Here is a 144,179-nt window from a genome sequence, read left to right on the forward strand (position 1 = left end):
TGTGCAATTATGTCAGATTAGAGCCAAGACTGAATAAAATAAAATTAGTAGCAACAGTATATAATTGTTTTGAATACCAAGTAAAAATAAAGTAACAAGTAAAAATAATTGTAACAATATTCGAAATTGTTGGCATATATAATCCGAATTAATGGCCTTTTGATTACAATACAGTGCTCTAGCAACTGCGATCCGTCAATAACAATTTCTTTGCTACAAATAGGAAGGAGTACCAACCAGAAGCCTGACGCAGATCCAGACGCTTCTCGGCCTTGTTACTAAGATTATGTTCCCCTTGTAGGGGATTCGTGATACACACCTGACGATGATCACACAGTCACAGTCTCGATGCAAGGAGACATGGGTTGAGAGCGGATTAGTCGTGCTGTTGTTTAGTTCTTCGTTCCCAGGTTCTTCCTCGGGTGACCTCTTAAAAAGTATCCAGGGAGTGTGGGGCGTATCACCCCTCCCCCTTTCTTCTACCTCGCACACATCTCCAAATTAAATATAGTTGTTAACATAATGTTGCCTCTTATACCCAATGGTAGACCTAATTTATATGCTAAATATGCTTCAGAATGCAACATTTGATGTCGTACATTTTAAATTATTCTGGGGGAAAGAACTCCAGACGTCCTTATATATAGAGTTGACTTCAACGACCCCTGAGGTGACACAACATCTAATACATAAAATCCTGGATCCGCCCCCACCCTCCTGAAAAAAACCCACACAATTATCTAACAGTTTTACAGTTACCCTGAACTTGTTAACGAGTTATAACCATACAATAGGATATCATATGTAACTCATCATTCCTCTGTCTGATGGGACGTAGTTGTAAACATGTTAAGATGAAGTATAACACAACATGCATACGGAAATTTTTAATTGAAAATTAAAGTGAGTGTTTGTATCTTGTTTCATAGTCAACATTTGACCTAATGAACTATAAGGAGTTTAATATCTAAGATGATTTTTGAAACTTTCCATACCTAATCTCCTATCAATAGTGACGGTACCAGGATTACACCTGGTGCATATTATTTCGTAATAATTGATGAGGTAGCTATTTTCGTCATTCAAGTCACTAGGATGATAACAGAAACACATACGTCGAAGTATCATGGACATTATTTGCAGCTGTGTTTAACCGGGCTTTTTTATGTTCACTGCGTTTGATCACTGGATGATACGCCTGTTTACCAAACTCTTACACAGCTGAGTGTCACAAGTTCCCGTTGTCTGTCAAACTCTCTTATCGGTATAGGGTCTATAGACTGTAGTATACGTCATATGCATTGTCTATGGAATACCTCTATACTGGAATAATTGAGGTGAGGGATTACGTCAAAGGATAGTAACTTGCTTTTTTGACAGTGAGTGATGAGCCTACTTAGTATTTAAATGTGCATGGGGGTTTTGAGAAAGTACAAAGAGCAATTTGGGCGTGGACATATGAACCGTAATAACTTTAACAACAGAATATGCACGCATTATCGCGCATTGTTTATACGGTCATTGTGTAGTGGAAGCCTCAGTATACCAGTACCACACCCTCAGCAGAGCATCTACTCAACGCCAAGAAACCCATCAACAGTGGCGGAGATTTCTTGTCAGAAGTGGGGGGGTTGCAGGCCATTGATGAAATAAAAAGTCATAACTGCTGGCTCACTATCTAAGTTGAGCGCCACCATAAGTTGGCGCGAAGTGCACAAGAATTTTTTGGCAAATATTGCGTCCCAGATTGCAGTAAATGGCACTGCCCAGGCCTTGAAAAGCTGCATTTAACCAGGGGCGTATGCAGGATTTTCTAACCCGGGGAGGGGGGGGGGGGGCGTATTAATATTTAAGCGGAGCGCCACCATTGGTTGGCGCGCAGCGTACAAGCAAATTTCTGGTTTTGGTACCCCCAGATCACCGGAAATGGCACCTCTTGGGCTTGAAACTGACCAACCATATGTACACTTTTGCCTGAGAACCAAGTTTTTTCCAAATACTTTTTTTCTCATCTATAACCTTTTTGAAGATTGTCACCAGTCACACATCATGTTCGACTTCAACACATATCCTGTGGATCATTGCTTTTGTAGGTGATTCTTCATCGCGGCCCACAATATCCGTCAGCCCCACTGTTCAGAATTTGAAAATTCACAATTCTCGTGAATAAATTCACTTCAAAACATACCCATAATGTTACACAAAATATCATCTATGGACAACCGATATAGAAAAACCTTCAAACCCTAACAGACGGGTCAAACTTGCACGAGTATGATGAAGTATGATAAAGAATGTTGGTTAGGGAATTTTCGAAAATTCAGACGGTTACTAAAAAATTTTGTTGAAGGAAATAAAAATATACCAGATATTTCCAAAACCGAACACTACACACATCGACAGTTTTGAGCATGGGCGCAGATCAGTCTTGGGTAATGGTTGGGACGTGTGTCTGTTCTATGACACTATCTAAGCGGAGCGCGACCATGGGTTCGCGCGTAGCGTACGATTTTTTGGGGCAAATATACCTCCCAGATCGCCGGAAATAACACTTCCCAGACCTAATGATGCTCCTAAACCTCCCTAAGTTTTAGATCTCATGGCTTAGAAATTTAGTTTGGAGAAATACATGGGCGTCCGCAGAAAGAAAATCAGGGGACAAATAATCCAAGTAGACTTTTGTATATACGATGGGTCTGGGTTCCTCTCCCAGAAAACAAATATAGACTGCCGCAAATGCGATTTCCGTCCTATATTTAACAACTGGATAAAATACAATAAAATGAGAACTGTTGCATGTCATTTGCACAATGCTGGATCAAACTGCCCCAAAGTTCAATACAGGGGAACTTGAAATGCAGCTATTGGTCAAGACAAATTGGTGGGGACACGGTATATCATAACCCCACTACTGAAAAAGTTGGTGGGGACGCGTCCCGCTGTCCTCACCAGGATCTGCGCCCATGGTTTGGAGGCTGTTTATCGTGGAACGCCATTTTCATGCTCACTGATATGATGTGATATCTGCTGTTTGCTTTACAAATTCGAATAATTTTGTCACTGTTCCTCTTTCTCTTCCCGTTTTCTTGCCGTATTTTCTACTCCATCCTTTTCTCTCTTTCTTCTTTTTCTTTTCCTTCCTTCACCTCGTTGAAGTTGGCAAGTGTATACAGTTCCAAAGCTATTCAACAGCAACAAAACGTTATTTTGTGTATGTCTGTTGTGGGGTGAAGTTAGCGCTATGAGCTACAAGTTCCAATGCGCAATGTGGGGAAAAGGGGCTAGAAATAATGTGTGGGTCAATTCCAAATCGGTTTTCGGTCGTTAATTGTTGATGTAGCCTACCAGGTAAAAGGTTGAAATGACTTTAACATTTTCAAATTTAATAATTTGATTTATTATGCCATTTGGAGCACATAACATAGGCTATAACAGAACATTACTGGCAAAATCTAGGGGGGGTTGATTGTGTGTGCCAACCCCCCCTCTTCAAAAAGTGGGGGGGTTAAAACCCCCCAACCCCCCCTGTTTCTCCGCCACTGCCCATCAGCATCCATATAGGTGGTTCCCAACTGCGTTACTTCACTAAACAACAAGGTAGTATGATGAAGGCTGGCTACGTGTGTGTGTGCTTTACGTTGAGTCCCTGCAGTTGGGTAATAGGAAGATATAGTAAACTACTACATTATTCAGAGACCTATCCAACTTATGACACAAGGCAATGTCTACGATAGAGTGTCTATAAATGAATGGGCGTTCAGACTGCCTCTATATGAGTGAGCGTTCTAGCTTTCTTTATATACGTGGGCGTTCTGGCTACCTCTATATGAGTGGGCGTTCTGGCTGCCTCTACATGAGTGAGCGTTCTATAGCTTTCTTTAAATTAATGGGTGTTCTGATTGCCTCTATTTGAGTGGGCGTTCTGACTGCCTCTATATGAGTGGGCGTTCTGACTGCCTCTATATGAGTGGGCGTTCTGGTTGCCTGTATATGAGTGGGCGTTCTGGCTGCTCTCTATGAGTGGGCATTCTGGTTGCCTATCATAGGGTGAGCATGTTATCCTGCCTAATCGTTAACTATTCGTCACTAGTACGAAACAAAGAATACGCCTTGACTTAAAATAGGCTGCTCAAATTTAATGCTCTATCGGTCAGTCCATCATAAAGTAAATAGAGACTCCAGTATATTGGAAGAGAAGTATCGAGAAGTAGCAGTTATTCCGCAGTACAAAATAATGCCTCTGTTACAAGTGGGCGTTCTGTCTGCCTCTATATATAAGTAGGCGTTCCAGCTGCCTATATATATGAGTGGGCGTTCCGCTGCCTATAAATGAGTAGGCGTTCTAACTGCCTCTATATATGAGTGGGCGTTCTAGCTATCTAAAAATGAATATACGTTCTGGCTGCCTCTATATATGAGTGGACGTTCTTGCTGCCTACAAATGAATGGGCGTTCTGGCTTCCTATAGATGAATGGGCCTTCTGGCTGCCTTCATATATAAGTGGGCGTTGCAGCTGCATATGATTGTGTTTGTGTTCTGGCTGCCTATACACGGATGGGCATCTAGCTTGCTGTCTCGTTAACTCTCAGTTACTAAACTACTCAAATGAGTCCTTGACTCATAATATGCTGCTCCAGTGTAATGTTCTATTGGTCAGTCCACTGTACAACAAATATATTAGAGACTTCAGTAAAATTAGAAAGCATTAGACATTTGAAAAGTAAAGTTGCTGCATTAAATTTTAAGCACATTATTATTGGTTCTGAGCTCACACTTCCTCCCACTTACTGGTGAATACAGAAAGTAACTCATGAAATAATTGGATAATTTTGAGTGTTTTATTTCAAGAAAAAGCTCCTCTTTGCTCCTTAAAAAAAAAAAGCTCTCGTATCTCTACTCCCGAGGGGAGTGGAGATAGGGGTTAGCAATTCTCAAAAGATTTATTCAGTTTAAACGGCCACCCTCGTATTATTATTTTTTTTTTCAGTCGGAATCCTTTGACTTGGATTTAAACTCAGCCGCTTTACTATTCGAGCTAAATGTGATTGTTAGAGTATTCGGAAACGATCTCTTGGCCCTGGAAGTCGGCAGAAAAGATCCGGGTGGTGGAGGGGGTCGGTGTGGGGGGGGGGGCGGAAAAGCAAACTTCGAATTTTCAATAACCGGCTAATAGTCCAACGAATTAACCCATCCTTCTAGAGATATTAAAGGACAGCTTAGTGTAGTTATGCTTGCAATAGTCGACACTAGCATATTGATACTTTTAGAGATATGATTTCCCTATTGCTGTTTTAATTATTTTGATACATAACATTAATAGACAGACATATATTCAGTGGACTGATTACTGTTGTTGTTTGCTTATTGTTCAACAATGATAAACGAGTAGAGTTCACATAATATAACTAGCCCTTCTTTATTGTAATCGTTGAACATTCATACACCTGTTTAACGATGATCGATCGGCTATTTTTGAAACCATTTTAATATTCAAAAGTAAATAGATTAATACATTAATAATATACTGTCTGCTGTTGTATTGATTTTAATATACAACATAGATATATGTATATATATATAATTGGTCTGTTGTTGTTATAATGAATATAATATTTAACAGTAATAGACTTACATATATATACTCAACCGATTGCTGTATAAATGTTTATAGCATTTAACAGCAATGGACGTAGTAAACATCTTATACACTCTCTCTATCGTGGATGATGTGATGAGTGTAATATTTCGAATATATCGTTACAGATTTTTCAGTCTGATATCAGAACGGGAATTAATAGCAAAACAAATTGGAGGAATATTGATACTGATCCTCTACAGGAATTGTCGTAATCGGTCTCGTCAAATCGATGGGTAATGTGTTGATCCTCATCAAGTAGAAATGTTAAAAATCTATGAGATCACCCAAGTTGGTGTAGTACCATCCTGTAACGGCGCAGTAAGGCTTACATCTCGGGTGCCGCTTGTAATGGCACGAAACTGGATCCAGATAAAGAGAACATTTGTCAGGATCCGCTACGACTGGATAAGGCCGACTATAGGGAACAGAAAAAAATCAAAACAGTTTGTTTTTAAATTTAATGTCGTTTAAACCGCAATATAGCAAACTTGAAAACTTAAAATGACAAATATGTTATTACATTCAATATGCTACAAACTACAAAAAAAGGGCAATATTACTAGAGAACTTGAAGGCTTTAACTTTAAGAAAAGTTAATTTAGGAAAATTTATTGTTTTGTGGTACGATTCTCGCTTCTTACTTTTTTATGCAATGTCGCCAAATGGACTTCGGATCAAATTAAATACTTTCAGTCACGCAGTTTGAAAACAATTTTCGATTGCGTTTGAAATGAAATTGAAAAGTTATTTTTGTCTGCTAAAAGAGGAACATCATCTTATAAGCATTTGAGTGGAATCTTGAATTCAATTCATGACTACGTTTTATATTTTTTTTAAGAAAACAACTATAAAAATTTCACCAGGATGCTTAGATTAATTATGCTCCTCTTTCATTCGTCAAAGATAAATTTTCCATGTTATGCCATTTTTTACTCCATTACAATTAGACTTCATTACAAGTAAAAAGTAACCAAAACATGGAAGCCGGAATGCAGGCTTTTGTAGGGCGTTTTTACAGCGCACATATCATTATGATGTAATAACGCTCCTCAACAGGTTCCATATTTGCACCATTCTTTTCAAATTCTGAAAGATACCAGGCATAAGTTATTGCATAAAAAAGTATTACGTAATCCATTCAACTTACTCCCGGCAACATATCACACCGAAGTCCTCGCCACAAACACAAGAGATACAGTTGTTAGCTCCAGTGTACGCTATCAGTGCGCCGATTGTATCGCATACGAGATCCGCTGATGGAATTACGGAAAGATAAAAACAGAAGTGCAATAGCATGCAAAAATGTGTTATCAAGAGATTATTAAAACAGTTTGACTTTCTGAGAGGAAGTGTAAACCGTTACTAGAGGTCAGTAATAATTTGAATGGAAATGACACTTTTAACACAAATTTATCCTTTCAACTATCAAGATCATATATCCTAGAAATCGGGTTTCCTTGTCAAAAGTTTTTTTTATTTTTATTTCTCGTTTTGAAGGAACTTTAAGGTTGTTATTTTTTTTTTTGGGGGGGGGGGTGTTTCTTCCTGCTTCTTGTTTTGGCTTCTTTTTACACATTCATATTCATTTCGGAATTTAAAGTTTTGTTTTTAACAAAAGGACGCCCGATATGAGTCTATACGGTGATATTTTAATGCAATCATGCATGCTTTGAACTGATGTTTGGGGGGTGGGGATTAACATTAACAATTTTAGACGTGAAGTGGTACATTAGAGGCATATTTAGACTATAAATTAGGGTCTATAATAAAGTTCATTGTAGAAGAATAAAATTAACGAGGATATATGAATTTGATCGAGTCCAATCTTATTGTGAGTAAGACTCGGTAGATTTAGATATGATTACTGAACATATTTAAAATAGGAGATATAGATAAGAGGCTTACAACCAATACTACCGAGTAACGGTACATTGTTGCTGTAATGGTATTATCTGACTGAACAGGATTTCAATATTTGACATTATGCTATCATATTCGGTTTCTCTTGTTAACAACACAGAAAAAAATGCATCTCATTTAGGAAGCTACATTTTAACATATGATTGTTGATACATTTTTAAATTTCTAAAAACAATAATAAACTATGACGTTTTAGATAGTGTGATGTCATCACAACATTGCATTGTTTAAACTAATTTTTTCTGGCTGGGAGTATATATTTTATGACTGAAGTTTCCCTACTAATTAAATAAGACACTGACATTAATACAGTTTTCAATTTGTCTCACGTCTTAGAGCCCAAATAGTAGGATGCGCTTACTAGATAGTGTCTCGTCCATGGTCATATATGACGTCAGAAATGTCAACTCTGTACAGTAACATACAGTGGCGGAGCTAGGGGTATTGGTCAGGAGGGGCGAGAATGGTCTGTAGGGGCGCTTTCGACACTATCTAAGCGGAGCGCCACCACAGGCTGGCGCGTAGCGTACAGAAATTTTGTGAATAAAGATACTCCCTAGATCGCCGGAAATGACCCTTTCCGGGCCTGGCTAATTTGCAGATAAAATGAAGAATAAATAGGTGTCATCGCCAAATTACACTAAAAAAATATGACAAATGTCAATAGGTAGATGAGAGCGCATTAAAAAAGTCAATAATCGCGAATAAGTTAAAAGTGGTAAAGAGCTGAAAAGGGCGCCAGCAGTCCATTTGAGTGCGTCAGGGGGGCATCCGCCCCCTGACTGTATGGACGCTCCGCCACTGTTAATAGCCTTCTGTTAATAGTCGTTGGTTTCGTGCTATGAACTCAGTAGTAGCCTACACTTATGATACGTTCAACCGTGTGGTCTGCTAGATTGAGATGGCGTTAGAAAGGCCAAATATGTACAATATTATATCCCATACTGTTACAGTCCTTTGTTTCGCTGCTTTGATATAGATAGTAGTAACACTAACTAGACGGTGTCTCGTCGGTCGTCTGCTACATTTATCTGACGCCAGGAAGCCACATAATTTACAATAATATAGCCTTCTAATGCCAGTCGTTTGCTTCACCGTTTAAAGAACTCAGCATTTGTCTACATGTACTAGACAGTTTTTCTTGTCGTCGGCTAGAATTATATGACCCCAGAAAAACCAGATATGTACAATAATATAGTCTTCTAATGCCAGTCATTTGATTCACCGCTGAAATAACTTACCTATTGTCTACATGTGCTAGTCAGTTATCCGTGTCGTCTGCTAGATTTAAATGACGTCATTAATGCCAAATATGTACAACATAATAACCTATTATTACTAGTCGTTTGTTTTCCTGCTAAGAAATCGTTATTAGGCTACATTTACTACACAGTGACGCGTGTCGTCTGCTTGACTTAAATGACGTCAGAGAGTGACCTCGCATGCATTTACAATTATTTTAGCGGCTATACTGTAACTAGTCATCTATTTTTGAGACACCAACGACGAATTAACAAGAGAGTGGTCGTTCTGATTAATTAAAACGTCATATCATATAATGTCATATCATATCATATTGTAACATATCGGTATGGGAGTCACATTACAATATCCGTCTATATCTAGATAAATATAATACTGGACGTTGTCGGTCTGCAGGTGACGATTAATGTCCTGTACTCTTACGCAAAATCAATATCCATACTAAAATCAAGTTAAAAATCAATTTTCATAATAAAACCGACCTTCCATAAATATATAAAGATGATCACGGTATTCTGTTTTTTTTTTTTCATGATGTCTTGAGTCATCTCGCTAGGATCTGAATATTGATTGTTTTATTCTAGATTGAGCATTTGTAAAACCCATCTCCATTAAAGTAAATAAACACAACAACAAATCAATCAATCAATCAATCAATAAAACATAAGTTGAGGCACACGTAATTAGCTGGTGTTATATTTATTCTTAATCATGTCCTTAGTGTTCTATGTGAGAGAACATTAAATTTGTGATATCTCTCAATTTGAATAACGGGTTTATGTTTCATGTTTGAAAAAATTTGTTCATGACCGTTACCATCATGAACAAAATGACCAATGGTACTAGTTGGGGTTTCTGTCTCCTTTGAAGCCAAAAATTAAAATATAATTCTTTAAGATAAAATAGATATTATATAAAATAACTCACGTTCTATGAAGCATACACCGTGCGAGGGCTTTTCGTCTGGTCCAACTTGTGTAACTGGCATCATATCAGCCACATCTACGCCAATTATCCCGAAATCTTGAGCTGCAATCAGACCAGCCAGGACGGTGCAGGACAGAAAGAATAACGCCAATTTCATCATGCTGTTTGTATGTTACAACTTATCCGACAAATGGTTTAATTCTGTTAAATGTGAGCGGTTGATAAAATAGGGTTTAGCTTTTATTGACTTTTTTATTTCCTTTATTTTAATATTTTTTGGCCCTTTTTTCGAAGTTCGTGATTATAAAAAGTTTGCTTCCGACAAACATGGATTTTTAAACAAATCTAATGATATTTGACCGATATTTGTTTATTTTGATCTATTGTTTGATGTCACCTGTAGGGATAGGCATCTGGCCTTAAGTAAACGACTCTCATCAAACGACATGTCAGATTAAAGGATATTTTCTACCCGTACTACAAATTTGCTCTTGTCTGTAAAGCTCACCCCTCACTTTTGTTTTATGTAATACATTAAATGTAAAAAAAGGAATACAACATTGATTCATTATAAATTACATTTTGCACCCGTGAACAAATAACGGCTTCCATCGTTTGATACTTTTGTTGAGATTATTTTCTAATACTTAACATTGTTGTAGAGTAGTACTTAACATACAGACGACCTTTTAATCAATTCCGGCGAACACTTAAGAGGTCCAGACAACATGTGAAATGAATGACAACTCATCACGTGATTGGAACATAACTGTTAAGTAGCTGTCATAATTTGAAGTAATGTTCTCCGAAAATAGCAACTTTGTATGTTTGTAAAGCCATTAGGTTAGTAACTATGTATGTATGTAAAGCCATTAGGTTAGTAACTATGTGGTTTGCTGACGTGTCTAATTAACATATTAGGTGGCGATGAAGCCCGAATCGCATAATACATATGCATCATTCTTTAGAAGAGAAGACTATGTTTCGACAGTTCTGTATATCCACCAACTGATTGCCTTTGCCTCTGCAATAAATATATTACTTGTATTTCATCAACTATTTAGTGATCCGACCAGGGATTACAGGAATGTTTTCGAAATTGGCCGAAAGAATCATGATTGATTTAGTTCTAGAGTTAGCATCTAATTTAAATGTACGACCCAAAAAAAAAAAAACGGCTAGCGTTGTCAATGGCGTTCGGTAAGAGGGTGGGAGCAAATTTTCCCAATAATATAAACAGCAGCATGTCGACATTTAGTCGTGGCAGGATTATAAGTCCAGTCTTTATGTGTACGCCTCCTATTCAACCCCATACAAAAATTCACTTGCGTCATCGTTATTATCGTCACCGTCATTATCGTCACCGTCATTGTCATCGTCATCGTCGTCATCGTCACCGTGATGGTCATCATCAACGTCATCGACATCATCTACGTCATGATCATCGTCATCGTCATCGTCATCATCATCGTCATCGTCTTCGTCATCGTTATCGTCATTATTATTAGAAAGTGAACAGTGCTACTATGTCCGCACGTTGAGGTGGAGGCGTGGATGTGAATGTTCGTGCCAGTATCTTGTTTTTCGAAAATTATTGAAAGATTAATGTTTAACCGTATTTTCGATTTCTTAAACAAATATAATATCCTTTGCAATGAACAATATGGCTTACGACCAGAACATTCAACGGAGCTTGCACTGGCAGATGTTATTGACAAACTATACAATGGCATTGACAAAAATAAAACTTGCATTGGCGTGTTCCTCGACCTATCTAAAGCGTTTGACACTATTGATCATGCCATCCTACTTAACAAATTACATCATTGTGGCATAAGAGGAACGACACTGAACTGGATAGATAGTTATATTTCTAATCGTTTTCAATACACTTCTTACAAAAACACTCACTCTCAACTGGGAGAAATCCATTGTGGTGTCCCACAAGGTTCAATTTTAGGTCCTTTACTATTTATTTTATATGTCAATGACATCTGCCACGTTTCGGAAATTGCTAACATTATTCTATTTGCTGATAATACAAATATTTTCTTTGAATCAGATGTAAATGTAAACTCTTTTCATAATAAAGTTTCTTTAGAACTAGATAAATTTAATGACTGGTTTGCCGCCAATAAACTATCGCTCAACATAGACAAAACTAATTACATAGTCTTTAATACTTCCAGAACATTTAATTGGGATAAAGACATTATTATGGGAGGCAAAATTCTCAAGCAAGTTAACACTACTAAGCTCTTAGGGGTCCAGATTGATCACAACCTTTCCTGGTGTGCCCACATTTCAACAGTCTGCAACAAAGTTGCTAAAAATGCAGGGATTTTATCCAAATTAAAACACTCCTTGCCACAACACATTTTAAAGACACTTTATCAAACCCTGGTAGTACCACATATTTCTTATTGTTCTATTATTTGGTCTGGCACGTATAAAACTAATCTCAATTCACTTATTATACTACAAAAGAAGGCAATCCGACAAATATCACGTGCTGCACCTCGTGATCACACCAGCCCTATATTTAAGAATCTTAATTTATTGAAAGTCAATGACATAATTCGTGTAAATATTGCCACCTTCACTTATAAGGCGTGGAATGGACTACTGCCTAATGCTTTTCAGAATTACCTTATTAGTAATAGGGATTTACATTATCACAATACAAGATACGCCGATAATGCGCATATTACACAACGAATACTTCAATAGGACTGTTAAGCTTAAGAAATCGTGCTATAAGAACTTGGAATTCTATAACAGAAATGAACAAAAATAAAGTAGCAAAAAGATCATTTAGAAAATATTTTAATGAAAGAAATCATTGCATCTTATTAATTCAAATATCATACTACTATTGATTTTTTGTGAACTATAATATTTTCATTTCCTTTTCTTTTCCTTTTTCAGGGAGTCTTCTACTTCGTTAAGCCAATATAGGTTTTTTAGAAGACTTCCATTCACAATATATATATTCACGTGATAAAACAAATAAATCAAATAAAATCAATTTTTTTCCCAGTGTGCTAGTAGTTTCTTTTAATCTTCAATTACCTCATTGCTATTCAAATATATACACTTGCCTTATTGACATTTTCCATGTCTCAGTGTTGTTGAGGTGGTTCAAGCACTTGGTCGTTTTTTATGTTGAAACGATTGCTAAGTTAGTCAAATTGAAAGTGGGTGAAATATTGTGACATATTAAAACAAATGAACAAGTTTGAACCGTAGTATATTTTGGCCGACAGTCTTCCTTCTATGAGCAGATAACGTTACATTACACTTTAACAAGATTGGGTCTGATAAAAAGTATGTTTCATTGAAATATTTACTTACAGGATGGTGACAGTGCCAGGTACAGGGGATTGTTCAGGTACTCCCTATTGTGCAAAATCTTAAAATTGCCCCTCTTTCATAAATTTGAAGTGTCTGGTTTTGTGTACCCCAGTTTTGTAATGAAATACTGTCCTTGTGGTACTAGGAAAGGGCCGTTTTCTTGAAAATACAATCAATTCTGGTGTTAGTCTGCGGTTCACTTCCTCCACAATCAAAATCAAATGTAATATGTACCACTGCGCCTCTCGCGCCCCCTCCCCCTTTTCTCACAGATACTTTTATAAGATTCCTTCCAAACATTATTTGGCTTATTTTGCAAATTTATGTATTTCTTTACCGGAGTCTATCCGTGATTAACTGAAGAAGGTAATATTTGCATTGTCCGAAAAATTATGGGAAAAAATCGTTGGAATATTTATGTTCAAACCAGGTTAGCCACACTTACGCTAATTGAAAGTGAAGTTTATACAAACTTTTAATATGTTGCTATTTGTTAATAAGTTGATGATGTGATTTTGATTAAATTGTCTGCTCATTTATACACTTTAACATTAAGTTAATTATCTAGACAGACTGTAAAACTGCAATACTGTTATATATTAGCAATCCACGGAGAAGGAAGATTATCATTTCTAGTTAACAAACAAACAAACGGCAAGTACAGCTTTTGAGTGTAATGTAGTCTGGTGATTACATACGCAGCAGTAGAGGCGGGTGAAGGGGGGGGGGGGGTTCAGAGAGGGGAAAGCAAGAGCACCTTGAAAAAACAGATAAGTGAATACACGCATCGGATGAAATTTCCTTGTTTGTCTTTCTTAGTCAGTTAGTGTTTGTTCCCCATAATCTCTGATACGTATCACGTGACTATATAACCTAAGTCGTTATTAAGTTGCAAGGATGCGATGAACGCAGCATGTACTCATTTTGCAAAATCGATAAGAGCCAATAACGCCACAGTCATCCTTTAAATAGAGATATTAATACCAAATGCTGGATAAGATTCAAATATAAAGTTAACTTGTACCCCTCTAAATTGTGTATTGGTTCACATTATGTCAAATAACTCAATCAAAAATGAAATATTTGGTGACTTTTTTTACCAGAAAAAAAGACGATTATTTCACTTATTTTTATCTCAGATTTTCATTTGATAAGCACGTGCTCTACATTACATGCTTTTAGTGTTATACCAGGGAGTATAATAACCAACCAATCAGGTTACTAGATACGGACTTGGTAGGCAAATGTAACTGACGCCCGTAGACTGTGAATTGAACGTTATGTTCGAATTGTAGCATTTGCTCAAAAGTTTTTACCCATGCATTAGTTAAAGTTACTGTTCCTTCTTCTGAGATTGTTAGTTAGCTTTTATTGTTCCGAATTCCACGAGAGATGTCACGTGGCTACATATGCTAGGTTATTTCTCAAACTGCAAGGATGCGTCGAAGACAGTATTGTTACTTGAAGTTAAATCGTCGGTCAGTCTCAATGGAAGGGGGTCTGGGGTGAAAGTGGATCAGTTAAGGCGTTTGGTTTTATGCCAAGGCTCTATCTTGGGTAAAGTTTCTTAAAAAGTATCAGCTGTTCGGCTAAGATTATTTGTAGTATATTCATATGCGTAGGAGGCGGGGTCTGGGGGGGGGGGGGCTGCAGCCCCAACCATATATTTTCGTGAAAATTCGGGCAATATGCTGAGAATTTTTCGGGCACCTACTGAAAAAAAAAAAATCTGCAATGTGTTTTTCAATGGTTAAACTGGTTTTATTATCATTATTATTGTAACGACTTGCCCAATAATTATAACCAATATGGACGGATAATAACATGGCATATCTCATCTCATCTGTCTTCTTCTTGCCTAGAGGCAAATAAGGCCTCAACAGAGCGTCTCCATTTATCTCGGTCGGCAGCTGCGTTTCTGGCCACATTCCAGGATCGCCAACCAGCCGTCTCTCTCTCTTTATCTACTGTCCTGCGCCATGTTGTTTTTGGTGGCCCTCTCTTTCTCCTGCCCTCTGGTGCCAAAGTCATGCTGATATTGCTGTCGTTGTTAGGGTTTTGTCGCAATATATGCAATAGTAACACGGCATATGATTGTATGTTATTGGCATGCCATGTCATAACCGATGCATGCCTATATGATATTCACATTAAGATGTTGAACGCGCGCGGAGCTTGCGAAAAATGTTGGTTATATTTTTTGGGAAAGTCATTACAGCCCCCCCCCCCCCCCTCCAATCAAAATGGGCTCCTACGCCTATAGTATATTTATCCTTTCCCAAGAGACTCGTGATACACATTTGACTTAACAACATCATGACGGCACAACCACACTCTCGATGTAAGGGGACTGGGGTTGAGAGTGGATCAATTGAATCGTTTGGTTATGGGGTCCAGGCTCTACCTTGGGTAAATATCTACGAGTAAGTTGGAGGGTCTGGCAGAGACCCAGGTTGGTATGGTACACTATCAGTGGCTGAGAGTGAATGGGTAAGCAATGGGTTAAGCCTGGTGGGGTCGTAGCAGTTTCCATATCGATAATTGGATGTCCGCAAGAGTAAATATCTCTGTCCTCCAACCACCCCCCCCCCCTCCCACCCTTCTGAGCTGGTCCTACGTCCCTGCAGAGAATCCAGGGAATTAAGGAACTTTGGTTGAGGGGGAATCAAATTTTGTTTGGTTTTCGTTCCCGGGCTCTAACCTGAGTGTCTTTCTTTAAAAAGAACTTTTAATCCTGAGATCACAAGTTCGGATCTCGTTCTAGCCAAAATGTCCTTCCTTTTTTTTAAGTTGTTTATCACTATTACAGTCGGTCTCTGATTTTTGATGACCAAAATCACAACATCTTGAAATTATAATTTTTAAGAAGAGATCTTTGTTTTTTGTATGTTTGTTTGTCTGTGTTTTGAGAAGAAAGACAAATAAAGAGGATTGTGACGTAGGTAATTGGGCGGCGTGAACTCAGCGATCTTCTTATTTCGCTCATGTGTGTATAATACATGCTGTAACGTGGAGCAGTATATATATATATATATATATATATTAATAGTTTACGCAATGTTTGCTTTAGATATAAAATACCAACCATATCAGTTCAGCGTTGGTGTTCTCGTGATATCAGAGTCCAAACTCAATTGTATAAGTTCCGTGCGTTATATCCATTGCACATATACCTACAATGGACTGCGTATATTCTCATGTATTTCCGTCTTGATCCGATTGGTAACAACGTAAGCAAGATGAATTCCAGCTAGGTTGATACAAGACTAAGGGAAAAGGTAAAGATATATTAAGGTTTGTCTTGTAATGTAAAACGGTGATAGTTTCATACATGTTTCCTTAGTTCATCTGTATTTTGATATACCATTAAGTGGAAATAACATAATCAAATTACAATCATGGTGATTAGTAGTATCGTTAATTTTGTATATCTATTGCCATCGGTAGTACTATGACTAAAAGAGTCCTAACATAACAGATATCGAGATCATTGCCATGATACCGAATTCAATAAACCCCGGAGTTACTGACTGTTTGAGTGAAATTCAAATCATCTTGTTTTGTCATTATACAAGTCAACTGGTTCTTGTATCGTGGTAAAGTGCACCCAAGGAATGGTGTGTTGTTGGTGGTATCGTTCCAGCACCATAAACGTCTATGAGGTCGTATTTGTCATCAGCTACGCCCGAACAGTTATGTCATGCCAGTGATCGAGTTGCACCAATATCTCGACTTCTGTGTTCATAGGGCAAGAAATACCCGTCATACAGTAGGTTACATGCATTCAGTTCATTAAAGGTCTTTCTACTTAATGTTCTTAATCTCGATTTGTTAATCCAGATTATGATATTCTTAAACACCGATCTTAATAACTCTCTTTTACAGCTTAAATTTCGAGACAAAAATGGCCTGCCCATCGCCTTGGAAAGACATCGCAGATACATTCTTCGAATGTTCAATTTGTTTGGATCTGTTTAAAGAACCAAAACAATTACCATGTCTGCATAGATTCTGTAAGCAATGTCTGGAACCTATACTAGAAGGACAGGTTGGGACATTTGAATGTCCTCTTTGTAAAGATGTCTGTAAAATACCAAACAATAGAATCGATGGATTCAAGACTGACTTCCATATGAAAAGTATGTTGCAGTTTATTCAGCTACAGAAAACATTTGAAAACAAGGAAGAGAGAGAATGTATTGGCTGTGAAGAGAAGTTAAAGGTTACAGCGTACTGTTTTATGTGTAAAGAATTTCTTTGTGTTCAGTGTTATCAATTTCATTTGACCAAGAAGATATTTGTCAAACATCAGAAACACGTATTAGCTCTAAATGATCTCGAGGGGAAAAGTCTCACACAAGAAAAACTTGCATCATTGATGGAAGCTCCTAGGTGCCATATTCACCCGGAACATAAGGCTAAGTTGTGTTGTTGTACATGCGGAAACCTCCCCGTTTGTGTGACATGTACTTATGATGAACACAAAGGTCATGAACTTCGTGACGTCAGGAAAGTAGCGAACGACGAAAGGGAACAATTGAAGGAGATATTGGAAGAACTTGTAAAACGTAAAGATACTGTATTCAACATTGCTGATAAAATCAACAGAGTGAATAATGACGTTCTGTCCATTGTCGCTGAAACTAAAGCAAAATGGATAACGCAGTTCGAAGATCAGACCAGGGAGTTACAGAATAGGAAGGAGAAAGAAAAGAGAGAATTCAACAGATTTAAAACAGTTCTTGAAGAAAGCACTCGACACAAAATGAAAAAATTAGAAACAGAAATGGAAGAGAAAATTAGAAATATAAGAGACGAATACGACAGAATGATAAAAATGAAAATAAGGGAATCAAAAGAGAAAGAGGATACCAAACGAAATGAAATAGAATACAGAGAATTAAAGATTGACGAAACAATTCACAAACTTGATGCATTAGTGAATGAGAGAAATAAAACAATAGAAGAACAACAGCAACGTAAGCTTAGAGAAACACAAAACTTATCAGATCTCTGTAATCAATGGGTCAATAAGTTTCAAAATTTGTCTACTATATCTTCGAGTGTTCTTGAATCATATGACCACTGGACAGACGCACAGTGTATTCCTGATATAAGAGCAGCGAGTGAACCTCTGGTTGAGGATATAATGAAAGATTTTCCTGAAATAGAATCTTTATCTGATATAACCAAGGATGATTTACCAATATTGTGTATTGATAGAGTAAATATATCAGATAATGTAGAATCTGTTGTTGATATTGATGTGGTCAAAGGTAATGGGTGTTTTAATGGAATAACAAGTACTGGCTCTGGTAACATCGTCGTCTCTGGGAGGTTATCGGATGACCAATCATTTATCACAGTCATAAATAAACAAGGACGTCAGATTCGTCATAACATGATAGATAAAGTCAAAGGGAGCGATCTGTATCCCAATCGTCACTGTGCTGCTTTATCACGTAATAAGATAGTTTCGGTTTGTGGATCCAATCAGGTTGGTGTTTATAATATTCAAGATGGGTCCTTTACTCAAAATAACATCAAGTCCATCTTTGATGGCATCAAAACGGTGGGTAAGAAATATGCGAGTTGTATAACTACTGATACTATACGTGGCCACATCATTGTAGGTACACGAAATATTGGATCGCTATTTATATTTGATGAAGAATTGAATTTCATTCGAGCTTTGAAACTGCCAGAGGTTATGAAAAAGTCAAAAGATGTCCTTTTTTACGAAGGCGTTCTGCTGATATGCGATGCAAAGAGTGGATGTGCATGCGCTGTAACCATGGATACATCTAAAACAGAAGCAGAGTTACTATACGAGCTTCCGAAACCAGATATTGACGGACTGACTTGGTATCCTTTGAGTGTATGTAAAGACAGGGCAGGTTTTGTATATATCTTGTGGTCAGATACAAAGTATAAAACTGGGAAAGGTCTCATCACACAGTACAGTCAAGATGGTCAGCAGTTGTTGACAACCAAACGGACAGAGGATACAGCACGGTGTATGACAACATTGATGACAGAGGAGGGAGAGAAGCTACTTGTAGCTACATCACAGTCAGGAAGGATGCTTTGTTATGGTCTGGTGAGTATATCTCAGTGTTCCTTACTTTAATATTACTAGATATTATAGGATACTCTGATGTAACGACATTGAAAGGTACATTAAAATGGGACAATATCGCCAAGGATATTATCTTAATGTATTGACTTTATGTATGACCAAATAGTGTGCTATATTAATAACTTTAAAGATAGTTTTTGATTGAATTTAGCTGATGTAATAGTGGAAGTTTCTTCCCAAACGCAATATACATAAAACTACTTATTCACTATTTCCTATTTCCTATACGGAATCGTAAAAGAAAGATTAAAGAATTCTAACGAGATCATGGTATTGTTGTTGACAAGACATCGCAATGCCAACTTAAGTTGATTTAAAAGAAATAAAACAACAACAAATTTAAAACAGAAATGTGAACAGAATAGGTAAAAAGGAGAGAAGAAAAGACAAGAAGAGAACAGAAAAGAAGGGATTTGTTTGCTGAAAAAAAGGTAGCACAAACAATCTATACATCTAATATGACTTGTTTGAGCATTCTAAATGTGCTTCAAAACTATAGAGAACTGGATCAACGTTTCTAACTTTATAAATGTTCTTTCCAACAGATGCCAGAATGAAGTCAACCGCGAAAACATACATGAAAGAAACGAATATCCAGAGCATACACCACACTGAATCGAATATCAAGGGCAGCTGATGAGGAGACAATAATCAATATTTGCAGAAACGACTAGAAACTTTAAGATGAAACGGATCCTTTATCTTTATCTTATGAAATGAAGATACAGTTCCTGATGATAATCAACAGCCCCGACGAACAATAATAAGAAGAAATAAGTCTGCTTACGTGAGATGGTGGTCATATTGTGATTTTCTGATTTCATTATTCCACTATAACCAATGTGTGATGTCATAATGCCATTACAATGTGACATCTTTCATGTTATTGTATTTTTATTTATTAAATAAATGTATATGTAAATATTAGGACTGTAGTACTCGCATCGGAGATCAATTCTATAAAACTGAAAAATTCTAGCCAAGATGGTAACATGAATTTATTGAAAGTACCACAATTATTTGTTTATTTTGCAAGACCATGTTTATTTTGTATGGGTACGAGTGTGTGTGTGTGTTGTGTGATGCCTTGCTTGAAAACACGATATCTCAAGAAGGGAACCTTACGACAATCTCATATTTCGTGGGTAGGAGAACCACATTGAGGAGTTAAAGCCAATTGTTTTTGGTGGAGGTCAAAGGTCATTTTGGGTCAATGGGGGTCAAATAGTTAAACCCTGTAAACACGATAGCTCAAGAAGAAAAGCTTGTACCAATCTCATATATAGTGTGAAGGAGTTCCACATTGATTAGAAGCAGCCTATTGTTTAGAGTGGCGGTCAAAGTTCGTTTGGGGTCACTAGGGGTCAACATGTGAAAACCCTGTTAAGGAAACTTGGACCAATCTCATATTTCGTGTGAAGAAGTACAGCTTTGAGTAGATTGGTTTTTGTGGCGGTCAAAGGTAATTTGGAGTCACCAGAAGTTTTTTGGACACCTTGTTTCATAATCTACCGCACCTCCAACCGACCAGCCCATTAGAAAACATGTGCGTTACACCTCATAATAATAGTAGAGGTTGTTTGCGATAGGAAATTATCTAATGGGCATCCGTAGATAGTACCATAGAAAGTCGAACCAATCGCCATTTACTTAACCGTGTCGCTAACTGCATACGTCATTGCATTACAAAGATGTGCTGTTTATACAACGTTCATTGGTATGAACGATACCGCTGCGAATAACATACCTGTATTTAATATTTGCTTCCGTTGTTGAAGTTATCCCGTCGTATTTCGCAATTGTCTGGATTCAGTGCCAAATAAAAAAATCAGGTTTGGTGGTTGTAATTACGTTGGAGAAATGACCAGGCGCCGTTTACGAAAAATTAACTGTCGCCTAGTTAGATTTTTATCAATAACCAATCTCAATGTGAATTAACTGTGTTAAATGGTTCGCTAGCTGCACGTGCTATATGTACGGGAAGTTTTCATGTGCGGATATTGATCACAATCTTCACGGAGCATTTATAAACATACAGCGAATATATATTTTCATTTGCCTTTGTTGTTTACCTACATTTCATTAACAAAAGTCTGTTCAAAGTATCTCTTTAGAGATCCGGCTTTAGGAATCAAATGACTTCGAGTTGTTTAGAATCATGTTTGATCTCTAGAGTAAGGCAGAAACGTCACCAACACAGAACTAGGCTATTGTTCGATACAGGTGACAAAACGCCTACAGTGGAATAACGACCTTCCTTGCCGGTTTCGGGCCTCTGGACGTGCAGTCAGCGTCCATGGCCTACTGGTATATATATATATATATATATATATATATTTATGATAAGAATAAATGAGAGCTCCTTTATAAGACGCAGGCTTTAACGTTTCCAAATTAATTGTTAGCCTCAATTAAGTTGTTTTTTCTTCTTCTTCTCTCTATAAAAGCTTTGTCTCGAGATAAACATTGCATGATGGAGTTATCTTTTAAGTATTTACTCATGTCTAGACGGAAAAAAAAATCATGTAACATGTTATTAATATTTGCGTACACTGTATTTCAATTCTTTGTATTATTACAATTAATACAACTCGATAAAGTCATCGAAGCGAAACCTGATTATCTGAAGCAGTTCAAAAGTCATCACTGAATATGCAAATTGGATGAATGAAATCCAATTCAACACAAACAATAATTTAACAAGCCAATTACGTAAAGATTTGTTTACTCTATAACTTGGTTGTATACCAGCCAGTGATTTTACAAACAGGTTTGCACTTCGGATGTCGCTCGTATTCGCACTGGTCTTCATTTAGGTCTACCTTACAGAATAGCCAGTTTTTGACAACCGGATACGGTGACCTACGGAGAGAGAAAGAAGGAGGGGGGGGGGGGGAGACAGAAATGAAATATTTTATTTTAAGACAACATAACCAGCAGGCATGGATCTGCTTCTCTGAGAATAGTAAAATGTTTGTACCCAATCCGCAGGTCTCACCACTTAAGGTTGATGATGACGACGAAAACGAAGATTTTACTGTTGTTTTAGTTACAACATTAATCTTAGTTGGAAATCAAAGATGATAAAGTTTTACATATTCATTGAAATATCCTGTCACCTTCTTAACAAGAAACTCCTCAAAGCATTTTTTAATATTATTTTCTATTTCGATAGACTGAATTAATTGTTTCCGTTGAAAGTATGGTTCGATAAATAGGAATAGAGTTTTCAAAACCACCATTTGCGGGCCTCCCCCCCCCCTCTCCCCATGGAAGGAATTGCACCCGAGAGAGCATTGTCCACTGCATCTGTGCCTCAGAGTAACGGTCCCCTTATTGAACTATGTGTGGCTGAAACAATAACACCCAATAGAACAAATTTGAGCTTGAATCAAACACAACGAGCATGAGCAGACCCGTACACATCTGTAATTTATCGACGTTACTGATTCCTTGGCTCTTGAGAAGTATATTATAACTACGCAGCTGTTGAACACTACGTTCACCATTGCTTTATTACACCAGTCCTCATTGATACATTGAGATGCATGAGATTCCTTCTTGTGAGAGAATTGGTACCAAACAATCCTTCTCCTCTGTTTCCTGCCGAGCCCCCCCTACCTTTCGCTATCCCTCCCTTGTTCACATTTGTTTGGGGGGGGGGGGGGAAGGGAAGGATGGATGCCCATAGAATCAATGTTGATACTCACTCTTTGCAGCAAACATGGCGGAAGTCTTCGCCACAGAAACAATACACACATTGCTCTCTACCATCGTACGGTACTGGCTCGCCACGCCTTAGGCAAACACTGAAAGCTGTGGAAGAAATAATATGTCTTGCTGTTCGTGTATATGTTGTCCTTTCGTGTATTGGGGGAGGGTGTGATTGGGAGGGGGACGCTTCTTGAAGCTTTAAATGTCATATGTATTGCCGTTAATTTTAACCCTAAGGCAACTACCCAGGAGAATAGGAATCTCGGGTTGGGCGGGGGGAGGGGGGGGGGGGGGGTGAGGGACTTTCAATAAACTTAATAGTTGAATTTGGAGACTTATTTTGTATTACAACCTAAGCACTTCCCTCACTGTCTACCGTTTTGTTTTATTTATTTTAGTTTGCCTTTGAAGAAGATCCTAATATAGGATGAAACTGTCAGACCCTCTAACTTAAACATTTACCTACACAAGCATTTTGTAGTAGATAAAGAGCTACATTGATTTTGACATACATAAACATGTTTCTATGAGTCGTTTACCTTCTTAAGTTATAAATAACAAACCTGTTTTTACTTTCCCATTAAAGGGATAGTAAGGTGACAGACAATGTGACGCTTATATGGAAAAAAATTAAATATTCCAGACTTCTTGTCCTATATAAATATTCTTGTCCTATATAAATATTCTTGTCCTAACTAAATTTGTTGGGATTACACATATCCTCGGTCCTTGACAACGGGCCCCGAAGTCCGGACTCGGGCCCCGGGAGTTCGCACCGACCGCACCGGCATATAGTTACCGCACCGATATGTAAAATGCCCTTTAAGATAACAAAGAGCCTCATAGCGATTAGAGAAGCTATATAAGTAGCAATGAATAACTTCAAAAGACAACTATTAACATAAGCCAATTTAAAGTTGATCATTTCACAGCAACACAACAAAACCGTTTCTATGACGTACATGTATATAAACCTATATACAGAGATACATTCAGTTTACTTGTTTGCGTACTCTCTCTGTTGGTTATGTGCATGTGTACTTACTTTTCACGTAACACACTCCATGCTCTGGACGTTCATCACCGGCAACAATGTGTACAGGAAGACGACGGTAAAATGCTGCGTTCAAGTCTTCGTTAGAGGGCTTTTCAGCAAGTATTTCTCCTTGCACGATCTCATCTTCCTTCTCCTGCCCCAAGCTTAGACCAATGATGGTGAACAGAACGATTATCGCATGTAGGTACTTCATAGTGGCTGTAACTGTAACTTTCTCTTAAAATCTCTCTGTAAGTCTCAAAAACCGCACAAAAACAGAATTTCTCTTGTCTCAGGATTGTCTGCCGTTTCGTGACTGTGCAATGACTAGAGACTTTAATCCAATATTTATATATAAAACCATGGAGCTATAAACTGTTTATAGCTCCATGGTAAAACAAAGATATATATCCCTCGATCATATGGTCAACGGATTTAAGGCTGTTGATAGGCAAACACGTATGGAAAATAAAATGTCATAATATTGACAATTTTAAGTGTCAAATATGATAAAACGACCCTAACTCATCAATGTGAAGGAAGACTATTGTTGATCAGCATATTTGTCGAAACGATTTATAACATTTCAAGATGACAATTTTTGCCATCTAGTTGACTTATCAATGCATACAAACGGTGGTTCCACTCAAATGTTTAAAAGTTAATTGACTTTATCCGTCATCTATGTAGCGCTGTAAACATTGCACTAATCTTGAAAAATGATTAATTATCGTTTGGTATTAATGACAGTATTTTGGTACTTTTCTGATATTTTTCAGACACTGTGCCGTGTGTAATTTGCAAACAAATAGATAAAACCTCTTACATGATACTTCAATTGTTTTGGCTTTGTAATGTTCTTTATTGTTCTATTTTTGTCTTCCTCGATGTTTTGTTTTTACTGACATTAAAGGGATCAATAACAAGATTAGTTAATCAGAATTGTTGCAGAATGTTCCAAAATGTTACTTACGTATGTGACAATGTGATGAAGTAATGATTTTTTGAGGTTCAATAACTTATTTCATTGTGGTAAGTTGTGCTAAGTTATGTTAAACAAACACACATTTACACACACAAAATTGATCTAAAAAATTATGAGTATATTTTCTAAATCAAATTCCCAATGTTTTTCTTTTTTTTCAAGGAGACTAGCAGTGTGGAAACACACTTATGATATCGGGAACCTGATTGTTCCTCCTTAGTTTAAGTCCTTTGAAACCTCTTATATTGAGAAGAGCAACTTTATTAGTTCACACGGCATACTGCACAATACATCAGGCGCAGAAACAAAGTGTAGGGTGTGTGTATAACCCCAACCCCTTTCAACCGCACCCAACAAATGTTAAAGTAGTTATTGTTATAACCTTGCTTGTAGACCTAAATATAGACCCTACACTTCATAGCCTCAGAATGCACCATTCCTAGTCTTAAATGTTCCTTGTTTTTCATAAGGAGGACCTCAAACCCTTCTCGCCACATGGTTTGAATCCTCACCTGGACCGTTGACAATAAGTACAGAAGTAGATTTATGAAAAATGAGTTAAATCATTTGATAATGTTACATCTACTAACACACTGAAGATATTCTGTTTAAAAGGTTTCTCGAATTTGTCAGACTCTCAGTTCAGTTCAAGATGGGATTGCACTTTGAAATCTGTTCTATCCAAACAGAATGCTTTTTTCTACAAAAACAGGACAAAACAAACACCCCATCGTCATTATCACACGTGTAGAGTTTCTCTTTACGTGGCCTGTAATGTGTGAATTATTTCGATGAAATGTTTTGCCAGTTGTTGTCCAGCTTTGATCTTTGGTGAGTTTTTCTTTCGGAAATATTTGCCATTAAACTTGTACATTTTGAAAACAGAAGCCTTTTCTGGGTTTTTTTTTGGGGGGGGGGGGGCATACGTCGGACAAAAATTTGGGATGAACACTGACGTAATTGGTATAAACATTAAAGGTGGTTTCTCTAAAATTGCACGATGATGGCATAATAGTCATAAATTCATATATACCAAAGAATGAACGTCCAGGATAACTACTCACTGGAGGTGTGAATTCAACTGCTTAAAAAGACAAGAGTGATATCATCCTCCTGTTAACCCCCCCCTCCACCCTCCCGCCACCCGCTTAAGACCTTATTCCCATAGAACATTATCAATTCCACCGCTGTCTCTGGTAAATATTCAGTACTTACTTTACCCTATTAAGAAAACTAGAAATTGTGTTTACGCTAAATCACAACCACCTTGTCCAAGAGGATCGGTTTGTTAGCATGGACTGTACATGTGTATAATATCAAAATATTTTAATATCATAAAAAGTATATAGTGTACCATTCATGACTGTATAAAATTGCAATGATGTACGGATAATGTTTAAAAACAAATACAAAGACTGCATGTTTGGTGTTTTTGATGTCATGAATAGTACTTACAAATGTTATTTGAGTGTTCCTGTTGTCAAAGGTCTGTGTACTTATTTATGTTGTTCAGGGACTTTTTGTGCGTATCATATTTGAAACGTAATTGAGAAATGAAAAAAAAAATTGAAAAAATGTCAGAATAAATGTAACAAAACGACAATTGAAATACTGCAAGCAGAATTGAAATGTTACCGGCACTGGTCTTAGTTTTACGTAGTGGTCGGTATGTTTTATTGTTGTGTCCTTTAAAGCCACCCTTGAGGAACACGAGGGCTTATTCATAATGTGATAGTGGAATTTATAAGTCCAATGCCTTAAAAATTCTCGTATTTGTAAACAACTCTTGACAAAAGTTTAACACACTCTTCGTTTAAAGAAAAATCAACCAATAGAGAGCCTTGACTGCAAACAAACATTTGTTTTTAAAAAGTCAACAAAATATTGTACGTAGATTTTATTGCACTGGAGTCTTTAGAGAAAGCCGATTTTCTTTTCCAAGCGTTATATTTAAATGTGATTATTATATCACTGATGTTACTGAAAGTTTATTGTTGTTGTTATTGAAAGTTTGCTAAAATGATAATAAACAGTAAAAATATTCTAAATTAAATATCCCTGTTTACCTTATATCTTCTGATTAGGCGACACATCTTTTTGAACCTGAATCCAAATCCTCGTGACCTTTGACATGTACCCTTAAAGGTACGATCTTGGAAGACTTACTTTCTACATGGTAATGAGAGTTTCCGCTCTTTCTCTTCAAGGATAGCCTGAAACATTGGAATGCTATAGTAATGTTTCTCCAGCAATTACTGTTTTCAAGTAACCGAAAAGTGTGTTAAATCCATGGAGTGCTCCTTTAATGCTTAATTGTAATTTTGACGTCAGCTCCTCTGAAGATCATTTCTCTAAACTAAAAAGTGATACAGAATTGCAACCTGAACTGACAGCAGGAGCTTTTAAAGGTCTATAACATATTTAGAATTAACTCTGAATCGAAAGTCATACCCTCATATTTTAAGTAACATTTTGAGAAATTGAAATTCATAGGATGATGAAGAAAAAAATTATATCCAAATTAAAAATCTTTCTTGGATAAAGTAAACTGCTTTCCAAATGAAAGAAGTTCAGTATCAAGAGTAAAAGCATTGCAAGCATTACATTTACAAACTAAGTTTATTTCTTACCATGTTGCATTTCTACTCTACACTGAAAGCTTATTCTGAAGATCGAAAATAATATTTGTTGAAAACCTAATGCCAAGAGAAACCATATTATAAAAGCTACAATGAGGTCATCAAATGTCTGTCTTACAGACAGGACTTAAGTTAAGACCCATCCGCAGGTCTAACATGGGTGTGTAAGGAATTTTTTTGAAAATGTTCTCCCATGCTGCTAGTATAAGTGTTAGAGTAATTCTGTTTTTTCGACTTTTCACAAAGTATCTACTTTAAATATCTTTCAAAAGTACTACATGTTAAAATAAAAGATATTTTTGAATTTCTTTGTAAACAAATACTTTATGATTTTTGAGTGAATAAATATGGGAAAAAAGTAACATTTTTAACACAAATTGTCAATGAAATCGGAATATCGTTTCTAATCCCTTCAATTTTAGGGGAGATTAGATAAAGGGATTAGATGCGATAAACATAAGCCTGTAGAAGGGATCATTTTAACATTTGGTTATTTTGTCTCCGCTATTTGGATTCGTTTTCAAAGGGCAAGGTCTTCCTCTATTTCCTTTTAATTTAACCAATCCGAGTGAGCAAATGGTTATGAATGTACAAAGCTTATGTAGGCGGTACATATATTATTGAGCTCCGCCCTCAACAGTCAAATGCGTGTGATATAGGCGAGGCTTTGCTTTGATTCGAATATTTATAAAGGGAGATATTGTTGTAACATATGGTCTGGTACTAGATATACCAATCTGAATCCCATTTGTATTACACAGAAGAGAGCAGTCCGCCATACAACACATGCCAAACCACGGGACCACACAAATCCTCTTTTTAAGCGCTCTAATTTGTTAAACACTGATGACATTATAAGGGTTAACCTTGCTACATTTGCTTATAAGGTATGGAATGGACTGTTACCAAATGCTTTTAATGACTACTTAATATGTAACAGTGATATTCATCATTACAATACCAGATCTTCAGGCAATGCACATTATAACAGGTATAATTCTACAATGGGGATGTTATCACTAAGGGCACGTACAATCAAAACATGGAATTCTCTATCAGACAATATTACAAATAAACCTTCTGCAAAATCATTCAGAAGAAACTTTATTCAAAAAATTATTGCATCTTATTAATTGAACATGTTTATTTTTTCTTATATATTTAGTTTACCTTTTACTTTTCTTTACAGGGAGTCCTCTACTTTGTTAAACCATCTGAAGGTTTTTTAGAGGACTTCCTATCACATTGTATATATTCACGTGATAAAACAAATAAATCAATCAATCAATTATGAACCAAAACAACGAAGTGAAATTGAACAACTGTTTCCAAACGATCAATTTAAAGGTTAAAGAAGGGTTAATAGTGTTTTTATATAGAAGCAGAAAATGAACAATAATGAGAACATTTAATTGGGATGGACGGAAGTTTTTTTTTTCACTTTCGGCCTAGCATAATTTGCATACAATCTTCAAATGGAATGTTGTTGATATTGGCATGAACTGATTAGAACTGGGCATTGAAATAACCGCGGATATGATCTATCTTGTGGATATTTGTTTACCGCTTGTAAATATGTGTTTCGAGTTTGACTAGAGTCCGAGGAAGTCCACTCGGGTTACACTTGGCTCATAGGACAGCAAACTCTTAAGAATCTATAATATGCTGCTTTTTCTGTGAAGGGTCCTTTGACTAGTCTTTATACCAGTATAGAGGTGTCGTAAACCAGGTCAAGCCCCCGGGAACAATTATGACAGCTGTTCCCCCTCTTTGTACCCCCCGTCCCCTAAATGATCGCCGGGCCCGGCATCTGACCCACAACCCCCCCCCCCCGTTCCCATACTCGTCACCCCGTGTAAAACCACTTAGAAGGGATAACATTAAACAGAGGACGCTATACTGCGTAACTAACGTTGCTAGCGTTACCGCTTCCGTTAAACAGCGATGACAATGATTCAACAAGCGTTATTGCTAACGCCCTCTGTTCGTTTTACAGTAAGAGAAATGTCCTGGAACGCTGGACCTTAAAATTAATCGATTATGACGTGGATTTATTTGTTATAATTTCGACTGTTATTTGAGAACACAACCAAAACATACATTATGTATCCTTCTTTCTATAGTTACCCTTTAATAGCTCATATTTGACCTTTTAATATTAAACATATAGGTAAATAATATAAATATGAAAGAAAAACAGCTGCGAATCTCTAGTTGTCCGGACATTTTGAAGGGCTATTTGGCGAGATTAAAAATGATGTATATATTTTACAACTTTTTTATTGACATAGATGATCACACATCAATAGTTTGATAATGAAATAATATTTCGAATGGTAGCTAATTATATTTGGCGAGAAAACAATTGACTGTTAATTTAACGTTTATCAATTTCCGGCTCATTGATGGTTGAAATTGATGTTATATACACAGGCAGTGAGTTGGCAATAACACGCAATAATGCGTCATGTGGTCAAGGTAGGGTGGTATAGCATAACTACTATGCTAGGACCAGATTCAAATTGAAACAATACGTCGATTGCATATAAAGCTTTGCCCACCACCTTTCGTCGATAAATGAATAGCTGACATCTGCCGCAAAACTAAAAACAATTTGTTGGTTGTAGCATCCATGTTAACTTAAGACTTATAGACAAGCATGAATTAGTTTTATGCGATATATTTAACTATAGAACAAACAACAACTACAACTTCAAGAACATTAAACCAATTTTTGAAACCTAGTCTTGACAAATATTTATGTCGGATTGGCTGAATTCAAATATGACATATTCAAATGGAAAATAATACGAAAAGCTAGAAAAATAATATCTGAGCTAAAGACGCCCTTCGAAATATATTGATGCCTCCGGAAAACATAGCCATCCTAACCAAAACGAAGGCTTGGTTTAATTCCGAGCTAAACAGAGATTTGAAGAGATTAACTTCTTAACACTTCGGTGCTCCCCTGGGTAATGATTTCGGCGCTTCTGTTGCCCTGCCAACAAGGTTCTGCTTACGTCACAGCTTATTGTTTTAAATATAAAGAGGGAATTCAAACAGACAGACATATATGGTGTGCAAAGTCGTATTAAACGTTTGTTTATCAAACTAACGCATGCGCATATTTTTCTGTGACTACCTCTTTTGGTTGGTAAATGACAAATGAATATTCATTTCCGTCAACAGGCAGCCAATGGCAACATGAGAAATAAACAACAAATGTTACCTACCAAATGATTTATATTGCTGGAAGCTATATGTCTGGATGAAATTCTCGGTAGATTATACAGTGACGTGTCAAATGTGAAATTAAACGGTGTTTCATAGCTAATGTAGAGTGGCTTAGTGGCTTAGAGTGGGGTGGAGGGGGGGGGGGGCAGTAGATAGTGGTTAAGTTTGCAAAATAAGTACGTTTGGTTAGTTTGCCGTTCAATCAGCTTTCAATTTGTTCAAATTTATGAAACACGTTAGTATAGGCTATTTCATATTTACCGTCTTGAGCATTTAAGAAAACACCAGTTGGTATCCTTCCTAGCCCCCCCCCCCCCGCCCACCCTCCCAACCTCACTCCACATCCGCTACCGATCCCAATCCATGCAACAGTAGTACAGTGATTAATAAATCTCCGCATATATTTCTCAAAGATTACGTATTAATACGAAGAATACGTAATGGAATTATTGGAAGTTTCAGTATCCGGAATAGTTCTATCTTTCATAGCTAAAAGACGTTTCAAAAATTGTCGAAATGCAAGCGATACTATTTCATGCACGAAGTGGTGTGATACCAGTGGCGTAGGAAGGTACTTTTGAGTGGGGGGGGGGGGGAGGCTGAAGACTGATGGCCGGCCTGGGGGAGTGGTCTAAGGATTTTTTTTGAATTTCCAGGTGGCCTCAGATGCAATTTGGTGCAATATAGCACACTTCAACACCCACTCCATTTTGTAAATAATTATGCATTTTCACCTGGCCTTAGATGCAATTTGGTGATCCAAATTAGATTTTTTTCTCATTTGGAAATGAAAAAGGGGTTTTCTGACTTGCGAAGCGGGGGGCGGAATGATACTTCCGCCCCCATATTTTTCACTGGGGGGGGGGGGCTGGCGCCCCAGCCCCCGGTTCCTACGCCCTTGTCTGATACCATCGTATTTATGTATCATTAACTCCTTTCTTTATTAGACACATTTCCCTTTTGGGTTTCTGTGACGTGAAGGTATATACCACCCTACTCAAGTGGATTGCCATCAAGAAAGAAAAAAAAAGGAAAACGTGAAGTCTTTAACTAAGACAGGACTCGAAGACGTGACATCTAAACAGATTTATATGAAGATTATCAAATAACGCACACTTTCTTTGTCCTGTCAAGGGAAAAGGGTGATTACAAAGGGTTCAATAGTAACCCATCACAGCATGAATACATACTAGTATAGAAAATATCCTTAAGTTAAAAGCTAAAGGCAGTAAACTCCTTTAACTTAAAGGGATAAAATTGAACTGGTTCTGACTTGGTAACGATGTTAAATGTTGCAAGTAGAGACAACCTCATCACAGTTAAAGCGATATTCCGGTGGCAGGCAATCTTACTTAGTATTATTCTACACTGTTTATTGAATTTCCACCTCAGTATCTAGATAAGATTGTTTGAATCAAGGAGATCGAAACTGCTTGTTTGAATGTAGGCATTTTTAACAGTTATAGACCTCCCTTACTCAGGCAATTGGATAACAATAGGTTGTTTGTGATATCATCTTCTTCTTCTTCTTTAACGTTTTCTTTATTATCAGTGTTTTTTTTCTTAGATTTCATCTTTGAAATGTCATTGGTACATTGCAAAGTTTGTTTAGTTGCCAATGTTTTCTGTATTTAAAATTTTATCGATATGTATCATTTTTCCCAAGAATGTGGTTTTCTTCATTGGGTAAATGATTGATTCGCTATGAAAAAAAGCAACGAAACTGTTAGTTCAATGATCATGATGACATCACCGACTTCGCTGTAGCCATATCAATTAACTAATAAAATAATATGAAACTTTTACAACATTTTTTCCCCACGATACTAAATGATATTAAGAATTTGGCCTAAAGATTCAGAAAGTTTCCAATAATGTTGTTAACCATTAAACCACAGTCATTGGGCATCTCTTTAATAGTTATACATGCCTTTAACATGCTGGGGCAGTCGTTCATTCTACGTAGAATGTTTCAGTCTATTGAACGCCAGCCTGGCAATAATTCAACAATTAATTGTTTTATTTTATACTATGTAAACAGCTCGTTTGCTTATATCTATTGAACATATAAAGCAACGCCCCAAATGACAATGATCATAATTAAACATTTTAAACAATTAATTACTTATTTACTCTCAATGTCTGATAGCTAAATCAACAGTATCAGCTGCTGAAATATAAAATTAATATTTGTTAATATTTACAATTGCTGTCATTAATAACGTCATATTGGATCAAAATTTTGACATTTTCCTGAACAGCGCAAAAAGTAAAGAAATCGAATAAAATATATTTAAAAATAAATAGTATTTGTTTTGTATTTTAACATATAACACTCCTTTATGTGCGTTTTGGAGGGGTGTGGGTGAGAGGGAAATAATAATATTTTGATTTTCAATAAGCTATTGCCAAAAAGTTGATCAAAAAGATATTGAATGATATTATAGCTTCCAACCACAAGGTTGATGTGATTACTTGAGGTCGGCAAATGTTCTGCTCGTGTTCTTTTCTAGCAAAAGAAGGTTATACGTTTCATTTTCTACATAAACTAGCTGCATAGTAGTGGAACATCAAAGCAACTCTCATTGGTTGCTATACGGAAAGTGACATCAAGAATGACAACACTCAGATGGGAAAGGAATATAAAGGCTTAAAAGTCACAAACGGGCATCCAATTTTACTGATGTCATCCTGTCACTAGGGTGTAGAACATATTAATGATCTGCCCATTTCTTCTTTGAGGGGATAGGGATCGGGGTATTGTGTATTCTTGGGGTAAAAGAAGACAAATATTGAATGTAGCAAATTTTAGTTAGCAAAAAGAAAACAGTAAAGTAACATTGCCATTTTCTACATTAGTTAACATTCCTATCATACAGGTGAACGTAACTGCTTTTCCTGTTCCTCTAACAGATAAATAATTTACCTGTCAAACTTTATTATCATGAAGAGTTCATGGAGAAAACAGTGGGTTAGAGGCTTTGGGGCGGGTGGGGGGGGGGGGAACTCCTGCTGCACATATACACGTTCTAATCCGAATATAGTGAGACCATTGATTAATCGTTACAGACCACGAATTCTCATCATATAGGTGGTGGCCATCGGGCCAAGGTAAGCGGGAAAATATCAATAAGTCGACCTTGAAAAGGAAATAAGCCTACAACATTGAATAAGTTTTCTATATTAGACCGATTTATATAGCCTTTAGGGTTGAACACTATACCGGCCTTCTCTGTACAGTCCCTTAATTTAAGTCAATTGTGAGAATTGGATTCCGACCGGGCGTATAGAAGAAAATTATTTGAGGACTCATTTTGGTGTTTCTATACAAATGCGTTTCTAAAGTTGATGACTTTCAAGTTTAATTGCAGTGATTCTGTCTGTGACGAATAAACAGATTTCACTAGATCAGGGTTTCCCTAACTTTATCCCCCCCCCCCACGAACCCCCTGTGGATGTCAGAGTTGTCCACGAACCCCCAACTTTTCGAGACGCGATCTGAGTCATTATTATACTATAATACGCATAACAGCCTGTGTCTGTTTCATAATTCAGTTATTTATCACATGTACGTTACGGTACTACTATGGCAACATATGCGTACGGTACGCGAAAAGAGTGTGTCGAAAGGTACGACTTTTGTACATTACAAACTTATATGATATATCAGATTTTAGTTCAACAAAAAGTACTCTAGTTTTGACTTTCAGAAACGTCTCACGAACACCCTGGGATGGACTCACGCACCCCCTGGGGGTTCATGCATCCCAGTTAGGGAACCCCTGCACTAGTTAGTGGCAGCATGCCATTCCACATTAAACACAATGACAGCATCCCGCAAGACCCGCATTACCTAAAAAACATGTTTGCTTTCTGTATGTTGATTAAAACAAAATGCTTACGTATACATTTTTGGGAGGAAATTACTGAGTCTATACATATTATTTATCGGATTAGGAAGAAATAAACACAAGTTTGGATTCTGTCTGTTTTATGAATCCATATGGTATCGAATTTTCTCGTTACATCTATTTTGTTTGTATAGTAGCTTTACAAACAGGAAACTAAGTTAATTCTTTTAGGTCTAACATTTTTAGAACTAATATAGTGATTATAGTTTTTATCGACAATACAATGTATGAAACATAAAATATCCTGTGACATTTGAAAAAAAATGAATTCTCCATTGACATCTTTTCTTTTTTGAAATGTTATAAACTTTCTCTTTGCTTGGTATCAAACTTTTCCAACATAATTTTATTTGAATTCATGACTTTCTCTTCCACCTATAAAGCTAAAAGTGGCAGAAATTAATCAGCTAATGGTTGATGCAAACACTCAAGCCAATTTTGATATATACCAGACAGGTGTGAAGTTTATAAATTATATTAGCTGATCATCAGACATCAGGTGGGAAAATCAAATATTATACTTCAATAATCTTGACTTTTTTTTAAACAAAATGTTACTTTTTATCGCTATATAAACAGAGGGTGCGTTATGCAGTTTGCCAAACAAAAATCGTTAAAGTGATATTTTCCAGGCTGGAGATATTATATGGTGACGTAACCAGATTGGTGCTGGCAGTGTCCGCTTAGTCGCTGTGACAAAGAAATATGAGTAAATCTCTCATAATCACCATCCCATTATATACAAATATTACCCATGGATTATCTACAGTCGTTAACCATCCACCCACTCGCCACCATCCCCTCCCCTACCCCAAACCCTACCTTCACCCCTGACCCCTCACCTCTCACCCCTCACCCCTGCAGTACCACACTAGCATCAATTAAAAGTCCCTAACCTTCCAAAATGTTTTAATGCTCGACTCTTCCATTGAAACGCTGAGTAAACCACGCACGCGCATAAAAGATAATGTAACTATGGAGTAAATATGGCACGGAGTCAAGTTTTTCATTATTTTGTGAAGAGCCCAAAATATCATTTGGGAGTAGGGAAATGGAAAGAGATGTTGCAATTATTATTTTTAAATTTATGTGAGGCTTAAATCTTAACTCGACTTTTCAAGTTGGGGCTCAAATTTGGTAGTAATGATGAGAGTTTTCCTTTGCAAACGTTTAGCATCAGAATTCTGACAAAATTAAATTCTGATAATGCTATTAAAACCGCTTTCAGATTCGCGAGAATATTCAATATTCCAACTTTGCTCAACATTATTTTAACCTTGATCAAAGCTATCACGATTGTTGCTAGTTTGCAAATTTCATATGATACCCGTCATGTTTATGTCCTGGTCGGGTGTAATTGTGAAGGTTTTTAGAGGAACCCATCACAGCATGATAAAGAAACTAACACAGCAAACCCTCACGTATCACCAACCTCAACTCTGTAAAAGTTTGGGACTGATCAAGAATTTTTAACCTTTAGTAGTTGTAATCATTTGAGCGCAACAAATATTAAATCGATAAAAATAAGTGACAATGTTATCAGTAAATTGTCAGAGATACTGACATAGTTTGCGCACGTAGTCAATTTTGAGCTTATATCACTGCAGGCCAAAACAAGTAAATGTAAAAGAAAAGATTATTCGATATAAAATAAAATATTTAATAAATCGGACATGCGCAAAAGCAAATGACAATCCATTATATGTTAATCACTTTTAGGATTTAGAATGTACCATGCACCTCAATTTTGTAAACGGAAAAGAGCTCTTGAAACGAACTTTACTAATTTTAGAGTAAACAGAATCATTTGAAAACTGTCAGCCTGTCAAAATTGTAAAACAAATCTGTATCGTTTTTAATCGTCTATCGTTGTTAATCAGGTTGGTTTCGCGATAAACTTACATTCAATGATGCGATGTTAGTATGTAAAGTATGTATAGTTTATGATTATATTGATAAAAGAGCTGATGGTATGCAATTACCCAGTAACACCATCGCGATGCAAGGTGCGTGGTGTCCTGGTAGCGAGCATTTATTCCGTGTGATATTGATGTATCAAAATGTCAATTCTCATTCTAAATATTCTTTCTTTTTTTGTTTACCTTGGACTATACTACAGTGGTCCCATAAATGCAAGCAAATACATTTACCAAGTATCCATTGAATTCAGAACATATTTAGCAAACTATCTGTGCCTAAAGTTGTCACCTTGCAGTGATGATTTCATGGGGTGCCCTCACATCCCTCAGTTTGTAAGAAAGTGTTCAGTTACTGAGGTAAACTCTCTACCGTCGGATGGTGACACTGAATGGGCGCGTCTCCTTATTCCGTTGAACACGCATCGCTAAGAGAAGGCTTGGTATAAGCCAGTGGTCATCCACAATCATCCCATAGATGTGGTTTCAAGTCGGCTTCTTTTGACTTTCTATCCCTTAAGATTCACTCAACTAAACCGAAGAAGAAGTACCAGTATTTTAGAATCTAAATTAACTCTTCAGTAACAAAAATGCTTAAGAAAGTATTTAAAGTAAACATAATCACCATTATTTGTCTGTGAATGGTTATATTAAGCATTATTTATTATCATTATCTTTAGTACTGTCCGTCACGTGATGGTATATTGAAGAGTGTGTTAGTTGTTGTTATTTTGCGAATTTGAGAAAGCTTGAAGTAATTACAAAACTTGATTTTCTTTTTGTTTGTAAGGTTCAATAACAAACTATTCAGTAAACTGAACTTGATTTATGACACCTCAGATTATATTCTTCAGCATTCAAATTACATAGACTATTATTGACAAATGTGTTGAAGTGCATTATGGGATATTATTTATGAGTATATGTCGCTATTTTCATGGTTTAAACAAACGCATTAACAATGTCATGTTAAATTAATTTGGTCTTTATAAAGTTCCAGAAAAAACAGGACAGAAAATATATATGTAAGGATATTTCCCTTTAAAAGACAAAATATATTTTATATTCACCAAAGCTATGAGAAAAAAGGGAATAAACTTTTAAATTATCAGTTTGAGAAATTAAATCAGTTTTTATGTGACACGATCGAACGTGCATCAAGGAGAAAATATCGCTAGATTATCAGCACTGCAGGAAAAGAAATAATATAGTCAAACTAGCCATTAATATCCAGGGTTGGATTTACCTCTTTGGCGCTGAGAGAGAGAGCCAGACAACTTGATACCGTCGCCCCCAGTAAAAGTGAGGCTACAAAAGACAGGTGTTGTGTTTTGATATTTTAATTCATAGGCGTAGTTAATATATATGTATATAATACACGTGCAATGGAGCACGTAGTTAAGAACTGTCGTGGCTGTTTTTCATTGATGTATGATGATGCTGTACTCTGCAAGTTATAGGAAAGAGGTAATAGGAAAGAGGTCACAAATATCGTTTTTATTTAAGCGATATTTATTTCACTTGAGTCACTTTCCCCCAATTTGCTTTTCCTTATTTGTTTGGTACTATTTAATTTTGGGCCTTGTTTAGTATAGGACACTGGGCCTAAACCTATTATGTCCTAGTGGTAAATCCTACCCTAGGAATATCGACCAAGAAAATTTGTAGTTTTTTTGTTTTTAGGTTAGTTTATGGTGAAGCAGTCGTTTCGGTGACAAGGTGCTCGTATTCGGAATAAAACCAACCAAGGAGCTCACATCGGGTCTTGCACTTTGGCTCGCGTTTATATTTACAGGTGTCCTGGAGTTGATAGAGGTAAACAAAACATCGGTATGGGTCTGCAACGTTCGGATACGGAGCTCTAGAAAATAGAGAGAATACAACAAAAACATGATAAAACAGGTAAAAAAACAACGATATTTAGCTGTGACGTAAGGAGGGTTTTAGAAACTACAGAAAGAACGCGTTATCGAGACCAGAATCGTGATAATAGTCTGCTATGGGACAGAGAAGTCAAACAGAAACACGATTATGTGGTTCTTTTATATTTTTTGAGGAACCTGTTGATATTAAACAAGAAGAGAATTACCCAAATACTGGTACGAGAGCACGAAAGACAATATTGGCAAAATGTCGCATCGGTTGATTAGATTCAAGTAATTAGTTAGTCTATGTTTTTTGTTTTTGTTTTTAGCAACTACCAGATCGTCTTTATTACATGCATAATTATGTCACTTTTTTGATACGATTCGTTATATAATAAATTGAAATTAGTAAACTAACTTGAATATAACTTTAAATACGACCTAATGAATCATCCGAATAAGTCAAAAACTTGACAATTAAAAATATTTTTCATTGTTAATAGTTGTTAGCATATATTAGCATATATTTGCATAATTTAGCATAATTCAGCATAAGTAAGCAGACATACGACTATTACCGACTACTGTACTTACTTTTTACAGCATACCACACTCAAGTCATCCGCACAGAAACAGAATGTACAGCCATCGTCATTTGGGTTGATTACTTGGTCACCGGGAATAGTACAGCCCAGAGATGCTGCAAATAAATGATCAAAGTAGATATTAATATTAAATTATGAGCTACTATATGCTAAAATTGGCATCCGGACCCCCTTCCCTGCCGTATAGGATTTGCTACAAAATAGTATATATTGCTGACCTTGCGTGTTTACTACAACGTTTTTGTGGCTCTTTTGGTAACAAATAAATATTAACAATCATGATACTTTATAGGTAAATATTAACCAGCTCATGACATATTTCCAGGTGCACTTTGAGAGTCGATATGTGTCTCTGATTAATTGTTCAGTAACTTTCAAATACTGGAGTAGCAATCTCTAGAAATAAAGGGAAATTATAGAACCAACCTAAATATAGCTCCTTTATGAAACGGAACTATAACATTTAATACGGGGGGCATCATTAAACAATATGATACAATGCATGTTATGAACTGCCCCCTTATATCCCCCTTCTATCCCCCTTCCACCCCCTCCTTTCCCCCTCCTATACCCCTCCTCCTCATTTCCCTTTCATTGTTTTGGAGATATATTGAGCAGGTGTGTAGAAACGACGTCACTATTTATCGTTTGTTTATTTAATAGGCAAATGTGTTATATAGATGGATAATGTTACCATAACGACAGCGGTTCTTACGTTACCTAATATTGCCATCCATGTCCGTAACAGAATATGAAAATATGAAAAAGAAAAGAAAAAGGTATACAGAGCTATCATGTTCTAGTGGTACTATCACCTGACACATTGACATTATGCAACCCTTCCCCTCTACCCCTTAACCTTTCCCATTCCCCACTCTCCCGATTTTACGAACCAATATATCTTTCGAAATGAGCACGGTATTTTCTAGCTTTCGTGAGAATTACAAGTCTCCTCCATCATACATAATAATAGGATGACAGTTATTTTTTGAATTTTTGCCTCTCCTTTTAATTTTTATTTTGTCTCATTCAACTAAATATTAAATGCAATGTTTACTCACAGTCAATATAACACACTCCATTATCAGGTTTCTGGTTTGGTCTTGTTTCATTCACTGGCAGAATTCCCTCCAATTCGTTTTTCTTTAACCCATAAGTCTGCGCCAAAGAGACACCAATCATGCCAATAAAGACGGCTGTATGAAGAAGTCTCATCATTCTTGAAGTAAGGTTTTACTCGAGAGAGGTAATCTGAAAGAAATGTTCATTAAAATCCTTACATTTTTGAAGACGTGTCCATAAATAAATAAATGTAAAAAAAAACAATATTCTTACAAAGAGAAAAAAAGGTTATCATAAAGTATGGATTTTGTTTTATAAATCTGCCAATTATAATTGCAACTTTGTCTGTCACCGGAAAACTTGTCTCTTACAAGACTCCTTTCTCGTATGAATTCAGTTTAGTGGACATATCGAACTTCAATTTAAAATTGATTGAGTATATATAAAATGAAATATGAAGCAGTACATACCTGTATTGGATAATATCGAGTTATTTACCGGGAAACATAAATTTGTCTTGAAGATGTAGAGTTGGAATTTATTTATCGGTCAATTATGCTGGTTCACTTCACAGGAATAAAAGCTTAAGTAAAACAAAATCTGTAGTTCTACCTTGATAATTATTTTAACTGACCACTTACCAGTGACCACAAGCAATTAATTACCTTATTTGCGAACAGATGTAACACGTGCTCCGTCATATTAATACTGGGTGATATCAATCGAAATATATCTAGTAAGATATTTATGAATCGATTAAGGAAATTTCAGTGCTCTTTTTTGAAGCTATAAACCGATGAGAAGTGTAAGTGTTTTGGGTTTTTCTTTTCTTTTGGTGTGCGCGACCAAACATAGAAAGTATGAAGATTGCATTGAATATAATAAAGTCATTTAGTGTTCTCATCTGTCAAAATTCAAACTTATGGTTGGGCTATAAACACTGTCTGGTCCAACTGGACACTGCAAGGACACATTGATATATCATTCGGCCACTGACTCCTTGAGAGCATGTTGCATATCAGCAGGGTATACAACATTACACTATACAAACACCTCGAATTTACTAAAGAAATTTGATCCCTGCCCCAGACACGTAACCAAGGCTTTTCTTTCATAGGAATTAAAAATTAATCTATGACGTTAGTTCATCTGTCAAACTTATTATTTTTTCAGCTGGTTTTGGAATGATTTTTTTGACGCCAATAAGGAAATATAACAATTGCTCAAAATAATACGATTTGTTTGCTTTGGTCAATATAACAAGAGACAAGTGACTAGTTAATCAATGAAAAATATGACAAACAAGCAAGTCAAATGACCAGTGGTCAACGGAATAGGCTTTGATTAATATCTTAGTATTTACTCATTAAATACGTTGAGTAAAAATCTGAGATGATAATCAAAAACAGGTGTTTTGGATAACATAATCCCTTTTAGTTTCGAAATTTGGACACAAATAGTATTCGGTCGACACCTAGTGAACATAGTGTGCATGGTGACATCAAGGAGGAAGGGGGATTAGGAACAATACCCAATCATTATGCTTCCCCCAGTTTCCCACCCCTTCCCCAGCTGCTCATAAATATGCCCGTATTGTAAACGAGTTTATACCTATGACAGGTGCTATAATGTTATTCCAAACTGATTTCCATCCAAACTCTTCGTTTGCCATCCATTCTCTTCCCCCCCCCCCCTTATCCTGGACATTCTGGTGCCGCCACAGAGAACAAATACCGCAAATGATTCTTGTCAACTATATAGCAATTACTGCTGCTTTTGATAATTTCTGTCCTCATTGATCAAGCTAATCGGGTTTGAGTGTCTGAATCATTTTTTTTTGAAAATTAATATCGCTCAAGGGCAAGGTGGTAATTAACACGAAACATTGAAAAGCAAATAATATTAGTTTTACCTGAGAGAGAAATATTAATGTAAACCAATTAAAATCAAATAGAAAACCAAATCAAAGGGGAAGGGAAAAAAACACTGGTTAACATATTAATAAATTTATTTGATTATGTTTTTTTTATTCATGTAGTGTTTACCGAGACAATCTATCATCGTTCTGTTCGTCATCTGTTCATCTTAGCTTTCAACATGTGATATGCTATTTTTATCAGTTTAACATTATTATGGTTAAGTTAAAGGAACATGCATGTAGGTCCAATAAATATATTATCTCCCTCCGTCTTTTGTTCATATAAGAGAATTAAATATATAAACATATGATTACATGAGATGACAAACCAATCCTATTTTTATTTAAACTTTCCTGTAGGTCTTCATCCTCCAAATTACTCCCTGATATTTATAAGTATGTCCATTAATTAAATAACAATTGTTTCAATGTGGTCATAAGTTAGGTGGCTATTTTGTGAGTATTTCAGTTCGATTATGACTTTATAGCATATTTGGATCAAATACTAGCCAATATCCATTCCTCTGTCAAATCCCTCCTCCCCCTCCCCCGGCAGACAAGCGAAATCGACTTAAAGGTATCTCATTTAGCTCCTTGTGTGAAGACGTACTTACAGACCTAGCTTGAAAATATGCCTCAGAACGTACCATTTCAAATATTCAATTATAATTCCTTCTAGGGGAGGACCTTATACCCCCTATATGGGAGGTAGCTTGACAACCCCAGGGCCACCCCTCTCCTTTATGAAATCCTAGATTCGTCCATGAATACTGCTCAGCATATCAACTATCTAACTTTCTGATAGTTCACTTATTCATGTACCTTTAAGTTATGATCACGTTTTTAAGAAGACCTAATAATTTAATTTTACTTAACACAGGGAATTTCATTTGACCTTTACCCTCCGTTTACAACAGTTATGAAGGCATGACTATATTTGAATGTCTATGACAAGTCTTCAATATTTAGGCTGATAAACTGCTTGTGGAATCCATGATAACAGGCTGTTCACTGAATATTCATGATCTGCTTCCATTTAGCAGCCAGTTGGGACGATTTTCTAATGCTAATACCTCTCTAAACTGTACTCCAATATCATGCTCTCAAAGCACTGGTATTGACAGTACAAACAGTTCCTAATCTTGATCTGATAAAGGCATGATATTCATACTGCTCATACTGACAATACGAGTGCTCTGAAGCAGGACATGACACTACAGTATAGAAAAAATTGTCCCAACTGGGTGATATTTAGTCACATAGTTATGATGATTTTGTCGCTAGTAATGATCTTTAAAAAAATTCATTGCCAAATTTAATTTTTGATCTTCCATTCGAGTCAACATATGGTCCAGCTGTGATAACAGGCAGACTGAATGTTATCTTTATTCACCGTTGTCATGGTAATACAAGGCTTATTTTCAGAGTACAGTTGATTTACCATTTTATTCTTGTTTTACAATAAAACTGACAATGTCTTGCAGGAATGCAGGAATACCTACATACAATCTGAAAAAGCCAATTGAGCTGAAATTACCTTCTCAAGAATTTCCATAGACTTAACTCTTGGTCCCAATTGAATGTTGTCCAAAATGGAATCTGGAATAATTTGTTAATGAAAACGAAGTTTATATCAAAGAATATATTTATCTGTAGTTCACGAGTAGTTTCTATGCTTCTAAGTTGTAGAGATTTCCAATATATTAATGCATTCTTTTATGATGATTAAGTGTGTTCGCGTCACACACGTTGCATGTGCATCTCAATTTATTGAGGAGGAAAGGGGGGACCTTTCAAACCCCGGTCAGCTTCTGCCCCTCCGCCCTTCAAAACAAAGTTGAAATTTTTATGCAATGTATGGAGTATTATTCATTGAAACAATCTTCACTTTGCAAAAATAAAAAAACACTTTTACCCGCGGTTATCAACAGTAAATTATGACTATCAGCGGCCATGATTTCTTAATAAATGTAGGTACAAAATAATTTTTTATTTGTATCTGTTCTTTTAAAACGCACTGCTAACAGTCCAAAGATATTTGGACAAATATCCTTTTGAATACATATGGCTTATCAAGGAAATTGGCTGTACTACTTAGTTTAACATATTGACTATCAGTTACTCAGATGCATCAGTAAACTCAATGGAAAACAATACTTATTTTTGACTAAAATAACATGTTTACAATGCATTACAAATTTGTCAGTGACAAAGGGTGTTGAATGTTCAAGTTATTCATAGGTCCTGGAAAGTAACATTGGTTCTTAGATGTGATGCATCAATCCTCCCCAACCCCTTCCGATTATTCTTTTCATTATTTTTAATGGAGAGGGTGGGGCTTGGAGGTCACTAAAGGGGGAGGAGTCGAAATTTGGGAATGACACCTTCACTTTTCTACTCCCACTAGTGTATCACATTTGTTGAAATAATCTGTGTAAAATAAACACGAACAGATCTCATGCTAACTCGCGAGTACTTTGACTTTCTATTCTCTTTGTCGATAGCGAAAATTATTTTTGATTAGTGTTCGTACTTAGCGCCACCAGTCACCGATTTCAATATGGCGGCAATACTATTGACCTTTAACCTGAAGTACATTTTCTAATTTCACGTGATATCGTTGTGAAGGTATGAAACTTATGTTATATGACACTACTAATACAGCAAGCTTACACTGTTATCAAGTTTCTATGTAGAGAATGAGGTAATATTTTGCACAGCACGCTTTTTCAACTGAATGGTTAAAATGCCTTATCTCTTGTAATTCTATACAGGATGTAGAATTCGATATGTATCAGGCTGGTAGGAGTTTTGTTTCTTAGCAAAGCTCCATACAGACTTCCTTTCAATCTTCTATTTTCCATTTGGTTTGATAATTTTAAGTTTTCATTTCTCCTTTTATTTTTTATAGTAGGAGGAAAGGAGTAGGGGAACAAATGAAAATCATAAATAGGATGTAAGCCACCTCTTTTTCCTCTTTTACCATCCTCAGACGACATTTACATCACTAGAATCTTCCTTTAATTAAAGTGTAATTATCGGAACGGAATATTATTGTATAAGTTATCAAATTCGTCAAACTCAGTTCTTCATTTTATATGTAAAGCTATACCATTTTGCGTTGAATGTGGATAGAATTTTTTCATAATTTGCGCTTCACCACAGCCCCTGGATCTGAGCCTGCCAGCGTACAGTACAGCTTCCAGTTAATCATAAACAGTAATCTTCTTATTCCTTTTCTGTCACTGTGGCGGTTACAGTCACGATGTAAGGGGACTGGGGTTGAGAAGGAAGTAAAAGTTGTTTGGATTTTCGTTCCTATGTTTGCTCTATCTTGGGTCCTGGCTCTCACAAAGTACTCATCCATGGCTGATTAAATCAATAATTTCAGCCAAACGATAAAATGGTATTCATTATGTTATTGTATAAGGTCAACAGCACACCGTCATTGCATTCCGTAGAGCAAAGATATTGATATATTGACCAGTTTTGTGATGTTTTCTAAATACAGATGGCAATAGAATTGAGTGAAAGTTTCCACCAAGGCAATTGAGCTAAAAATAATTCTGTTTTGCATTGTAATGTGAAAGTCATTAATCTCTAAAGGAAAAAAGGAAAATAACATTTCTAACAAAATGACGCATATTTTAACCACACGAATTCGGTTTATATAGCTGACTTGGCTCTGAGCCAACTATCACTATTTCAACTGCACTTCGCCTAATACATGAATAATTATGAGTTATTCGTTGAACAGCTGTGGCATTCATTCGTAATTACCCGACATGAGTTGCCCATTTATGAGGTACACAATGATCTGATAGCATTAGGACACGTTTACAGGAAAGGAGCTTTCTTTATTTGAATTCTAATGAAGTGATTTTACGGTTCGAATGTACCCCGTTAAAAAAAATTTTTTTTATCCTTAACAAAACTGCTGTTAAATTACGTCTTAGTACAGGCCTCCTGCATGGCTGTCGATATTCTGTATTAAAAATACAACTTTTTTGACAGTGTACAAGAGGTCGCATTTTGATGAAATTTAAAAACGGAGAACATGGACAGCTAAGCAAACGTTCCGATTTCATCACATTTCAAATTTAAATCAATGATAAGAATATTATCATGAGAATGGAAGCTTTTGAAGGGTATAACTGCCATGATGAATCCACTATGATAGTAAAGGTGGGTTAAATTCTATTAGATATCTCGAAATAATGACGAGATAATACATTGAGGGTCTTTTTTATATCCTTACAGTGATGTAAAATATAAAAAAAAATTCTATAATTTTTTTCCATTGTCTACCACCGGTAGTTCCATTTAATACCTTCAAAGAAATGTCATTATTTTTGGGGCACAGAAATTTCGTTGCAACTGTTAATGAATTGACATTAATGTGTACATATACGTATGTTGTATCATCTCTGAAACACATTGAGACATTAAACAGGCAGAGAATATCAATCTACATACAGATATACGATGGAGTTTATTTCACATGTGAGCAAAGAATAACTTACATTAATAGACACAAACTGAAATTGATAGATATATATGACATTGTTACTAAATACCCCATGCCCACCCCATCGTCACCCCTTCCCCTCCCATATGTATTCATAAGAGGCTGGCATTTTACTATATGACTGTTTCCATGCACGAAAAGTTCTCTTTTTATCGGCGGGAATTTTCATTTAGTTATTTCTTGAAGTGACTTCAAATTAAAATTAGCATAGTTCTAGATTAAGCTATTTCTTGTCATAACATACTTAACAGTCAGATTAGAAGGTCATAATACATTTAGCTAAAAGATATTAGCACGTAAATTCCATATAATACTTTTAAGATCTACCGGTTTATGTTATATTGAAATGAGCGATTTTGCAGCATATACAAGCGATGACAAAATTATCCCATTTGGGGATCGGGGGGGGGGGTTGCGACGCCGCCACCCCCTGCCTCTCCTCATAACTCACATTATAGGTCTACTTGATCACTTGCCATGCCTCAGAATTTTGCAACCATTTCACGTCTTAATTTGTTTTTCTGGGAAAGACCCCCCCCCCCCACATCCCCTTTTAAGTTTTAGTCGGCTTCAGCCATCGCGGGAACACACCCACTCCTTTTTCCAGTATCCCATTCACCAAGCAGTATATATGTTTTCTATATTATAAATTATAACTATAATAAAATGTGATATTGAAACAAAAATTAAACCGCAGTGTCTACAACTTGTTGCCAAACCATAACTAATATGATACCCTTTAAAGAGAACGAATAATAATTTCAGTTGAGACACTGTATTAAATCCACTGTAGGAATCCGTCATATAATTATTTCCGATGCCAAAGTTCAAGCAGTGATAATTTCACAGGCTCTCGCGTAGCATGCAGGATATGGCTTGCGTTTGTATTCACATTTATCCTCATCCAGTACGAGGTTACAGCGATGAGGATAGCGAACTTTGGGAACATCGATTCTATGTGAAAATAAACAGAAATAACCGAGAGAAAATTATCAGTTTCTTACTAGTGTTATTTATCACGACCACGAGAAGATGTCTCCACTGTGTGACATTAAGAGAAGTTTAAAATACTTATTGCTTTCTTACTACCAAAATTTTCTTTTGTTTAGTAAACACCCCTGCAAGGCACCCGTCTCCAATTACATAACACGTTTTATCTCTATTTCTCCTTCTATTACGGGTAACGCCTGTTGTCCTAAGGCGTTGGAAAAGTGTACCTAATATAGGCCTATAAATAAATAAATTCTACAGCATACTGCAGACATCTGTTGTAACGGCGTTCATGCACTGTAGTATCGTGTTCTTTATAAGCAGTGATCCACAAATTGTTAACGTTGCAACATGTTGTTTTGAAGTGTATGTATGTTCATTACTCTTCAAAAATTTAAACAGAACAGCCGTTTTCATTGTTCAAATATTTAAAAAAAATCACCAGAAATATACACTTTTATGACTAAACGATCAGGGTGCAAAAATAATAATAAAAAGAATGAAGATAAATAATGTGACAGCGATTTGACATGATAAAACAAAATAAAGTTCAGCTGAGTATACTTTACCCTATTTATTCGTATTTCATATACACCTGCAGATGGTTGGTTATTTGTACACATAAAACTTCATTGAATAAATAAACCTGTAATTGTGGACAATGCTGTACATGTCACGACCATTTACAGTCGAGATCCTCAAAGTAAACCTGACTAGAATTGACAATCGTCCAGACTACAGAAAAACTAAGCGTGGTCACTATGGTGATTTATTTTAGTACGAAGAGTGGCTTCAGAGAGTAAGGGCGGGAAAACAAACATGGGCAAAAGGTCCATCTTTAAAATGTAATAATCGTAATTTCTGTACCGAGCACATTTACATGTAATTGGAAATGAAGACGGGGTTGGGGGAGGAGGGGGGTGGGGGTGGGGGTGGGTAAATCTTTCCCATGCACACGTCTGCGTGCCCCCTTCTAACCCCTCCATGTCCCCACTCCTCCTAAACCCTTCCCTGATAGATATTTCCTTTTAAACTGATAAAGTGATTACTTAAACCACTGAGGCTTATATTCCAATTATTACCAGAAGTTTCAATAAACTCTGCCGCATCTGTTTGATTAACATTATTATGTTATACCAGTTGTTATCACTTTACTTTAAGGCACCGCCGACGCTTGGAGGGGGAGGGGTTAATTACTAATGGGGAGCACTGCATGCAGCATAATTTAAGGCCTTTAAAGACTATATCAAAAGGGACTTTCAAATGTCTAGAATTATCACTTTAGATCTCCCAACAATTTACAATATTATACTGTTATTAAATTATACTTCACAATGTTCACTGATACTGAATATACTTAGCTTCATTTAGGTATATAAAGTGAAAATTGGAAAGTTCGGTAAAGTTTAGAGACGATAGTCGACGTCCGAACCAACGAGATGATGTCTCTATCGATCTTTCGTTTGACACATTATTTTCTGTGTATATTCGTGAGACATTCTTGGACAAGAATATATGTACTTACGTCACGCAGCACTGATAGCCAGTGCCACTTTCATCGCATTCACAGACGTGGCACGGTCTGTCCTCCAGGATAAAAGTCGAGTCACTTGCACATGTTGCATTCTCTAACAAGGAGAAAAAAATGAATCCAATTGTATTTTAAACTGAAGAAAATTACTACATACTCTCCTTTTTCCGTAGACAAGGTTGGGCTAGAGGGGGGAAAAGGTGGGACGGAAAGGACTATATTGATCGGATAAAATTGTTTTGAAGGTAGCATAGATAAAAACGTGTTAGATTATCAGGCAGGTTTGCTTTTGTCTGCTTTTAACTGTTATTATAAGCTTTATTTTAATATACATTATATAAATCTATTCAAATGGGAGAAAAAAAAAACTTTTGAAATTTTGAAATTTTGCAATTTGTTCTGTTAATGTGTGATTAATACTGATGAAGGAATGTTAAGGCGAAGAAACGTTGATAACCTAATGAAGTCATCTATGCATATCTATTAATCCTGAGCGGATCCAGGTGGTATTGTATTTATGTATTTTAGATCCTCCTGCAAGCAGGAACTCTCGAAGCTGACCGAAGTCAGTCTCTTAGATTCATAATTAACGTCCATGATTATGAATTGTCAATTTTCAACAACTCTGCAACTGGACGACATACATTAATCTTGGAGTGACGAACTCGAGACCTTTCGATTGAAGGCACCGGCGTTAACCACTGAGCTAACACTACTTATGCTGACTACCACAACCCCCCCCACCCACCCCCCCCCCCCCACACACACACACACCCACAAATAAGTAAAAATATATATAGCTATTAGCACAACCTTGCGTATAGACCTAACTATAGACCTAATTTATAGTCTAAATATCTAAGCCTTATGCTCCAATTGCATGTCTAATATTGTTCATGGGGAACCCCAAGCCCCCCCCCCCCCTCCCCCTATTTTTTTAAAGTCCTGGATTCAATCCTGTAAAGTTAAACTATGGTCATTCTTGTAATGTTATTTTGAGTATATAATACTCTGTAAGTTAAGGTTCTCCTTAATTATGCAGTTAATATTTACATGATTAGCAAAATCTTCAATAGATTCGGTAAATTCATCTTAGTTTGCTTGTTCCCGTTATATAAAGACTTTGTACTTGGAGCGGTATTGGTGATTATTAAAGCATTTTAATTGATATTCATCATTATGTAAGATGTGACTATCGTAATTGCTTTTCCGTGATCAGAATTATTCACTACAATAACTGCAACATTGCATAATTTTACATACATAGCTCCAAATCCAACTCCCTCCACCCCACCCCAACATGGCAATCGATTAAGTAATGAATTTCTCACAATAGCAACGCTCGTCCGGATTCATGTATGCAAATTAAGCTAATACCAGACGTTTATGCTGTGAAAGCAGTGTATACCAAGGCAATGGTGATAAATACTAAGAAAATTGTAAACATAAAATTACTCAATGTAAATTTTTTTGAAACATCTATCACGTTGTCGTAATGTCCACTCTGCACCAGAATAAAATATATACATCGTTTGCTAAAGCGACTGAATGATGGAAAAAGATTAAGAATGAAACTAGCTATACTTTTAATACGCAGTTATATTGTGTAACAACGGATGAAACGCTACGATTTTCTTCTCTTTTTTGATAGCTCCGATATAAGCTATTATATTCAATAGTGTTATTTAGTACAGTGGCACTATAGTTAGACATTAAGAAAAAACCATCTGCAATGGTCGGCAAATAACTGTATTTATATATATTGTATATCTCATATTTGTAAAGTTCTTTAGCAGTTGTCTGATTTGGTCCGTAAATAAACCTTTAAATTATAAACTACACATTAATTTTATCCAACATTGTGTGACGTAGGTAATATCTCAAGGGTCATAAGGCTTGAGTGATGTCAAATAAGATAGAACAAACAATACCAACATGTTTCTCTTGATTAAATATATAAGTGCAGCTGAAAATAACTCACCGTTTGTAAAACAATTTTCGGCATTCGCACAGAAGACGGCCAATGCGATTAGCATCAAAGAAGCATTTTGTATAATTTTGCCCATTTTACTTATTGAGACTTTAAACTTTTGCAAAACCAAGAAAATATCTCAAACATTTATACCCAAGTACTGTTATTCACTTCACGGAGATTTTGAATTCTAATGAGCTTGGGGAAAAATTGATAGACTATACAATATATAATAATTTAAAAACACATTCGGCAGATGGACAGTTTTAACAATTTATTTGCTTTTGTAAAGGAGTGCCGCTTTCGGTGGAAAAACAAAGGTCTAAGGTCAAATGTGAATACTAGCCATTATACAAAAGATTAAATTTATTAAAACTAAATGATATTATAAGAGTCCAGCTTGCAACATTTGCATATAAAGCATGGAATGGATTGCTACCCGAGGCTTTTAAAGATTTTATATATAGTAATAGACTAATCCACAACCATCAAACACGCCATTGTAAAATCGCCCATGTTTTATCCCAACGAAGTACTTTAAGTTCTTTTAAATCCTCGTATTCGTGCTATAAAAACGTGGAATAATCTCCAGGATAATGTTAAGAATAAGCCTCCTTACTCTGTATTCAAAAGGAATCTCCAAACTGTAATTATTTCTCACTATTGATGGATTTATTCTTGTGTGTGTTTGCGATTAAGATCATTATAAAGATTGTTAGGATTGCTTATTAACATTATTAATTTCAAGTAGAGTCAATTCGATTATTTCATCATTGTAGATGCTACTATTAACTTTTCTTTTTCTATTTTTAAGTTTTTCTTTCTTTTTTTCTTTTTGGGGAGTCTCCTACTTTGTTAAGCCTTACAGGCTTTATAGGAGACTTCCCGTCACACTGTAAAATGTGATGAAACAAATAAATATACAAATACAAATACAAAATTATCTGTCATTTTTTACTGTGTTTGAATTGATTTATTTGACAAATGGCACAGTTACATATGATAACAGAGGAGTTGTATATTCTCGAGGGCATGTGATTGTCAGTGGCGAAGCTAAATGCGGTTCATTGAGCCGGGGCACGACCCCAAATGATCCACGGGTGCATATGGTTAGTTCCGAAAATTTGAGCAGACTGATCACAACTGGGCAGTCAGCATTTTTGGTAAATAATTGAATGAGTAGAAAGTTATCAGTATTTCTGTACCTTAGTCTGGTTTATGTCACTAGCTAACTACTGCTATAACAATTATAATTGGATAAAAACAAAAACATTGCCCATATATTATCCGGTTTAACTTGCTCTACTTTTCTGCTAGAAAATAAATGCTATATATTGTTAACGTCGTGAAATTTAATGCTGACAAACCTAACTTCCGCTTCATCACTATTTGCACGTCCTTTAGTCTTTCGAAGTCATTATCAAACGGTTACAGTCTCGATGTAAGAAGGCTGAGGTGTTCGTCTCCACGACCTATCATGGGTGACTTTGCTTTCACAGACCCTGAGCCTACACCTTACAACAAATTTATTATGTTGCAAAATAATCAAGAGTAATGTCATTGACAAGGAATGAAACAACCTAACATACGTGTGGGGTCAAATTGGTTGCTAAGGAACCTAGCCAATCGGCAGATGAGGAGAATGTTTAGAAAGATCCAAAGTCAAGGGGTCTCCGTGAACACTTTCACGTAAATCATAACAACTTACTTTCTGGTTGTGCCTTCAAAGGATAGTAGGGGCACCCGGGCATCCCCCCCCCCACCACCCATCAGGCTCCAGTCAGATACCATTGAAGTGTACGTAACCCTGCCTCCGCAACCATTTTGATCTAAAAAAAAAAGTTATATCAGAACGCGCAACAAAATAAACTTACCAACTTGAAAGCATTCGAGAGCGTTTACTTCATTTGTATAAAGCAATAATATTGCAACTCCAAGAAAAGCAATGCTTCTAGCCGCCATCTTGATGTATCACGTAATTTATTCGTCAAGACCGTATGAACAGCGATACCGTTGGCAAAGAAACTCGACAAGATCAGGAAAGAAGTGTACCTACAACTTAACAAGCACCTGTACTTCATGCACGTAAGAACATATCTGCACTTTCTCCTTTGTTTTAATATTTGAAGATGGATTTTTATTGAATGATATACACACCAGTACATATCTTGTAATGATATCAGTGTTATTTCATATCAGGCTACCAGCAATTCTCTTCTCGTATCTTATGTCAGTTCCTTCTATCTTATAAAAAAAACCCAGTGTCTCGTGAAAGGGTGTGACTGTTTTAATGTGTAAACAAAGCAAGTGATGTGGGAAAAATGCCAATCATTTCTCCTTTTCACATGCATAGAACATGCCTATAATTAAGAACTTTGATTGGTACCGCTGAATGACACCACGAAATCCCTTGCGTTAAAAAGGTTTTATATTTGTACAGTAAGTTTGCTATATCATATCCTCACAACTTAGACACTATTTTTGTTATTGGTAATTTCAAAGGATGGCAACTGAAACTTACTAGTGTTGTCAGAAAACAGTATCCTTGTAGGCTACTTTGAATAGGTATATCAAATTAAGTCCATTTACGTCCTTACCACTCAACCATTCCTCTTAATCAGTGTAGTCAGTACAGTGATTACCGGGTTTTCAGCGTAGGTGTCACAGCATGGTTGAGACAGTTATTTGGAGGCTAATAACTTACAAGGGTGTATTTTACAAAAGGTTTGTTGGGATGGCCATGAGGTAGTTGAAGCCGTACAGGGGGCTCATCCAGAATAAAACTTTTGACGTAAAATTGTGTATTCTCACTCATGCATATTTAAGTTATAAATTAGATAAATACATAGGTACACACACATGGTTGTGCCAATAACTACTTCTATTGTTGTGTGTGGGGTTGGAAACCGGTGAGAGGTTTACACCCTACCCCCTCCATTCTTGCTTGAACTATTGTTATAAAGCCAGAGGTTTCAAGAATCAGATAGAGCCAAGAGGACATTTGTCATCGGTTCCTCTTTCTTAACCCTTCATTTTCCTTAAGTATATTACGAATGTAAGAATTCACTATTCTGTGTCCTACATTTTCACGGGCACAATCCTAGTTTCCCGACGCCCCCCTGATTGACACAGGCCCCAGGCTGTAGCCCCCCTCCCATCAGGCATATATCAAATCTACAAAGTTAGGTCGGTTTTAACTTTCTGAAGGACAATTTATCAAACAATGGTAATTTTTAAATGAGTTAATTCGATAGTTTCTTGATAGAATTCAGTATACAAAGAAAAAGCCTTTCGTCCAATCGTAACTACACTTTGGTTGTGAAGTTGAGTAACAGTCAGCAGGGGAGATGGAGGGGGGGGGGATATCCTTAGGTCATCATACTATCCAAAATATATCATAAGATAACCTCAAAGAAGAGAAAATGGTTATATATAGTTTCTCTCAGTTTATTGTACAAAATAGCAACCATTATTGAAGCATGAAAAACCTGCACTGTACAACATATTGAAATGAACTTGTTCACATATGACCAGAGGACAGCCTTACAAGGATTCACTAGGTATATGGGAACTAGGTTTATGGGAACGTGTTTTACACAATTTACAAATAATTAACATATAATTAACTAAAGTAGACACATAATTAACCCAAATTTCATTAGTTTGCTTGTCCGTCTTTGACGGGATGACGTTAGGCACAAAACTATTTTTTTTGTATGTTGTATACCGTCGCTATCTATAATAACACTAGAGGAATGACCCTTTAACATTTGAGGCTCCTCAATTACAGTGACTGGACTATATAGTCTAACAAGGTCTTTGACGGGATGACATTAGGCACAAAACTATTTTTTTTATATGTTGTATACCGTTGCTATCTATAATAACACTAGAGGAATGACCCTCTAACATCTGAGGCTCCTCAGTAACAGTGGCTGGACTACATAGTCTAACAAGGTCAGTTCCTTAGATGCAACACGGCACTCAAAAGCAACAAATAAGAGTTTTATGGTCTCAAATGACTCATTTATCATAGATCACAAATCTTAACAAGGATTAAATGGTGCTAAATGTCATTCAAATATGCTCTGTTGTTTATATGAAGTTACAAGAACATGTTTTGGACTAGTTATTAGAAAGAAAATAAATACATGCACACAAAAGCACAAACAGTGAATTAACCTTTAGATCTGCATTGAGGAACTAACTTCATCAATAATTTAGTTTTCTTGGACTCTGAAATTCTAGAGAATTGAGTCATCACTTTCACTTCAACTGGCAATTCATTCATGCCTTGACCTGTCAGACATCCCTTCCGACCAATCACACCTTATGCCTTCCACCCCCTCCACCCCCCCCCCCCAAAGATTTAGGGAGTGAAAGAGAAGAGCATTTCAACATAGGAATTGCATAAGAATCCTACAGATACTAATACAGTGAAGGTCAAACACATCTGAAGGTCAAACACATCTGAAGGTCAAACACATACAACATGGGAGGTAAGCTTTCTCGCCTATCTTCCTCATAAAATAGTGGACAATATACTTTGTTTTTCAGTATTTGCTGGAAAACACTGCTAATTCATTCATTCATTTTGATGAAATTTGTATTCTTGCGAGTAAATTTCAAAGTTAATTTTTTCGAGCTTATTTTAAAGTCTCTTGGACAAAGGTCTGTACAGCCTTGAAAAATCTCTGTTCGTCAGATTCTGTAAATGAAGTGTGCGATGAAGTCGTCCGCAGTAATGTCTTTCCTGGTGTGCCACTGCGGGTCCCAGTCCGAGGACTTGCGTCTCTGGGGGATGAGAGGCTTCCTCGCCGGAAATATCGATGTAGGCCCACCAGAAAGTTATTCTGTTAAGGACAAAAAAAATAGAAGTTTCAGACAAGTAAAAACTGTATATCAAAATAGATGGTTACTAAAAATATTTAGTTATGATCAACCAAGCAACCAGGTATTATTGAATGAAGTCATAAATTGTTTTTTTTTAACGAATTTGCTTGAGTTTTGTGAATCGGACTACTTGACCTTTTCTCAAACGCTAGCGAGAAGTGTAAAGCGAGGTTTTAACAAAAATAATGTCCTTATCAAATTGTTGAACCTGTTCACAGACCTGTAACAGTTTTTCATATTAAAAGTAATAGCCGGTGTTTAATGAGTGTCAAAATCACAAATTTTCACACAAAATCCCTTCGGTTTCAGGGTTAATCACAGGTTTCCATCTGTGTTTTTGGAACAAGTGCCTTAGGTTTTTTGTTCTTTGTTATTATCAATGGTTTTGTATATAAGTCCTAACTCTAAATCAATAAAATATTAGCCTAGTCACCTGTTTATCTCATCTACAGTTTGAGAGAAAAAATGCATTTGAGTATAAAAGCCAATACTCCAAAATGTTTGAAGAGTTCATATTTTAATAGCTATGATCTTCCCTCAAACTTACTGATCTGATCTGATCTGATTGCCAGCCGCTGTGTAATTTAATTCCGTTATTGAACAGAGATATGAGAGTAATAGGGAAGTTTTCTTGGTTATTTTCACCTGCTGTTGTTTACTTACCAGCTCAGAGCTAAGCTCCCTCTTCAGTAACTGTCTGTCCCTTCCATCCACAGATGGTTCCCTAAGGATCCTCATTCCTTGAGCCATGACTAACAGCACTGCATTCTCCATTAAGAAAATGACTCTCTCCCTGCACAGGGGAAAGAAAAGTTTCAGCTTCGTATTTTAAAAGAGATCGACAATTTTCCCTTCTTTTCCTTTGTTTTTAATTTGCAGGATTTTGAAGGTAATTAAGAATGACACAAAAAGTCACAGAATTAGGAATAAATTTGAACAGTTCGACCTTTGTGTGGAATCAGGGTTTATCTTCAGCTACAAGCAGATATAACGACAGCCATTGTAAACGATAATTCAACCAATTCTGTATTCTGTTTCATAAGTATTAAATGAAGGGGTCACTTAACGGAAAAAATGTCTGTGAACTTGAAACAATCATATCTTAATTAGGAATAGGAAATTGTGATTGAGTCTTCACCTGACGAGTATAGAAATATTTGACTTTTCTTACTTGCTTTATGCTGTGCTGCATAACCTTTGGTGGCAACCCTCCAAATATTTTTTGCAACCCTAACAAGGATCCCCTCCCCCACTTTGAATACCGAGGGTCTACAGAATGACCTGGTTACAAGCATGAATCTCATGAATCTTGGAATAACACGTAAGAATTAGTCGTAAATATTACCTTCGAAGACCTGGTGGTGATGGGTGGAGCTTTGGAGATACTGACACAATTTTAACCGCACCGCTGTCAATCTAGGGGTCAAAGTTACATTAAAAGCATCAGATATAGACAGAGCTATTTAATAACATTATTGACCTAGGCTTGCATATTTATAACATTACTGTCATCTTTTGAAAGTTTACTTCATGTCCGATAATACCAGAAAATTATTCATATTTACGTCACATAGCCTGTATACCATCAGTGATATGCCCATGCCAAGGGGTGTAATGGGGGTACCCCCAAATCCATCATCAGCCAGGGGGTTTATTTGGGTCATGGAAGAATTAAACTATTCCTCTTGGCCCACATGTGCAAACTCCCTTATTTATCTCACGCAGAAATTCAAGAGTATTTATTAGCACAACCTTGCATTTAGAACTAATTATAAACCCAATTTATAGTCTAAACTGCCTCTGAATACACCTTTTGTTAAATCCTGCATTTGTCCTTGGCCCTTCCAGAATTATTCATGCCCCTACCTAAATCAACAACCACAGGCCTACACCCATCCTTTGTAAACTTCTGGCCATTCCATAAAGGTTCTTACCTCAAACTAAAGCAGTCATGGCAAGTTTGAAACTTACAACCAACCAACCCTCCCACCCCTCTGAAATCCTGTGCATGTCACTGTATATCAGTTCCAGTCCTACATATTGACACATGCTAACTCTCACCTACCATTATCAGCTAATTATAAACACAAAAGCCATATGGTGTGTACAGGACCAAGAGCTTTGCAAACAGACACTTCTTACGGCTCCTGCGAATGTAGAAGGCCATCTTAGTTTCATCGATAAGCAATCTTATACTTTCAGTAATACTAGGTAGGTTTGGTAACATTCTTCACTTAATGCAAACAAACTACTCTTAGAAGAGAAAATGGTTTATCACCACCAAGGGATACCTTTGGTAGAAGCTGAAGACACCAGTTGATACAGGAGAGCAGAAATCCAAACGATGGTGGGCTTGACTGATCCATACTGGGTGTACTGAAACTGAGTTCAAACAAAACTGGGTACTCCGTCACATCAAGACTCTATTCAAAAGAAATTAAACAAGATAGAGAGACATTCAGGAATATAGCAGATTGTATGAAGTAACTAATATCAAGACAGGGTTCTTGTTAGTTTCAGACTTTACACATGTAACACATGTGCATCACTTAAAGTGACTAGTCTAACAAACAGATTATTCTATGACTCATGCTGCTATGAAACAATATTGTAAGTGGTAACTGTTAGTGTCGTTACTACTTTTGAATGTTTGAAATAAGGCTTTGTATATGAAGGGGCCCATCACTCAAAGTGACTGGACTAACAAGTTTAAGAAACAGACTATTGGATGACTCATGCAGCTACAATATTAATACATGCAGTTACTATAATAATGATAATGATAATAATCAACAGTTACTTTGACCCACAAGGGCTCAATGGATTACAACTTACACGTCGGGTGGCTTCCAATTCAACATTTGAACTCAAATTTGGAATCTTTTCAATTTAGAAAGTCATCTATTCCTGCCAAAACTAACTGTGATTGGGAGGGGGGGGGGGCTTGTTTATCCCACAACAGGGTCTATCTAATTCAGTGGCAGTTTGAAGTAACTTACTTGATTCAACAGAGCTTCCAGTAGTGGTGGGCTCACTCTCTGTAAGGCTAGTAAAGTATTTGTGAGGATGATGACAAGTCTATAAGAAAGGGAAACATTACAGACATATTCTAGTGCAGACAATATATAAAGTCATATTACTACAGCTCGAAGAGTATTCCACACTGTTAGTTGAACACCCCATCTCCATATCTTGTCCCTTACTTGAGATATGATTAAATAAATGTAACATATTTTGAACAGCTAAACCTTCTCTTATAGTCTAGAAGGTGAATCACAGTAGGTCGTCTGTGATGTCATTTGGGGTTGGAGTTCTTCAAAACCTTTTAGTTAGGCTATTATAATATTCTTGTTGATTTATACTTGAAACCTGATACATTTACAGTTTGCTTAGCTGTCAATGTTCTCTGTATTTAGCATTTCATTTAAAGGCATCACTCTCTTAGAAATATTATTTTCCTCTGTTGATAAATAATTAAAATATTATACACCAAATAGCCTTAGACAGCCCAATATACAGAGTCCGTTTGCCCCTGCCATATTTAAACATTGACCTTGCTTGTATTTATATAACTTCAGGGCTCTGTTCATGGCTGCGGTGGTTCACCAATTGACAAATCAGGTAATAAGACAAGTTACCACATGAGCGAAGACCTCACCACCCAGTTGGGAAAGGTATTTGTTTTCATTCCATTTAACACGTTCATGTTAATAGGACTGTTTCTAACAGGGTTAAGGATTGTTCATACTGTCAGTAGGAGTGCTTTGAAGCATGATTTGAGAGAACAGTACAGAGTGTTATGAAGCACTAAAAAATATCGCCCCAACTGGCTTGACCTCACCCTTACCTGCATTTGCATAATTTCAGGGCTAACTTCAATATCTGATAAATCAGATTACAAGTTCCCCTACGACCTTACTGTACCTTACTTGTATTTGCATAATTTCACGGCAAATTTCAACCAATTCAGATGGCAAGTTCTCCTACGACCTGTGACCTAACCTTGCCTGTATTTGCATAATTTCAGGGCTAATTTGAACAGTCTGATAGATCAGATGACAAGTACTTCTATGATCTATGACCTTACCTTGCTTGTATTTGCATAATTTCAGGGCTAATTTGAACAGTCTGATAGATCAGATGACAAGTACTTCTACGACCTGTGACCTTACCTTGCCTGTATTTGCATAATTTCAGGGCTGATTTCAACATCTGAAAGATCAGATGATGAGGACACTTGATGCTGAAGCAATCTGCTAGGAGCACTGTTCAAGAACTGTATCATGTGACCAGGCTGTCTGCCTTTTTCTTTAGAGTGTTCCTGAAAGAAGATTCAATATTACATAAAACATTTAATATCATTGCAGCATCAAACATGTAAACAGCACTTGTGTGGAACAGAAAAAAGCAATCCACCAACTTTGTCATTTAATAATAATAATCATAACACGCAGTTCTTATAAAGCGCAAATACACACTTAAGTCTCAATGCGCTGATTATTAACCCCTGGTCATTGGCAACTTGTCACACCCACACACTAAAGTGTGCACAATTCAATCAATCTCTCCTGGGGCACCACAGTGCACCACAACCACGTGTCCCCCGGGGGACTTCCCATAGGGTGCAGCCACAAACCGGCGCACGCAACTATATTTACAAGTTACCTCGCAGGTCCCCAATTATACACCTGGGTGAAGAGAGGCAATGGAGATAAAGCGCCTTGCCCAAGGACACAACGCAATGATCTGGCCAGGGCTCGAACCTGTAATCCTTAGATCACAAGTCCACTGCCTTAACCACTTGACCACAACGCCCTCCTTGCATACATCAAACATTTATAAACTAAGAAGGACTGCAGGCGAACCTCTAACACTTCCCCATCCCCCTCTCCCTCAAACAAATATTATTGAACAAATAAACCATGTTCATGAAAGAGAGTCACATTAGCAGATACTGTTTCCCTTCAAATTATTTCCCAAAAACTATCTTATAAAAGAAACAACCCACTTGAACAGCTCTAAGAAAACAAGAGAGAGGCAAAATGCAACAACCATAATTTCCAACTGCAATTTAAAGTCTTATTTGCACTGACAGGACATATTAGTAAACTATGTCAAATGTATTATACACATCAAAATGTTTTCCATCAATGTGATACCCTTTCATCCTTTCAAGAACATGTACTCCAACTACCAACAGCATTGACAGAGAATAAAAACCTCTGAAAGTTCTTTTTTTTATTTTAAATTGTAAATGAAGGATTATTTTGTGCAAACCTCGACAAGATATTGAAGAAGCCGTGGTCTAATGAGGAGTGCTACACAGGACTGACAGAGCTGTCCCATCGTCTCTAGGAATTCTACAAACATCTCTGGCAAGTGAAACCGCCATTCCCTCGCAAAGGAAGCCAGTTGGCATAGGAAAGCTGTGGTAGCTTCGGCTTCCAGAAGGCTAGACTGCGAGTGATTGACGTGAGCAATCTGCAGGCACTGAAAAGACAACAAGGAGGTGACTATAACTCTTAAACTGACATCTCTTAAACCTGGAGGGCATGCACCCTCAGAGGGCATGAGGAAGGATTCCAAGCTGTGTTAAAGCTATAGGCATAACCAACAAAGCATTCATCTACAGCTGGTAAAGGGGGGGGAGGGGTGCAAAAGTTTTCTCTATTGCTAAGGGATGCAAGAAATGAAAAAATTTCAGAAATAAAGGAATTACCCAGAGCTACAGAATATCTGCTAACAGGGGAGAATATTAAAACCATATGAAACAAACGTTTTCTCTGGTTGTTAGAATGATGAGGGGGTGGGCGGGAATTGGGGAGAGCAACCAAATGTCCATCAAACGAATTCATCATACAATAAGTTAAAGATAAAAAAATTGAACTAGTTTCATCTTTATGAAATATATTACAGAGCATGCACAGGATTGGCCATCCTTTAATACTTGGGTAGCCAAGGAAACCAGAATGTCACTTCAGAGATTAGTTGACATAAAATCAATAATATAGCGTTATTTGCTTTAGTCTGAATGCAATCCAATCATGAGATTTGCTTGAATCATACTCACGTAGGACACACGTTCCCGGTGCGCTCCTATAAAGTCCAACGCATCAGGTATGAAGTTGTGTCTTAGTGATGAGAGCATGATAGTCATTACTCTTATGGAGAGGCGGTAGATACCCAGCCAGGTAGGTTGTTGTCTGGAGGTAGTTATTGCATCCTTATGCTGATGGAGACCATAAAGCTGGTATTTTACATTGAATTTATTTATTTTATTTATTAATTAGTTTTATCACAAAAGAAAATTACAATGTGAAAGGAAGTCTTCTATAAAGCCTGAATTGGCTTAACAGAGTAGAAGACTCCCTGGTCAGTAGTTTTGGTCAGTAGTTTTGAATGAACTCAAGACCGTCGGTTATATAATGGAGATTTATACCGAATTTGTTCTAACGATCGTGTTAAAGACTGAGAGGATAAAGAAACTGTTAGCAAACTGCTTGTCATCTGTGAAAAAGCCTGAGTAGGGTAAATATTAAATATGTGAAAGTTAGAGGCAGTGATGCTTTGATCCTAACAGGATCTTCTTCAGAGACTCACTAAGAACATATTAAGAGACACACAGATGGACAGTTAGTTAAATTGGGCAAATTGGAAGCAATCCTCTTTTTCTTGCTTCTTACTTTTGGATGGATTATTTTTTATTAATGAGCGAGCAATATTGGCGTACGTCTCAGACAAATTAAGAGCTGTCAATTTTTTATCGAAACAATAAATTCTTCGCATGTATGCTCGCAGGGGCACACATGCGTAATTTAGCATCTCAAATATTTCAAAATTGTGTTTTTGATTATGTTTCAAAAATACTTTCTAAAATCATGTGATTTTGTGTGTATTTTATTACAAATGTAAGTGACAAGACACAAAAAAGTTTGAAATGATACAATAATATAAAAGAAGGTAGGGGGCTTCTGTTTATGATACAGTAATGTGTTCCTATTTCATAAAGTTTTTGATAATCAACCTGAAGATAAAATAATACTTAAAAGGAATAAAAATTTAATTTCTCACTGTAGAGGTTGAACTCCACTTAATGGCAGCGACAGGTGTAGTCTTCTGGTAAACATTTATGAGAGGGAGGGTAAGATGTTGGTTTAACCCACCAATCTGAAGTGCCTCAGCACACTTAAGAAGAAAGAAAGCAAAACAAAAATTAAACTTCATCAAGTTTTCATAGGTGCAACTTAAAATAATTGTAATAACTTAAAATATTGTATATAACTTAAAATAATTTAAAAAAAAAAACTTAAAATAAAAAAAATAACTTAAAATAATTGTAACTTAAAATATTGCTGACAGGAAGGGATCGATTTATAGTTCTCCCAAATTCCTATGCTTAGTCTAAGTATTCAACTCTCTATCATTTAAATTATCTATATGTATTATTCTTCACCAATAGAAATAAGAAACATACATATATATAAAGGAGTATTAAGATCAAGAAATATAAAAATATGTATGTAAATATTAGCATACGATGAAAGTTAAACTTAAAAAAAATAGATTGGTTCAAATTACTTAAAATGTTTACAATAAAGGGTTTCAAGTTACCTCAGCAAGGAACTTAAACGAACTTTCTGAATGATTGTATTCTTTATTTTTGGCAAGATGTAAGGATTTTGTAAATTTCTATATGGATTTAACTTTAAGTCACTTTAGTGCAGGATAAAGTTGGTATATTTCATCATTAATTTTCATTGACTTCCTGATAATTTTAGCTTAAGCAGCAATATTTTCGACTTTACAAAGTGATGATTAAATCTAAGTGAAGTATATTGGAAGTGTACCCCAGAACTTTAAGACACATTCTAATCGATTATGTCTCATGCCATCAGGGAATCATTTGTCTGGAACCTATTTACTTTCTTCAGGGTACAGTTCCAAGTCCACAACTCCTCAAGGTATCACCCTAAGTTACTTGATAGTGCATGATAGCAAAATGCTACTGTGTATGTACACCACAAGATTCATGCATATTCATGAAGGTAAGAATATTGAGCAGCCAGTTGGAACAATTTCCTAATGCTAATACCTCTCTAAACTGTACTCCAATATCATGCTCTCAAACACTGGTATTGACAGTACAAACAGTTCCTAACCTTGACCTGATAGAAACATGATTTTCATACTGCTCATATTGACAATACAAGTGCTCTGAAGCGATACATGACACTACAGTATAGAAAAAATTGTCCCAACTGGGTGATATTGAGTGGATTTCAGAAGTCAATAATGGCTTTGAATGTATTAATATATTTAAAATATAAAATATATTACTTGCTATATGCAAAACTGAAATTCTGTTACCTAATACATGAAATAAACATCCCCCTCCTATTCTCATTAACACATTTCAACCATGTCGTTTAATTATTCTACTGCTGTAAAAGAGACTAATTACCTGTGGAAGGGCAGCCAAGTCTAGAAACACAGATAACACAGCTTCAATGTAGTGGAGACCAGTTCTTGCCTGAGGAACCAAAACAAATTGATCATAAAATAGAAGATATTTAAATCTCTGGAAGAGATTAAATTTGTATGGGTTTATGGACAGACAGATAGACAAACAGCTTCTATATCAGGTCTAGGTGTAATCTCTTTGACAGACATTTAAAGGAATGATCCTCTTACATCAGAAGCTTTGAAATTAGCTGGATGGATTACCATAGCATGATGACCATTAGGTCTGCTCTTCAGAAGTTACATGAAATTCAATAGGAAATAATCTTCATGCTATGTCTTAATAACTTTAATCTCTGGTTTATATGTTAAATGAAAGGTAAAAGAAATGTTTTATGTGAATTTATTAGTCTTTACAAGACAATGGATTAACATTCATCATTAAGCATGTACAAAGGAGTTAATACCACCATCGATTTTATCTTAAAGGTGTTTTCCAGTCACTTTCATACCATATTTAGCAGATAAGAATCATTAACAGTGGGAGAGATGGAGATACATTTACTTGCACGAAAAATTGTTCTTGTTTTGTTATGATATGAGATATGAACACTGAAATTTTGCCAAGAATTGTTTATTTTGTGATTTGTGATACCACAAATGCAGACATGATAAGATAATATGTATAACTCAGGAGGGATCGGGAGTTATATCAAGGCCTTGAGAGTTATCACCTTAGTGGCATTTAACCGAGGAGATTTTATTTATTTATTTCATACAGCAACAACTTGCTGATTAATCAAGCCAATTATTTTTTTATTGTTCAATCATTTCCATTATCATTTTGGCAATCCAACCAATCAAAACTCAAAGAAAAGTATTACAGGATAAATCGAGACACTACTCTACAGTTTCCACTGATTGGAAAGAAAAAATCAATGCAACTCACCTCAATGCATGCCTGTAATGTGCTCAGCAAGACTGGGACGACACTGAACTCTCGCATGCACGTCAGCAATCCTTCTTGATTAGAGGAGAGGGTTAAGATAATTTCATCCAAGAGGTAAGTGGCGAGAACAGGTAGCTGATCGGAAAATGAAAAAGATCATAGGATAAAATGAGAACATGAAAAGAATCAAAACAGTCTCTCAAATTTTGACTCTTTATTAAAATTTCTCTCAGACATTAAGGTATGCTCCTTTAACCATAACATTAATGTGAGGGGAAATGCTTTGGTGTGGCAGTATTGAGTAAATTGTAGAAATAAGAGTTTGAGTGACCATTTCTAGACTTCTAGCATATTTAGAAGCAGTGTAGATGACTATTAACAGAAACTGCAGATAATGTGATATGAAAAGGATTCTGGGCTTTAAAAGGAAGTTCTCCCACCTCTTCTATTTCCCTCCCCACCCCCCCACCCCATTCCTTATTAAAAAATGAACCTAAAGGGTGACTTTAAGCATAAATTTGATATATTGTAGATCATTAAAACATACGGTAACCAGTTCCTGTTGTATTTCTATGGCAACTTTTGAGAATTGACCCTTTAAGGAGCTGATTAAAGTGACTAAATAGTCTAATACAGACCCTTAGATCAGTCCTTCATGTTTATAGTCTGTTAGAAATTTGTCATTGACAGATGGTGTTGAACATCACATTAATGTTATCATTAATGCACTGCACTGAGGTGTCAGACATCATAAACAATTTAGTCTTAAAGCAGCATTCCAGGGATTTAGCATAACTTAACTGCTGAATATCTTGAAACAGGAACAGCTATATAAAACATTCCCAACACTCAAATGTATTTGTATTTTTGCTTCAATAAAGACATATCAAGACTAAAAATCTGCCTAAAAGTAATCCTTTAACGATCTTCAAAAGCTTTGATGATAATTAGTTTGACTCTTCTCTTAAATTACTGATCTATTTCGTCTTACATTTTGTGAGGCTGCCCTGACATCGGTGTCACCGGGAGGTAGTCTTCTTTCAGTCGTTTTGTTACCCACACTGCTACTGTCTAACTCTTCCATCGTAACGTCAAAGACAGATGACGATTTCTTCGTCCTTCTTTCGTTCATCACTTTTTCTGCTTTTGCGTAAAACTGGGAGCTGTCTCGGATCAGCGAACAGATGATGGTGAGTAGGATTTCTAACCGAGTGCCGTCTAACGCAGGTGGGCCTTGTGAGGAAAAATAAAAAGAATCAGAGTGTTGAATTAAGGTGGGAAAATCATTTTGATGTTGCTAAGATGACATGGAAGAGCAAGAGCCAAGTATTAAGTGTAAACAAAGATGTATTTCTCAGTTGTTAGAGAAATTGTCCATTTTGCAACATTTAATAAATTGAGAAACATTTGTGAGAATGAAAATTTTGAGCGGTTGAAGATGTTTGAGGGGCCTTATATCGAGACTGCAAGTCTAAAATCTGTGCAAAGAAAGTCACTTACTGCCATCAGCCAATTTCCTTCCTAGCAACGACTTGAGTGGCAATCCAATCAAATCACGCTTGAAGTCTAAAATCTGTGCGGCAAAAGTCACTTATGCCATCGGCCAAAGTTTCCTCCCTAGCAACGACTTGAGTGGTGATCCAATCAAATCACATACAACACTGTTTATGTGAGGCTAATGATGACTAAATCTAGTCAATGGGTTACCTGCCACATAGTAGCTGCACAGATGCAACGCATGCATATATATAGAGTAGAAAGTGCACATGTGCAAAATGTTTTAAAGATTGCCTTGGCCAGAAGAAGCATACAAAGTAGCTTCTTGGTGGAATAAAAAAAACAGCTAAAAATAAATGCATCCCAGAGATTTCAAACTGGTAGGTTCAATTTCAAATCAAATCCATGCCATTTATTCTTATGTTTGATGAGAGATTTGAGATCTTTAGTAATAATAGAATGAAAATACCGAGATATACTCACTTCTACAATAATAGAATGAAAATACCGAGATATACTCACTTCTACAATAATAGAATGAAAATACCGAGATATACTCACTTCTACAATAATAGAATGAAAATACCAAAATATACTCACTTCTAGTTGTTCTCTCTTCACAGTGTAGATGGAGGAGTCTCGTGAGTATGGCCAGAGAATTAGCAACACACCGCTGGACGATCCCTGTAGGATCAAGATCTGCTATATGATCAAGTCCACTTATAGACTGTAGAATATGTTTCTGTTTACTGTTTATTGACCTGCAATGGAACAGCAACAAAATAATGACAATCATTAACAAGTAAATATAAAAATAATCAAGACATCATTGAATAACAGAATTTTTAATTTACAGTACTATTAAAAATTACAACTTTTCAGAGTCTCCTGAATAATATCAACAAAACTCTAAAGAATAGCATTAATATGTGGAGAATCAGAAAAGTAGAAACCTTTAACAGGCAGGCTGATGTGTAATACACAACATGTAGAAAATATGTTATAAGTAGTCAAGATGCAGACCAGACAAACATCTTCAAATTCAATAATGTATTTTACCAAAAAAATTGCTATTTGTTGCTATCACCAATCTCTCTCCCCTCTCATCTGCTAAACTGTTCATTTTTTTCTTCTCTTTCTATCTCTTGTTTTGCTCATTTGGCATAAGGGTGTGATAGATGCCTGACTACCTACAATTAAAGTCAATTGACTACGTTTGATATATTTTTCCTGAACAAATCAATTTAAATGATAAAATATCTGTCAGTTTTACCCTTTCCATTTTGAGAGTAAAGAGAGGTAAGTCGAAGAGATCAGAGAGAAAGCCTTCGCATGGAAAATGGACGTCATCTTCTTAGCCTGAAGATAAGAAAAAAAAACAGAAAGATAAACATGATGACAGGCAACAAACGTTCTAGAGTGTTGGGGTAAACATGATGACAGGCAACAAACGTTCTAGAGTGGTGGGGTAAAGGCAGAGATGAAACAAGTATTTGATTATTAAAGTGCTAAAGTATTTCATAACTCAGCAATGAAATTGTACTACAATTTCTCAACTAAAATATAAGATTTCAATTATCGTTAAAGAGGAGCGCTTGACATCTCTGAAAATACCTGAGCCTCTAGGGATGTCATCAAATGGTCCAATATTGTTCCTCTGGTAGGTTTGGTGTTCAGTCTCAGAGAATGGCCCTGCAAAATGGACAAGATGTCAAACAAGGAAGAAGAAGAAAAGCTTAATTCACTGTCTAATTCTAGGATAAGTTTTGACCAAACATGACATTCTGTTTGACGAAACATTAAAACAGGAGCTTTTAGTTTATTACTTCTGGTTACATTTTTATACCAGTTTTAAGGTTTAAGAAATGACCATTTTACCCAATCCAAAGCTTTAGAAAGTGGCTGGTCTATCCAAATGACGACTACCTTTTAATTATTATTTTTCAAATCCGTTATAAGAACAGACACTTAAAGGCTTTGGTGACTTCAAATACTTCATGTTATGTTTAATATTACATACACAGATTTACAGCATGTGCTTCGACATGTCCAAAATGTCTCGTCAGCGAAATTTTCAAGAAACAATGAAATATCTGGTTCTTGTAGGCAAAACACCCATTGACAGTTATACTGTCAGGAACAGATGGTATTGAATGATAAAGTAAGACCTATCTTTGATGCAGCAGCATCATTCCCTGTCAGATCAACAGACTTAAGAGAAGTGTGTTGCTGGATCCGGCTTAGGATATTCCAACACTGTACAGTTAAAAAAAGGCCAAAATATCCAATTTTTGTATTTTACCCCCAAAAATGTGACTGATCGCACCTTTGGAATAGGTGAGCTTTTTTAAAGGTTTATTATGTTTTACAGACAATACGATACAATTTTTCAATGACTTCCTGTGTTATATTTATTATAAAGTTATGCAGGGTCGAGCAACAGCCATCTGTGATTTTGACACGGAATGACCCAGTAGTTAGAGAGATTGATTCCCAATTCCTCAATGATTCCTGACCTAAGGCTACCAGTGCCATGAGCTCGATGAATATAAAACTGACCTTTGGTGATAAAGCAATGATGAGGACAGTCCTCCAAGCTTGTAACATAACTAAAGCTTCGTGGTCACGTATGGCGTACTCTTCAAAATGATCCTTCATCTCAGCCGAATTACACAGCAGGTCGCAGAGGTACTATTATGTTAAAAACATGATATTTACACACAAAATATGTAAAGAGTAGGTATGATAGGCCAAACATTCCTCTGAGTAGATGCAAACCAATTCTACTATCTTTCATATTTTATCTTCCATCTTTCCATCTGCTCATACAACATGTTCAACATTCCCTCTGCCCAACTCCTCTCCAACCAATTCCTCCCAACCAATTCCACCGAAACCCAATTCCTCTCCCCCCCACCCCCCCCCCCCCTGCCATCCTTCTCACCTTCCACTTCTCAATTTTGCTTTAATTTTGCAATATTTACAATATTCCATCATATAAATATATCTTCTTTTTCTTACATTATTTCATACAATACCAGTACAAACTTTAACATTCCTGTGTCAAAGGGATAGAGTAATCTATACTTTTTGTATACATGTTCTTTTAACCAGTATAAAACAAGTAAGAGAGTTGAATGGCTGGAAGCCCTTTCTTTAAGAATATTCCTTTGGTCTGTAATTTTATTCATAATTCCCATTCAGTTTTTACCCTCAGATGTAATTTCTGATTTGTAATAACTTTAGCAGTCATTAGTAGTATTGCTTATAGTTCAAAGTCAACCTGTTTTGTGAATGAAGCTCAGAAGTATACAAATATGCGACCAATATAAAAGAGATTTAAAGAAAAAGACGTACCTGTGACCAATACGTTAGCCGTTTCTCTTTCTCAAGTTTCTCCAGAATGACTTTGAATTCATCTCCAAGAACTTCGGATCTGGTAGAAGGAAATTTTACAAGAATTAATTATAACATCGACAATCATAATTTATCTGACAAAACACTCATTATAATGTGAACATGGGAGCAAGATTATTTAGGATTATAAAGCATCGTAATTATCTTGAGATTAGTGAAGTAAGCAATTTATAGGCTCAGTACACACAGACCAAGGCACTTACTTTTCTACATGATAGCACTCCAAAGCCACCAGTTTGAGAGCATGAGCTCTGATCTTAATCTTTGACCCAGAAACCTGCAAAATCAAAGTCACACAAAACCAGAATTAATAATAAAGTGGTGTTAAAAGAGCTGGTTGCCTCTCATAACTATATTTCATCTCTTGAAACATGCACTCAAGTTTACTTAATAATTAATCAAAATATTCATCAAATGTTTACATACAATTATCACAAATAGCCAGTAGATGATGAACATTATAAGCAGTTTATGAATAGAAGCAACTTCAGCCCCGATTATCTTATGCAAATGTAGACCAGGCAAGGTACTTCTGCTATGTTGTGTGGTAGGTTTGAGGCTATGAGCATTAAAGGCTCTTACTGAAATGCAAAGACTTCTGTTCGCTAAATAATTGTTTCGTTTGACCAAATAATCCTTTTTTACATCGAAAAATTCACAAAATAGCCAGTAGTTAGCCCAAGCATGCGGTTTATGACAATAACAACTTCAGCCCCAATTCTTGTATGCAAAGCAGACCTAGCTAGGTACCCCTGCTATGACATGTGGTAGGTTTAGGCTAAGAAATGACGTCACACTTCGAAAAGTAATCAAATTCTGTTTCCTGGTATGTTAGTTTTGAAAAATAAAGTTACATAAAATAATTTTGTCTCCAATTTTGCGGGTGGTATGGAAATAATAATGCACAAGAAGTTAAAACAAAGACTTGTTAATTGACATTGCGAAGACTTGCAAACCAGGAGTATTAGCTCAGTGGTTAACGCCGGTGCGTTTCAATCATAAGGTCCCCAGTTCGAGTCACTTCAAGATTAATGTGTGTCGTCCAGTTACAGAGTTGTTGAAAATGAACAATTCATAATCACGGATGTTAAATATGAAATTTAAGAGACTGATTTCATTCGGCTTGCGGCTTTGATAAGCCAATGAGGCTTCTTCGAGAGTTCCTGCTTGCAGGAGGATCTATACATATATACATTCATACATACATACATGTTGATTCACTGCACTATTAACTAATCTTACCTTTCCAGTCTCTACAGGAGAAATATCTGACATGAGGGGTAATGTAATGTTTTGCCAAAACTTTGGTCTGCAAGGTGAAAACAAATGCAATGATTTCAGGTTTAGATATATCTGGAATATGTACATATATATATTGTGGACATTATGTAAAATACATATTTGATATACCAATAACGTGAACAAATGAGGTCCTTAATTGTATTATGTAAAAGAGACAAGATTTGGAATAATTTGAAAAATGCTGGCTTTTAGGGTTGGAATATGAAAAATAAGTGTAAAGAAAAACCAAAACAAGATTCATCCATATCATCTTCCTTACTCTTATAAAAGCTAATTAAATTTTCACAGAATACTGGCACCTACCCAGAGAGACCCAAGATCTGTGATATCTACATATTACTGTCTGATTTCAAAAGTTCATCTTTTTCCCTTTAACCTTGTAAACATTTTTGCATTCATTGTATCAACTACTCCGATCTGGCTTCATAAAAGTTTTCTTGCATGTTGTAAAGAACCAACAGCTTTACAGCTTAGCTAATGCTGCCTGCAGATGTAATACCAGTAACAATGCGATGAACCATGAAATATAGAGGCCATCAACACTTACAAAGATTTCCTCCTTCCATCCAACCCCTCTCCCTGGCCCCACCTATCATTGACCTTTAGTCAGAAAACTTGTATTCTTGGTAATTACAACAATAAGGCAAGTAAACTGAAAGTCCACACTTTTCTTGACATGTTTTAGTCACAAATAAAACTTTAAATAGACCGAGGCAACACCTGAACACAACAGCTAAATACTTAGAAACATTAACAACAATAAAGACCCAAAATGTGGACGAGTGAAATACATTCTAAAGACTTTAAAAGATTGAAGCTAGAACTAAAAAGAAGTATTATTCATGTTTATTCATTGTTTATTGGATGAACCAACAAAATTTAATTGAATCAATTTTGGAGGGGGGGGGGGGGGGGCGTAAGTCTTCCTGCAATATATACATTATGCTATACATCTAGTAAATTATTAGAGAAACAGAACTTGGGTTTATGAGATATCATTGCCTATTTAGCTTCACACTGATATACAACTAAGGTAGTATTAATAAGTATTAATAGTCATTACCGTTTCCTGAGCAGAGCCATGGCAACTTCTCTGCGGTCTTGCCAGATGGCTTGAAGAAATCCAAGAGCAGAGCAATGAAAGTCAGGCGGACAGTGGGTGGTACCCTAGGAAATAGGAAGGAAACAGATGATAGAAGAAATTAAATAGGAAAACAGCAAAGGAGACTATATATTATTTGTATACCAGTAGTGTTTATCCAGTGAAAATAAACATGTCCAGAAAATCGGTGCACTAAATTTCCAGGACACGTGTAGTGGTCAATACAGCAGATGCTATGTAAGCACAATGGATGTAATTAACACCAAAGTAATATGTTTATGTAAATGTCAATAGGGCGATCCATAATGCATTGTAATATTAGCATAGTTTACTCTGAATATCATTCATAATATGTGATTCCATCTGGGAGGGGGAGGGAAATGGGAGGGGGAAGGGTTGGAGCATTATCCAGGATTTCGGGCTCTCATTTACACTATCAGTGTTGGCCATGTGGAAATAAAAAACAAAGCCAGCAATTGTTTTAATCATCGTGGTGAATCCATACTGGAGTAATTGGCCTGACATTTGTACGGCGTCTCATGTATTGTATAAAGTTATGCATACCTGTCTTTCCTCTTCCAACAGCTCGAGAATTGTGTTTAAGACGCTTGATTTACTTATCTCCATCTACAAGGGAGATGAAAGAAAACCACCATCATATTTTGGACATGTGGCTAAACTTGTTCAATTTTGAGCCTGATAACCACAAAATGAAGAAAACAAAAGCAAACATTGATAACAGAGAACCATCATCTCATAAGGTGAGAATAAATACATTCAAGCTACTGCCCTCTATCGCCAAAGATTACCAGTATTAACACCTTACATCTCATAAGGTGAGAATAAATACATTCAAGCTACTGCCCTCTATCGCCAAAGATTCCCAGTATTAACGCCTTACCTCTTGGACGTCCGCATCGGCAGACTGCTTTTTGCCCGCTTTCTCATCGGTCTGTTCCTTTGGCTGGAGGTTCAGGAATAGCTCACTCAGTCCTGGCTGTGTCTCCACTGCTTGTGTCAACAGATCCAAGATGCCCACTTTTAACCGAGTATCCTTAAAACATTTGAAACAAAAGGATCCAATGAAAGAAACAGAAGAAGTGCAAAGTTTATCTACCTGAATAGAACACCACAAGAAACAGAAGTAACGTAATCATTACTCTCCACTTCAAGGAGTATTCCCTGCGGATGAAAGTTCATTGCAGTTGAAATTTTCTGCATCTTTAGGTCAAACCACATCCTCATATCATCTTGTATGGCAAAGATATGATTTTTTTCTCTCCAAATTTTACAATATTTTATGATGTGCATCTGACAACAGCAAAGAAAGTAAGTGATGTTGTCATAGCAATTGAGTTGAAGTGACTTTTGCTTTTGTTATATTTCCTTTTCTTTTTCTGTCTGCAAAAGAAAATCATATTTTACCAAGAAAAGTTACAATTTGATGAGATTCTTAAAATAGATTTACATTGACAGCAATTAAAGCAAACTCTCCAAATGTTTCATATGTCAAGGATAAAGAAGAAGATTATAATAAACAAAATTGAAGCTGTAATAGAACATTTGCTATGACAACATCACAGACCACTTTCCGTAATCCACTTCCTGGAGTAAGTGTGCATGTTTAGCCGGTTATAATATTAAAGTTACATGCAATCAAAAAAATCTTGACTAAGGGACTAGATATTGATATGGGACTTCTAATGGCAGTCTGGAATTACATTTCGAGTGTTGGAGTGTTAGCTTGGAGTGTTAGTTCAGTGGTTAACGCTGGTGCCTTTCAATCATAAGGTCCCCGGTTCGAGTCACTCCCAGATTAATGTATGTTGTCCAGTTACAGAGTTGTTGACAATTAACAATTCATAATCATGGACGTTAAAATATGAATCTAAGAGACTGACTGCGGTCAGCTTGCGGCTTTGATAAGCCAATGATGGCTTCTTCGCGAGTTCCTGCTTGCAGGAGGATCTAAAATATACATACATTTCTCTCTTTAAGATCAGTGTTACAGTGTCCACCTACAAGAATAACAGGGCTTACCTCAACATGATTCTGTAACCTGGAGATGAAGGTATCTCTCACTGCTGGTGCTTGGTTTCCAAGACAACCATAAAGTGACATTGGAGCAACCTTATATGTGAAAAGAAGATGAAACAAATGATTCGTATGTACTTGTGTCAGGAATCATTGCCAAATTTGATTGTAGCATATTAAATATTTTTAATGGTCATCGTGTATTCAAGGCATCTTTAATATTGAATTATCATCAGACATAAAGGGCCACTAAAGAAACATGATGAAACAGAAATGAATTATTGATGTAAGCTGTAACTTACTGCTTACTGAATATCAATTCATGAAATAAACTTCTATACTTGAGGAAGGGATGTACATGAGGGATGAGGGTGGGGGAGGGGTCCTTTCTCTTTTTCATTGTTTGCTAATGTCCTATACTGTCTTTTTAGACGCAAGTGTTCCTCAAAGTTCTAAATTGAAAAGAGAAATATAAATCTGTGAGACATATACAAATCTCATGAAATAAGGAAACACAAAATCTTTTCCTGACAGGTCTGTGCTCATTGCTTAACATTAATACTAACACATTTGCCTCACAGCTGTACAAAGCTAAATCATAACACAAGACAGAGAAACAAAAGCATATTACAAAATCTATTTCATCTATCTACAGCACGTCCTAAGAGTTAACCTCAAATTTTGCAAAACCTCACACAGAAGAAACCCAACATATGAAAAACCAAAGATTCTTACCACTGCTAGTCTCCTGAGAAACAAGGTGGCCAGAGTCGGTAACTTTGGATCCTGACGGTGATAAATGTATCCGGCAATCACCGCTACCAGGTGCGGTTGATGGGGTAGGCCTGTGGTATGGGCGGTGAGGGCTTCCTCCAGGGGACAGGCTGGTTGGCCCAGGGGCTTCAGTAGCAAAAGACGATTCAGCACAGAGAGCGATAATTTGATGAGCTGACAGAGATCTAAAGCACTGCCTTGCATAGAACTGTGGAAAGTTGGAGACAATGAAAGCAGGTTAAAAAAATACGCTAAGATTGAAATATAAAATATGCTTCAATTTAATGAACAGCAAGTCTTGTGAAAAATTTCAAATTCTTGTCATTTTCTAGTCTCCGGATGAATTTTCTGCATTCCTCTTAAGACTTCTGTCCTCATGATCAGACGTTTAAAACTATGACAAATAGAAACCATGGGTGTGCCTAAGTGATTCAGCTCAAAGATCTTTTGGGGAAAAAAAAAGGTGAGAAAGCATGTCAAACTATGGATCTCTTGCCTTGAGAATACCAAATTCACACTTCACAGTAAAAGGTACTGTAGGTTTTACACGACTAACTAATCTGAGAGAGTCATTTTCATTTTACCGTGTTACACGGTGGAATGACATATGGCTGAGTGTCTTCTGGTGTCTCAAACTGACCGCCATTTTGATCATTTGTTCTCACATGATTGCATCAAATATTTCCTTCTTTGACTGATTTCTATAATATTTATGGCTTCTTATCAAGTGCTAAACTCAGGGATAAATTTAGTGATTAGACTTTTCATTGCAACTTCGGTGGCTTCTATCATAAAATAATGTCTGTTATCACAAAATAATGAAAAGACACAAGCATTGTGTCTGTGAAAATTGCTAGTCATCTTTGTATTTGTCCAGCAACTGTGTCATACTTGCTTATAGCGTTCTGCTATGTGTTACCAGATAAATTAAAACTGTAATAACAACAGTGTGGTTTACTCTGATGGGAATGTAAATGAAATCTGCTTTCCAGGATTTATTCAGTCTATTTAATGTCTGCAATCCCAACATGAGATATTAGACAGCCAGACAGCTAGGATTATACCAAAACTACATTATAAACACATAAACATTTCATTTTTCTAGTATGAACTTGTGCAGCAGTTTCTGTGAGGATAAAGACACTCCTTGAAATGGCGCCTTGCATTTCTCACCTCCCATTCTCGATCAGTTTCTGCTCTAAGGTATCAACTCCTGTCCCAGCCACAGAGAGTAAGGCCTGTCCCGCTGGGGTGTACAATAGGCCATGTATACAAGCTTCCAGCACAGTCACACTAAAAGGATCAATCACAAAGTTCAACATTGATACAAATCACCATCAGAAGAAGAATTGACTAGAAAGATAAATAAATATGTTTTAAGATTCCCAAAACCATTCAACTGTTATGTGAGTTATGTTGATGACATACTGTCCAATAGTAACAAAAATATGACAAAGCAAAGAGCTTTGAAGAAGAACTGTGGTGAAAGTTTTCATTTCATGACAACAAACACAAATTGAGCAAGTCTAAATATGACATCATCAAGCTTCTTGTGCTTGAAACTAATATATTATGTTTCAAACAAAGTGAAATAATTAATAATGGTAAATGTTTGCCCTTTGGAACATTTGCATAAATGACAAGACAAAGAGAGGGGAAAATTAACGATCATTTATCGGTATAAACCTGACCTTTTCTTTTCATGATCCGTTTTCTGAAACTTTTCGACTGGGACAGGTACGACATTCAGAACATGATGAAAAACTTCCAATGTCTTCAATCCTGTTACAAACATTTAAGAGAAAGTATGTTATTTTATTTATTACTTTATATTATGTCAAGGTTATGGTAGAAGAAGGAAAGATGAGACGTGAATATGAGGGGGAGGGGGGGGGGGGAGAGGAGGATGAGGATGAGGAGGAGGAGGAGAAGGAGGAGGAGGAGGAGGAGGAGGAGGAGGAGGAGGAGGGATTACATCATCCATGCGATACATAATTGCTAAACGTTCTTAACCATCCGTGCAGTACTGTGATCACATATAATGCACACCTCGACTGAATTCATTGATAGCTTTGGAAGAATGGAGAGTTGGACTCACTCTAAATTTTTCTAGTGATTTAAATATAAGTGACTTAAAAGTTTGACAGACCTTTCAGTTAAAGAAGATCAAAATAAAACAGCCGCTTTGACGGTAACTTTTAAATCCTTCCAAAACTCTACTAAATGATTTGTCTTCCTTCAAGATGATGTAAGAAATTAGTTTTTATCACAGTTGATGAACAAGTTGTAAGAGAGCTGTGTAAATGGTAGCAGACACTGAACCAATACTTGCATACATCCAGACAGTAAGGGCAGGGATGGGGCTTAGGACAGGAGAGGATAAAGGGAAGTAGCTGTAGAGAACTTATTTGTAAGAAGACACATTTCAATAGATTAGTTTAGCTTAATGCACAGTACACGAAAATGAAAAAAGAAGAAAAAGAAGCAGAAAAAAAATGTTACTGACCAATTTCATCTTTATCTGAAAAGGTAACATATCGCCACTTCTGAAAGTTTGCAAAGATGTACTTCTGAGTGAATATAATGCAGGCCAGTAAATCCTGTGAAACTGCTACACTTGTATCAGAATTTGACAGGGCCTGCAAGAATTAAAGGGTTGTATCAAAATGTTATGAAGAAACACGTTATATGTGACACATGTTTGAATATTAACATTAATCAGGGTGAAAACAATGTAATCTAGTAGCTGAGAGGTTGTGGGTTCAATTCCTGATTGCCTAAAATAAGGAGCTTCGTATTTCATCCAAGAATTGCACTTACTTTCCCGCCTGAGATGGTCATTCCAAATGGTACAGAAAAGCTCAAAATGAGCTCGACCTGTATATTGGGCAGCCAACCGATGTATCCTGCGGGTAATAAAGCCAGTTTGCTTCTCCCGCAAGAACATTTGACTGGGTGAATGAACTTATTGACCTATGAGGACATATTCACAAGCTACTGACCTTGACAATGGTTTGAAGAATCTCCAGGTAGCTTTTAGTGACATGGTATTGGCCACATGGTTGTTCTTTCTCCTGGAGGAGCCTTCCAAGGTCACCTGGATAGATACCCTCACCACTGTAAACATGGCAGAATTATTAAATAAGCTAAATGAAAATTAGTGCACAACAAGAATATCTATCCTATGTACCCTATGTACTAAGGTATTCTATGTACTAAGGAGTGTTAGCTCTGTGGTTAACGCTGGTGCCTTCCAATCATAAGGTCCCTGGTTCGAGTCACTCCAAGATTAATGTATGTCGTCCAGTTACAGAGTTGTTGACAATTCATAATCATGGATGTTAAATATGAATGTAAGAGACTGACTTTGGTCAGCTTGCGGCTTTGGTAAGCCAATGATGGCTTCTTCGCAAGTTCCTGCTTGCAGGAGGATCTAAAATACATACATGTACCCAACACTGACTTAAATTTTGTATTTCAAAGATGTTCTTGTTCATGAAGGTCTGAGGCCAATGATCCCAGCTGGGCCTTTACTTTAATAATTGCCAACAGATGAGGTGACTTTACAGACCCGAATGTTTGATAACGGAGATAGAATAATTACTAATGACTGCAATAAGTTCACGCCTCAGTTTACTTCTGATGGGCCTCCCTTTGATTGATAGTTCTCTCAATGGAATGTTGTGATGGAAAACACTACCTGAAATTCTACAGTTGTATGACTGCATTTGTGTGAGTGTGTGAAATTTCACATCAAAACTTTCTTCTTGTAAATTTTTTTGGCATGATAATCCACAATTTGAATTACGTAAACCCATGCCTTTTAAGGTCCAAAAATCACTGGTAGGACGTACTCCTCTGGCAATACCCTTCCAGTTTTAATTCAAAAGTGTTGCACTTGACTTGCACTGATTGTGAACATGTTGGGCTCTGTTTTTTTTCAGGTTTTAAAATTGTCAGTAAAGTTAGACCATCTTACCTAACAGCCAGTTCAACATCTGTGTACAAGTTTCCAGTTTGAGGAAGAAAGCCACAATCTTGCAGAAGTTGCCATACCTGCAAAATAGCAACATGAATTCAAATCATTTTTAACACTTATTACATGTGCACACAACACTATAATTTAGGGGCACGGCCATGTGGGTACCTCTGGGTGTCTTTAGCCCACCACCCCCACTGAACATGATAAAGGGGAAGGCTCCCCCCCTCAAACACTGGCAGACATTATATTACAAAAAGTTGTAATTTTTCAACATCATATCAAAAGTTGCACAATATGGTACCAGTTTGCATCTAAGCATCGCAATTTGAACAAAATTTCTCAAAAGGGGATAGGACACCCATCTCCTAAGAATCCTCCCCTGGATGACTTAAAATCTTAGCCCATGCCCTGCTGCACAGTACGAAAAGGTGGTTATTCCTGCTATAATTATTTCAATGTATATGTTTATAGTTTAAACTGTACAAACTTTTGGAAACTAAACACTAACGGTTAAGAATGACACAATTGCTCTAAATTTAATAGTGGGTAAGACTAAAGAAAATAAATTTTTCTTTCCCAAACCCCCCCAACCATTACCAAACAATGTGCTGTCGGCTAAGTCACAAGAATACTTCAAAATATGTGCCACAACCAAACTCCTGTAATGACTTCTTAAGTCTGACAAATAATAGGGGCATGGCATGCTAATCTCCATAAAGCAACTATCTTTGTGACAGCGGTTACATCTAGTAGGAAGTCAGTTCATTCTTGGAGCATTTTACCTTTTGCGGTTCCTGCGTGGCAATGACGTTGAGGCATTTAATGCACCCTGCGATGAGCTCAAGAGGTGGAGACTGTAGTCTTGATAGACTGTAAGTAATAAGATGGAGAAAGAACTCATCCACTGTGGTCAGTCCTACAGTTTCTACTATTATATCATATTTTACATAACTCTGCAGCCAACCGTATTAATGTAACTCTTGCCACAGGTTCAGTCAGCCTGCCTGCCTTTGTAATTTATGCTATAAATATTTCGATTGTGTCTATTTGGCCTTGGTGGTGTCAATGAATTGATACAGCCGACAAAGAAAGAAAGGTTGCAACTGGAGGCACATGTGCATATATACTAATATATACTAAAATACACTAATACTAATATATACTAACATATACATATATACTAATATATACATATATACTGTGCACATATGTACTGATGTGATAAGTGAAAGGGGCTAATACCATAAATTGGATTTAACTCCTACTTGTCTTCGAGTCATTACAAATTTCCTCCATATCCACATAAGCATGATAATATCCTCACAACTGATTTTCCACTTACTTTTACATGACTTTGTTAAAACAATGGTTCAATCTATCTTCCGCTTGCTTACCAACAATCAACTATTTGAAATCCTGGTGTGGCCGATGGTGGAAATCCCATTCTAGCCAACCATAGGTCAATGATAACCAGTTAATTTCTCTGTTCATGATTTAATTAAGCTCACTATAAACAAGAGAACTTTGAAATGGTCCAGAATATGATATACCCAAACTGATGGAGAAGTCAGAAAGGAAAGAGGAATGGGTGTTCATACAAACATCATTAATGGGTATTAAACTTGTTGACATAATGCTTCAGATTTTGCCACCAGAACAGTCAGTAAATTGTTGTCACCTACTGTGGCATACTAAAACATCAGCCAGTAAGCATAAGTGGATAAACAGTCTGAGAAGATACTTTAAGAAGATGAGAATTTATATTGTTTAGGTATCCTTGCTTGTTTAATACTAATATACCTTGAACAAATCACAACAGAAAACCCTTGAAAAAAAACACTTGATCCCTATTTATTAGGCAGCATTACTTGTTGAAAATGCAAAGGTATTCATTGATTACTGATTATGCAAATAGTAATCTGTGTTTTCCACAAATTACAAATAACTCTTTTATGCAAATTTAACCTGTATTTACAGGAATATCACTCCACAGTAAAAAAGCAGAAAACTATAACTATACCTTGATAGGAGTGGCCCAATGCTTTCTGTGATTGGTTGAAGCTCTTTATGAATTGACCAATTAGATTCCAGCAGAGCTGTTACCAGCTGTATAATGTCCTTCACTTCATGCAGAACAATTTCTGTCAAACAAGGAAATCAACATAACTATTAAATAGATACAAACGCAAATCTACAAAAAACTCTGATAAGTCTGCTGCAAAGCAAATATTATAAATTAAGGTATGCCTTTCTATGAGAACAAAAGAACATTAATAACAATCCCCTGATATGCATGCAACATTGTAAGCATTAAATGGATGACCTGGGAAACTATCTAATGTTTATATCTGATATAAGCTATAACAAAGGAAAGATTTTAGTACAATTTCTTTTTCCAGTTGCTTCGAATTCCAACTCAACAAAGACACATTGGTACATGGCAGGCGCGTAGCCAAGGAAGGGGGGGTTGGTGAAGGGGGAGACCGCCCCCCCTTGAGCATATTTTTTTTGTATGTTTTTATGATATCGCTAGTAATTTCAAAATAGAAAATGCTTAAAGTAGATGCAACTTATAAGGCCTGGGAAGTGCCATTTCTAGAGATCTGGGAGGCATTTTCGGCCAAAATGGTTTGTCAAGAATTATATTACAAGAGATCATTAACATCATCATGGGGGTGGAGTAGGGTTGGGGTACATTGACTCCACTGTCACAATATATGCAAGCTGACAACCATGCAATCAGATATTCGGTGTGAATCACTCAAAACATACCAGACTGATTCATTGAACTAGTCCTATGTTTTGTCGGCATCTATTTTAAAGGACAGCATTGAAAACAATTTGATATACAAACCTGCTACGTAGCCTTGCTGGGCAGTTTTAGTCAGCCAATCGGTGAGGCATGCATAAAGTTGCCAGGCATCATACTCTACCTCCCACTGTATGAGAGGAGCAGCTGTGAAACAGACAAGTAAATGTATGGATTGATGGAAAGTAATTAATGATGCTGTGATGATATTATATGCCAAGGGTCCGGGACAGTTTCCCATAAAAATAATGATTTGGGACAGTTGATTCTTGCATGTGTAGTACATCCCTTCATTGAAACTTATATGTTATAGATAAATATGATAGGAATTTAGATGGGATGATTACCAGGCAGAGTGAAGAGAAATAAATTAACAGGCATGCTATCTCTTGTAATTGTAACAAATAGGTGCATAATTTACATATAAATCACATGCAATAACTGTCTTCCACAAAAATACAGGCATTGTAGATGGAATGGAGAGTTCAATTGGAATATTGGCAAGTGTGAAAATAACGGCTGAATTCAACCCTTTTTAATTACGGTCACCATGATCGCATTGGCGACCACAATTCTCGGCTGGCGATGAGAATTTCTGGAAAAATTAATGCTAGTCGCCAGCCCTATAATACTGTGGCGATCAGTTTTGCAACTGAAAATTTCACCAATGCTTTACAACAAACTGAAATGTACTTACTGACTAAACGCATATGTTGCTAAAAAATTAATATTGAATGGATTTCCCTTACAAAACTGTGGATATTATGAAACAAACCACGTTCGGCAAAGCCCCGTTTCTAGAATGCCTAACAATGAACAGCGTGAACGATACATACATCAGTTTACAACTGCAGTGTTAACCCTACTTAAATATCACGGTAGGCTGGCTTCATGTGTTTCAAATTTTCCCAGGTACCTTGCCAACAACCCCCTGTCTTACACCTGTTTTTAAACATTTTTGGCACGTGTCCAAAAAAACTTTTCATGGAGTAAACTATTTTGGCTCCACTCTAGAATTAATTAGGTCAGTCAGTTAAGGATCGGTAAAGTTATGCGAAATATTATCTTAGACATTCAAGAAAAGTAGGTAAATATCCCCATAACATTAGGGTAAGTAAAACACACCTCAAGCCAACTGACTCCTTCGCATGGACAAAACAAGTTATTCCCCAATGATACACGAGGCACAGTCTATACCATACAGACATAGCACGATATCAAGGCCTCAATAGCTAGAGTATGGCCATCTTTATGAAAGTAAAACTTGCAATCCCATGTTTTAGGCCACTTGGCATGATTAACTAAATGCTAAATATTGTTTCCATGTCCTTGTAGAGAACGTCAACTTCGCAAAATACAATTTAAGTTGTGTTTTTGTTGTTACGTGAGATCCGTAACCGACAAAGTGGTTAGGCTATTTACTATACACTTAACTATGGTAGGATATTAATTTTTCCTTTTTTTGGGGAAATTCTAGAAAATACTTTCTTTTTCCCCCGCTCAACACCAGCTGTGGTCTTATGGTTAATTCGTAAATGGGTGTACTAGAGCCTTGTTTACATGAAATTAGTTGCATTTAGCACGATATGCCAGTTTCGCGTGAATTTTTCGAAAGTATTTTGCTCGATCTTTCGTAAAATTTGAAAGGTGTACCAACTTACTTTTCATACACAATTGGTAATTTCTCTACTGATTTCCAGAGTTTTGTTCTCTATACAGAGAATGTTGTAACGGACGGGTTTTTACGAACTTCAAAAGTCATGAAGTTGATAAACTTTATTTCTTTTCAACTTTCTTAACCACGGAATGCTAGAATAACATTTACACATAAAACGGAGAAAGGATAATCACATTTTTTTTCCACATTTATTTCAAATTTCTTTCACAAGAAATTATTGTCATTTGTTCAATCCCAAAAAATCATGGTGATAATAATAATTTTCGATATATCGCCCAACCCTATAATAGCGCGGGAATTAGAACTTAATTATACTATAGTTCAACGTTAGTGTAGTCAGTACTGACAGTAGTTCTACTTGATGTTGAGCCTAGGCCTAGTGTTTTTTGTACTAATATTTAGCATATCAAAGTGGCGATCACATTTACATGCTGGGCGACCAGAATTTGGGGAAAATAAAGATCTAGTCGCCACAGGATGTTCCTCCTGGCGACCTCATTCACTGGGGAATTAAAAAGGGTTGGCTGAATTCCTTGGTCAAATAGTACATACTGCTTGTCTCTTACACTGTTAATAGGGCAATCCCTGTTACTGTTAGAAAGAATCTAATACAACTCATCCATTTGCTACCAGTGAATTGTTTAAGAAAAATAAAAGGTGTGAAATGATACAAACAGTAGAAAATCTTACCATTTGGCCTATTGATCAGCTGACCTTCTGTTCCTTCTGGGATGTTGAACTCCTTTGACCTGTCACCTATGAGAGTAACCAAAGCAAAGCCCCATAAAAAACATCATCACTCTTGTGCATTATACTTTACATACATCATGAAAAATATGACCAAACTATTAATAATGAAGACCATCAGCATAATTAGGGAATTGTGCCTGATGTAATTGAATGAAACATCTCCATGTGCTTTCCACTAGCAGTCTGAACCTACCACTTATCCTAAATGTAGTTAAGTATAGCGCAGTAGTCCTAAATGATAGAAAGGCATAAATATTAACTTATACAAAATCCTTTCAGTGTGATTATCAAGTTCTAACTTTTTGACAAGTTTAGTTGCAGGGGTTTAAGTTGTAAAGTCGTATCAGGAGGCCTTGGCCTCCAACAAGACTGTAAACCTTCAACTTTAACTTTCTAGGCACAAAATCATGAAGTTGACAATTTCATTATTGCTCTCATTTTTGCTCCCAAGAGATCCCTGAATTGGTGATACTCCATCCTGGTATTAAACCACAATCCCCAATACTGATAGAGGTGAGGACACAATAAGGCAGTATGAAAGGGGCTATTAATATTGTTTCTATCCCATTGTAAAGAACGGGAAAAAATATTTTTTCCGATTCAAAAGCCAGTATTAAGCAAGTCCACTAAACTTACTGTAGTTTGTACAGACACTAAAGTCTATTTTTATTGTTCTACTTTGTTCTTCACATGTTAATCAAAGTTAAGCAAATCACTAAAGGAGGGCTAGCAAAGTAATTGAAGAAATAAAACATTTTGAATTGACCATGAGACACTTCTGTATGAAGCATTTTTTAATTTACCATCTAATACTCCATGCACATAAGAAATAATATGATAGGTTGAAAAGATTCTAAGGAAACATTCAACACCATATACCTTCCTTAGCCACTATTTTGGTCTTTTTTAATCTCCATCGTCCTGCCCTGATATCTTCAATGTCTTCGGCTCTGTTGTTGTCAAGAGGCTCAAGGAATGTTGGTAGTCGTGAAAACAGAGTGAAAATCTGAGAAAAGGACAGAAGCTGTCATTAGTTTTAAGTTCTTGTGACATAGACGATTCTCCCAGTAGGTGAACACTTCACCAAACCATTGTTAGAGGTAAGTCGGTGGTACCGTGAACCAGGCTGACATGCTAAACTAATTTTCTGTAGTTACCTGTACCACAACTAGAGTAGTATAAATCTGGTTGAAAACTATTAAACCATGACAGAAAGTCCCTAAATCGAAAAAGGAATGAAATAAACTACTCAAATCAGGAGGAATGAGGCTATTTGAAAACATATCAGAATTCCTTGGTGAATGAATGCAACAACAGCTGTCACATGGATTGGGAATTACTGTGCTAAAATTTCACCTTTTTTAGCTCTTAAACCCAGGTCAGATGCTGGGTAAGATTTCAAGTGCCCATGATATTAATTCCAATCCACCAGCTATCATATGGTGGGGTAGGGCATGTCAGTGGAAAACTATCTATGCTCTAACAAGCTTGGAAAATGACGAATTTGGTGTGTAAAGTCAATTGAATAAGTAATTGTGGTACGATACTCTTGAATAGAAACCTTCTACTGGAACCACCATATATTAATAAACAGTTCTCAAATAGAACTATAATAGTCTTGGATCAAAAATTATAACAATGACATTGTAGAAATTCAAATAACTAGCAGTATGAAGACCAAACACAATGTGATCAAACACTAAAAACCTAGCAGATTTGGACCTTGGATCTGAAACTGCTAGTCCTGATTGAAGAGAACCATCATAAAGATGCAACAGGTAAACCCAACTCTCAAGTAGGGAAGCTGCACATACTAACCTCACCCCCTCCCACCCCCCCTCCCTCGCCTCTCTACCGGCTAGTGTCCTAGTGGTGTGCACTTCACTATGAATTTAACTCGATTAAACAGGGAACTTCTCTCCCTTTACTACATATATAGATCTACCCGTATGCTGAATCATACACGGCTAGCAGCTGCTGTGATACGATATGAAGCCAGTATATTTGTAACCGTTACATAACATTCTCTTTACTGTGACGATTAACTTTGTCACTCACTCGTTTGCTGCCCTCCGATGCAAGAGCAGTGGCAAGGTTCATCAGAGGTGAAAACTCAATAGGAAACTTCTCTATAGCTGTGTGTAGCAGGGATCCTTGATTTCCCTCAAAATCCTGCAAATAAAATTGATATTACAAATGTTGACACATCCTTCTTTTATATCAAACAAGAAAAAAAGACATGTTTGCAATAACTTCCAATAAGTAAGGCTTAGCCTGTATGTAATACTAGTCTTCTCGTCTTATGTCAACGAAAATCAGACCCGACCATCATTATTGATCTATGTGATAGAGATTACTGTCACGAACAACTTACCCAAGCTGCTAAGATAGATGTTATTTCATTTAGGAGGTTATCACAGATTCAGTGTTCCTTCACATACTAGGCTTGAAGACTTGATCAAATATGTCTAAATATGACATCAATGATCATCAAGCCACATGTGCGTGCTTCAATATTTTGTGTTTTTTCTTTATTTATTACTCATTTATTTTCTGTCATGGAGACTGGTTTTGCAAATGTTGAATCGCAAAATAATGAATCTCTCAACTTGCCCTTATGATGGCACAAAAACAAAAGGTTTCAGATCCTAATGACAATATGACATCACAGATCTACAAAATGACATGACTTTTAAACTAGGATATTCACCAAACTGAACAAAGCTTTTTGTAGCTGTTTGAGGGATTTGTTCTTCACATAGCTCTCTGTCATATTTAGCCAAATGTTGGGACTTTGATTCACCTTTTAGCAGTAGTCATACATGTAGCATCATTTCTCTTGCCTTCAATATACTTGAACACATAACATATTATTATTACATTATATTCATTACATTAAATGGTGTTTCATTAATGTCACAACAGATACTTTACGAATTCCAAAAATCATTTTACTTTTCTCTAACGCACATTGTAGCCCTTAGCTTTAGACATAGCAAACTTTCATAGCAGATTCACCTAGCCTAGAGTTTGTATAAGAATATGGGCAGCAATAAAAAATAGTCAATAATAATAAAAGACCACAGTCTATCTACAAAACATACATAATGACGTAAAATAATATTTTGGCAGACATCTTTGGTCTTTGTTGTTTATTTTGTTTATTGTTTATTACTCCTTCAAAATTCCTTAATTGTTCTATATTATATTATGATGAAATTATTATTACTCACTGCTGACCAGAAGTCCTGACAGAGATGTGGTTGGCTCAGTAGTTGGACAAATAGTTCAGAAAGATCCTACAGGAGTGAATAGACACAGTTTATGAAATCAAAACAAAGAAAGATTTTCTTTGTTGAACAGAGAATAGTAATTAAATAGCTCAAAATAGAAGATATTCTTTCAAAAGTGAAATAGTTTTCCCTAATGCAATTTAAACTCCTCATTGAATGTAAAGACATTTTCAATATATAATCCCATGCAGTACATTTGCATATAAACAGATATTCTGGTGGCCAAAAATGTGACACCTATTTGGAAAAGAATTTACAATATTCCACACTGTTGGTTGAAACCCAATCTCAACAGCTTCTCCCTAACTTGAGATGTATTTGATTGAATGGAACTTATTTTGACTGGCTTAACTCATGATTCTTCTCTGGAGATGATCACAGTATACTCGGTAGGTGGTCTGTGATGTCATAATGGTATTTGTTCATCAAAGACTTTATTTTCTTATTATCAGTTTCTTGTTAATTTGTCCTTGCATCTTGATACATTGGAAATGTTTGTTCAGCTGTCAAGGTTCTCTATATTTGGATTATAAAAATCCACTTATTTTGAGAAATGTTAATATTGTCACGAAAAAGCAAAAGCATTTTCAGCTGAATTATGATGACGACATTATTCACTCTACTGTTGCCAGATGCATTCATAAAATACCACCAAATTTGATATAAATTCTATCTTTGTCATACTATATGTTATGAGGACGTAGTTTCCACCTGAAGATGCAGAACATTTCTAGTATTTTTACTAAGCAATCAACTTCAACCACAAGAATATCTCTTTACTGCTCTGTTCCACTGTACTTGAAATTATAATTTTATTCACAATTAAAAAAAAAAATCTTTAAATCAAGGGTTGATTGTTTGAGCCTTTTCTTCTATGAATCTTGTTGTGAGCGTCCAGTGCCACGCCACCAAACATAGTATATCAAGCCTTGGATTGGAGTTGCATCATATTAACAAAAACACTCACAATATATTGAAAACTTAGTGTCTTGAAACACTTGCAATTTAATTTAGAATAAACAGACATATGGAGATCTTACCTTTGTTGATCCCAGCGTATCCTCTTGGAAAGTTGAGAGTAAAAGCGAAACTAAAGCATAGACCACAGAGTGAGCTACCAATGATGGCATCTGCAATGAGATAGTAGGTCCGTATTAAAACAAAACTTGTTAATGTCCTTTGGCAAATGTTTGATACCACAGATGCTAAAACCCAAAACAAGTCTGTTAAAAAATATGTTAAACAAGTCAACTTATTCTTTCAATACTGAAAAGAAGATTGACTGTTGAAAATTTTGGATTTCTGTATCTGGCTCCGTAGTATGTTATCAAAAGATTCTGGATGACAGAGTTTATAAATTTAAAGGAATCATTAATGACTTGATACTTAATGTTCATATATGGTGATACAATTATTTGGTAGCTTGGTTAAGTTTGATTGAATGCACTCTCATTTTTAAAAACATTCGGTAGGTTTCTGAGCAAGTTTTACAAACAGTGATTTTGCTGCATTTTCTCAAAGTGAAACATGTTGAACATTGTTTGAAAAGAAAAAGGAAAAAAAAAGTTGGATACCGAGCTAGATTACTGTAAAATGGCATGTATGTGACAGAGTGCTCTTTATACAAAAAAAAAGGTTGTATCTTGCATTTAGACAATCTCAACAACTAAAGCTTTCTTTATAGACCTGAAAAGAATGTAGTATTATTGAAACTAGTCCCAGAATACCCTTGAAATGCAGCACTATTTTGGTGAAAGTCTACCAAATTCAACAGCTAAAGAATTCAAATTGTTTCCTTGGTACTGTACAGTATGCAATACCTACTGCTAGCGCTACCAAGTTGAAACATTTTCTTTCACAAAAACAAGACAAAAATAGTAACCGTAATAAAATAAACTTGTACCAAACACATGAAAAACTCAAGTCTATCACTTACAGCTTTGTCGTTTACAGCAGCCAGACATTTCAGCTCTGCCACGAGGTACTTGAAAACATGAAGATTGAGGGCTTTTTGACCAAACACTTGAACTTTGGGAAGAACTTCTTGTGGCCAAGACATAGCACAAATTGCCATCCATGCCAGAAGGACGGGAGCTTGGGGTTCTGAATTCCCCATAGAATCGATCATCTTCCCTATTTCCTGTGGAATGAAAAATGAAACTTATTTATGGACAAATGCAGAGATGCCAAGTTAGGAAAACACTAAAATTCCATAATCAGAGAATGAGTATTTTATACACAAAACCAATATTGTATTTTTTGGCATCACCTTTCCACATACGCAGCATTAATTGACATGCTTTCACTCAACCCTCAAAGCTCAGTTGCAACAATATCACATAAATTTTGATGATATATTTGGCCTGAATTGACTTTGTAACAGAAGTCTTTGCATATTTGACTTTAATACACTCACAAAAGATCTGTAAGAAATGATACATCAATGGTTTCCTTCACCATATTTTATGATTTTATGTGTGGAATTCTTAAACTCTATGTATTGGTAATGTAGAAGCAGGAGTTACATGTCTGAGGATATGAGAAGTCAGAATACTGTTAGTCCACACCTACTAGAGATGTGTGGCTGTCTCAGTCAGGTATGGTGTTTGAGAAATGCAGGTGCATGCAAAATCAATGAACTACATATATAAAAATCCTATTTCCTGTATTTTAAATGTTTCCTGTATATTAATTGTTTCAATCCCTGTAAGAGCTTCGAGCAGCGTTTGCTGATGAACACGCTATATAAGTACTATTTTAATATTTTATTATTATTTCCATACTTATTGGGATTTTTTTTCCATAACAAGGACATAAAATCCAGACTGTCTGACATGTCTGTAAATGACTTTAAACTGGAAATGATATCTGACTGCTGCTAAAAAAAAAACTCAGTTTAATATTGATAGGTACAACGTTGTTTTATTTCATGCCAATTACTCTAGGCTCTGGAAAGTTGGTGATGACATCAGCACCAACATCAGCTTGGTCTTCATGTCTGTCATGTTACATTACATTACATTGACATAAAGGGTTTACCACTCTGTGTCAATAAATTTGGAATATTCTTTCAGCATAATGTTAATTACTAGGCATGTAAGGATGATATGCAAGAGTGTATTGCATTCGACTGAATTGTAATCCACTTGAAATTTTATTTTTTCAGAAACCAAAATACCAGTTTTAATCTTTCCTGTTGATAACTGTGGTGCATTAATAAAGCTGATACTTTTTGTACGCGAGATAAAATTTCCAGCTATTTTCATACTGTAGGTTATCCAACAAAATGAAAAATACAAGAAAAACATCAAAATAATGTCTTCTTTCTTCCTGTCCTCAATCATCTTTCAAACTAACATCATTAAAACTAATCGTGTAAAGAACATCCAAGACGATAGTTTACCTCCGAGAGTCGTTTGTCCTTAATCAGTTTGTGGCTCTCGACGCTGTAAGAAGAGAAAATGTACACCATTACTGGATGAATAAGTCCATGGAGCATGTATTATCGGGAACAAAGGTTGATATGGTAAATGATATCACCCACTTGACAGACATAGTTTGCCACTGAAATATCAAAAAAGAAGAATTTCCACAAAGAAGATGAAAAGTGACAATTGTAATGAAATATATGTCAAAATTGCAAGAATGTGTTTTCACCTTGTTTGATCGCCTACATCCATCAAAGAGTAGAGGTCCATACATTCAATCACAATCATTGAACACAGAAACCTGTATTGACAACAAAAGAAGATACATATGAATTGTCAAAGAAAAAGAAGTTTTTCCAAATCAAACCCACATTTAAACATATCGTTGTTATGCCGACCTGCACCTAATGTTGAAGTTCCCTTCAATTGCATCTCGGTAACACAGAATTGAGAACTGACCAGCGCTTTGGTTGATTAGAATCTTGACATGATTAAGAGTTTCTGGGAAATAGTTATTCCAGAATATGATACTGAAAGAAGTTTTGATCAGAAGCTAAAATTCATTCTGCTTTCATCCAATTACCGTGAATATGGATTAAAGAACTGACCACTCGTGTCGAAGGATAACTTTAGGCAGAATATTAGTCTTGATACATCATTGCCATTATATATAAGAGAAACATTTGAGTGATACTTGTACTTCTATATCTATTCCCATGTTCAACTTCAAAATATAATATAATAATATTATATATTAATATAATATATGATGAAAAATATATTATATATATTTAAGACCAAATTGACAAATAGTCTGCTCCTCAGTTCAGGCCTTAATGTTAATGTCAATCCATTGTTTTATAAATTTTAATAATAACAACAAATGAGGTTCTTATAAGTTCATATAAACATCATCGCCGTCGTTGTACTCTGACTTTTTGTCTCTTACTCTAGTCTCACTATGTGTTTGCACCAATTTGCCTTTGAAAAGACATCCTGCAATGATCAAAGTGTCTGACCCTCTGGGATTTATTAATATTATCCTAACTTTTATATATTATGGTAGATACTACTGTATATTATCCTTGATTCTAACTTTTATATACATTTTCCTACACAGGTGACTGATTGTATAGGATACCGTCTGTATGAATGTCATTTCATAGTGTAAAGTACCATTTCATTTACAGTATGCATCCTCCCAACTACATAATTAGGAAAGCTACATTATTTAATTAATTCAAATATAAAAAAACCCAGATTGGAAGTACTTACCCTATCCTTCTTGTCAACTGCTTGGCTACTTCTTCATTGTCCAGTAGGTACCTGTATGGTTGACGTGTACCGTATCCCTGCCTCTGTAACAGTATCAGAGGGTAGCAAAAGTTGAGCACACAAATTTGGAGAAATTATGAAGAAACTTTAACATCCCATGATGTCTCCCCCGTCCAAAAAAAAAAAAAAAAAAATCAATAATGGATGGGGGGGGGGAATTATATTAGCATTCTACATTTCTGTCCAGTTTTGTCTGATTTTACTGATAAGAAACACTTTAATTAAACAACCTATACTTCCAATGCAATTTTTAACATAAACGAATCATCAATAAACTTGGTCAGTTTATAACTGAAAGCCAAACCATGGGAGGACTTTTAAAATTGAGAACATCTTGTGGGAGAACAAGGCTTGACTTCTTTCCAAGAGAAATTTGAAATACTCTTTCAGGGATTTATTGTATCTGAATCAATCACTAGTACAGTTGTTGATTGACCCTTTATGGAAATGAAATTATATTAATTGAATTTTGTGGCTTAATTAAGAAATACAGTGGTGCTCTGAAGTAGGGATGCAGTCCTGAGTTTGAGCCACAGATTCCAGCCTTTTTAAATGAATGCTTAATATTAAGAAAAATCAAACTTGTCTTGAGTATGTGCTTGTAACTGTAGCATATTTTCTTGGTATATTGTTAAAACTCATAGACCAGCACTTATACTATTACTCATGGCACTTTGAACAAAACTGTACGTAGTTCATACTCTTGATGCTGTACTTGTATTACCTATCTGCCGATTAGAATGATCATGTATATAATACTGCTGCCCCCAGCTAGCTCACAGGTGTACTCACACTCTTGATGTTATACTTGTATTACCTAACTGCTGATTAGAATTATCATGTATATATACTACTGCCCCCAGCTAGCTCACAGGTGTACTCACACTCTTGATGTTGTACTTGTATTACCTAACTGCTGATTAGAATTATCATGAATATAATACTACTGCCCCCAGCTAGCTCACAGGTGTACTGACACACTTGATGTTATACTTGTATTACCTAACTGCTGATTAGAATTATCATGTATATACTACTGCTGCCCCCAGCTAGCTCCCAGTCTCACCTGAAACAATTTGGCTAACGTCAGGAGGTGATCGGATGGAGAGTCGTGACCATGGAGGTAGAGAAGAATGACCTCTAGGAGCTCAACCTTTAGAAAAATACAAAATAATGAAAACCAACTATAGTATTACAGTCTATTGTTAGTTATGTTAGTTTAGTAGAAAAAAAAGTATCAGGAGGGACACTCAAGTCCCCATCAAGGACCCTACAGGAGAGGGAAAAAAAATGAAAACACAAACACTCAGACCCGATTGCAATGCTTGAAGTGCTAGTCCAAAGCATTCTTAAACCCATTGACACTACTTGCATGTACAACTTTCTCAGGCAAGCCGTTCCACTCATTCACAACCCTATTAGAAAAAAAGTTATGCCGAATATTAATCCTACTTTGTGACTTTTGGAGTTTAAGACAATGACCTCTGGTACAACTACTATTAGCAAACATGAAAAAGTTGGTAAAGGATAAATTGTCAAAACCATACACAATCTTGTATGTTACAATGTGTATTAGACTCTATATCTATTGCACAAACTAAAATGTTTTACTTTCAATTACTACTCATTTCACTTTATGCTACATTTCTCAAAGTTATCCATCCAGGGGCTTCAGCTATATCTTACTGTGACAAAAAAGTAAAGTAATGGTTGGTGTCTTTTTCAATTTCAAAACATGTTTTTTTTTTCTTTTTGGGGTCTTTTCTTGTCTTTCTTTTTACTTTTGTTACACTACCATTAAATTTGTTTTTTTTTAATTTTACTTATCTATGTTTGCATTTTGGTTACATTAGAAAACAATGTATAGCACAAAGAAGTTTGACTCCATGCCATTAATGGACAAACAGTCCATTCTTTGCTTAACAGGATCTGACCATCTTCATTACAAAGCAGGAAAAGGAAATATGATGCTTGATGACAAGTTAATAATTCTTCATAACAAGGCATGATAATTGTCTCATCATTTATACTGCACAATTCAAGGAATTCAATATTTTGTAACATATTCTGTTACCAGTAACACTCTGCATTGTAAACAAGGAAGAGGAACATGTTGTCAATGCTAGAAAACGTGAACAAAAAGGTGAAACAACCAGAGATTACAGTCATAAGTGGCTATTTACGTTCGTCTTTCGAAATGCTCTAAATATAGAAATATTAGTATGGCAGAAAGAAAAGTTATGATTATACCTCTTCCCTCAAACATTGGACACACCATCTGATTCTTTGCCTTTCAGTCTGAAAAGAAAACAATGGTTTACTTAATAGTTGATGTTACCACGACAGCCACATAGTTCACTTTAATAGAAATGTTAAGATATTGAATTCTAGTTGTTTAAACACTTATATTCTGTTGTATCGCCACTCAGATAAACAACTCAACTTTCATTTTCAAAACAATCAAGTAAACTCTCAGCAACTGTTGTGTATTCATAATAAGGTATGTTTATAATTAAAGTCTATGATTAAAAAGTACATGCCAAATATTAAGCTACATTGCTTGTATTCTCAATGTTCACCTAGCTTGTTTCATTGAGACATAAAATAATGCACTTTTTATTTGGGAGAGGTCAATTTTACACGTAACAATTTGTGATATCATAGATTTACAAAAAATAGAGTTTTTATTGACTTTCGTTCTGAGCAGCAAAGATTTATATAGCAGAGATTTTATTTGATTTTACTCAGCAAAGATTTATATGGTACTGTACTCACCATCAATAGTGTATGAGTTTGTTTTTCTGGGGGTGGGGCTTCAAATCGGTCCTTATACTGAGAGACAAGTTTGCCAAAGAGATCCTTGCCTTGAAGATCTTCAACAAAGTCATAATACTCAGTCTGAGAATCAAAGAGAGAAGAAAACAAAACATAGTTTATAACAGTATGAGAAAATTAAAAGTACTCTCCATTAACAGAAGAGCAATGTCAAAGACAAGTATTACTTATTTTATCCACTGCAACAAATTACACTTATCATGGCTTAGGTTTAACAATGTTTCATGGTTTATTTAATTTTCAATCAAGGATACATTTCTTGTTCTTGTTTTATCTATGTTTAAGCCCCTCAAATCCATGTCAGGGATCCATTTTAAGTACAAATACTGGAGTGCATATTTCCTCAAGGAGGTTAAATCTGAAGTTTTTGACCATCTTTGTTTTTGTTAATTTTCATCTATCCTAAGCATCTTTATGACAGTGGATAGCGATGGTTGCCAATGAACTTAACCAAAACTATCCTTTGAGGTACTCTTACAGACAACCTTTTATTTTCTATATCATTTTATACTAAATTGTGTATACATTAATATTGCTGGACATAAAGAAGTCTGTGTTAAATTATAGTTAATACCCATCAAACTTTCTTAAAAGTCAGCCCTTATCCTAAAGGCTGTGTTTGCTTCACTTTCAAATAAAGTGGCAATAGTGAAAATAAGTATTTTGATAAGTGTTCTGGGACTGTATCAATGTCACCAAATGTTTAGTAAAGAAACAATCATTTTGATAAACTTTGAGTCACCTCGAGCCAACTTAACTGAAAATGATTCATTCTAAAAACATCAGTTAAGAGCAGAAAGTTCCGAGTAGTCCTTCCTGCTCAAAGACTTTGCAAATAAAAATATCCTTGACTGTGAGCTGACTCAGAAAACAATGATGTAGTTTAAGGAAAACAAAGATGGCAGCAGGAAGTCCTTATCGAACCTGGTAAGTGTGCTCCGAATCTTGACAGAATCCAATGATGTGTTTGATGGCGTGAATCAGATGCAACCTCTCGGATCGATAGAAGTCACAGACCTGCAGACAAGCAATAAACAAACATGGTCATTTAACATCATTTCAAAATACCTCGAGGTATTCATGCTACAGGGATGAAAACTGAGGAAAGTAATTTAGCAGTTACGGTTTCAATTAAACTTAAAAATTATTCAACTTAATTCAACTTAATGGTTGAGGTATTTATGAATATTAATTTACTAACATATCTCCTGTACATACCGTCTACGATCTGCCTAATTTATATTTACAATTGGCAAAACAAAATTAAGAGCACCTGTTGTTCACCCCTTTAGGTCATTTATATCTCTCAAAATTTTAGAAATATTCTCTCCTGTAGTTCTTATTCTTAGGGATCAATGTCAAGTGGAAATTGAACAAGTTCTTTCACAGGTTGGCAACTACAAACTCAATAATATTTATACTCAAAAATTTGAATAACATTGTGAGCGGCATTAGCTAGGCAGAACAATTGCAAGTTAAGTGTTAAGCTTCTTTGATATAAAATTTATGTAAACACAACTTGAATTAAGGATCAAGAGTGGCGAGGCCATTTCTTTTAATGGGCAAAGTTAGAAATATCCATTGGATTTTTCATTGAAATACCGGGGCACTGCAACAAATTTGCAGCTGTCAATAGGGCACCAAGGCAAATCTGAAAGGGTAGCATGGCATTCTTTCCAATGTAAATGAAAACATGTGACCTTTATACAGAATGGATGATAAATAGGAATTTACTGTATCACTTCTTTCTCCAACTTTTAAAATTAATAAAAGAAAGACACATATAACTCACTTTCAGTATGAGTGCTTGGATACTTCTTTCATCTTTGAGGATGGACTACACCGGAAGAAAAAAAAAAAAAAAAAAGTTGGAAATTACTAACTGATAATGTTTTCAGTAAATTTCAAAAAAGATTGTTTCACACTGTCGTCCACAATGTATGTCTCAATCCTACACATTTTAGTATACACTGGATAGTCATGTGTGTATCATTACAGTTGAGGTTATTAATTAGTCATTAATACAAGGCTAATGTTGCTCTCTATGCAAGACTATTCTTATCTCTTTTATTGTATTTTAATGATCATATGCCTTGATAGAATTTGACAGATTAGATGAAAATATCTGATGTTGGAACTCTCAAGTTCAACACAAAACTATAGTATTCTTATCTTGAAAAGCTTTCATTGACTTTGGAAATCTGTTTGCTATATATTTACTTAACATTCATACATATTCATACATATTCATATTTGATGTCTACTATATCACTCAGCAGAGTCATCTGCCTCATCCAACATTTATTTCATTAAGGATCAGTATAGCAGTAGTACCATATATTGTGTAGTTAAGTATTCGCATGGCTACAAATATTCAATTGAAAATGTAGCAAGCTTCATTAAAACTAAAAGCATGCTTTTTTAAAACAAACCTGTAACTGCTGGCCAGTTCCTCTGAAAGCATGTTGAAGATAACATCCAAAGAGTTCTTGGCACTGCAAGGCATCTAAATCCTGCCAAAGTAATAAAAAGCATAAATAAAACCTCTCACAAAGTTGTTTCATACAATAATAATAATAAAACAAAGTAATCTACAGTTTACGAAGGAAGATTTCGCTTGAGCTTTTCAAGATATTAGTCTTTACCATACAGTAGGTTGTTGGGCCAAAAATGTTGTTAAAATTGACACAGAAATTTTTGGCTAGAACAAACTTCTTTAGGAATCTTAAGTACAATTGGTAAGAATTAAAGTCTTTGCTCTGAAGATGAATATGTTACAACTCCCTTTTTATAAAAAAAAATGAAATTCAGACTAATAAGCAACCTATAATATTTATTTCGGCAACACTTTAACAAAAGTTGTTCCCGGGAAGGACAATGAAATCAAAGAAAAAATGTAGCAGCTCCCTCTTCACCAGGTTAAAGTTGTATTGCACTCTCTTAGTATTAAAACAAAAGTGAAAATGTAAATTCCTAGCAATAACGAGAGTTACAGTAGTATTAAATGACTACAGAAAAACAACTTGTGTTGTGTATACAGTAACATAATACTCAATGCAATATTAAAACGTGCATATGACAGACAATCATATGGAAGAATCAAAGCCTTTTTGAAAGATACTTAACAAAACATTTCGGTTTCCAATTTACATACCAGAAACTTGCTAAGCAGAAGCAGAAATCTCTGTTCGAGGTGATCGACACTCTTGTCAGCTTTCAACTTTGTTTCTGATCCGGAACTAAAGAGGCAAATTGACATGGTTAACATTATTAGGGTTTTATTTTATGTAAACTATTTACTTTCTGCATCATTAGATTGAGAAAGATTATTAACGGTAGAAAACATCTTTGAACACTTAGTGACAGACTAAAGAGTACATTTAGCAATGTAGTCGTTTGCTAAAATAATTGCTAAGAAATATTTAACATTATAAACACTGTAGCTGATATTCAAAATTAATTGCATGTTGCGATGCTTCAGAGTACGCAAAAAGAATGTGTAGCACAATTTATAGTGTTTCATAGAGAACTATTGTCGTTAATACTCTTTTTTAGTACTAGGCTCAATAGACCATGACAATATACTGCAAAATATTCTCCTCTTATTTATGGAGTCAGATGGTGGTTAGGATAAATACCGTTGCATCTTTTTAGTTACAATTCCAAAATTACAGAGGTACAGTATCTATTGTATTGAGCTTTAAGCAGTCAAGAATGTGAATCTGCAATACGTATTAACATTCCGTGAGATAATAATTACTCAAGTTACCACATTGAGAGCCAATTTTAACCAACTTTCTCTCATGACTTTTACATTTACTTTCATGGTTAGAATATCTGTGAACATAAACTTAGACAAAACCTAAATCCTCAACAATGCTATGGATCCACAATTGTCAAGCCTTAATATACCCCAGCTTATTGCACACCATGACCATGAACTCTTCTGAGGTACAGTATGTACGACTTTTGAGTGCTAATTAATGAGTCTGACCACCTTCATTTTTAATAACATGAAGGATGTTCCCGTATTTCACACCACATCCCCAGCTGCCTGTGTCGTCATTGTATTAAGTAAATTGATCGTATTTCATGTTAAAAACGAAGGATGTTTCAACCCATTCCTTCCATAACCATAGCTGTCCCTGTCATCATTGTAAGTCTTCTTAAATTTTCATACATTTTATATTATTATATGTCTTATTAGAGGGCCTCGTGGAAGATTAGCTATAGCTAAACGAGCTACCCTCTTAAAATAAAGTTTAAATAAAAATTAAAAATAATAGTAAATGGAGAAACAGCTGGAATGGAAACTTACCTGTGGGGTTTGAAGATTGTAATTCCATCTAAAAGTCTCGTTTTATTATCATTTAATTCATCTTTAATCAGCTCCTGCAAGAAAGTATGAACAAATGTTTTAAATTTATTTTAGCTATATCAAGGTATAGAAACAGATTTCCACAATTGTCCCACAAGGTTTAGTTTATCATTTATTTAATTAAAATTAAATTAAATGACAAATAATGAAAAAACTTCAATAATATATATTATTTGTTTAATAGTAGGCAAGTTATCAATAATCTTAATTAATTATTTTAGTCAGGATTCATGAATATTGCTCAAGAATTTAGGTACTGTCCTAAATTAATCTATGAATGTAAATTTTCTATGCGTTTCAACTCTTGGAAAGAACCATACTGTATACATACGTATTTTGCATTGTTTCAAAGAGAAACAATCCTTGATTCAAGTTTAACAGCTACTTGACAAATTAAATCATCCAGATGGACAATTTCAAATCAGCACAATTATGTCCCTGAGCTAACAAATATACTTAAACAGAAATTGCTTCTCTGATTTTCTTAGAGGGCATTATCATAATGAAAAAGCTGTTTTTAAGTTTTGAGAAGAGGGTGTTTGTTTGAAAAGAAGTGACATACACCTTTATCGAGAAGGCACAAGGCTAGCCTATTTTGCAATTATAGAATGTGGTTGAAGGTATTATTAATTGTTAGAAATATCATTCGAAAAAGAAAACTTGAATAATTTTGCTTCCTTAAGTTGCAGACCATAGCTTGAGTATTAAACTTTAATGATCTACATGTATGTAACTTGTAAAACATGGCTTTATACTTAGCTTATGGTTATAACAGTAAGAAATGGCTATGAAAGGGAACAATAGTTAATGGTAAACTTTAAGCAACAAACCTTTGATTTAATGGATGAGTGACCACTTATAATGAACAAAAGCTCTTGACTGGACCTGGATGTGCAAAAACAAATTAAAGCATGTGAGATTTGATGTACGGATGTAGTCTGTTAGGTACTAGGTACCTTAGTTCAGTAACCTTATAGTAGTCGTTAATAAAAAATATTTAGTAATAATCATAAATTATGTAAAAATTCTCTTGGAACCATATAGGTACTAGGTACCTTGGTTCAGTAGCCTTATACTGTAGTATTCGTTAATAAACATAATTAGTCATAATAATAAATTATGTAAAAATTCTCTTGGAACCATATATATTGCAACACATTTCATGATTTCAGAGTTAAGTGCAAAGGAAGTCCTCCTTGAAGTTAAAAGTCCATTCAAGTAACCTCCAAACGTTTTGGTCACCATTGAACTTTTACCTCAAGGAACAAAAAAAAATTCTGGATGTGGTGTTCTATATTTCAACATTTTCACTATTATCCTTGTAAGATATGACTAAGGATCCACTTAGAGATCATCAAATGCTACCCTCCCTCGAGCCATAGTGTACCTGTACTAACCCTGGATGCTTAGGCCTACAGTACATGGGAGGGAGAGGGAGACAATACCATTACCAATAATCATATGCTATCTGAAAACTTAAGGTATTAATTTTGATGACTATGAAGTGCTATAGTCCTAGCGTAACTGTCATTATTATTATTATAAGGCTACCTGTACGTTAGTGTAACTGTAATTTGTAGTGGATAAGGGCCTGATTGAGAGTCTTAGATCTTCTTGATTGGCTCCAGTAATAGCACGCTATAGCTAGGAAGGCTTTGTGATTACATTTATAATCCATCCGCCCAGTCTTAAATTGACCTCAGGCCCCACAACTAGCCTGAATAGCTTCTTAACACCATTCTAAGGCTCTTTATGTAAAGACTGTGGAAATATTATCATGTCTACAGTGTAGTTATTCATACAGCATTCACAGAAAGACCATCATACTACAGACCGAGAGATATAACTTCAAGTAAAATATGTGGCAGGCGTTGCAGACTAACTGGTAAAAAGAGGTCATTTTACGACCAAGGCAGGTCTATAATCCCAACAAACTTTTCCATGATAGCCTGCTGGAGTTGGTGTCTATATATACAGCAGACTTTAAGTCGTTGTTTCATAATTATATCACCCCCCCCCCACCGCCCTTTAAGTTAAATGGTATCATCAGTGAGTAGGAGTAAGACCAAAACTGTTGTACAGTACAGTGTATGTATTTTAGATCCTCCTGCAAGCAGGAACTAGCGAAGAAGCCATCATTGGCTTATCAAAGCCGCAAGCTGACCTAAGTCTAGTCTTAGATTCATATTTATCGTCCATGATTATGGATTGTCAATTGACAACAACTCTGTAACTGGACGACATACATTAATCTTGGAGTGACTCAAACTTATGATTGAAAGGCACTAGACATTATCCACTGAGCTATCCATATTTCATAAGATCAATAACAATTATCAACCTACAGTTTACTCGGCTCTTATGACTGATGACAAGCAACTAGGCCTAGATGCTAGGTCTACTCTAACTTACAAAGGTACAGTAGCAGACTAGTCGCCTAATTTATAGTACAGTACTCATACTATCACTCAGACTTGAGTATCATTACCACTACTAGTACTACTAGGCAGCTACAATTACTGAACGTTAGCGGCCTAAATCATGGTTTAGGGTAGGCTAGTAACGGTTAAGTCATTTCAAGTTTGGTTTGTGGCGTAGATTAGACTGTTATAAAACGAATTTATTGACATATTCGTAAAAAATTAAAGTTATTGTACAAAATATCATGCCAAAAGGCTTTGCAAGAACAGAACGGTTGTAATTACGACTAAAATACTCACGTAGGAAATGCCGCCATTGTGTTTTTAAGCAGCAGACGAACCGCATGAGAAGAATGTACAGTGGTAAACGAAAACCCTTTCACGCCATACTCAGCTTGGTCTGACTGCACACTGTAAAGCTGAAAATTGTCAAAAATACGGATTTTCAGACGGAAAATTATATTGTACGTATACACTTGACTTTGGAAAAATATATATTCACCATATGAAGAGTATCCTTATCTTATGAAAACTTAGGAATCGTAAATTGGGCTAAGACTAACATTACATTGAGAAATATCTTGGGCCCGACGTTTCGCAAAACCAGACCAAATCAACTGTAGGCCTAGACTGTATACTGTATCTAGGCCTAGCTTTAAAAGCCTATGAAAGGTTGCCATCTATTAGTTATTGTAATGTCAAAATACAGTGCAAGAAAATAACATGGTTTAGGTGAAATCCTATATAGCCTACATAGAATACTTCTCTATTCCTATGAACCTAATCATTTTATATCTACAACCTGCTTCATTGCCCATAGTCTTCTAATATTTTAGTACCAGTAGTAGTACTAATAATGTGCTTTATTACTTTTTAACTTTAGGCCTACTGTACCTGTAGACTAGAGCTGTACTTAGCCTGCACTTTGCTCCTTTCATTAGGCTTGGTCTAAATATAGGCTAAGGGTACATGTACAAATTAGCTAGATTAATGAAAACCTAAACCCTAAAGAAAAAGGATAATTTCTTTCCAATTTGTTTACTGGTAAATGACCAAATTAACTAGGTTATTGAAAACCCCTAAAAAACAAGATCATTTTTCTCAATTTGTTTAGGCCTACAGCCTACTGGTCACCTCAAAGTCCCCTGTCATCCAAGTGAACAAGGAAACATGCAGTAGTGTAGGCCTAGAATTGCTACTTTTGATTTAGTTAAAAACAATGACCTATTCCTTCAAGTAGACCAAATTGGCTGCTTTGCCTTGTAATCTGAGCTAATTAATGGCGTGTGTTGATCATGCCCTTAAATTACTGAGCAGAGCAGAGCTGTGCTAGTGCTGTTAAGAAAGAACTACAGGTTTAGTTAATACATGTATCTCATATTATATTGAACCAGTTATCAATATCCATTTTGAAAAAGTTTCTTGCTTAGAGAACAGTTCACTCAATTGTGTGCTGATGACATTAATCATGCAATTACTGTCTCTAACAGTTCATCACGTTGCTCTGTATATTTCTAGTCTCCATCTCTTAATCAAACCCTAACAAAAATTAACCACAGTTTCTCTTTGTTGCAGGTGGGTGCATAATGGCTGATACTTTGGACGATGAAGTAACAATCCCCAGGGCTGCACTTAACAAGATGATGAAGGAAATTCTACCTCATGTGAGGGTTGCTGGTGATGCCAGAGAACTCATACTCAACTGTTGCACAGAATTTATTCATCTGATATCTTCAGAAGCCAATGAAATATGCAACAAGCAATCAAAAAAGACTATATCTCCAGAGCATGTGCTAGCAGGTATTGCATTATTTCATAAAAAAAAATTAACTTATGATATCTTTCCCTAGTGTAAATGAACAAATTGTTTAAAGAGCCATGAGGAGAGAATGGCAAAAAGTAGTGAAAAAAAATGAATGGTGTTGTTTGCTATGTCTAAATCATTCGTGTGAATGCTAATCTTAAATCTCGAGATAGTCAGAAGTGAAAGTGAATCTGCATCAATAAAAACATACGTATTGAATAATCACAGTCAGTGAGAATATACAAGTGCTACTCTTTCAGAAGTAAGTTTCTATTTAAAGGATTCATATCATATAGACTAAGAGAAGATTAAAGAAATTGAATAGTTCTAACTTTATCTAGTCAACTTGTGTACTAGTGCTCTTGCCAATCGGCTTAGCATAAAGTACATAGAAGAGATTTCTCCATGTCTACCAACAGTTGTACAGTGCTCAGCAGAATTTAGTAGAAAATCTACAAACCTATTAAAAAAGGATTTTATAAAGGTGATCAATCTTGAAAAACAGGGAATAAATACAAGAAAGACAAATAAAGAGAGTGTAAAAGAATGTAAATTGAAAAATATATATAAGGCAATGTAATAGTTCAGGGAATGTTTCCTTGTACTGGAGCCTGAAATACATGATACACTGTCGGTTTCTTTCTCATCTAGCTCTTGACAGTCTTGGCTTTGGGGAATATATGAATGACTGCAAGTCTGCTCTGGAGGAGTGCAAGACTGTTGCTGCCAAGAAAAGACGCGGAAGCAACCGATTAGAAAATCTGGGTATACCAGAAGAGGAGTTACTGAGACAACAGCAAGAACTGTTTGAGAAGGTATGGTTTGTAGTAACTTGTGAAACTAACTTGTAAAACTGACACTTGGATCTTTCAAACATCCATATATACAGTATATGAGAGGATTGGATAGTTTTTTTCTTTTTAAAGAAGTGTACCATGCATCCTGGTGAGTGCAGGTGCTAACTTCTTCGTAAGGCACATTATCTGTGTCAAGAATTAATAAACAAAGTGGCACTAGCAGTGAATAACTTCCACAGCATGGTCATTGCAGAAGTACTTTATTTAGGATTTAAAGGTTTTCTGGTTCTTAGTTCTTTCTCAGAAATTCTCCGACGCTGTTCCTCCCTTCCAAATTATCATACCCAAGAAAGAGGCATAAGTCACAAGCTTTGACTGATCAAATTTCACTTTAAAAGTCAAACAGTTTTAATTATTCTAAGTTGCTTCTTAAAACATGCGATTACTATTGTTTAATGTGTCCAGCTGTTGAAAAATTGAGGATTGACTCAAATTCAAATAATGACAAAAGAAAAGCTTATTCAATATTCTACTTTGGTGAAGTATATGTACAGTTGGGGAGGGGGAGGGGGTGCTTTGTAATTGCTTAATTGCAATCTCATCTTGATAAGAAACTAAGTATCACTGTTTAAAACTGATGACCAATTGGAAGTGCTGATTTAATCAATGGGGAGAAGTTCTCAATGCCATTCTTTAAGCGAGTGGTATGCAACCTCTTAGGCCAGGACCCAACCAGACTGTTGGGCATTTACTATTTATGCGAATGCAACGCTGAGATTGGTATACAGCTAACAAACTTCGTAGTACAATAATGTGGCTGGAAAACGATTACTTTGTACAGGTCACTTTGCTATTTTTATCTTTCTACATGCAATCAGTAATGCCTAAAACTAAGTCAACATTTTCTGGAGTGAATTTGTGCCCCATCAAAATATGACTTTGTTATCCAAACATTGGGTTGCCACCCTTGGGTTGAGGACCATTGCTTTAAGCCAATTGATGGCACTATTCTGTTTCGGAACATTTTTGTGAAGCAATGCATCATCTAAAATTCAAATAGCTGTACAAAATGATCAAACTGTTGAGTACTGTAGTGCACTGGGGCAATTAATGCTACGAGCCGTTTTCATCATCCTGCTGGCAATCGTCCCATACTGGAAATTATAAAATGATTAAGTTTTAGTTAATGAAACTTTGAATGTTGCTTAATGTTGTATTTCTGAACCACAACAAAACATTAAATAATCCCATACAGGATATCTTCATATCCATGGAACACTCCTGCGGATTGTATTTAGAATTAATACGCTTTCAATAGTGACACGATCGAGTGAACTGTCGTGTTGAAATATGATCTTTTGTATCTGCTTGTTAGTTCGGTATAAAACCCTTCAGTTCAACATATTAATGGAGCCATTCATTGGACCATCTTACTGTGCTCCATAATATTCCATCTTCAGTTTAAGAATTTATTTGTGATTGCCTGGTTTTGAGGTTTTTAATTAGTTGTCCATCACTCACATATCATCAACCTATCATCATCTTCATCATTATCATTTTGTTATCTTCATCTTCTAGGCGAGACTGGAGCAAGCAGCTATTGAACAACAAGAATGGCTTCAGCTTCAAGCAGCCCAAATGCAGCAGCAGCAGCAGGAGGGCCAATACTTCCCTCCTGGGGTGGATCCATCTGTCCCCAGCCAAACGGTCAATCAAGGCCAACAGATCGGCCAGCCTATTCCTGGACAAACTGTTAACACGCAAGATTTGTCAAACAGCCAAACTAATACGTCCATCGTAAGATCGGCCAGTACAGATCACCAGAGTCAAGCACAACCTGGTGCTGACACTGCCATTGTACAGCAAGTATCTGATTCAAACAATGGTGTAACATCATCGGGTCAAAGTTCAAACCCTCCGGGGGTGTCAGAACCAGCCAATGCAGACGTCAAATCTGAATGAGAGTAAACATTGGGAGCAGAACACTGGAGCTGTGAATTAGATGGCAGCTCCACTATAATAACCAAGAAGAATGGTCTCATTGAAAGATCAAGAACCATTGTTGGGGTTCTTTGAAGAAAAGCTTGTAGCCTCAGGTCTGTGCTCCCTCAGTAAGAAAGGGTTGCTCCGAAACCCTCCGGCCAGCACTCTGTGAATGCACACGTCACTGAAAAATATAATAAATGTCGACCAGCGCAACTTTGAGTCAGGAAGGCTGAATCTGATATATTGTCATCTTCAGATATGGAGCAATTAATCTCAAAATACATTTACATTGGTTGACTGGAACTCAATGAGATCTTTAGGCCATAGTTTGGTCCATTTCATAGCACAACCTTCTGTACATATTTATGAATTATCAAGAAATTTTTGCCATGGCATCATCTTGCCCCCCCCCCTTCCCCTTCCACCCTGTTGAAAACAATTGTAGTTCTTCAATTCTAATGTTGAAGTTTCATTATAACTTTAAATTAATTTTCCAAAAATCTACTTCAATTTGCTGGTGTTGACAGCTGTAGTGTCAGATAGTGGCTTTCTTAATAGCACCATGCTAGCACCATGCTAGACCAGTCTCTCTTGTTACCAAATTAGTTTCCTACTATAAGAGTTACAACAGATCTTTCACAACATATGTAGGTAGGGGGCAGGGGGTATTGCTAGGGTACATTGTTATTGGCTAGGAGTAAATGAAGCTGCCAAGGGATAAGAGCCCTTGTTGGGTTTCACTTGAGGAGGCTGTAGAGGTGGGAGGGGGAGGGGGGTCGGGGGGGTGAAATACTCCACTTACAAACCGCTACATAGTCAACTCAGTACAGCCACACCTGTAATTTATATTTATGTGGGTGAGAAAACCAGCCAGAGGAAACATTTTCAACCTAAACTTCTCTGGTTTGGTGCAGCCTGTATAAATAATGAATACACAATTTTGCTTTAAAACTCAAAAGTTGAAAGAGCAAGTGTTATATATATGTACATATTAAGGGTATTAGATAGAACATGAGCAATCATTAGAAAATGAAATTTGATAATCTGTTTTCCTTTCATGTTCTTAGTTAAATATTATTTAGAGATAACTTGAATAGAACCAGCCTGAGCATTATATAAAAACCCCTAAGTTTGTAGTCATGAGAGATGAATTTGAAATTTTAATCAATTTCATATGCAATCTCTCTGCAAATTTTTAGAAATGTTGTTCCATTTTTAAACCTCATCTAGAGAACATCACCCTTTGCATGGACGATTTTGCACAATCCACTTGCAACAATATGTCATGACTATTCTAGTGATAAGAAAAAGAAAAAAATCAGTAGAAAAGTGCATTAAAGCTGAGGGAGTACTAAACAGCATAGATTGTCATGTTTCCATAAAATAGCCAGTGGTGGTGCACAAAAGGGGGATGAGGACAGGACATGACCCCACGCCTCCATCAGGCATGTATGATCAGGAAAATATTCAGTCGGTGGAGGGGAGACTGTTTACATTCAGGTAGGGAAAGAACCTTTCTCATGGGCGCAAGACAGCAGTATTTCCTTCCATAAATTTTCATTTCACCTACTAAATCAATTGTTAATTCTAGAATTTGCCCCCCCCTTCCTCCCCCGACCTATGAAATACTGCTCACACTGCTGACAGTAGGATGCTGTGGCTGCCAAAGAGATGCATCGTGTACATTAGCCATTTGCCAAATTCTCCTTTGGTGTCTTTTCCAAATGCTTATATAATTGGCACTTGTTAAAAACGTGCAACGTTAATAGTTCCATCATAATCTGATATTGCGATTTTTCGTGTTTTGTTTTTGTCTGAAAGTGCTGGGTGTACGGGGTGGGGGGGGGGGTGGGTGGGGTCGGTTTTTTGGGGTAGGAATGGAGGATGTCTTCTACTAGTTAAAGGAAACTTTACTTCTGTACATGTATTATGGTGTAGTTTACCAACAGCTTTCCAATGGATGTTTATAATGTAATATGATTCTTCATTTTTTGTTATAGTGAAACCATAACACATATTGGAGACAAAATAGATAAGGGAACCTATGGTTTGTTACGAATTGTTTGGTTATATTTTGTGTCAGTAAGCTTACTTCTAATATCAAATAATTTATATAATTTCAAGTAACGTCCAGATCCGCATTCAAACAGCGATGGACAATAACATGCATCTTGTTTTGATTGGTAACTTGTTAACTTCGAACCATACATTAAGTTTTCGGATTTCATTGCTTTTAATTCTTCATAGTACCTCGATGTCGTCATGTGAACAGAAAATATTAGTATCTTCAGCAATAAGTACAAAATTATAAAAAATATTGGATACATTATAACATGTCGTTCATATAAAGGATCAAAAATTTGAGCCCAAGTACAGACCCCAACAAGTACAAAATTTAAAAAAATGGATACATTATAACATGTCGTTCATATAAAGGATCAATAATTTGTGCCCAAGTATAGACCCTTGAGGCATACTACATTCCAAAGCTCTGACATAAAATCCTTGATTTAGACATGACATTCTGTTGGGAACATAACTACCTAGTCAGTTATGAACAGTTCCCCGAATTTCATAATGTTCAAGTTTCTTAAGAAATAAACAAGGGTCGATTGTGTCAAAAGGTTTTTTTTCTTCATATCAACGAAGATAGCTGAACATTAACATTCAGTGACGTAGTGAAGTTTACCAGTAATGCTAATAATGCCATCGATGTAGACCTTCCAGGCCTGAAGCCATACTGACTCTAAGACAGGGGATAGTGCTTGGCAAAAAAATTTTACAACCTATTCCAAACAACTTTTCAATTATTTGGATACCTTCGGTAGCATTGAAACTGGTCTATAGTTAGTCACAACATTCTTCTCACCAGACTTTAAATACATGTATGACTTTTAATACACTCATGTTGTCTGAAAAAGTTATCCCAAAAATATGATGTATTACAATATATAGGTAATAAGCTTGGATGATAAAGGAAATTATATTTTCACTAAGTGCACGCTCATATCATTACATTCAACATAAATGTTGTCTCCTAAGCTTTTAATAATACCCAGTAACTTCACTTTCAGTGTTATCAGCTAAAACCATAGAACTGGTATTCTTAGAGCTGGTCTATAACAAATTACAGCAGGAATTCCACCTTAATTGTTATAAATTGCGTACAATTTCGTTTTTAATTTAACCTCCGCCTCGCCCCCATCTTACATCACCTGCCCTAATTATAATAATACATATTTTGTATTACTTTTCTGTGAACAGGTCTTTCCTCATGAGTTTCTCTAAGCAACTCGTCTTGTAACTTGCAGCCAATCCTTGGCTTATTTGATCCTCACGGAATTGCAGCTGTACCTTATTTAAATTATTTCTAGCCCGAACATCCATTTCATACTCATTGAGGTATTTCCTCCAATTCTGCGCGGCCTCTTCTTCTGACCACGTGACGTAGATGTACTGAGCTACACATCTGACCAATGAAATGCGATGCCAACCCACCCCTCTTTCACCTCTGAAATGATGGAACATCCCGCACTGATCTAAACTGATTAGAACTTTCCCTTCACAGCCGACAAAAGTACGAGTATCAACCACCATTATTTGCCCCTTTCGTTTCTCATCCCTCCTCACAGGACTGGCAACGGTAGGTGGATCCTCACCGGTTGCGGTACAGTTACCCTCTTGCAATTGATCTTTGAACAGATTGCCAGCGAGATTGAAAAGGTAATCACCTTCATCATCAGAATCGGAAGATGCATTTACATCCGGGTTGTTAATTACTTCCTGTCTATCGTCGGTCGTTTGTGTAGTCAAGTTACCTGGGGAAAGTTCACGGTCCGTTGCTATGGGAGATTTATACAGAACCGTAGACCATATCAGCTCGATACCAAGACGATTAAATGTTTTGTCGAGAAGATGTTTCAGGTCTTTGAACGAGTTGCCATGGATGGCAAAGTTATGTAACACGATAGTAATATCATTCATATTATCCACACCAACCAGATCTCGGAAAATCCTTGAAAACGTTTGATATATTCTCTCTTCTACGCATGCGCATCTCATATAGTCAGGTTCTTGCTGCTGCAGAGAGCAAGAGCAATTCTGCAGACGGTAAAGTAACGGTTTCAATCCATCAATCACGTGACCACATTTGGAAAACTGACTGTGGCCATTACCCGTGATTGCTTGAATTTCCTTAATAATCTTAAATAAACTTCGCGGAACTCGCTTGACCAAGTCTAAATATTCGAATTGAAAATTTGAGGGCATATGATCTTTGATCCAACGTGGGTCCTTGCAGTTTCGAGAATCTACTCGATATGTGTGAGTCGACACTGTCATCCAAACGAAACTTTCATATGGAATGTTTTCGACTTCATCTTCTAAAAGTTCCTTGGCCGATTTTAATAATTCGAAAGGCACTTCGTCCATGAAAATATGTTGAACTCCGCCACTGCTAGTTTGAGGTTTTGTCAACTTACGAATAGTATCAAGCAGAAGCTCGGGGGTGACCTTGAAGTTTTGTCCCTGTTCGTTTTCATGTAAAACTCTGAATGGAGAGATCTTAATCTTTAGGTTACTTAAAAACTTTTCCAGTTGCTGACTGGATCTATAAGACATTTTAAGTGCACAGAATAAGGAATCGTTGATATCTGTACAAGTAATAATATTAATCTTGCATTTTGCTTCGTCGGTGTTACTTTGTTGGCAAATTTGTCGAGCTTTCGAGGCAAGAATCAAACTTTTCCCTGTCCCCGTGTCACCGGCGATGATCATGAACTTACGGTTGGAATTGCGGACACGTAACTGAACAGGGGTTAAAAAGCTTAAGCTTAGTTTCTTTCCAGATTTATGTATTGCCGAGGCTACAGTAGGCACAGAAACGGAGGATGCTAGGCCAACATATCTACCACAAATCTCCCTGAATTGCTGGTGCGAAAAAGCATCTGAATGATCTCTTCGTCCAACCGTATACAGAGCGTTCTTCAACCAAAAAGAAAATTGATTGATATTTGTCAATGCTGGAGCTGTTAATATCACAGCAGCATGGTGTACACAGAGGTTACATTGTTTTAAGTCTTTCTCTTGTAGATTTGGTAATGCAGCAAAGCCATATATCGGTGACTTCACTGTGACGTAAGGAAGATCTCTATTCGATTGTAGAAACACAAATTTATCTTTCATCGCCTGTGACATCGCATTTTGAGCTTTGTGCTTAAGGTTAAGGTAATTATTGTCAATCAGTTCGCAACTTTTAACCTGAAAAAATAAGACGCCATATTTTTGCGATATAGCCATGATGTCATGATCTCCTTTAATATCTGTGACAAGAACGTTCGACTTGACATTGTTCAAGTAATCTTGGTATTTATAATTTGTAAATATAAACATATTCTCTGACGAGAATTCGGCCCATTTTTGCAGAATTTTCACGACGCTCTCCACAGCTCGGTCAGCATTTCTCACCGTTAGTATGTTCTCGATTTGTTTAGGCTTTAATAGCGTCTTTAGTTCACTGAGTTCCTCGTCGGAATAAAGCGTCAAGTCATTCTTCGACTTCTGTGAATTTCTCTTTATTGCATCAGTGTGAAACCAGAAAGGAGGAACTCGATAAACGCCATCGTCTTTGAAATGTTCATCGATGTATTCCGTCGTTGCTTCTCTGAAACTTGTTTGCTCGCCCCCTCCGACAGAAACCTCGGCTTGTTTTATCCACAGTTTTTCACTGCAAGGTAAGTCTTTTTCTGGGAGCCATAGAATTCTATATAATGCACAGTCCTGCAAAAGCGAAACAAGAGATGACATTTACAATACTCCACGCTGTTTTTTTTGTAAGAGGGGGGGGGGGGAGGGGCGTAGGGGATGGGTTGAAAGGTTGGTGGCACCGTAATTTCTCCAAAGCCATATAGCGCAAGAATGGTTGTGTTATAATTATTTCATCTATTATACTTTTCCTTCGGTTAGTTTGGATGTTTCCTGACATTATGCAAGGCAAGTAAAAAAAAGTGAATTTTATGTTCTATAAACCTATGAATATTCTCACATGATGGACTCGACGGGTGGGGGGGGGGGGGGCTATGTCTAACTCAATGCAGTAAATACATAATGGGACAGTATAATACAGAAGGGTCTGATCATATTAATATGAACACATATATTCACAAAGGAGCAGAGAAGGCAAGGGGGTGACGTGGTACATGCACCCCCCTTTCGCCCCTACACACTCTCTCTCAATTTATTATTCGCCATTTTATTACTACCTTCGACCGACGTATCAAGTCTCCCACATAGGCTGTACGTGGTTCAAATGGTGTGCGAAAATTAAAGCGGAGGGGACAGGGCAATGGCTCCAACCATCTTCAGTCGCGGAGAATGGTTCAGTAGGGGCTTTCTGTTACATTCAACCGGGAAATGATTATATCATTGCTACGAATACAACCCCCCCCCCCCAGGAAACCTGACGCAAACATCCAAGTGTGCGTATGATTTAGTTGAAGTATGCTATACAGATTTACTTTACTGCATCATCAGACGTATCCTCATCTAATTTATATTGTTCTCTTTGGGAGGGGGAGGGGAAGGGGAGGGGAGAGGGGAGGGAAGGGGGAGTGGGGAGGGTGTAGGGGGAGGGAGGTTATCCAGACCTACTACAAGGGAGTCGGCTTCAACCAGCCCAGGGCCACACCCCATCTTTATAAACATTCTGCATTCGCCTCTGGATCTTCCATGAAATTTCATGCCACTACTTCTATATACTTCAATCATTCTGCCTGGGGAATTTAGAATATGTATCCCCAGCCCTCATCCCCGCACCTTTGAAACTAGGTGTACGCCATTGACGTGATTAACTACATGGTTCTGGTTTAATTTCAATAAGTTGTTTACTCTGCATAGCTTGCAAAATAAAACTATATAGATACCGGTAGGTAAGCAATCATATAGTGAACAAGTAATCATTGTATTATAAACCATCGTGCAAACCTGATTCATATCTTCATAATTGTTGTATTCATCTTTAAAGCTCTGATCTTCGCTCTGTGAATTTAAGCAAAATATAAGATATCAGTAAACACCTTACACGAATTATGAATTATTTACACAAGTTAATGAATTATTCATTAAAATTATAGGGAAAGTGCTATAGATAAACGATCAATCAGTTTCGTTAGCGTGTTGTAACTAATTAACTTATAAACAAGTTTGTACTTGAACAATATTGAACAAGGAGACAGTCGATCTAATCACCATTTCTAACGGAGTATGAATAGCAGTACCATTCCCCTCCAATTTATAGGTTTATAGACAAATATGGCCTCCATTAGCGTGTTCATGCTACTCCCCCTCTCCATGCCACTCCCTGCATGTATGAGCCATGCAGAGATCGATTTTTTTGGGGGGGGGGATTTTTTTCGGGGGGGGGGAGTGTTGGCTATGTCCGTCCTGGAGCAGGGTATATGGAGGGGAGTCTAACTGGAGGGGAAGCCCTTCCAATTTTTTTTATAGATGCAAAACTTTACACGTGAAAAACAAATAAATAAATCAAATCAAATAGATGCAAAAATCATTTTGACTATTTTTTAAGAGTTTAAATGTTGCCTGCGTATGCGACTTTGCGTGAGTGTGTGTTATACAATGTAAACCAATTGGAAGAATGTCTGAACAAACTTGGGATGGAAGCCCCCCTGCTCCCCTCCCCCTCCCGTATCGTGGCTATAACCTGCCGCTCCCTATGCCACATATATCTTATCCCTATTTAATAATAAGTCCCGACATAGTAGTCTATTGATGTGTAATTCTGATAAGAGGAAAAACTAAATTACATTGCTACATGCTCGATGCGGTCAATGATTGATTACTTTGAATGTTACGATAAAAGACATGCGCTAGCTCAGTGTGCAGGCCTTATACATTACAACATATCCATAGCCCATGGTGACATATCAAAGAAGGCACGAATGCCATATATAATCTATTAACTTTAACTCTTGAATACTAAATTTTGAAAACGTGCATATGCAAACAGGAAATAAAACCATTGAGATCAATTTAAACAATTAACGTTTATACCTGAACACGCTTTAGATAAATACTTGCTGATTCTTTCACTTTCTGGATATCCTTTGCTATACAGAAAGAAAAGTAAAACTGCTTGTCAATACAATAATTTTAGACTTGCTGCATTGATGTATTTTCTGCTCTATTTTTGTAACCTTATTGTCTGCGTGAGGATCTATGATGACGTAATAATAAGCCAATCAGTAAACACAAAAGCAGACAGACGACCATAAGTATAGGAAAGGAAGGCACACGAATGCTGTGTGATATTTGAGGAATCACATGCACAAGCTAGCTCGGCGATTACCATGCACGACATCAACTTATCCAAATAGAGAAAAAGCAAAGAAACAAATAATACTTCAGCAAAAAATAAGTTCAGATACCTCTCAACCATTTGTGATATAAACATTTAGTACATTGACTTTATAGAGCATTGACTGAAACCCTCCCACTCTACTGATTGCACTTTTTGGTTTACACGAGTGCGTGTGTGTGTGTGTGTAACAGCCAAGCTATTTGGTATTTGTGCAAGGAAGAGCTTATGACAGTATAATTGTGTTTGTTTTACAAATAAAGCTATTGAACGGCATAAATGGACATTTTTGCATCACCACCATGTTTGTTTATTTATATTAGTTGCATATATCGGTAGATTATAATGGAATTATCCATTCAAAGTGCAATGTATGCATAAATGATAAAAGGCTATATTAAAGCTTATACATAATGCCCACCTGTTGAGACTGTATGTACAGAACGGCCATCCTCATAATTATCCTGGAGGTATGCATAAAAAAAATTATAAAAAAAATCAGTAAAAACGACATATTAGCAGGAAGAAATATTAATACAGTATGTGTGTTATCTCGGCTTGTTAATGATCCAATAAATAGATGTCATTCAGATGTTATATAATGTATACGTTTCATTTCACTCACGATTTCGACATTTTGATGTTGAAGTATCCACAACTCTTCTATCTTTTGTAGGAATCGCTGGTAGTAGTAGTCTCGTCTCTGTTTAGCGTGCCTATGGCCACCGTATGAAACACATGATCCAGGACCCTAACACAATAAAGTGATGTATTGTGTTACTGCTTTAACTATTAAGGTCATATATATATGTTCATAGGTGGGGTGGGGTGGTGTGGGGGAGGGGGGGGAGTGGACAGCAATTTAAAATCCTCCTACTTATAAACGAGGGGTTGAACCTCTGCATGTAAGGCCCCCCCCCTGAAAAAGGTAAAAAAATAATTTCGTTAAGGAGGGGGGGGGGGGGGTAAGTGGAGTCGTGAAGCCGACTTCCATGTAGTGCGAGCGGTGGGACAATCCTCATCTAAGGAAAAATACACATTATACGTCATACGATTCATTCTGAAGCATAGTGTATGCTATAAATTAGATCTAAACGCAAGGTTTAATAAATATTCATTCATACTTAGTAAAGATTCCTAAATCCTATTGGTCCATTCAGGTCAGCTGACCGTGGTTAATCCTGTGAGTAACGCACGGTAAAATTACGGGGCATCACTTTAATAAATCTTTGGTTATTTGTAACCAAAAATGTTTTGTTTTATGATTTTTTCCCCCACACAAATGGTAGTGTATGAATGAACGGGGTTAATCAACGGTCTAGCGTGCGTTACTCACATGATTAATGCACTCCGGGTGTTAATGCTATCGCTGGATGCACTCGGGCTCCGCCCTCGTGCATCGCTTGCATTATCCCCCGATCGTGCATTAATCCTGTGAGTAACGCACGCTAGACCGTTGATTAACCCCTTAATAAATATACGCTTGCTTTTTGCGTGCTTATTCTTCCCGGTTAAATTTTGCAGAAAAAATCCCTCAATTAACCAATTCCTCCATGCCAAAGATGGCAGGTGGGGTGGGCATGCTTTCACCGACCCACCCCTCCCCCATTAAGATGGTCCATTAATCTAAAAAGTTTAGTAACTTCATTTTGTTCTTAAACCCTAATACATTAAACAGTTGAAAAAGGGTAACGGCATCATCGTGTGGCAGACATTGTAAATCTATTCGGAAGCACAAAAGTATTTCGTACTGCTGCTATGTGAAAAGCCCATCTCTATAGCTTATTCCTGATAACTAATGAAAATATGGTTTGTTGAAGTAATCCATTCTATCTGGTTAAACCTTCTTTTACTCCATGAAGTTGGAGAACACTAGGTGGTCTGTGATGTCATCTGGGCAAATGCTCTTTAATATAGCATACTTTGGACTATTCTCTTCACTGCTTGAATGTATCTAAGAGTGGAAACTTATACATTTGGAATGCATGCTTATATGCTGTCAACCTCATGTAGTAAGAATTTCATAATTAAAAATGAAACTTTTCTGCCGATGCCATTACATTTTTTTCCTCATGAGTATATGAATTCTTGAAACATTGAATTCTTGAAACATTATCAAGAGTTCGAGACACTCCCGGTTCGAGTCACTCCCAGATTAATGTATGTCGTCCAGTTACAGAGTTGTTGACAATTAACAATTCATAATCATGGACGTTAAATATGAATGTAAGAGACTGACTTTGGTCAGCTTGCGGGCCAATGATGGCTTCTTCGCGAGTTCCTGCTTGCAGGAGGATCTAAAATACATACATACATACAAGAAAAAAACATAGACCTATTTATCTCAATTGCAGAGATGACAACCCAGTCACCCTGCTGTTGCCAGGTGCATTTACAAAATATCACCAAATTTAAGACATCCATATATACGTGATAAAACAAAATGCTACGGGTATGGTTTGACCAAAAGGTGCAGCAAAATTTCTGCACTTTTGTTAAACAGCTTTATAGCCACAATAAGATCCTTTTAATATTTAATAAGTGTGCTGACATTTGAATAGAGTGACACTATTTAGGCACATATGATAATGGCATTCATCCTTCATTAAGTGTGACAAGTAAACCAATTAGTGTTGATATATACCCTATGGAACATCATAGCATGCATTTCAAACTTTGCTTAACAACAAAGTCTCAGACACACACCCCGTTCACCCCCTCCCCCAACCCTTTTCCTGCTTTCAAACGAATTCCAAAAAAAAAGACCAAGGATTTCTCATACTTCAAGCAAACTTTCTCGAGAATTAAACTGACGGTACAGTGTATACATGGTGAATGGTGAGAAGTACTAGGCCTACATGAAAACACAACAGTAACATTTATTTAACTTACATAATTAGCATTCAACAACGTCAATGTTAAGGAATGCTCTAATTGGTCAATTCGTCGTGACTGGTGATCTAAAGCAGAGTTTAACGTCTTGAATCCATTGTCTATTCTCTGTAATATATCTTCTTTCAATGACGTCATGAGTTGCAGCTCTTGTGTTATGCTGGTACTATTTTCACTCACGGGTTGGCCATCCTCATTTTGTTTAAAGGTTGAATCGCTATCAATCGCATCCATTTTAACCATTCAATGTTAATATAGGTTACAAGATGTGTGGGATGACGAAGGCATCCAGCGAGACTACATGCATGCACATAACCACTCTTTAGGAGTAAAACACTTAAAGGGGTTTCTAAATTATCGAAATTGATCAGAAAGTTATCTACAGTGTGATCTTAATTGCACATACTTTAAGTAAAAGAAAGATTTAGTATAAATGTGAGCTTAATGATGAAATACGTTAATTATTTGGATAAAGGATGATCTGTTATTCAAGGGACATTATTGAATAATAATTGATGCAACTTGCTTGAAATGTTGAGTCAACATTAACCTCCTATCTATGCGAACAAAAGTAGCAAAATATATTTCCCCTTAAAACTCAGGCTGGACCTTACTAACATCGTCGGACATGTATAAATCGGTAGACCTGACAAGGAATCCAATACAAACCAGAATGTGTGTAACATATAAATTGCCGTAAGACGAAGCACACATCGTGAGGGACGCTGTACTGTGCGGATATGTTGAACAATAACACCGTACGCTACCGATCAAAGATCACACTGTAAGCGACTTCCGATAAATTAACTTCAGTGTCAACCAAGTATACATTGCAGTAAGGTGTCAACCCGTGTTCCGGATCAAGAAATCGGTAACGGTCTCCACAGAATCATTACCGCTGTATACGCAATATTTGCCACATTTAAACGTAACATTGACGTTAACACATAATTATATTCACCGAAGCCGGCTTTCACGATGCATAGCAGTGTTAACTGAAAAGAAAACATTCACAGAACTCAATGCCAACATGAGCTCGAAACTGTTAATGGATTAGCAATGCACGACTGGGCAACCGATAGGCGTTCAGCTTACTGTACCAATCCGTAGTGCTCGTCACCCGAACGAAAGCATGACATTTGACTTTCCAGTGACTTGCGACGGAATTGATAGATGAACAAGTAAATACCATACTTATCACAAATCCAATGGCAAGAGCCATGCAACAGTATAAAGCAGACTTTGCTTTAGAGTTGTCAGAGCGCAAAAGTCCACATAACAATATATGCAAGCCTATATATATATATTGCCAATAGTAAATATTCAACCAGCCATAAAACGGTGAATTGAATGGATTCATATGACTGATTCATAGGACTGACTTCCTGTCAGTCTTGAACGTTAACACACGGCGTTCCATCATGTTTCTTGTAATAATATTTTTTGTTATTGAAACTAAAGTAACTATGAACAGATCATTTACGTATCCATGCAAAAGATTTTAGTTAATGCTGCGCGAAGAGTTGAATCTTTGCCAAATTTTGCAATCAGACAATTGATTATGTTAATTTTTTGGGAGCTTTCAACTATTTTTACATGTTGAGGGAGTTGGGTGAAAATTCCTAAGTCGACCAATGCTTTTTTGTACATGCATCTTAGAAACTAAAAAGGAAATTATTTAAATTTTCGTAAGCATGCACCTTTAAGAGATAGTACCTTGATACCTTGCCATCCATAACTGGACACAAAGGTTAAAATATCGTGACTGTAGTTCACTATTCATGCATGATTGTAGATGCTCGGGAAACCCTCTTAAGTGTTGAAATAAAAGGTTGAATTCATCAAATATTCTGAATTATTTGTGTTGTCATTCCTCTTTGTTGTCTCTTAAATGTGCTTTTCTGTTGTGATCTACTATATAAAAGAACAAGGAATAAAGCTGCTTTTAATAATTAACGTATGAAACACTTATGAACGGGTGCTATGTTGAAATTGCTGGCAAAATTGTACATAAAAATTTTGTAGTTGCGTTACATGCTGATCATGTAAAACTTTACAAAACAGCAGTTAAGTAAATTCAAGTAAATTTTACTTAAATGTTTTAGTGTTCTTATTTGACATGAACATCAAGTAAAATTTTAACCTTCGTACAACATTTTCTGAATGTATGTACTTTCAAAAGCAAGACAAGCATGATTCCTGCCACGTTGGCAGTACATCTAGTGAAAAGAGTTTCCTTCAGGCATATTTACAGTTTTTGTTAATAAAAAACATTCAAAAGTAAAATCTGAAATATAAAATTTTCGGACTAGCTTTAATATGATATAAGAACAATCAGTGACGATGCTGTGCATGATCGTATGCATTTCTGGTTTGATACCCCCCCCCCCCCCCCGCCCCACTTTTTAAGGTTTTAAGCTTATTTTTTGTTCAAAATTGAAAAATTCACATTTCTCGTGAATAAATTCACTTCAAAACATACCCTTAATGTTGCACAAAAATTTCATCTATGGACAACCAATATAGAAAAATCTCCTTCAACCCCTAACAGACGGGTCAAAATTGCACTAGCAAAGGGAAGTATGATGAAGAATGGTGGTCAGGGAATTTTCGAAAATTCAGACACAGTTATTGGTTTACAAATATTAAAACCTCTTATAACGGCTACTATAAAACTTCGTTGAAGGAAATGAAAATATACCAGACATTTCCGAAACCGAACACTACGCACATCTACAGTTTGGAGGCTGTTCATCACGGAACGCCATTTTCATATTCACTGATATGATGTGATATCTGTTCGCTTTAAAAATTCGAATAATTGAAATGAGATTGAAATAAATAACTATTATCTGTTTATTGTGCAATGCTCCACCAGTGGCGTAACGATGAGCCTGGGGGTGGCTCCTGGCCCAAAGGGGCCCCCATTAGGAGGCCTAGCAAGGGCGTTCGCAGAAATGTAGCACAAGGGGGGTCAGTAGGTCATATAGGTGTAACACACTACTTGATACTATCTGGCGGAGCGCCACCATCAGTTGGCGCGGAGCGTGCGACGATTTTTTGGCCAAAAAAATACTCCTAGATCGTCGGAAAAGACACTTCCCGTTCAGGTTGCATTTACACATCGGTTATTTTGAGATCTCATGTCTTAGGATTTTGACTTTCAGTAATGCATTATGGGTCAGTATGCAATGAACATAACTAGAGAACTGCTTTCAGTTTAGGGAAGATCTCTATATTTTCATCCCTAGATATCGCTAGATACTGCTAGATGTTACAGTGCCCTTTGGATTTTTTCGGGGCCTGATCTTGGGAAATTGCAAAGTCGGGAGTGGTCACACTCCATGTAGGTCAGTGCACGACCTCCAGACGTCATTAATACACAACCCAATCACTTGTTATCGATGAAGTGGTGTGTTGCCGGATTTTGTCAAGTGGTCTTGGTACTACGGGCAAAGGTCATTAATTAAGTTTCGTAACTCATCGGGCAGTGATGAGAGGGGTTGGGCGTAGGGTTGTGGGCGCGCGTTTTCATGCAAATGGGAACAATCTCAAGAAGTGGTGGGTTCGTCCTTTTCTCCTTTTTTCTCTTTCTTTTCCGTCCTTCCTCTCCTTCCTCCTCTTTTCCCCCTCTTTTTTTCCCTTTTTTCTTCTCTTTTTCCCCCTCTCCTCTTTTTCTTACCCGGGGGGCGCGCGCACCCAACGCCCCCTGGATACGCGCCTGATATGTATAGCTTTGTATATACCATCGGAATAGATATTACTGTACCACTGTTATTATACTACCACAGTTATTATACTACCTATGATATTACAAACAGTGTACTGCGATTATAGCTAGCTCAGAATGATGAGTACCAGAAAACGGTGCACGGAAAACTACAGAAGCGTTTAACTTTTAAGATATGATTATGTTTCGTCAAGATTGTACTGAATTTGCAAACGTTCCAATTTCAGCTAGGTTAGCGTTTTCCGTGTGCACGAGTTATCTTGTCAAAATATTCATGGTCAGACTGTTAACGTTCAGTTGGATTGTGTGTACAGGCGCGTATCCAGGGGGGGGGCGTTGGGGGCGCGCGCCCCGCGGGTAAGAAAAAGAGGAGAGAAAAAAAAGAGAAGAAAAAGGGGAAAAAGAGGGGAAAAAGAGGAGGAGGAGAGGAAGGAAGGGAAAAGAAAAAGAAGAAGGAGAGAAAAGGGAGAAAAGGAGGGAGCAAAAGAAAAACGCCAAGACACCGGGAAGAGAAAGAGGGACAGTGACATCATTACAGCGCTGATCCCTATTATATACACATGACCGGGTAGCCAGTAACGGATCGAGGACTTCGGAAGGGCGTGCGCCTCACTCTACCCCTTACACCGACAACTCCATTTTTGACGTTTCCATTTTTCCTCTCTCACTAATGTATCTACATAAATACTATATATGGTCTATCATAACGCGTGTGTGTGTATGGACGCCTTAAACAATTGTGCTATGAAACCAACTGTGGCTGGTCTCGAACTCGACCGAGTCGTCGGGGAACATGACGCATTTCGGGAAGGGGCGACCGCCCCCCCCCGAGCATATATTTTTATGATATCGCTAGTAATTTCAAAATAGAAAATGCTTAGATGCAACTTACAAGGCATGGGAAGTGTCATTTCCAGCTATCTGGGAGGCATTTTCGGCCAAAATTTTCTTGTACGCTTCGCGCCAACTCGTGGTGGCGCGAAACTTAGATAGTTTGCCTACAGGCTTCGCCCCTCCCTTGGCAAATTATTCGCTACGCACCTGTTCAAATTGTAACGCAAACAGCAGATATCACATCATATCAGTGAGCATAAAAATGGCGGTTCCAGGATGAACAGCCTCAAAACTGTCGATGTGTGTAGTCATAGGAACCCAATTTGATTTGGGGGGGGGGGGGGGCTGTAACGACTTGCCCGATAAATATAACCTAAATTTTTCGCGCGCTCCTCGCGCGTTCAACATGTTAATGTCAATAAAATATAAGCATGCATCGGTTATTACATCGCATGCCATTGTGTACCGTACGGTCCGTGGAAATTGCGCAGTATACCGTGGGATGCTAATGTGAACAACGAAATGTCTTATGTAGATGGAGAAAAAGCATGGAGGTCCAATTATGTCAAATTCTCTTTTACATTAGTAATGGCGAAATTAGTCAGCCAAGCTTAGGAGTTTATTTTAATTATCGAGGAGATATATTTTCATTTCCTTTAGCTACATCATTGCAATTTATTTTTCTTTCAGTAGGAGCCCCCCCCCCCGCCTCCTACGCCTATGTGTGTAGTGTTCGGAAATATCTGCTATTTTTTTCATTTCCTTCAACGAAGTTTTATAGTAGCCGTTATAAGAGGGTTTAATATTTGTACACCAATAAATTAACTGTGTCTGAATTTTTGAAAATTTCCTTACCAACATTCATCATACTTCCCTCTACTCGTGTAATTTTGACCGGTCTGTTAGGGGTTGAATGAGGTTTTTCTGTATTGGTTGTCTATAGATGACATTTTTTGCAACATTATGGCAGGGGCGTCGGAGCTGGACCAATATTCACGGCGCAAAAAAAGGGCAACAAATAAAGAACCAAAATGAAACATACTTCAAAAATGTATTTCAGAAAATTAATCGGGCTACTCTGGCATGGTAGGGGTCTTGTTTTCAAGCTCGGGAAGTGCCATTTCCTGCAATCTGGGAGGCATTTTAACAAATTTTCTTCATTACGCTACGCGCCAACCATGGTGGCGCGTAGCGTAGTTTGACCTACCAAACGTCCCCCCGATAATTGTGATAGATGGCCACACTCTGATCTGCCATACCAATCCCTAATAGCTTTCGACGCCCCTGTATGGGTATGTTTTGAAGTGAGTTTATTCACGAGAAATGTGAATTTTCAAATTCTGAACAAATAATGGGCTCAAAACCTTGAAAGGTGGGGCTGTTGGGTATTGTGGGCCGCGACGTAGAATCACCTACAAAGGCAATGATCCACAGGACATGCGATGAGGTCGAACATGATTGGGGACTGAAGAAAATCTTCAAAAAGTGTATGGATGGCAAAAAAACTATTGGGAAATACTTGGTCCTCAGGCAAAAGTGTACATCTGGTTGGTTATTTTCAAGCCTGAGAAGTGCCATATCTGGTGATCTGGTGGGTATAAAAACCAAAAATTTTCTTGTACGCTGCGCGCCAACCGATGGTGGCGTAGGTAGTAATTCGCGCCCCCCGGGTTAGAAAATCCTGGATACGCGCCTGGTGTATATATGTCATCATGTTAGTTTCCATTTATAGTTTAGTAAGCATGTCACCACTGATCAGAAGTTGAAGCTGGAATTGAAGATTTCATAAACCGAAAATCATGCATTTTTGGAAAACTTGAAGTCTGTGTATAAATATTATTTTGTAATTTCAAGATAGAAACAGGCTTAGGCCGAACTGTTAGGATACGTAGGCTACATGCCATATTTCCATCGAGAAGAAATAATTATAATTTTTAATGATAACAGGCTCCTAATGCAAGCAAGAGGCTCATAATATCGGCAAAGTCGAATAACCCAAAAGGCACATGGGATAATATTAACCAAATACTCCATAAAGGTTGTAAACAATCATCGTATCCCTCTTCTTTCAAGGATGGTGACAAAGAGATTAACACCGACCATGACATTGCTAATAAATTTAATAACTTTTTCGTCAATCTAGGGCCATCACCAGTGGCGGAGCGTCCATACAGTCAGGGGGCGAATGCCCCCCCCCTGACGGACTAAAATGGACTGTGGCGCCATTTTCAGCTCTTTACCACTTTTTACTTATTCGCGATTATTGACTATTTTATTGCGCTCTCATCTACCTATTGACATTTGTCACAGTTTGTTGGTGTAATTCGGCGATGACACCTATTTATTCTTCGTTTATCTGCAAATTCTCGCCCCTCCTGACCAATACCCCTAGCTCCGCCACTGGCCATCACTGGCAAGTAAAATCAACCACAACCGTAAATCACATGAATCTGTGAACATTGATGTTAACACTCATTCCATGTTTTCTCATCCTGTCAATGAGGAGGAGTTGTTAAAAACAGCAGCCTCTTGCATGAAACCCGATAAAGCAGCTGGATACGATGATTTTAAGCCTAGAATTGTAAGACAAGTTATCCTATTTATCACCAAACCATTGACCCACATTTGTAATTTGTCGTTCAATACCGGTATTTTTCCTGATATGCTAAAAATTGCCAAGGTCATCTCTGTCTTTAAGAAAGGGGATTCAGAAAACTTTGAAAATTATCGACCTATATCACTATTATCATGTTTTTCTAAAATAGTTGAAAGGCTTATGTATAATCGTACTTTTAACTTTATTTCAAAATATAACATTTTATGCCACGAACAGTACGGATTCCGTCCTGAACACTCCACTGAGCTAGCACTAGCTGATGCCATTGACAATTTATATAGTAATCTTGACAAGAATAGTACATGTGTCGGGGTTTTCCTGGAGCTCTCAAAGACCTTTGACACAATAGACCACACAGTTCTGCTTAATAAATTACACCGTTACGGCCAGTGGCGTAGGAAGGTACTTTTGAGTGGGGGGCTGAAGACTGATGGCCGGCCTGGGGGAGGGGTCTAAGGGGAGGGGGTGTCCCCCTCCCCTTTGGAATTTTTTTGCATTTCCAGGTGGCCTCAGATGCAATTTGGTGCAATATAGCACACTTCAACACCCACTCCATTTTGTAAAGAATTTTGCATTTTCACCTGGCCTTAGATGCAATTTGGTGCTTCAAATGAGATTTTTTTCTCATTTGGAAATGAAAAAGGGGTTTTCTGACTTGCGGAGCGGGGGGGGGGGGCGGAACGATACTTCCGCCCCCCATATTTTTCACTGGGGGGCTGGCGCCCCCAGCCCCCGGTTCCTACGCCCTTGGTTACGGCATAAGAGGAACCCCCCTAAATTGGATCGACAGTTACTTAGCAAACCGCTACCGATATACATTCTACAAAAATGCTCATTCTCCAACCGGAGAGAATTCATTGTGGTGTGCCACAAGGCTCTTTACTTGGTCCATTGTTTTTATCCTTTATGTCAATGACATTACCAATGTTTCTGATAAAGTTAAAGTTGTTTTGTTTGCTTACGACACAAATATTTTCTTCGTATCACAATCGAGAACTTTATTTCATATTGAAGTATCAACTGAATTAGACAAGTTCAGCAACTGGTTGGCTGGCAACAAATTATCATTGAATATTGATAAAACAAACTATATAGTTTTTAATACTTCTACAAATTTTACATGGAATGCTGATATTACTATGGGTGGTAAACGACTAATACAAATCAATAGTACTAGATTTTTAGGCGTTTATATTTTGATTTGATTTGATTTATTTGTTTTATCACGTGAATATATACATTGTGAATATATACATTGTGTATAGATCATAAACTTAAACGGTGTGACCACATTACAACTGTCTGTAAAAAAAGTTGCAAAAAACACCGGTGTTTTAGCTAAGCTTTCGCATCTGCCACAACACATATTAAAGATTCTCTATCAGACATTAGTCCAGCCACATATTACGTATTGTTGTAACATATGGTCTGTTATCACTAAGAGCACGTACAATCAAAACATGGAATTCTCTATCAGACGATATTACAAATAAACCCTCTGCAAAATCATTCAGAAGAAACTTTATTCAAAAAGTTATTTTTGTATATTTATTTGTTTCATCACAATTTATGTGACAGGAAGTTTCCAATAAAGCCTGCAAGGCTTAACAAAGTAGGAGACTCCCCAAAAAGAAAAAAGAAAGAAAAACTTAAGAATAGAAAAAGATAAGTTAATAGTAGCATCTACAGTGATGAAATAATCGAATTGACGCTAATTTAAATTAGTAATTTTACACAATATTACAACATGTACAGATGTCATATTTAGTCTGTTGATGTTTCTTTCACATTTAGCGCAAGAAGAGTGTTGTTGAGGTCAAGGGTCATTTCAGGACAGCCTGTGTCACTGTGAATTTATTTTTTTGTCACGTCACACTGCTTTTCACATTGCACCCATCAATATATTCCAATCCCTATTACCAAATAATAATATATAACATTTTTTTTCTTCAATTTTCAACATATTAGGTGATTCAAATTCTACCTGTGAATACATCCTCCCGCATGACTATAAATATGTGAAACCTGCATATGTCGTTGATGATTATTAATTGGTTACTAAACAGCAGAGATAAAGCATTTGCAAGATTTGAAAAACTTATGTAAGGCTTATTTTGATAGTTCCAGGTAACGGTAAGCCGTGCCTTACCATAAAAACGTTAAACTGGATGTAAATAATCTTCAAAAGCGGATATTTGATTATACGTTCCTTTTATTAACTCTGAATATAACTATAACTTGGGATGATTAAAATTACACGAGCATAAATGCTGATTATAAATATAAATTACGGAGCCCTCTGTTATACGTCTGTAGGCTTCGGGAGATAAAGTTAAACTCACCGACACGTCTTTATGAGACACTTAAACCCCGATTCTAAAATAACAAATTATGACGTGATGCCCTTGAACCTGATTGGTCCAAACTTATAGCTAACCCCTCACCCAACTCTTGATTGGTTGAGTGCCGACCCCACATGCAGATGAGCACATGCAAATGAGCACTCAACCAATTTGAACCAGTTTGGTTGTCTTCCAGGCCCACAAACCGAATCATTCAAAACAAAAAATCTGTACATACACGCTTCTAATAGCGCGTGATTCATAGGCCGCAACACCACAGAGCAAACCACCAAATCTCCATGTGCCATATGCGACGTCATAACAACAAGTAAACAACATGTTAACACAACTAGAATACGCTTCACACGTAGGTTGTTATCTTGTATTTTCACATTACCAGTGGAATCAGTCAGATTTGTGATGTGTTTAGACCTTATCAGTAATGTATAATTGACTAATGTCAACATAAAAATGTGCTCTTAATTAATGACCACATAACTTTTTATGAAAGGAAAGTTCAGTGTGATCAATGAGTGTCTTGATGTCAGGCAAATGTAATTAACTGTATCTGTAAAAGCAGAACTTGATGATGCTTGAAACTGTCCCAAATTTATGCACCTTGAAATATGCTTGCTTTCCCATGTAGTTTACTCCTAAATGCTATAATCGTTCAAGGGAGGGTTCCTGAACCAAATCTGGCATGATCCATTTGAATGAAGTCAAATAAATAAGGAATGTACATGGTTGGTGATTTTCTAATAGTTTGTTAATCAAATTACATAGAAACTCAGATTTTATTTCATTAATTAAGAGGTGTTTTGTATTAACATTTTGGGGTATTTTTTATCATTATGTTTGTTATGAATGCAAATGCCATGCTAACTTAATTGTTTGTGGTTATCATGCAATTCTTTGGTTTGATGGCTGTGCTGATGCATCAATGTGTAGATTACATGAAGAAAAATAAAATATTGGCATGTGATAAGAAGCCATTTGGCTACTAAAGTAGACATATTAGACCAGCATGTGCTGTAACTGTTTTCCTGTAACTTAGAAAGCCACTTATGTATACCACCAACCCCTCCGCTGGAAAGATGAGAAAGAAACCATTCAAATCACAATTAACAATGCTTCATAAAGTACATTGGCTAACCATTTTGCAATTTGAAAAAGCCCTATATTGCCAATTGAAGTCATTTAATTCAAATCACAATGTTTTAAATTGGTATAAGTAAACAATTTCAGCCTACTATACCCTGTTAATTGAATTAAAATGATTGAAATCAGCCGACTGTAACTTTCCAATGAAATCCAAAAAGGGAGTAAAGAGTTGAACAATGTAAAAATATGTTTAGGTCATAAGCATGCATTACAGGTATGTGACATACTTCAATCTGACTGTGTGGTTGTGATACATGATGGCATGGCAAGTGGTACATGACCATTTCAAGTAAGTGACGTTTTTTTTGTGTCGCTACAAAATGCAGACAGTACTTAGTGAAACGTGATACCTTGTTATCTTTAGCTGGACCTGAGATGTCCATCCCTGTATCCTTTATACACTGTGCTGTGGGTATTGACCGCAGCTGTATGTACTGACTGTACACTAGTGTCCAATTACAGACAGTAGCAAGCTGTGTGTATTTTCTGGGATCTAAGGTGGTGTCTTACACCTCATTTAAAACTAGGTCAGATTACCGGCATTGTAGACTTTCTTTTTGCGCGAGTCTTCACACCCTTTAACTGTGAGCCTAACAAGAGTAAAACTTTGGCAAATATTGCAACAACAAAAAAAGGTTTACAGTGCATGGAGTCTTGGATGTAGCAGCTTGATCCCCGCTTTGAGTCAAACACATGCATGCATGACCAACTTATATTTTCATTTGTGAATTTTCTGACTACCTCTGCAACACGTACTTGGTAACCTCAGATGACGTAATATGCTATCCATGTTCAACTGAAAAATATATACTTTGAGACTTGTAAAAATGATACTTTCAAAAGGATGGGACTAACCTACCTCCGATCCAGGTGGCTATACCAAGCCTAATAGCTGATTGCACATGATGGAATAATAACAATAGACTGCATTCTTATAACTACATGTCTTGCATTTCATATGACAAATTACAGTTACAACCTAGCCAAGTAAATTAGCATATTTAAGGCTATGCCTGCAGGTTAGTGTTAGCCTGTGGTAGGTATGTATATAAGCAAACAACTAACAAATAACAGTTATGATGGCATACAATAACTTTGCCACGTTAGGTCTTTTTCTTCCAACAAAATCATTTGATCAAGCTATAGCTGGTTTTGTATCTGGCTATATCTGGATAGATAAAGTTTGATATGGCCATATAAAGCCAGATATATCTTGATATGATTGTAAGTCAGATATCCATATAAAGTTTATTATGGCCATATAAAGCCAGATATATCTCGATATAATTGTAATCCAGATATCCATATCAAGTTTTATCTGGCCATATAAAGCCAGATATAACTGCATATAGAGTCAATCCAGATACGCATATAACTTTGATATGGCCATATAAAGCCAGATATATCTTGGTATAATTGAAATCCATATATCCATATCAAGTTTGATATGGCCATGTAAAGCCAGATATATCTTGGTATAATTGTAATCCAGATATCCATATCAAGTTTGATATGGCCATATAAAGCCAGATATAACTTGATATAATTGTAAGCCAGATATGCATATAAAGTTTGATATGGCCATATAAAGCCAGATATAACTGGATAAAGAGTCAATTCAGATACGCATATTAAGTTTTATCTGGCCATATAAAGCCAGATATATCTTGGTATACTTGTAAGCAAGTTATCCATATAAAGTTTGATATGACCATATAAAGCCAGATATAACTGGATATAGTCAATCCAGATATGCAGATAACATTTTATCTGGTCATATAAAGCCAGATATATCTTGATATATATACCTGTAAGCCAGATATGCATATAAAGTTTGATATGGCAATATAAAGCCAGATATATCTTGATATAACTGTAAGCCAGATATCCATGTCAAGTTTGATATGGCCATATAAAGCCAGATATAACTGGATATAGAGTCAATCCAGATAGCATATGCCTTTATTTGGTTTCGAATTATATTTCTTTACATCGCCAGATGAAGTTCTGGCACAGATGTAGTTTTTTTTTAACTACAGTAGTTCAATCTGGATTTATCATAATATGGGACAGTAATGGATTTCTAAGTAATGGGCCAGATATGGATTTGCCATATATGGGCCAGATATGGATTTCTAATTAATGGGCCAGATATGGATGTGCCATATATAGGCCAGATATGGAATTGCCATATGAGCCAAATATTGGTTTCTCAGATATATGGATCTGCCATATATGGGCCAGATATCGATTTGCCATATATTATCCATATAGGATCTGCTATATATGGGCCAGATATGGATTTGCTATATGTGGGTCAGATATGGATTTGCCATATATGGGACAGATATGGGTCTGCAATATGTAAGCCATATATGGATCTGCTAAATATGGACCATATCTGGTCCAGATAAAAAGTGACCCATATAAAGTTTTATCTGAAGCAGATATGGCTTTTATCTTATATCAATTAAGTTATATCTGCCCAATTCTTGTTATGGCCAGATATAAATTCCATATATGGCACAGATATATGGGCCATGATACAAATTGCCATAATTGGGCCATGCCTTATATGCATATGGATTTGAGTAAGGGTAGTCTTTCTGTTTCTAGTTTATTATTTTATACAGGGCTAGCCTAGGCCCATTGAATCCATATGCATTTATTGACAATTTAAAAAGGACACACCGGGGTAGCCTATAGTATTAATAATATGTAGTATGGATTTATTTGGGCTACAGTTCTTACAATGCCTAGAGCTTTATTGATCCTTTGGGTCTTAAGACCATTTCAATTCATGACAAAAACGTATATATGCGGGCACAGTATACCGTAAAGTTGTTTCACACGGCTAGCCTATGTCCTAACTAACGCTAAAACTAACTTAGGTCTGAGCCAGGCTTTGAAAGTTAATACGAGATAAAACAAATAAATCAAATACTTGAGCATAGCTCAGCCTAGGCCTCAATAAGGTTAGCCTATATACAGTAGGCTATTCTAACGCAAATATTTGCGTTTTGACAGATGACAGTGCCGTGGGATCTAGCCAGCTTCATGCCTATATTATCTCGGTTTATTAAACATGAAAGACCTTACAAGATACCCTTCATGACATTAGAACATACAGGGCACAATGTTACGTTTCTAAAAATGTACTTTGCGAACTTTACCCCTAGTTAGACTTAGACATCTTCGTTACGCAGGAGCGTTTCTCGCGTTTTCTCATTAGGTAGGTAACAGTAATTCGTTGTTTGCATACTTAAAGGTGGAATACTCCTATATCCTAATACTCCTATATCCATCCGCTCGATTGTTCTCCCTCAGGAAAAGTGCCAAAAAGCAGCAGGAGAACATCTTTCTTGACCTGTTATCAATCATTATCTAGCTTTTCGTGGCTATCATGTTGAAAAGCACGAATAGAAGTACACGTGGTGATAAAATTAGCTCAATTGAGGCAATTTTAAACTCCTTTAGGCCTCCCAGGGGCAGCGTAGGAAAATTGTTTATACTGAGTGAAGGGGCTTGTTTACAAGTGGCAAAAACTTCAGACTGGGAGAGCAAAAAAATCTACGTGGTCATGATACGGATAATTGATAGTGCCATGAAAGGCAAACGGGGCTTTTAATAGGCGTATGCTACCTTGCTATGTATGCTACACAGATTGTGCATAGCGCCAGCTCCCGTTTTACATCTACTCGTATTCACATCAGCTCGTACAGTGCGCCAAGCCATCGCGCCACTGTATGGACTGAGATATTAGGTGGATTAACTAATACTTACAGCTCCCCATGTAGGCACTCGCTGTAAAAGATCGGCAAAAGACGTCATCACCGGGGACTCGAACCACCGATGCAAAAGAGAGCCTCGCTCATCAGCTCGTACAGTGCGCCAAGCCATCGCGCCACTGTATGGACTGAGATATTAGGTGGATTAACTAATACTTACAGCTCCCCATGTAGGCACTCGCTGTAAAAGATCGGCAAAAGACGTCATCACCGGGGACTCGAACCACCGATGCAAAAGAGAGCCTCGCTCATCAGCTCGTACAGTGCGCCAAGCCATCGCGCCACTGTATGGACTGAGATATTAGGTGGATTAACTAATACTTACAGCTCCCCATGTAGGCACTCGCTGTAAAAGATCGGCAAAAGACGTCATCACCGGGGACTCGAACCACCGATGCAAAAGAGAGCCTCGCTCATCAGCTCGTACAGTGCGCCAAGCCATCGCGCCACTGTATGGACTGAGATATTAGGTGGATTAACTAATACTTACAGCTCCCCATGTAGGCACTCGCTGTAAAAGATCGGCAAAAGACGTCATCACCGGGGACTCGAACCACCGATGCAAAAGAGAGCCTCGCTCATCAGCTCGTACAGTGCGCCAAGCCATCGCGCCACTGTATGGACTGAGATATTAGGTGGATTAACTAATACTTACAGCTCCCCATGTAGGCACTCGCTGTAAAAGATCGGCAAAAGACGTCATCACCGGGGACTCGAACCACCGATGCAAAAGAGAGCCTCGCTCATCAGCTCGTACAGTGCGCCAAGCCATCGCGCCACTGTATGGACTGAGATATTAGGTGGATTAACTAATACTTACAGCTCCCCATGTAGGCACTCGCTGTAAAAGATCGGCAAAAGACGTCATCACCGGGGACTCGAACCACCGATGCAAAAGAGAGCCTCGCTCATCAGCTCGTACAGTGCGCCAAGCCATCGCGCCACTGTATGGACTGAGATATTAGGTGGATTAACTAATACTTACAGCTCCCCATGTAGGCACTCGCTGTAAAAGATCGGCAAAAGACGTCATCACCGGGGACTCGAACCACCGATGCAAAAGAGAGCCTCGCTCATCAGCTCGTACAGTGCGCCAAGCCATCGCGCCACTGTATGGACTGAGATATTAGGTGGATTAACTAATACTTACAGCTCCCCATGTAGGCACTCGCTGTAAAAGATCGGCAAAAGACGTCATCACCGGGGACTCGAACCACCGATGCAAAAGAGAGCCTCGCTCATCAGCTCGTACAGTGCGCCAAGCCATCGCGCCACTGTATGGACTGAGATATTAGGTGGATTAACTAATACTTACAGCTCCCCATGTAGGCACTCGCTGTAAAAGATCGGCAAAAGACGTCATCACCGGGGACTCGAACCACCGATGCAAAAGAGAGCCTCGCTCATCAGCTCGTACAGTGCGCCAAGCCATCGCGCCACTGTATGGACTGAGATATTAGGTGGATTAACTAATACTTACAGCTCCCCATGTAGGCACTCGCTGTAAAAGATCGGCAAAAGACGTCATCACCGGGGACTCGAACCACCGATGCAAAAGAGAGCCTCGCTCATCAGCTCGTACAGTGCGCCAAGCCATCGCGCCACTGTATGGACTGAGATATTAGGTGGATTAACTAATACTTACAGCTCCCCATGTAGGCACTCGCTGTAAAAGATCGGCAAAAGACGTCATCACCGGGGACTCGAACCACCGATGCAAAAGAGAGCCTCGCTCATCAGCTCGTACAGTGCGCCAAGCCATCGCGCCACTGTATGGACTGAGATATTAGGTGGATTAACTAATACTTACAGCTCCCCATGTAGGCACTCGCTGTAAAAGATCGGCAAAAGACGTCATCACCGGGGACTCGAACCACCGATGCAAAAGAGAGCCTCGCTCATCAGCTCGTACAGTGCGCCAAGCCATCGCGCCACTGTATGGACTGAGATATTAGGTGGATTAACTAATACTTACAGCTCCCCATGTAGGCACTCGCTGTAAAAGATCGGCAAAAGACGTCATCACCGGGGACTCGAACCACCGATGCAAAAGAGAGCCTCGCTCATCAGCTCGTACAGTGCGCCAAGCCATCGCGCCACTGTATGGACTGAGATATTAGGTGGATTAACTAATACTTACAGCTCCCCATGTAGGCACTCGCTGTAAAAGATCGGCAAAAGACGTCATCACCGGGGACTCGAACCACCGATGCAAAAGAGAGCCTCGCTCATCAGCTCGTACAGTGCGCCAAGCCATCGCGCCACTGTATGGACTGAGATATTAGGTGGATTAACTAATACTTACAGCTCCCCATGTAGGCACTCGCTGTAAAAGATCGGCAAAAGACGTCATCACCGGGGACTCGAACCACCGATGCAAAAGAGAGCCTCGCTCATCAGCTCGTACAGTGCGCCAAGCCATCGCGCCACTGTATGGACTGAGATATTAGGTGGATTAACTAATACTTACAGCTCCCCATGTAGGCACTCGCTGTAAAAGATCGGCAAAAGACGTCATCACCGGGGACTCGAACCACCGATGCAAAAGAGAGCCTCGCTCATCAGCTCGTACAGTGCGCCAAGCCATCGCGCCACTGTATGGACTGAGATATTAGGTGGATTAACTAATACTTACAGCTCCCCATGTAGGCACTCGCTGTAAAAGATCGGCAAAAGACGTCATCACCGGGGACTCGAACCACCGATGCAAAAGAGAGCCTCGCTCATCAGCTCGTACAGTGCGCCAAGCCATCGCGCCACTGTATGGACTGAGATATTAGGTGGATTAACTAATACTTACAGCTCCCCATGTAGGCACTCGCTGTAAAAGATCGGCAAAAGACGTCATCACCGGGGACTCGAACCACCGATGCAAAAGAGAGCCTCGCTCATCAGCTCGTACAGTGCGCCAAGCCATCGCGCCACTGTATGGACTGAGATATTAGGTGGATTAACTAATACTTACAGCTCCCCATGTAGGCACTCGCTGTAAAAGATCGGCAAAAGACGTCATCACCGGGGACTCGAACCACCGATGCAAAAGAGAGCCTCGCTCATCAGCTCGTACAGTGCGCCAAGCCATCGCGCCACTGTATGGACTGAGATATTAGGTGGATTAACTAATACTTACAGCTCCCCATGTAGGCACTCGCTGTAAAAGATCGGCAAAAGACGTCATCACCGGGGACTCGAACCACCGATGCAAAAGAGAGCCTCGCTCATCAGCTCGTACAGTGCGCCAAGCCATCGCGCCACTGTATGGACTGAGATATTAGGTGGATTAACTAATACTTACAGCTCCCCATGTAGGCACTCGCTGTAAAAGATCGGCAAAAGACGTCATCACCGGGGACTCGAACCACCGATGCAAAAGAGAGCCTCGCTCATCAGCTCGTACAGTGCGCCAAGCCATCGCGCCACTGTATGGACTGAGATATTAGGTGGATTAACTAATACTTACAGCTCCCCATGTAGGCACTCGCTGTAAAAGATCGGCAAAAGACGTCATCACCGGGGACTCGAACCACCGATGCAAAAGAGAGCCTCGCTCATCAGCTCGTACAGTGCGCCAAGCCATCGCGCCACTGTATGGACTGAGATATTAGGTGGATTAACTAATACTTACAGCTCCCCATGTAGGCACTCGCTGTAAAAGATCGGCAAAAGACGTCATCACCGGGGACTCGAACCACCGATGCAAAAGAGAGCCTCGCTCATCAGCTCGTACAGTGCGCCAAGCCATCGCGCCACTGTATGGACTGAGATATTAGGTGGATTAACTAATACTTACAGCTCCCCATGTAGGCACTCGCTGTAAAAGATCGGCAAAAGACGTCATCACCGGGGACTCGAACCACCGATGCAAAAGAGAGCCTCGCTCATCAGCTCGTACAGTGCGCCAAGCCATCGCGCCACTGTATGGACTGAGATATTAGGTGGATTAACTAATACTTACAGCTCCCCATGTAGGCACTCGCTGTAAAAGATCGGCAAAAGACGTCATCACCGGGGACTCGAACCACCGATGCAAAAGAGAGCCTCGCTCATCAGCTCGTACAGTGCGCCAAGCCATCGCGCCACTGTATGGACTGAGATATTAGGTGGATTAACTAATACTTACAGCTCCCCATGTAGGCACTCGCTGTAAAAGATCGGCAAAAGACGTCATCACCGGGGACTCGAACCACCGATGCAAAAGAGAGCCTCGCTCATCAGCTCGTACAGTGCGCCAAGCCATCGCGCCACTGTATGGACTGAGATATTAGGTGGATTAACTAATACTTACAGCTCCCCATGTAGGCACTCGCTGTAAAAGATCGGCAAAAGACGTCATCACCGGGGACTCGAACCACCGATGCAAAAGAGAGCCTCGCTCATCAGCTCGTACAGTGCGCCAAGCCATCGCGCCACTGTATGGACTGAGATATTAGGTGGATTAACTAATACTTACAGCTCCCCATGTAGGCACTCGCTGTAAAAGATCGGCAAAAGACGTCATCACCGGGGACTCGAACCACCGATGCAAAAGAGAGCCTCGCTCATCAGCTCGTACAGTGCGCCAAGCCATCGCGCCACTGTATGGACTGAGATATTAGGTGGATTAACTAATACTTACAGCTCCCCATGTAGGCACTCGCTGTAAAAGATCGGCAAAAGACGTCATCACCGGGGACTCGAACCACCGATGCAAAAGAGAGCCTCGCTCATCAGCTCGTACAGTGCGCCAAGCCATCGCGCCACTGTATGGACTGAGATATTAGGTGGATTAACTAATACTTACAGCTCCCCATGTAGGCACTCGCTGTAAAAGATCGGCAAAAGACGTCATCACCGGGGACTCGAACCACCGATGCAAAAGAGAGCCTCGCTCATCAGCTCGTACAGTGCGCCAAGCCATCGCGCCACTGTATGGACTGAGATATTAGGTGGATTAACTAATACTTACAGCTCCCCATGTAGGCACTCGCTGTAAAAGATCGGCAAAAGACGTCATCACCGGGGACTCGAACCACCGATGCAAAAGAGAGCCTCGCTCATCAGCTCGTACAGTGCGCCAAGCCATCGCGCCACTGTATGGACTGAGATATTAGGTGGATTAACTAATACTTACAGCTCCCCATGTAGGCACTCGCTGTAAAAGATCGGCAAAAGACGTCATCACCGGGGACTCGAACCACCGATGCAAAAGAGAGCCTCGCTCATCAGCTCGTACAGTGCGCCAAGCCATCGCGCCACTGTATGGACTGAGATATTAGGTGGATTAACTAATACTTACAGCTCCCCATGTAGGCACTCGCTGTAAAAGATCGGCAAAAGACGTCATCACCGGGGACTCGAACCACCGATGCAAAAGAGAGCCTCGCTCATCAGCTCGTACAGTGCGCCAAGCCATCGCGCCACTGTATGGACTGAGATATTAGGTGGATTAACTAATACTTACAGCTCCCCATGTAGGCACTCGCTGTAAAAGATCGGCAAAAGACGTCATCACCGGGGACTCGAACCACCGATGCAAAAGAGAGCCTCGCTCATCAGCTCGTACAGTGCGCCAAGCCATCGCGCCACTGTATGGACTGAGATATTAGGTGGATTAACTAATACTTACAGCTCCCCATGTAGGCACTCGCTGTAAAAGATCGGCAAAAGACGTCATCACCGGGGACTCGAACCACCGATGCAAAAGAGAGCCTCGCTCATCAGCTCGTACAGTGCGCCAAGCCATCGCGCCACTGTATGGACTGAGATATTAGGTGGATTAACTAATACTTACAGCTCCCCATGTAGGCACTCGCTGTAAAAGATCGGCAAAAGACGTCATCACCGGGGACTCGAACCACCGATGCAAAAGAGAGCCTCGCTCATCAGCTCGTACAGTGCGCCAAGCCATCGCGCCACTGTATGGACTGAGATATTAGGTGGATTAACTAATACTTACAGCTCCCCATGTAGGCACTCGCTGTAAAAGATCGGCAAAAGACGTCATCACCGGGGACTCGAACCACCGATGCAAAAGAGAGCCTCGCTCATCAGCTCGTACAGTGCGCCAAGCCATCGCGCCACTGTATGGACTGAGATATTAGGTGGATTAACTAATACTTACAGCTCCCCATGTAGGCACTCGCTGTAAAAGATCGGCAAAAGACGTCATCACCGGGGACTCGAACCACCGATGCAAAAGAGAGCCTCGCTCATCAGCTCGTACAGTGCGCCAAGCCATCGCGCCACTGTATGGACTGAGATATTAGGTGGATTAACTAATACTTACAGCTCCCCATGTAGGCACTCGCTGTAAAAGATCGGCAAAAGACGTCATCACCGGGGACTCGAACCACCGATGCAAAAGAGAGCCTCGCTCATCAGCTCGTACAGTGCGCCAAGCCATCGCGCCACTGTATGGACTGAGATATTAGGTGGATTAACTAATACTTACAGCTCCCCATGTAGGCACTCGCTGTAAAAGATCGGCAAAAGACGTCATCACCGGGGACTCGAACCACCGATGCAAAAGAGAGCCTCGCTCATCAGCTCGTACAGTGCGCCAAGCCATCGCGCCACTGTATGGACTGAGATATTAGGTGGATTAACTAATACTTACAGCTCCCCATGTAGGCACTCGCTGTAAAAGATCGGCAAAAGACGTCATCACCGGGGACTCGAACCACCGATGCAAAAGAGAGCCTCGCTCATCAGCTCGTACAGTGCGCCAAGCCATCGCGCCACTGTATGGACTGAGATATTAGGTGGATTAACTAATACTTACAGCTCCCCATGTAGGCACTCGCTGTAAAAGATCGGCAAAAGACGTCATCACCGGGGACTCGAACCACCGATGCAAAAGAGAGCCTCGCTCATCAGCTCGTACAGTGCGCCAAGCCATCGCGCCACTGTATGGACTGAGATATTAGGTGGATTAACTAATACTTACAGCTCCCCATGTAGGCACTCGCTGTAAAAGATCGGCAAAAGACGTCATCACCGGGGACTCGAACCACCGATGCAAAAGAGAGCCTCGCTCATCAGCTCGTACAGTGCGCCAAGCCATCGCGCCACTGTATGGACTGAGATATTAGGTGGATTAACTAATACTTACAGCTCCCCATGTAGGCACTCGCTGTAAAAGATCGGCAAAAGACGTCATCACCGGGGACTCGAACCACCGATGCAAAAGAGAGCCTCGCTCATCAGCTCGTACAGTGCGCCAAGCCATCGCGCCACTGTATGGACTGAGATATTAGGTGGATTAACTAATACTTACAGCTCCCCATGTAGGCACTCGCTGTAAAAGATCGGCAAAAGACGTCATCACCGGGGACTCGAACCACCGATGCAAAAGAGAGCCTCGCTCATCAGCTCGTACAGTGCGCCAAGCCATCGCGCCACTGTATGGACTGAGATATTAGGTGGATTAACTAATACTTACAGCTCCCCATGTAGGCACTCGCTGTAAAAGATCGGCAAAAGACGTCATCACCGGGGACTCGAACCACCGATGCAAAAGAGAGCCTCGCTCATCAGCTCGTACAGTGCGCCAAGCCATCGCGCCACTGTATGGACTGAGATATTAGGTGGATTAACTAATACTTACAGCTCCCCATGTAGGCACTCGCTGTAAAAGATCGGCAAAAGACGTCATCACCGGGGACTCGAACCACCGATGCAAAAGAGAGCCTCGCTCATCAGCTCGTACAGTGCGCCAAGCCATCGCGCCACTGTATGGACTGAGATATTAGGTGGATTAACTAATACTTACAGCTCCCCATGTAGGCACTCGCTGTAAAAGATCGGCAAAAGACGTCATCACCGGGGACTCGAACCACCGATGCAAAAGAGAGCCTCGCTCATCAGCTCGTACAGTGCGCCAAGCCATCGCGCCACTGTATGGACTGAGATATTAGGTGGATTAACTAATACTTACAGCTCCCCATGTAGGCACTCGCTGTAAAAGATCGGCAAAAGACGTCATCACCGGGGACTCGAACCACCGATGCAAAAGAGAGCCTCGCTCATCAGCTCGTACAGTGCGCCAAGCCATCGCGCCACTGTATGGACTGAGATATTAGGTGGATTAACTAATACTTACAGCTCCCCATGTAGGCACTCGCTGTAAAAGATCGGCAAAAGACGTCATCACCGGGGACTCGAACCACCGATGCAAAAGAGAGCCTCGCTCATCAGCTCGTACAGTGCGCCAAGCCATCGCGCCACTGTATGGACTGAGATATTAGGTGGATTAACTAATACTTACAGCTCCCCATGTAGGCACTCGCTGTAAAAGATCGGCAAAAGACGTCATCACCGGGGACTCGAACCACCGATGCAAAAGAGAGCCTCGCTCATCAGCTCGTACAGTGCGCCAAGCCATCGCGCCACTGTATGGACTGAGATATTAGGTGGATTAACTAATACTTACAGCTCCCCATGTAGGCACTCGCTGTAAAAGATCGGCAAAAGACGTCATCACCGGGGACTCGAACCACCGATGCAAAAGAGAGCCTCGCTCATCAGCTCGTACAGTGCGCCAAGCCATCGCGCCACTGTATGGACTGAGATATTAGGTGGATTAACTAATACTTACAGCTCCCCATGTAGGCACTCGCTGTAAAAGATCGGCAAAAGACGTCATCACCGGGGACTCGAACCACCGATGCAAAAGAGAGCCTCGCTCATCAGCTCGTACAGTGCGCCAAGCCATCGCGCCACTGTATGGACTGAGATATTAGGTGGATTAACTAATACTTACAGCTCCCCATGTAGGCACTCGCTGTAAAAGATCGGCAAAAGACGTCATCACCGGGGACTCGAACCACCGATGCAAAAGAGAGCCTCGCTCATCAGCTCGTACAGTGCGCCAAGCCATCGCGCCACTGTATGGACTGAGATATTAGGTGGATTAACTAATACTTACAGCTCCCCATGTAGGCACTCGCTGTAAAAGATCGGCAAAAGACGTCATCACCGGGGACTCGAACCACCGATGCAAAAGAGAGCCTCGCTCATCAGCTCGTACAGTGCGCCAAGCCATCGCGCCACTGTATGGACTGAGATATTAGGTGGATTAACTAATACTTACAGCTCCCCATGTAGGCACTCGCTGTAAAAGATCGGCAAAAGACGTCATCACCGGGGACTCGAACCACCGATGCAAAAGAGAGCCTCGCTCATCAGCTCGTACAGTGCGCCAAGCCATCGCGCCACTGTATGGACTGAGATATTAGGTGGATTAACTAATACTTACAGCTCCCCATGTAGGCACTCGCTGTAAAAGATCGGCAAAAGACGTCATCACCGGGGACTCGAACCACCGATGCAAAAGAGAGCCTCGCTCATCAGCTCGTACAGTGCGCCAAGCCATCGCGCCACTGTATGGACTGAGATATTAGGTGGATTAACTAATACTTACAGCTCCCCATGTAGGCACTCGCTGTAAAAGATCGGCAAAAGACGTCATCACCGGGGACTCGAACCACCGATGCAAAAGAGAGCCTCGCTCATCAGCTCGTACAGTGCGCCAAGCCATCGCGCCACTGTATGGACTGAGATATTAGGTGGATTAACTAATACTTACAGCTCCCCATGTAGGCACTCGCTGTAAAAGATCGGCAAAAGACGTCATCACCGGGGACTCGAACCACCGATGCAAAAGAGAGCCTCGCTCATCAGCTCGTACAGTGCGCCAAGCCATCGCGCCACTGTATGGACTGAGATATTAGGTGGATTAACTAATACTTACAGCTCCCCATGTAGGCACTCGCTGTAAAAGATCGGCAAAAGACGTCATCACCGGGGACTCGAACCACCGATGCAAAAGAGAGCCTCGCTCATCAGCTCGTACAGTGCGCCAAGCCATCGCGCCACTGTATGGACTGAGATATTAGGTGGATTAACTAATACTTACAGCTCCCCATGTAGGCACTCGCTGTAAAAGATCGGCAAAAGACGTCATCACCGGGGACTCGAACCACCGATGCAAAAGAGAGCCTCGCTCATCAGCTCGTACAGTGCGCCAAGCCATCGCGCCACTGTATGGACTGAGATATTAGGTGGATTAACTAATACTTACAGCTCCCCATGTAGGCACTCGCTGTAAAAGATCGGCAAAAGACGTCATCACCGGGGACTCGAACCACCGATGCAAAAGAGAGCCTCGCTCATCAGCTCGTACAGTGCGCCAAGCCATCGCGCCACTGTATGGACTGAGATATTAGGTGGATTAACTAATACTTACAGCTCCCCATGTAGGCACTCGCTGTAAAAGATCGGCAAAAGACGTCATCACCGGGGACTCGAACCACCGATGCAAAAGAGAGCCTCGCTCATCAGCTCGTACAGTGCGCCAAGCCATCGCGCCACTGTATGGACTGAGATATTAGGTGGATTAACTAATACTTACAGCTCCCCATGTAGGCACTCGCTGTAAAAGATCGGCAAAAGACGTCATCACCGGGGACTCGAACCACCGATGCAAAAGAGAGCCTCGCTCATCAGCTCGTACAGTGCGCCAAGCCATCGCGCCACTGTATGGACTGAGATATTAGGTGGATTAACTAATACTTACAGCTCCCCATGTAGGCACTCGCTGTAAAAGATCGGCAAAAGACGTCATCACCGGGGACTCGAACCACCGATGCAAAAGAGAGCCTCGCTCATCAGCTCGTACAGTGCGCCAAGCCATCGCGCCACTGTATGGACTGAGATATTAGGTGGATTAACTAATACTTACAGCTCCCCATGTAGGCACTCGCTGTAAAAGATCGGCAAAAGACGTCATCACCGGGGACTCGAACCACCGATGCAAAAGAGAGCCTCGCTCATCAGCTCGTACAGTGCGCCAAGCCATCGCGCCACTGTATGGACTGAGATATTAGGTGGATTAACTAATACTTACAGCTCCCCATGTAGGCACTCGCTGTAAAAGATCGGCAAAAGACGTCATCACCGGGGACTCGAACCACCGATGCAAAAGAGAGCCTCGCTCATCAGCTCGTACAGTGCGCCAAGCCATCGCGCCACTGTATGGACTGAGATATTAGGTGGATTAACTAATACTTACAGCTCCCCATGTAGGCACTCGCTGTAAAAGATCGGCAAAAGACGTCATCACCGGGGACTCGAACCACCGATGCAAAAGAGAGCCTCGCTCATCAGCTCGTACAGTGCGCCAAGCCATCGCGCCACTGTATGGACTGAGATATTAGGTGGATTAACTAATACTTACAGCTCCCCATGTAGGCACTCGCTGTAAAAGATCGGCAAAAGACGTCATCACCGGGGACTCGAACCACCGATGCAAAAGAGAGCCTCGCTCATCAGCTCGTACAGTGCGCCAAGCCATCGCGCCACTGTATGGACTGAGATATTAGGTGGATTAACTAA

The 144,179-nt window shown here is 37.7% G+C and overlaps 7 protein-coding genes and 1 long non-coding RNA gene across 10 annotated transcripts; 2 read left to right on the forward strand and 6 right to left on the reverse strand.

Annotated features, from left to right (window-relative positions):
- Nucleotides 1-5,692: 5,692 nt before the first annotated feature.
- LOC139964043 (uncharacterized) lies at nucleotides 5,693-9,970 on the reverse strand. Its single transcript, XM_071965363.1, has 3 exons — nucleotides 9,750-9,970; nucleotides 6,787-6,892; nucleotides 5,693-6,054 (listed from the first exon to the last, which is right to left on the reverse strand). The coding sequence occupies exons 1-3, from the start codon at nucleotides 9,907-9,909 to the stop codon at nucleotides 5,904-5,906; spliced, it is 417 nt and encodes a 138-aa protein (XP_071821464.1). The 5' UTR covers nucleotides 9,910-9,970; the 3' UTR covers nucleotides 5,693-5,903.
- Nucleotides 9,971-16,221: 6,251 nt separating this feature from the next.
- Nucleotides 16,222-21,525, forward strand: LOC139964024 (uncharacterized). The gene is made up of 3 exons (XM_071965323.1): nucleotides 16,222-16,381; nucleotides 16,989-19,203; nucleotides 19,788-21,525. The coding sequence occupies exons 2-3, from the start codon at nucleotides 17,008-17,010 to the stop codon at nucleotides 19,797-19,799; spliced, it is 2,208 nt and encodes a 735-aa protein (XP_071821424.1). The 5' UTR covers nucleotides 16,222-16,381; nucleotides 16,989-17,007; the 3' UTR covers nucleotides 19,800-21,525.
- A 243-nt stretch (nucleotides 21,526-21,768) lies between these two features.
- LOC139964259 (uncharacterized) lies at nucleotides 21,769-24,323 on the reverse strand. Its single transcript, XR_011791929.1, has 3 exons — nucleotides 24,002-24,323; nucleotides 22,953-23,058; nucleotides 21,769-22,104 (listed from the first exon to the last, which is right to left on the reverse strand). It is a non-coding gene; the product is annotated as an uncharacterized lncRNA (long non-coding RNA).
- A 14,043-nt stretch (nucleotides 24,324-38,366) lies between these two features.
- Nucleotides 38,367-41,631, reverse strand: LOC139964085 (uncharacterized). Its single transcript, XM_071965436.1, has 3 exons — nucleotides 40,209-41,631; nucleotides 39,137-39,242; nucleotides 38,367-38,538 (listed from the first exon to the last, which is right to left on the reverse strand). The coding sequence occupies exons 1-3, from the start codon at nucleotides 40,363-40,365 to the stop codon at nucleotides 38,367-38,369; spliced, it is 435 nt and encodes a 144-aa protein (XP_071821537.1). The 5' UTR covers nucleotides 40,366-41,631.
- Nucleotides 41,632-46,600: 4,969 nt separating this feature from the next.
- LOC139963875 (uncharacterized) lies at nucleotides 46,601-53,257 on the reverse strand. 2 transcript variants are annotated; one of them, XM_071965079.1, is made up of 3 exons: nucleotides 53,023-53,257; nucleotides 49,171-49,273; nucleotides 46,601-47,609 (listed from the first exon to the last, which is right to left on the reverse strand). In XM_071965079.1, the coding sequence occupies exons 1-3, from the start codon at nucleotides 53,108-53,110 to the stop codon at nucleotides 47,483-47,485; spliced, it is 318 nt and encodes a 105-aa protein (XP_071821180.1). In that variant the 5' UTR covers nucleotides 53,111-53,257; the 3' UTR covers nucleotides 46,601-47,482. The 2 variants fall into 2 exon arrangements, with proteins under 2 accessions (XP_071821180.1, XP_071821181.1); XM_071965080.1 differs by lacking the exon at nucleotides 53,023-53,257 and adding an exon at nucleotides 51,158-51,342.
- Nucleotides 53,258-54,580: 1,323 nt separating this feature from the next.
- LOC139963376 (nucleoporin NUP188-like) lies at nucleotides 54,581-102,859 on the reverse strand. Its single transcript, XM_071964069.1, has 51 exons — nucleotides 102,785-102,859; nucleotides 100,895-100,949; nucleotides 100,005-100,078; nucleotides 98,841-98,925; nucleotides 98,119-98,199; nucleotides 97,479-97,523; nucleotides 96,611-96,703; nucleotides 95,627-95,749; nucleotides 95,102-95,149; nucleotides 93,918-94,004; nucleotides 92,792-92,874; nucleotides 91,746-91,817; nucleotides 91,492-91,534; nucleotides 90,025-90,228; nucleotides 89,129-89,218; nucleotides 88,029-88,094; nucleotides 86,854-86,967; nucleotides 85,675-85,801; nucleotides 84,736-84,801; nucleotides 82,413-82,514; nucleotides 81,579-81,699; nucleotides 80,341-80,428; nucleotides 79,556-79,632; nucleotides 78,579-78,693; nucleotides 78,083-78,215; nucleotides 77,268-77,358; nucleotides 76,750-76,869; nucleotides 75,538-75,784; nucleotides 74,809-74,898; nucleotides 73,670-73,822; nucleotides 73,333-73,395; nucleotides 72,730-72,833; nucleotides 71,607-71,673; nucleotides 70,568-70,641; nucleotides 70,305-70,383; nucleotides 69,507-69,638; nucleotides 68,562-68,639; nucleotides 68,221-68,306; nucleotides 67,548-67,708; nucleotides 66,442-66,683; nucleotides 65,451-65,585; nucleotides 64,503-64,571; nucleotides 63,113-63,226; nucleotides 62,112-62,270; nucleotides 61,319-61,531; nucleotides 60,214-60,362; nucleotides 59,041-59,119; nucleotides 58,333-58,464; nucleotides 57,387-57,457; nucleotides 56,705-56,834; nucleotides 54,581-56,001 (listed from the first exon to the last, which is right to left on the reverse strand). Exons 1-51 carry the CDS (start codon nucleotides 102,799-102,801, stop codon nucleotides 55,795-55,797), a joined length of 5,454 nt encoding a protein of 1,817 aa, XP_071820170.1. The 5' UTR covers nucleotides 102,802-102,859; the 3' UTR covers nucleotides 54,581-55,794.
- Nucleotides 102,815-108,625, forward strand: LOC139963378 (protein Dr1-like). Its single transcript, XM_071964072.1, has 4 exons — nucleotides 102,815-102,948; nucleotides 104,060-104,284; nucleotides 104,940-105,103; nucleotides 106,664-108,625. The coding sequence occupies exons 2-4, from the start codon at nucleotides 104,071-104,073 to the stop codon at nucleotides 107,045-107,047; spliced, it is 762 nt and encodes a 253-aa protein (XP_071820173.1). The 5' UTR covers nucleotides 102,815-102,948; nucleotides 104,060-104,070; the 3' UTR covers nucleotides 107,048-108,625.
- Nucleotides 108,626-109,119: 494 nt separating this feature from the next.
- On the reverse strand, nucleotides 109,120-119,772 carry LOC139963377 (uncharacterized). 2 transcript variants are annotated; one of them, XM_071964070.1, is made up of 6 exons: nucleotides 118,335-119,772; nucleotides 116,068-116,193; nucleotides 115,864-115,906; nucleotides 115,139-115,194; nucleotides 114,053-114,106; nucleotides 109,120-112,849 (listed from the first exon to the last, which is right to left on the reverse strand). In XM_071964070.1, exons 1-6 carry the CDS (start codon nucleotides 118,575-118,577, stop codon nucleotides 110,318-110,320), a joined length of 3,054 nt encoding a protein of 1,017 aa, XP_071820171.1. In that variant the 5' UTR covers nucleotides 118,578-119,772; the 3' UTR covers nucleotides 109,120-110,317. The 2 variants fall into 2 exon arrangements, with proteins under 2 accessions (XP_071820171.1, XP_071820172.1); XM_071964071.1 differs by lacking the exon at nucleotides 115,139-115,194 and having other exon boundaries at nucleotides 118,335-118,357.
- Between the last annotated feature and the right edge of the window lie 24,407 nt (nucleotides 119,773-144,179).

Source organism: Apostichopus japonicus, chromosome 22 (assembly GCF_037975245.1).
Source record: "Apostichopus japonicus isolate 1M-3 chromosome 22, ASM3797524v1, whole genome shotgun sequence".
Taxonomy (NCBI): Eukaryota; Metazoa; Echinodermata; class Holothuroidea; order Aspidochirotida; family Stichopodidae; genus Apostichopus; species Apostichopus japonicus.

Excerpts from the sequence above, each read along its gene's own strand:
- LOC139963376 (XM_071964069.1), bottom strand. Across the intron at positions 82,515-84,735 it reads GCTGATCAATAGGCCAAATG|CTGCTCCTCTCATACAGTGG; the intron begins GTAAGATTTTCT and ends TCTGTTTCACAG. Across the intron at positions 56,002-56,704 it reads GGGAGCTTAGCTCTGAGCTG|AATAACTTTCTGGTGGGCCT; the intron begins GTAAGTAAACAA and ends TGTCCTTAACAG.
- LOC139963875 (XM_071965079.1), bottom strand. The coding sequence starts at position 53,110 with ATGGCGGCTAGAAGCATTGCTTTTCTTGGAGTTGCAATATTATTGCTT. Across the intron at positions 49,274-53,022 it reads TCTCGAATGCTTTCAAGTTG|AGAATGCAACATGTGCAAGT; the intron begins GTAAGTTTATTT and ends TCTCCTTGTTAG. Across the intron at positions 47,610-49,170 it reads GGCTATCAGTGCTGCGTGAC|AATCGATGTTCCCAAAGTTC; the intron begins GTAAGTACATAT and ends ATTTTCACATAG.
- LOC139963377 (XM_071964070.1), bottom strand. The coding sequence starts at position 118,577 with ATGGTTAAAATGGATGCGATTGATAGCGATTCAACCTTTAAACAAAAT. Across the intron at positions 116,194-118,334 it reads CGTTGTTGAATGCTAATTAT|GGTCCTGGATCATGTGTTTC; the intron begins GTAAGTTAAATA and ends TTATTGTGTTAG. Across the intron at positions 112,850-114,052 it reads ATTATGAAGATATGAATCAG|GACTGTGCATTATATAGAAT; the intron begins GTTTGCACGATG and ends TCGCTTTTGCAG.
- LOC139964085 (XM_071965436.1), bottom strand. The coding sequence starts at position 40,365 with ATGATGAGACTTCTTCATACAGCCGTCTTTATTGGCATGATTGGTGTC. Across the intron at positions 39,243-40,208 it reads TGGAGTGTGTTATATTGACT|CATCTCTGGGCTGTACTATT; the intron begins GTGAGTAAACAT and ends ATTTATTTGCAG. Across the intron at positions 38,539-39,136 it reads AGTGTGGTATGCTGTAAAAA|AGCTCCGTATCCGAACGTTG; the intron begins GTAAGTACAGTA and ends TCTATTTTCTAG.
- LOC139963378 (XM_071964072.1), top strand. The coding sequence starts at position 104,071 with ATGGCTGATACTTTGGACGATGAAGTAACAATCCCCAGGGCTGCACTT. Across the intron at positions 104,285-104,939 it reads TCCAGAGCATGTGCTAGCAG|CTCTTGACAGTCTTGGCTTT; the intron begins GTATTGCATTAT and ends TTTCTCATCTAG. Across the intron at positions 105,104-106,663 it reads AGCAAGAACTGTTTGAGAAG|GCGAGACTGGAGCAAGCAGC; the intron begins GTATGGTTTGTA and ends TTCATCTTCTAG.
- LOC139964024 (XM_071965323.1), top strand. The coding sequence starts at position 17,008 with ATGGCCTGCCCATCGCCTTGGAAAGACATCGCAGATACATTCTTCGAA.
- LOC139964043 (XM_071965363.1), bottom strand. The coding sequence starts at position 9,909 with ATGATGAAATTGGCGTTATTCTTTCTGTCCTGCACCGTCCTGGCTGGT. Across the intron at positions 6,893-9,749 it reads CGGTGTATGCTTCATAGAAC|CGGATCTCGTATGCGATACA; the intron begins GTGAGTTATTTT and ends TAATTCCATCAG. Across the intron at positions 6,055-6,786 it reads GGTGTGATATGTTGCCGGGA|TCGGCCTTATCCAGTCGTAG; the intron begins GTAAGTTGAATG and ends TGTTCCCTATAG.